Source organism: Hyposmocoma kahamanoa, unplaced genomic scaffold, assembly GCF_003589595.1.
Source record: "Hyposmocoma kahamanoa isolate Upper Pololo Valley unplaced genomic scaffold, ASM358959v1 67, whole genome shotgun sequence".
Lineage (NCBI taxonomy): Eukaryota > Metazoa > Arthropoda > Insecta > Lepidoptera > Cosmopterigidae > Hyposmocoma > Hyposmocoma kahamanoa.
In genome coordinates this window covers 2,056,191-2,200,369 of record NW_020653855.1, presented here as the reverse complement: position 1 = coordinate 2,200,369, position 144,179 = coordinate 2,056,191, and the positions used below count along the sequence as shown (strand labels likewise).

General features: G+C 36.2%; 5 protein-coding genes across 6 annotated transcripts; 1 reads left to right on the top strand and 4 right to left on the bottom strand.

The window, feature by feature from the left end:
* Window positions 1–45,027: 45,027 nt before the first annotated feature.
* On the bottom strand, window positions 45,028–73,811 carry LOC113232216 (IQ and AAA domain-containing protein 1-like). Of its 2 annotated transcripts, none has more exons than XM_026466868.1 (21): window positions 73,652–73,811; window positions 72,928–73,103; window positions 72,109–72,211; window positions 71,252–71,374; window positions 69,743–69,884; window positions 66,848–66,932; window positions 65,608–65,733; window positions 63,181–63,295; window positions 62,774–62,922; window positions 61,227–61,377; window positions 59,381–59,548; window positions 58,234–58,391; window positions 57,016–57,169; window positions 55,672–55,781; window positions 54,647–54,813; window positions 53,706–53,854; window positions 53,032–53,131; window positions 52,268–52,391; window positions 49,413–49,532; window positions 48,677–48,785; window positions 45,028–46,487 (listed from the first exon to the last, which is right to left on the bottom strand). In XM_026466868.1, the coding sequence occupies exons 1-21, from the start codon at window positions 73,703–73,705 to the stop codon at window positions 46,332–46,334; spliced, it is 2,739 nt and encodes a 912-aa protein (XP_026322653.1). In that variant the 5' UTR covers window positions 73,706–73,811; the 3' UTR covers window positions 45,028–46,331. The 2 variants fall into 2 exon arrangements, with proteins under 2 accessions (XP_026322653.1, XP_026322654.1); XM_026466869.1 differs by having other exon boundaries at window positions 48,677–48,755.
* A 7,936-nt stretch (window positions 73,812–81,747) lies between these two features.
* On the bottom strand, window positions 81,748–83,152 carry LOC113232134 (glucose-1-phosphatase-like). The gene has a single exon (XM_026466771.1). The coding sequence runs from the start codon at window positions 83,150–83,152 to the stop codon at window positions 81,908–81,910; it is 1,245 nt and encodes a 414-aa protein (XP_026322556.1). The 3' UTR covers window positions 81,748–81,907.
* A 9,751-nt stretch (window positions 83,153–92,903) lies between these two features.
* Window positions 92,904–93,638, bottom strand: LOC113232133 (glucose-1-phosphatase-like). Its single transcript, XM_026466770.1, has one exon. It carries the CDS (start codon window positions 93,636–93,638, stop codon window positions 92,904–92,906), a length of 735 nt encoding a protein of 244 aa, XP_026322555.1.
* Window positions 93,639–101,274: 7,636 nt separating this feature from the next.
* Window positions 101,275–109,479, top strand: LOC113232132 (glucose-1-phosphatase-like). The gene is made up of 3 exons (XM_026466769.1): window positions 101,275–102,357; window positions 105,058–105,296; window positions 109,263–109,479. The coding sequence occupies exons 1-3, from the start codon at window positions 101,275–101,277 to the stop codon at window positions 109,477–109,479; spliced, it is 1,539 nt and encodes a 512-aa protein (XP_026322554.1).
* A 21,786-nt stretch (window positions 109,480–131,265) lies between these two features.
* Window positions 131,266–137,064, bottom strand: LOC113232240 (vacuolar protein sorting-associated protein 37A-like). The gene is made up of 6 exons (XM_026466905.1): window positions 136,969–137,064; window positions 136,564–136,824; window positions 134,962–135,186; window positions 133,960–134,150; window positions 132,467–132,582; window positions 131,266–131,637 (listed from the first exon to the last, which is right to left on the bottom strand). Exons 2-6 carry the CDS (start codon window positions 136,804–136,806, stop codon window positions 131,513–131,515), a joined length of 900 nt encoding a protein of 299 aa, XP_026322690.1. The 5' UTR covers window positions 136,807–136,824; window positions 136,969–137,064; the 3' UTR covers window positions 131,266–131,512.
* Window positions 137,065–144,179: the final 7,115 nt, after the last annotated feature.

Genomic DNA, 144,179 nt, shown 5'->3' with positions numbered 1-144,179 from the left:
AATCGCTGTTTCCAATTTCCATGACACAAATACTTTAGTTACTTACTTTGGGATTTGAGCAAAGTATGTAATGTCTTATTAACTGACTAAAAAGGAGGAGGTTCTCAATTCGAGTGTATGTATTTTTCTGTTATTTTTGTATGTATGTTACGCGATAACTATTTTGATGATTTTTTTTTTGTTGGAAAGAAGATTCTTCAGTAGTGGTCCCATTTAAATTTGAATATAATATTCCACCTCTAAGGGTGGCAAACTAGGGGATGAATGACTTTTGAGATCTTTTTTTTAGTACTCTGTACTGAGGTTATATTTATTTTTTATTTATTACACGTGACATGATTGTAAATTACTCGAAACTCAAATTCCTGTTGAACATGAAAATCAATGTCGAGCAAAATGCTTGCATTAAGGAACAGTGTATTTTGCCGGTGCTTACGTATGGAGCTGACACCTGGGTTTTTAGTAAGGACATCCTACACAAACTTCAGGTGGCTCAAAGTGCAGTCGAAAGGAAACTGGTAGAAGTTACACTGAAAGACCGTAAAAGAAACAAATGGGTCAGAGAGCAAAGTAAAGTAAGCGATGATACTAAACGGGCGCATAATTGAAGTGGTAGTGGGCTGGCCCTTGGTGCAAGGCAGTGGTAGAATGGAGGTCGTGGGGCGAGAAACGCCCGAACACTGGCGGCAACTTCGTGGTTAGAAATATTTCAAGAAAGGGAAAAACGGCATGAACTGAAGGAGGTCTACACCTTAGAGTTTGAGAGTGGCTAAAGAAGAAGAAGAATTAAGTATGTTAACACATCTGTAAGAAGACATTACGTTTGAAGAAAGATGGCAGTAATTTTTAATTTATATATATTGTAAAAATGCACAAAGATTTATTCACACGTTCAAATTTGAAAGAAATTGAAATCCATTTCCTGTAACATATCCTGTACAAGACATACGATTACGTCAGTGTAGCACCAAATGTGGGATTCATGTCATTTCCCAAACTGGTCCTACCAGGAGTCGAATCCGGGACCTCAGTGCAAACCGTTAGGTCACTCAGGTTGTTAAATATTTAATAAATAGAAGTTTATAGTTATATTAATAGACCGCAGGTAAAAATATACTAAAGGTCAACTAGAAAACGTGTGTTGGATGTTAAGTCGTAGCATATATAGCCTTTAATATTATAGTACAAGAAGATCGTTTTCCTTCACTTAACCTTGTAAAAGTGGTATCATGCTTATCATTTATTACGAGAGATCGCAACATCGCGATACACTGTATATTCATCCAAACTTCAACAATATGTCATATATGAATGATTGATAATTTCCTCCTTTTGAAACCCGGAATTATCAAAATAAAAATAAAGTTAATTAAAATAAAATATCTTTGTATTAATAATTATAACAATCTAGTGGAGTAATTTCACAAAAAATAATTAAATATCAATTCAATAAAAATTTAATTAATACAATGAATAGCGACATCTCTCGCCAGGACTGGTAGCTGTAAAGGTACTAACTGGGTGATAAATCTTTCATAGATTTGTCATAGATGTCGCTACGACTAAAAAGTCGTTGAAAGACCAAATAGAAAGACACGACGCAAGCACATAGAAAAATTCGTGAGGTCCGTTGGTTCGTTCCGTGGCTTAGTTGGTATATCGTCTGGCACGGTATGCAAGAAGACGTCGGTTCGAATCCGACCGGATCGAAAGAATTTTGTTCTGAGTGTTCGATCTTTGTATTAATAATTATAACAAACTAGTGGAGTAATTTCACAAAAAATAATTGAATACCAATTTAATAAAAATTTAATTAAAACAAAATTGTTACATTTTGACTCACAAAATACAAAACATTCCGTCTTTTTAACCGACTTCAAAAGAAGTCGGAGGTTCTGAACCTAGCTATGAAGCAAAGATAGGATCTACTATGGAACAAACTCACCCAGAAGATGCCTGTTCAGTCGCCTCTTAAAGACACTCGGGATGTATGAGTTCGGAAATACAGTAGCAGGCAGGGAATTCCATTCCTGGGCTATGCGCATAAAAAAAGATGATGAAAAGCGCTTATTACGCCTGAAGGGAATATCGACCAAGTAAGGATGATATCCCACCGTACATCTGGATGTCCGATGGTGAAAGGTGGCGGGAGAGATGAGCTGATGGAACTCATAGGCACACTCACCGAAATATATTCTGTATAAAACCGACTTTGAGCAGGTAAGCTAAACTATGAAGTTTACATTCGAGCTTATCTCCGCCAATAAGTCTCCTGGCTCTGCGCTCTGCATCGAATCAAGAGCCTCACGTTGATACTTCGCAGAGCCATCCCACGGGTGACTGCAGTACTCCATCAAGATCAAAGATGCAAGATCGGACTTGTGCTTTGTGTGTATATTACGCGATTTTTCCAACAAAGCAATTCCACCTCTAAGGGTCGTATTCTAGAACTCTACGCAAGTCAGGATTGCACTGGAAACACAAGCACTGGAAATACGACCCTAATGGCAGGGACTTGAGTATGATTTCGAGTGCTTTACATCATACTTAAATCCTGACTTGAGCATTGAGTAGAGTTCTGGAATACGACCATGAGAGTGCAAAATTAAACGACAAATACGGTTTATTGGATTTAACCCACTTCCCGTTAACCGATTTCAAACTTAGCAAATAGACGTAATTCCAGAAACTTTTGTGGTCAATTGTGTTTTTTTTAATAAAACGTTACAATTATTATTTTATTAATTTACTTTTTAGGTCCAGGCAACTCGTCTTTGGAACCACCTATTTCTGCCGCTAAGCGGTAATGTGAGTTTTACTGTGTTCCGGCTCTGAAGAGTAGATAGCTAGAATAGTGTATAGATTAAACGTGAATAAAACAATTAAGAGAAGAAACAAACACAAAATATAAAAATAAAATGAAAATAAACAAGTTACAAAAACAAAACAATCACATTAAATAAATATATTAACACATACTAAGTAGATAATAATAGCTTTCGCGTACTGCAGCAAGCCAAAAGGTTCTAGCCTAGTGCTGTATTTGCCAAAATGCAGGGTAAGGGTGTCGGTGAAATGACAGCACATGGGACTTGTCATCTTATGTCTCAAGGTAACAGGCGCAGGGGCAATGCCCCTCAGATCTTTGCGATTTAAGAGGGTACCGAGCTTCTGGCGCTAATTGATTTTAGGTATTCCATGAGCTCCGTGTATGTGTGGCATACGTTTGTATAGCTGCAGTGTAAGCCCTAGCGACACAACCTCCACGTCGGACAAGCAGGACTAAAGTGGACAGGGGGGAAGCGTGTCGGCTCTGGCTAGTATGGGCGGACCGCGTGCGAATTTAGGTACTTCCTTCGTATTATTAAAACATATTGAATATATATAAAATGTGTATACATATATATTTTGAAAATATACTATAATGTTATAATTATTAATACAAAGATCGAACACTCAGAAAAAACACAAACACAAGTGTTTTTTCTGAGTAATTTCACAAAAAATAATTGAATATCAATTCAATAAAAATTTAATTAATACTATAATGTGTTATAGAAAAGATACAGTTTTATTATTATTCAAAAACTGATGACCTTCCGTGAAGTGTTTACGACGTAATGAGGGTTTATTTTGTTTTTTAGAGATAACTTCGTATTTTTTTCCTATAGAGGGAACTACAAGTAATCGTGTTTCTAAAGAGTGTGATTTATAGAGTGAATTCTTTAATATCTTATATATTAATTCCATAACTAAACCTTTAGTAATAACGATACAACAAGGGATCAAATCAGGATCAGAAGTTGCATATCTGGGTCATGTACTTAGGCATGACAGATACGAGCTTCTGCAACTGGTAATAATGGGAAAAGTCGTTGGTAAAAGGAAAGCTGGTCGTAGGAAAAAATCGTGGCTGAGGAACATACGAGGGTGGACTGGGATAGTGAGTGCCGCCCGACTGTTCAGCCTCGCCAGGAATAAAGATAAATATGCTAAGCTGACTGCCATCCTTCACTTGTTGGAGAGGCACCTTAAGATGAAGAAGAAGGGATCAAACGAACGCAATTGTTTCGCAGTTATGTGTCGCTACCTCACCGCAGTCTTAAAGCTCTAAGTGGCACTGCACCTACTAAGGACATACGTGTCGTTTACCACCAGGCAAACGACTTGTTCGTACTATAAAAAAACCCACCGAAGACGTGCACAATCGCTTGACAAAAAGCAATTAGTAAATGATCATTATCTAACACTTAGTTGAATATTCATCATCCAAATGAAAATAATATAATAGTAAATTATCGTTCAGATATGTATTACAAGTATATAACCTTTTGTACCTGTTATTTAAAGTTCTTTTATTTGCAAAGTATATATGTTCCTATGCTCATCAAAATTTATAACTGTTGTGAAGTCTAATAATAGGCAGTAACGAATGTATCAAGGCGGAACCGGAAACGCAGAGTGTAGATAGTGCTAAGGCTCCATCCACGTCATTATATTCTATTCAACTTCCTTTAATGACGGCCACTAGCCTTGGGCCAGTGTCAGTTTCGATTAATGTTGCCAGTTAATATCATCGAGTATATAACCAGAAATACAGACGAAATAAGGGCCATCCAACCCTGGCCACTCATCAGGCAAATGGGCCTTATATCACTTTTAAATATCAATTCCCGTTTGCGCTGAAATCACAAATTAGAAAGCTGAAATAGTACAGCGCCAACACCTGGTCTGTATTTAATGTAATAAAGATAATATCTCTAACAATTGGAGGCTGTTCCATTCGGTGGTGTGGGAAAAACAGCAAAACATCTAATTACAAAACAACGGAATCACGTTTCATCGGTAATTAAATATGTAATTCTTCTATTTTCGTCCATTACAGCAAACCTCAAGTTAAACTGGTCGAAATGAAGTGAGACACCCGTCAATTGTTTCGAATTCGTGCTGGCCAATCGGAGCGCAGTTGTCCCCGTAATAATTTAGAAGAATAGTTTTCAAACAAATTACAAGACATTTCGTCTCTATTTATGGCTATACGTGAGGCGCACTATAAGTTTCCGGAATTAATAAGAAATAATACTATAAATGGTAAGAAATGAATTTATTGTTTCTCAAAACATTCTCCGTTAGCGTTAATGCGCTTTTTCATACGAACCAATTTTGAAAACATTTATGCCACTCCTCCGTGAAAATCTCTAAAACATACTTTTCATACTCTTCGACAGCCTCTTCAGGTGATGAAAATCGTTGACCGCGTAAATGGTTCTTAATTTTTTTAAATAAATAAAAGTCACAAGGTGCCAGGTCGGGACTGTATGTGGGAGGGCTCATAAGGTCAACGTTGTTCACCTTCAAAAAATCATTTGTCTGTCTGACCGTGTGAGAACTGGCATTATCGTGGTGCAAGATGCTACATGATGTTTACAGTTATTTTTACGGAGTTTGTCAAGAACTTCCGGCAAACAAATGGTCGTGTACCAATCACTATTCACGGTACAATGATTCTCCAAAGCAATAGTAGCCACGTGTCCACTTTTATTAAAAAGGAAGCAATCATCCGCTTAGAGGCACTTTGCACGCGCGCCATTTGGTTGGTTTCGGCTCATCTCGAAAGACCCATACGCTCGATTGCTGTTTTGGGATGTAACTATAAATCCATGTTTCGTCACCTGTTACTATGACCCACACCAAATTTGAAGGCCCTCCGTTGAATCTGGTTTTTTGAGGGTCAGTCAAATTATGTGGATCCACCAAGAGCACAGCTTTTACACACCAAATGTTTGTGTAGTATTGATTGTATTTGACTCACACTTATGCCTAAAGATGCCCGAATCTCATAGTATGTTACATGCCTATCTGTTTTGATCATACGACGCACAGCATCGATGTTTTCGTTGTTCACAGCAGTGGACGGGCTACCATCACGAAATTCGTCATTAAGATTCACACGACCGCGTTTGAATTCTGCAAACCAGCTATAAATAGTCGTCTTGCATGGTGCTTTATCACCGAAAGCAGTTTGAAGCCGAATGAAGCTCCGCTGAGCTGTTAAATTACACTTAAAGTCGTAGAAAATCACACTACGAAAATTTTCACGAGTTAAATCTATGGTGATATAGACAGATAATTTCTAAAATGACGCCACATTGTAAAAACAAGTGACAGTCAAATGAATCAAACTGTATTCTACAGCCAAAGAGTTTCATTTTCAAACGTTGTCATTACTTTTTAAATATTGTTTATGTAAGTGGCTAGTTCCGTAAATTTATAATGCGCCCTATACATAGGTACTCGATGGTTAGTATTGATAAAAAACGCCAACGTTTAGGTAGCAGCAAGGTATTTATTTTTAGATGAATCTCTTCCACGGAATGCTGTTGTGGGGATCATACACAATAATGTTCATGTACAAACACACAGTGTATTTCGGAGGCATTTGGATGCCGTGGTAATCGCGTAAAATGCCTACAAACAAAAGACGAGTTACAAAACTCTTCTAAATACATTACCGTAATAAAGTAACTGCTAATTACACATTAAAAGTATATAGCAAAGAACAATACAAAGATTCCAGAGCTTCAGAGGGTGGCATTATTAACTCTGTGTATTACTTCTTCCAAATAATAATAATGTGCCACACAAAAACACCAAATACCTAGTCTCAAAGTAGAAAATCACTAGAGCAATGAAATTCTAAGCACCACCCAGGACATCCAAACCAGAACCAATTTGTAAACACTACAGAATTCCGGTTTTGAATAATTATGCCAGACGCTATGCACGCCTAGTTAGCATAGCGTCTGGCACGGTTTGCTAGGAGACGTTGGTTCAAATCCAGCAGAACGAATTGAATTCTAAGTGTTCAATCTGTGATTAATAATTATAATAAACTAGAGGAGAAATTTCATAAAAAAAAATATGGTGGCGAAACATTCATTTAATTCCGGTTTTGAAGTCAAAGTCAAAGTCAAAGATTATTTATTCCATAGGTAAAATAAATTTACACTTGAAAATGTCACATTTAAGCTACATTTAAGCTACTGCTCGTTCACTACGCTGACCTCCCTGAGAAGAACGAGCAAGAAACTCTAGGGATTGCTCTTTTCAAATAAACTTAAATGCTATGGAATACACTTTGAATCAAATTTGTGTGGATTCTGGATCCATGTCGTCTTTCCATACATCTTTATCTAACACGTAGTCTTCAATTTTGTAATATGATTTTTCGATCAAAATATTTTTAATGTAGTTTTTAAACTTAGGCAATGATAAACTTAATATATGCTCCGGAATCTTATTGTAAAAACGTATACAGTTCCCCATAAAAGAGTTGTTTACCTTGGTTAAACGAAATCGTGGTACCATGAGTTTGGACTTAGCTCTAAGGTTAATATTATGGATATCTTCTTTCTTATTGAAATTATGTAAATTTTTACGGGCATATTATTATATTGAATGTTAAGGGTGCTAGTTGGTGAAATTACAGGCATATGAAACCTATCAACTTGTCTCGGGGTGACGGGCACAGCAGCTGTGCCCTTCAAGACTTTGCGATTTAAAGCTCTGAGTGGCACTACAATTGCTATGGGCAGGCGTTTCGTTGACCAATAGGAACACGACTTGTTCGTTCCATCACATGTATCATAAATCGATACCTCCAATGAACACTACGCCATCTTTATTTTTTGGTCGTCTTCTGTTATTTTTGTAAACAGCCATATTTATTTGCCTTAGTAAATAAATATGGCTGTTTAATATAAATATAATCTTAGTTGTGCTCCCCGAATTCTGTGAAAAAAAGAAACAAGAACAAAAAAAACGAATTTTGTAAAAAAAAGAAACAAAAAACAAAATAAAAACAGAACAGGTCCAAAAATTAAGTTGGCTTAGTGTTCATTGGAGGTATCGAAATAATCTCAGTACAGGGTCCAAAAAAAACCGACTCCAAAATTCGTGGAATTACATCTACTTTTATTGAAATCGGTTGCCGGAAAGTGCGTGAAACCGGGTTCATCCCTTAGTTTACCACCCGTAGAGGTGGAATATTTTCTTCAAATTTCAACGGGACCATTACAGATTTCCAACAAAAAAAGAATCGCTAAAATCGGTTCACAAATTATCGCCTAACATACGTACAAAAAAAAATACAAAAGTCGTTTAAAAAAAATTAAAAAATTAATGTCCTATATTGATCCGTTTATACTTTCGAAAATAAACTCAGATAGCACATTTTAATGCTGCAAAATACGCCTGGAGAAATTTTGTTTGTATAACCCAAAGATAAACATAAAATTTTATTTTTCTGATCAAATTAAGTTATTTATATGTTTATACCTAATTTAATGCGCTTCCACAAAGTTTCATTTTTTCATTTTCGTTTTAATTATATTTGTAATTTCTATTTTTAAATCGACCGATTCAAAAAGGGTCCACTGAAAACCTGAGTTGTGGCTCCGCTGCAGTATTTGCTGAGTAGTGCCCTTTTCAGTGCAATACACATTAAGAATAAAATCATATTGTACTTGTAACATGTCTTGTGTTTGTGGTGAATAAATTTATTTTCTTTCTTTCTTTCTTTCTCGATTCTACCGGAAACGGAACTCTGATCTCCACATCCGGAGCCGAATGGTGCGGCCATTGAGCTCGGAAACTTTTACGACGTAAACAATAGCAGACGAACGTATCACTAAAAGTAGAGATACGTAGGTCACTAGATAAAACGGAAAGACAAAACATGGAATGAGCTGTCGCAGAGCAGTGACCACGGGCAGGGAAAATAATTGTAGATAAACAACTAATCATAGGCCAGATTTTTTTTAATGAAAAATAAATGCGCATTTGACCTTCATCTCACCTGAAAGCGACGATGAGGTCGACGATGGAGCATGCACAAATAATGCCTATTTACTCTCGCCTTGAACACTGTACATTGAACATTGTACAATATTGCTTCATTGCAGCATCATCGTTCTCTAATTGATCTAACATATTTATATAAAATTTGCATAATACTGTAGACCCCTTATTTGTAGGAAAATATATTCATTCATGTGCCGCGAAACAATGAAAGAGCAAATCGTAAAAAAGATTTTTTTGATGTTAAGTTAAGTAAAACATGTTACGGTAGCAACAGTTATATAATGCAAAGTGTAGTGAAGTTAACTATTTGATTCTTCTTTGCAGGAGTTTAAAAGTCACATCAGCAAATCAGATTTCAAAATAGTTTCGTACGCTCATTATTAATTGTTAAATCCTTTGTTTTGTTTAACTTCATTAGGTATATATAGTTTATTATTATTATTATTACATTTATTTTAAACTCTCGCCTCTACCAAGGTCTAAAAGATTAATTTTGAATTTTTAAATGGGAGAGGCGGTATTTCCAGGCAATGGCACAGTCGGCCGGGGTCAGGGACTCAGGTCCAAGAATCGGCGAACAATACGTGCCGTATCGAGCAGGACCGCCTTCTGCATTTGTGCTGGAAGCGACACGCCACAGAAATCCAACCGCCTCAAGCTGTTAGAAATGCTGACTGGAATTAACCCATTTGCGGACAAAACAATTGGGATTATTTCAGTGGAGGCCACATCCCACATGTCGGTGATCTCGTGCGCCAGGTCGAGATACTTACTTATTATTATTATTATTATTACTTACATAATTATAGTAAAAAAAACTAAACAAGCATTGCACGTCTTTACTTATACCGTTTACTTGTTTACGTATAAGTACAGGGAACTATAGGTTTAGTAATAAGTTAAATGTATTTTTATTTTATAATTTGTATAAGACTGTTTGTTCCTCAATAAAAAGAAAAAAATATAAGATTGGAACCCCAGCCTACGCCCCCGATGATAGAAAGGGTACGGCGAAATTACATCATGCAATGATATTGCGATCGAGGTTACCGGGACCGCGGTCCACTTCGTATCGTATCTATGGTGTACACTATATTACTATGCTTCAGAAGTTACTAATATTAGACGCCATGTTGAAGTGCGAGACATGTTTGCACTCGTGATGGAAGGATTTGCGATTCGATGAAACGTACTTGCTGATTGTTGAAGGTGGGATATCTAGAAGTATATGTTTAGGCAGCAGTAGAGCTCCTTGTGAAAGAGTTCGTCCAGGGAAGTACTGCCACCTTACCTATTTGTGCTGCCAAGCAGTAGTGTGAGCATTACTGAACGGTTTAGAAGGGTGCTAGTGAAATTATAGGCACATGGGACTTGTCAACTTATGTCTTAGGGTATCAGGCGCAGTTTCAGTGACCCTAAGATCTTTGTGATTTAAAGCTCTGAGTGGCACTGCAACTGTTACGGACAGACGTGTCGCTTACTCTACCGTCCGCCAATTTTTAACCGACTTCAAAATAGGAGGAGGTTCTCAATTCGACTGTATGGTTTTTTTTTGTATGTATGTTACGCGATAACTCCGGTATTTGTGAACCGATTTCCATGATTCTTTTTTTGTTGGAAAGGGAGTACTTCCATAGTGGTCCCATTTCATTTTGAAGAAAATCGTCCACCTCTAAGGATGGCTGTTCACGCATGAAGATTCATTTTTATAAATAGCGCCTAAATTTTACGTAAGGAGCAATTATTTTAATGGTTGATTTTGCTATTTCTCCAATTCAAGGCGTTTTTCTCTCAATATACTTTGAGAATCGATTTTTATTATCTCCAGTGTCAAGTCCTGTATAGTGGCGAATTTAAGGATATTTCAATAAAACTTAGCAAATAGACGTAATTCCACGTACTTTTGAGGTTGATTTTTTAGTTCTCTGTACTGAGATTATAGAATATTGAAATGCCATAATGATATTTCAGCTATTGCTAGGGCAAGTTCCAATAAGTCGAACATATTAAAAGAGAAAAAAAAAAGAGAATCTCGTTCTCTGTGTTATGCTATTTAAAACGGATATTGGACCATTTGTCACTTAGCCGAGGCTTAATAAGTGAATGACAGTACCATTAGGCGAACGACTTGTTCGTGTCGTCACTTGAAATTACAAAAAACATCCATAACAGTTGCGGTGCCACTCAAAGCTTGAAATCGCAATGATCAGAACACTGCCACTGCGTCAGTCACCCTAAGACATAATAAGTTTGACAAGTCCCATGCACACGTTATTTTACAAATGTCAAAGTAATCGTTGTATGCCACACACAAAAAAATACAGTCGAATTGAGACTTGGTACGTTTTAAGTCGGTTAATTAAAAAAAAAACACTTTTGTACATTTACTCATCCAGTTAAAAGAAGACCACTTCCTCAAGGATTCTCGTCGTGGGTCATATTCAGAAATAAATATCTTAAAGTCTACATATTTTACACCATAATTTTGCGTGGTTAGCTTACAGATTTGGAGTGGATGACATCATAATTACATATATTTTAATTCTTCCGTGATACAAAAATTAAGTGTTAATACAACAAAACAGTGTAAGTTTTGAATGAATCACTTTGGAAAAAAGTATATAGTAAAATTGAAAATATATGGTGTGGAAAGACGATTCAATAGAAAAAAACACACAAACTCACATCGACATTTTGCAAGAAAACCATTCAATAGATACTTTATATATACCAATGATTTTTTTTTTAAATCAACTGAACTAAATAGAACACGTATAAGTTCGATACACATTTTTCAAATGACTTTAGTTTCGTTTGTAAGAAAATAAATTCTGTAATAAAGCCAGTGTCCCTGCCGCTCGATCAAAGCAAAATAAACCGTATTAGTATGGGAAAAAAATTGAATTCAAACTGAGGTAGTACTAAGAGTCATCCCAAGCATCACTCTCAATTTAAGACTATACTTTACTATTATAAGTACTTATAATATGCATAATTTTCAAAACAAGTTGTCAGACTTATCTTAATGTCTTGACCATTAGCCATTTGATCAAGTGCTTAAAACGTGACTCTACTTACCCGTTACAGTGTAAATATAAGCAATTTGTCAAGTAAAATGTAAATGTAACATTATGGAACCTGTTGTATGAAGCAGGTTTTACTATGTATTTTTCCAAAGTGTTGAAAAACTTTGGAAAAATACATAGTAAAATTGAGGATATATACCGATTACTATACTGTGTGAATATACGATTCCTAAACATTTTGACTGCCTCCGTGGCCGAACGGTTACCATGCCAGACTGCCTCGCAGAGGTCCCAGGTTCGATTCCCGGGCCGGGAGACATATTTGTATGGCCTACATTCAAATATTTGTATGTTTTACATGGTATTTCTCTCGAGAATTTGGGTGTAATTTGTGATTGTCTATGTGTGTGTCCATGGCGCCCGCAACACAGAGTTTCCCTAGTGCCATGCTATGTTGAGTGTGTGCGTTATTAAAGATAAAAATTACTAAAAGTAAAACTTATTCTTCTTGGAATTCTGCTCAGAATAGTAAAAGATTTTATGACAAATAGTAATAGACATAACATTAATTCTTCTTGTTTAAATGTAGCACCAACCTATAGTTACGACGATGATAAGAAAATAACAATAAATAACAATAAAGTGTCAAACAACCACGTCAAACGCCTGGTTTCAAACTAGGAAATCCCCTGTACTATGAGTACCAGAGCAACGGAATTCACTCTAAGGCACTACACACAAGGAAAAGCTGACACTGTCTAGATTTCCTTAAAACAAATACAACTAGAGCTATGTTTTTTTCTTTAAAACAATACTTTAAATGGTTCTCCTGTAATATTTTCCAAATGCACGTTTAGACGTTTTAGTATAGTTTTTTTTCTTACATTTTCCTACATAACTTACTGTATTTAACAGGCTGTGTCCTGATGTCAAGTTCTGTTTACTATTGAAACCTTATAAAGTAACTTATCACAAGGCAGTGGGTGTTGCGTACATTGCATTGCAATACATTGGAGTCATATCTTATTTTCTTTGTTTCTTGAACTCTTAGTTGCCAATTTTGATGAACAGAGTGGGACCTAGAGCTGATCCAATGATGGAAATGATGATGAGACGGGAAGAACTCCTCAGCAAGGTTTATTCAGATTGACAATTTGAAGTTTCATCGGTTGACTAATTAAATAAATATAATTACAATTTCGAGTTTCATGTGAAACCATCCAAGTTCTCTTCTAGTTAATAAAGTAGACCGACGGAAGTAGGTTCTCAATTCGACTGGGCGGTTTTTTTTTTGTATGTATGTTATAACTTGAGAACCGATTTTGATGATTCTTTTTTTGTTAGAAAGAGGGTACTTCAGTAGTAGTTTTAAATTTGAAGAAACTATTCCACTTCTAAGGGCGACGAAGCAGGAGATGAATTACTTTTGAGGTCGGTTTTTTAGACTCTTTGTACTGAGATTATGAACCAAAACAACATGCATGCTCCATTGTTGACCTTATCATCACTTTTAATCAGGTGAGATGGAGGTCAAATGCGCATTTATTTTATCATAAAAAAACCATCGGTTTTTTATTAGCAGTCACAACAAATTTGGATGCAACGTAAAAAATACAATACGTCTTTTTTTCTGACTATATTTCCATATTCCAATGTAAGTAAGGTCATAAGTACACTGAGGCGTAAATTGTGAACTATGAACCTTTCTTATCATATCTAGCAACGTACCGAGACCTTCTTTCCGTCTATATATTCTCACTAATTCTCGGATTCTTTTTATTAAATAATGTAAAAAAAATGGGCCATTGCCTTGCCCAACGTATAAGCAGAGCCATTTTGGGCACTCTGCCAAAGGAAACCAATTGTATCCATTTAACGCAGCTCTAATTTTGGTATTTTATATAACAGGTTGCGCATAACAGCGAAAGTTTAGAATTGCATAAATACATAGTAATATTAATTTTGTATTTGTATAAAATTTAATATTTGTATAGCCTACGTTTATTTCTCTCGTGTGTTTGGGTGTAATTTGTGGTCGTCCATGTGTGTGTCCATGGCACCAGCGATACAGAGTTACCCCTAGTGCGGGGCTATATTGAGTGAGTGCGTGTGTGCGTTATTATTTTCACGATAGAAAAAAAAACATAAACTTACCTCGAGATTTTACAAGAAAATCTCGAGAGCCCATTGACTTACAATTATATGGACGTCGGCTCCGCGCTAAAAAGTGTCCGAACTTATAGGGCGTTAAAATCGTATGCAGAGCGTCATTCACACTTTAGTCTTCGTTTGTTTCTTCTGACAGCGAAGCAAGCAAAATTAGACAGTACTGCGATGACATTACAATTTAAATTCAACGTTTTAGCTTTTTCATATTCCTTGAAATGTCACTACGTTTAAATAGGTTGACTTGGGACATTTTTTCGTGGTTTTTGTATTAGACCCGTCGTTCATTTATTTGTAAGTCAATGTAACCAATGATTTTTTTTATATCAACTGAACTAAATACAGCACGTATAGTATACAATATACATTTTTCAAATGTCTTGAAATTACGTTTGTAAAAAAGTTAATTCTGTAATAAAGTCAGTGTTTCGATTCTTAAGCTGTGATCGTATATCTGGATAATACAATGGTAATTGTGTCAGTAACATCGAGTATATAATCAGAAAAGAGACGAAATAAGGGCCATTCAGCCGTGGCAACTCATCAGTCAAATGGTGCTGATATCACTTTTAAATATCAAAGCTGAAATGGTACAGCGCCAACAACTGACCTGTGTGTACGTCTCCGTATGTTCCAAAAATATTCTGTATTTATTGTAATAAAGACAATATCTCTAACTATGGCGGGCTGTTCCATTCTGCTGTTCCATCTAATTACAAAACAAACGGAATCACATTTCGTCGGTAATTAAATATTAAATTATGTATTTTTTAAATTTTCGTCCATTATAGCAAAGCTCAAGTTAAACTGGCCGTTTTTGAAGTGAAACAATTGACGACACCCGTCAATTGTTAGAGTTGGCGAAAAAGATGTATAAAGAAAGCCATGCTAAAATAGGACAGAAAGGCTTCCGTATGAGATAAATTGATGGGAAGTGGCGCCCTCTATAAGTGTAATACGAAAGGAAATTTGTTAAGGACATGTTTTGACACTTTCAAATATCATCATGATCATCATGATTGATGATTTATTATGAAATTTCAAACGAAATTTCGCACATAAATTCCGAAAATCTCAGCTCGGATTCGAATTCAATGTTATTTAATTTATTTTATTCGATTATTAATTTTATTTTTATAAATTTTAGTTTAGGAATAATCACATTAACACGTCACAATTTTACAATTCGACATTTTATTTATTGTACTTTAATAAATAAAATTTATTATTTCACACTTTTTTTTATATATCGCGTTCTTCGGTTTTTGCTATTGTTACACATTAGAAATGAAACTATTTTTCCGGATCAAAATCGCGTATACTTGTTTTTTCAAATAAACCAACGTATCGGGCCCTTTATAGGTTCCATGGTCACGGTTGACTGAGTTAACAGGTGACGGTTTTGAAAGACAGTTGACTGAGTCTACCGTGACCTGCGACCTGTACAGAGCCCGAAACGTTGATTTGTTCGAAAAAAACAAATAATTTTTTTTACATTTCATATAACTCTTACACTAACCACCAGTTAAAAATCGGTCATCGAACCGTGGAACGAGCTATGCTCGGAGTTTCTCTGAAGAACAAGGTAAGGAATGTAGTTATCCGACAAAGAACCAAGACCGTCGACATAGCTAACAGAATAAGCAGAAGTGACAGTAGACTGTCCATATCTGTCCAAAAATCGATAACTGATGGAGAAAGCGAGTTCTTGAGCCTTGAACACGGCTGGGCAATCATAGTGCCAGATGGATGCTATAAGCCGAGGATCAGCTGAAATGGCGCGTATTTGGAGAGGCCTATGTCCAGCAGTGGACGATAGCGTGTTGATATAAGTAGACCGTATTACGGTTTCGAAAGGTAAGGGTGCTGGTGAAGTTAGGAGCACATGGGACTTGTCAACTAATGTCTCAGGGTGACGGGTGCAGGGGCAGTGCGCCTCAGATATTTGCGCTTTAAGGAGCTGAGTGGCATTGCAACTGTTAAGGACAGGTGTGTCGCTTACCATCAGGCGCACTTGTCCGTCCCGTCATTTGAATTTATAAAAAAATATAGATGGAATAAAAACATATATAAAAATTTTATAAATATATACATATACAAAGAATATTCAAGGCCTCCGAATAATAAATATCGCGGGGTATGGAAGGGACAGAATAGCCAGTAGGCTATTCTGTCCCTTTTCCAAGTATGGAACATCAACAAACAAACACAAGTCGAGAATGTTCTTAAAAAGGCTAGAATATGTAGTGAGAACAATAGCAGAATATGAAAATGTCACTAAAGCAAGACAGGTTTGTCAGGATTGAGCAAAATAACGATCAGTAGTCTCTACCAACTCCGCTATAAAATCCGCTGCCTTCGTAGCCAGACGGTTACCAGCTGGTCTGCATTTATTTCTCTCGTGAGTTTGATTGTAATTTGTGGTTGTCTATGCGTGTGTCCATGGCACCCGCGATACAGGATTTCCCTAGAGCGAGGCTATGAGTGTGTCCGTTATTATTATTATTATTACTTAGCAAAAAAAGAAACTGGCCCATTTTTAACATGGAATGTTGTGGTGATATGATTAATATCGTCATTATTTTAAAATTAACATAACAAGGAGTGCCATTATGTGCCATGTGGTAACTTAAAACAGATTGTAATAATTAATTTTATTTACAAGGTCACTTTTTCCTACACGTGACCCATTATAACCAAATCTCTTTCATAATGAGTACACCATAGGGTCGTATTCCAGAACTCTACTCAATGCTCAAGTCATGAGTTGAATATGATTTCAAGCACTAGAAATCATACTCAAGTCCTTGCCATTAGGGTCGTATTTCCAGTGATTGAAATCATACTCAAGTCCTGACTTGAGCATTGAGTAGAGTACTGAATACGATGCTTAGTCACTTCATAAATGATAAGCATTTCTTTTTTTATCTAATCTCAGACTAGGAAATTGCCTACATTTTTTATTATATTGGAACTAATGGAGTTAGCGTGCGTTCTGATAGAGAATAAAAAAATAACGAGAAAGCCAGAGAGGGTGACTCTCTGGCTTTAGATACCCCACCGCGCCTCACATATTGACGGTCACATTGACAGAACGGCAACAAGCCTGTCAACGAGGCGTTCTCTAAGGACGGCTTTGATATTTGAATAGTTTTAATTTATTCTTACAAATTTAAACGTTACTATTTATGATGGTCGTGAATTAATAAACAGCGGGGTAGCGTACAAGCGTGACGCGACAAGCGAGACGAGAAGTGTCGTCTTCGGTGGGCCATATCAGAATAGGGTCAAATCAGGACGTATAGTTCCAATTCCGGGTAAAATTTTAATTCCGAGGATACGTCAAGTCCAATGATCGTCAATTCCGAATATTTTGTAAATTCCGATTAAATCCAAATTCATTCTGCCTCCGTGGTCGAACGGTTGCCATACCGGACTGCCACACAGAGGCCCCCGGGTTCGATTCCCGGGCCGGGAGAAATATTTGTATGGCCTACATTTATTTCTCTCGTGAATTTGGGTGTGATTTGTGGTTGTCTCTGTGTGTCCATGGCACCCGCGACATAGGGTTTCCCTAGTGCGGGGCTATGTTGAGTGTGTGCGTTATTATTATTATTATTATTATTCTAAAGACTACTACTACAGTAGAAAAAATAAAATTATAAATATGATTGTAAGTTTCAGGGTAGTAGACTCAGTCGCAGGCGACGTGGGCAGCATGTGTTACCATTTATATAAAAAATATTCAACTTGTCTCATATTCTTAAGTGACAACACCGAATCGGTAAAGGAGAAACACAATTTTATACGTTCATTGAGTGAATTCGAAAACACACTGACGTCACATCTGTCAAAATGTTGAATCAACATGGCGCTAATTGGGAAAAACAGTTGGCGAAATCACCAGTGATATCGATGGAGCTATAATATTATAAAAAAGAATAATTCAATACACAGTACTAAAAAACCAATCTCAAAAGTCATTCATCCCCTAGTTTCCCACCCTTAGAGGTAGAATATGTTCTCTAAATGGGACCACTTCTGAAGTACCCTCTTTCTAACAAAAAAAGAGTCATCAAAATCGGTTCACAAATTAGTAGTAAGTAATAGTAAAGAGTTATCGCGTGACATACATACAATAAAAACGTTAAAAAGAAGAAGTTTTTATAGAATTAGTTTTGCTATCTTAAAACGAATATTCGGATCACCCTTCTTAAGTTGTAAAACAATAAGACAGCTTTCAAACTTTGTTAAATACTTAATTTAATCCATAATGAATGTTTAGTTTGTTTGCAAAGTAATCCTGTAGAAAATTACCTTATTGGTTTGAAAATTATAGTTTTATCTTATCTATATAGACACACGTATTCCAATGAAACGGCTCGGCGCTAAAGATGATAGATAATAAATAAATAGTAATTACATTATCTACCGCACTAGTGTGTGTAACAGTATCAATTCCTGTACTGTTACCAATGCCGACGCGATACCATCTTAAGGCTCAATTTATATTGCGTCGGAACGGAATGGGAGCGAACTTTTGAAACAATATTGTACTTAGCGTAATGAAATTTATGGTCAATTGTGTAACGTATAAACTAGATATTAGCCAAAAATCACGTCACGCGTCTTCCGCGGAATTCTGCCGAATCCGCGGGTAATGGCGCGAAGGCACGCGCAGTGTGCCCCGCTTTTCCAAGTTACATTTTTAATATCCTTTAGGAAATTAAAGTTAATTAATGAGAAAAATGAAAAAATACGATCATTACGCTCAAATTTAAAACAAAATTAACGCGTGTGCGTTAATGCGTGTGTGTGTATGTATATGCGCGCGAGGGTGTACCTATGTAAAGCTCAACACACACAGGCCACACACTGGCGCCGAGTCGAAGCGTCGCGTCGCGTCCTGTTTTTCAACCACATCTCGTGTAGTCGGCGTCTGATGCCTCACTGCGCCCAAGTAACGACTTCATATTTGCATAACACAAATTTGTACCTTAACAATGTGAAAATAGAGATGAATATGCTATACTATGCTACGAAAAACATGACGCGTCGCGAAGCTTCGACTCTGCGCCAGTGTAAGTTGAGCCTAACAGAACTTATAAGTACTATCGATTTATTTAACTAGTAGCGGGCACCCGCAACTACCTCGTTCTTGTCAACCAATGGTATTTAATGCTCAATTTACATTTCAATGGAAGCGAATTTTTACGAAATTGTACGTAACATAATCAACTTTATGTCAATTAAATTGTGTAACGTATGATCCGGTAGCTGCGAGAATCCCGAGACTGCGTGCAAATTCGCTAGAAGACGCGCGATACGTATTTTCGCTTGTGTCAGGCACATGAGACTTTTTAAGTTATGTCTCAGGGAGACGAGCGCAGCCGCAGTGCCCCTCAGATCAGGCATTGCAGTGCCTGTTATGAAAAGACATGTCGTCTGCAACTACCACTAGACGCAAGACTTGTTCGTCCTGTCACTTAGTGTCATAAAAATAAAAAAATAAAAAAATCTAGTCAGTACATTTCATTATGCTATGGTTATGAAAATTCGCTAGATTATAAACAACAGGTTTTTCGCTAAATAAAGGGTGAACAAAATAAGTACAAATTTGCCACAATATCCGCTCTCAAACTGCTTTGGACGTGGTAAGAATTTAACTTAGCTGATAGTACGTGCCGCTATTTTGCTCTAGTGTCCTTTAAGAGGGAGCAGAGGAAAAATTCCTAATCTTCAATTTGATTTTAGAGGGGTATATCCACTTTAAAGTTTAAAATAAAATATTGTATGAGTAACTACACGATATATTCAATCATAGACATTAATCAGAAACATAAAACAATAAAGTTTCCTCGATAGATAAAAATCATGATATGACCACTAATTTTCACATTTTTTCGATTTATCCTCGAAATGCTACAGGTTATTAGGACAAAAATTAGATAATTAATTATATTTATGCATTATCGACAACTGTCACTACGGATTTTTTTTATCCCTTTAGTTTTAGAGTTATTCCGCTAAAACGAATTTGGTACTTGTAATGCGCAAAATTCAACATCTCCTGTCGCATGTCACGCGAACTTCAGGCATATATTTGTTTCACAAATTTGGGCGGAGCCAACGTCAAAACTTTTGCTGCTCCCTCTTAAGATTTTAGTAATTATATAAGTACAATAAAGATAATCTATCACCATCATCATATCAGCCGGAAGACGTCCACTGCTGAACATAGGCCACCCCCAAAGATTGCTAGACTAGCCCGTTAGACGCGACGTGCATCCATCGATTACCCGTCACCCTTACCAGGTCATCCGTCCATCTAGTAGGGCGCCTTCCGGTTCGAGGTCTCCATTCAAGAACCTTTCTGCCCCAACGGCTGTCAGTTCTACATGCTATGTGCCCTGCCCACTGCCACTTCAACTTGCTAATCCTTTGAGCTATGTCTGTGACTTTCGATCTTCTACGGATCTCCTCGTTTCTGATTTGATCACGTAGAGAAATGCCGGGCATTGCTCGCTGCGTCGAGTGACTTTGTACTTTTTTATAGGCTCATAGTAAGTGACCACGTCTCAGAGCCGTAGATCATCGCTGGCAACACGCGTTGCTCGAAGGTTTTTATATTCAAGAACTGCGGTATTGCGGACGAGAAGACGTCCCAGAGCTTCCCGAAAGCTGTCAAACCGAGTCGGATTCAACGAGTCGCCTCTTCTTCGAAGTTGGCTCTGCCTAATTGGACGTTTTATCCGAGGTAGACATACTCGACAACAACTTCGAAGAATAGAGGTTCCCACTGTTATAGGGGTGGGTACAGCATGGACATTCGACATCAGTTTCGTTTTGTCCATGTTCATTTTTAGACCCACCTGCTGGGAAACTCTATTGAGGTCACCGAGCTTGGTGCCAAGCTCTTCCAATGATCCTGCCATGACCACGACATCGTCTATGATAATCAGTTATTTAATAGATGTAATTTATCGAAAACGTCCAAGACAGTACTTCCTTGCCTATTTCTGCCGCCAAACTGTTAAAATGAACATTATTGCCTTCCGGTCTTGAAGGGTAAGGTTGCTGGTGACATTATAGGCACATGGGATTTATGTTTCAAGGTGACAAGCGCATTGGCAGTGCCCCTCAGATCTTTACGATTTAAAGCTATGAGTGGCACTACAGCTGTTATGGACAGGCGTGTAGCTTACCATATCAGGCGCACCACTTGTTCGTTCCGTCACTTGGTAAGGAGCTCTAGCTACTAAACTGGATGTGCTGCCGTCTGTACCTTATTAGCTATAACCTGTGTAATTAATAATTATGTTTTGTATTCGCTATCCATTCTAAATAAAATTAAATGAACATAAAAAGAAACTGGAAACAGTATTTACTGCCGTTAATACGGCAGTAAATACTGAAATTGAAATGGGATGTCTATTTAAAAATACAATTGGTAGTTTCAGGTGGCGAAATTTGAACTTAAAGCCGTGCCCAACATTGCAATGGAATGTATATACAGGTTGTAATTATTAAGTTTGCCCAGGTATTTTTCCGTGAATATAAAAGATATCAAAAGCCTTTAAACTGGTGTCTAAAGTACGTTACCTAATGAGTAAAACGACATTAAAAACTTTTTCAAAATAAAACTAGAAATATCCAAAAATTTCACGTTAAACGCTCTCTTGTACAGAGGCCTTAGTTTTGAACAACTGCTTTAAATACATTGACTTACAAATAAATGGACGACGGATCTAATACAAAAACCACGAAAAAAATGTCCCAAGTCAACCTATTTAAACGTAGTGACATGTAAAGGAATATGAAAAAGCTAAAACGTTGAATTTAAATTGTAATGTTATCGCAGTACTGTCTAATTTTGCTTGCTTCGCTGTCAGTCGAACAAACGAAGACTAAAGCGTGAATGACGCTCTGTATACGATTTTAACGCCCTATAAGTTCGGACACTTTTTAGCGCGGACCCGACGTCCATATAATTGTAAGTCAATGTTTAAATACAAAATTTTGCAATTCGCTTTGTTATTATTCAATCAAAAGATAGTTTTATTACTTTATTTATAACAGTTACGTTATCTGTAAACTTATTGTTACCTTTAAGAGTAGGGAAACTGAAGACTCTCCACGTATGTCATATTAAATATGCGAGCGTTAAATGTTCAAAATTTTAAATATTTTTAGTTTTATTTTAAAAATGTTATTGATGTCGTTTTACTCATTATAGTGCCGGCTCGCTACGATGACCGTTTTGACGTTTGTCCGTTTGCTCATCAAGTTTCGCATTCATTCCTTAGAGAATGGAAAAAAATAAGATTAATTCATAGCTACGTTGAAGGAATTAATTGATGTCCATTATTGTCAATAGTGACGTGCAGTAAAATTTATAGAATGTATAATTTTACAACGCAAGTCGGCATTTGTCTTCCGAAATTCGAAATTTTTAAAAATGAAATCTATTACGATCGTCACTTAAAGGATCGCTGTCCAGCACAATTTCGTCGTTATACTGCGAAAACCAATTATCTGGAATTTTAACAGAAAATTACTTAATTTAGGATAACGCGACAAAATTGTATATGTAAAATGCAAACATTTTTAAATTTCGGTAAAATATAAAATGTGGAATCACAGTTACAAATTTACGTAGGATGACCATGGTATGCCCAAGAAAAAATCGTCGTTGAAATTTCAAATGCATTTATTTCAAGATCGATATTTTGTGAAATAATTGTTTTTCCCAGTATAAGGGCGATTTCTACCTTTATTTTATTTTAATTTTATTAAAACTTCGAGTTCTTAGGTTTTCGCGATTGTTACACATAGGAAATGAAACTATTTTTCCGGATTTAAATCGCGTATATTTGTTTTTTCAAACAAACCGACGTTTCGGGCCCTTTACAGGTCCCATGGTCACGGTTGACTGAGGTGGTACAGTCTTCAACCAGTTATGTCTAATATTAATGCAAACCACCCTATTTTTTCACTATAGTTACAATAGTTATTAATTAAATACCTTATTTTTAATTTTACAAAGAAAACATTCCAATTTACGCTACATTCAGGTTTACAAATTATTTTATTGAATGAATTTTTATTAAGTTTAATTTATTATTAATTATGAATAGAAATTAGAATAAACTAAAACATATTAATTAGTACTGCACTCTTATGTCTGTTTGGGATTTTTCATTAGAGGAAATACTGGATCCCAAACTGGTGGTACGGAGAAACCACCTGTAAAGGATCCGAAACGTCGGCTTGTTTGAAAAAACAAATATACGCGATTTAAATCCGGAAAAATAGTTTCATTTCCTATTTATTAAAACTTTTTAATCAGCTACCCCTTGCAATACCAGCTATGAATCTAAAATCTTATAGATTCGCATTTGATTAATTTTTTTTCGATAATGAATTAGGTTTTGAATTCACTATTGTAATCTATCAAAACGGCCATCACAGCGTGCCAGTACTGTAGATAACGTACTTTCGCAATCAGTTTTATCTTTTCTTTCGTTAATAAAGATATCCATAATATTAACCTTAGAACTAAGTCCAAACTCATGGTACCATGTTTTCGTTTAACTAAGGTAAACGATTATTTTATGTGTAACTGTATACGTTTTTACAATAAAATTCCAGAGTATATATTAAAATTACCATTTCCTAAGTTTAAAACTTACATTAAAAGTATTTTAATTGAAAAGTCATATTACAAAATTGTATACTACGTGTTAGATAAGACGTATGGAAAGACAACGTGAGTCTAGATTTTTCACAAATATGATTCTAAATGTATTCTATAGCATTTAAGTTTATTTGAAAAGAGCAATCCATAGAGTTTCTTGCTCGTTCTTCTCAGGGAGGTCAGCGTAGTGAACGAGCAGTAGCTTAAAAAAATGACGTTTTCAAGTGTAAAAATTTTACCTGTGGAATAAATGATTATTTGACTTTGGCTTATATTGGCACTCCTAAGGGTTACACCCTGTATAATCTTTTATAGGATTGCGTGATCCATGGCGACTACCATACTCACCCCACCACTGCTTCTCCTTACTAAATAAAGGCTCTGACGCTATACTTAAAAAACGATTTTTCATTACCTCACCAAACCAAAACCAGAGTCAAAAGTTTTCAATCAAAACAATCAAAGCTTACGTCATCGTAATCAAACTTTACTCAGAGCTCAATTTATAATTTAAAGTAATAGTTTTTACTTACACTTCGATTTATAACCGTGTTACTAGCAATAAGTAACCTATAGGTGCATATTACTATTGAATACCAAAAATAAAGACAGTACAATGATCTACAAAAGTACATTGAACTTGAAACAGCTGTTTAAAGTTAAATTTAACCAACAAAATAATTGATAAATATAATAGGAAGAACCCCAGCAGATAAAACTTGGCACGCGCCACTGCTCACCAAAACAAAACCTTTGTTTTTTAACAACACTGTTAAATACAGATATTTTTTCACAGTCACGTCACTATTAAATTTTTATTCGGAATTTGAAAAATGTTTTTTTTTTAATCGTGAACGAAAACAATTGTTTACAGCAAACGTTTTTATTTTTGAATGTAGAACGCGTGCGTTCCGTTTCACGTGCCGAGTGTTACTAAATAACATGCGCATAGTGTTGTTTTATGTTTGTTAACCTTATCTGCACAAGTATCAGTGTTATCAGTACGTAAATAATTATTTATGTTAGTATGTTTATACAGGGTGTTAAAATACAATTCAATATTAATTGAAGTTATGCCGAGCGAAACATTCAACATTTCACCTCACTATCGCGAGGAAAATGGTCGATGAAAGAAAAACAGTTGAACTATAAAAAATCAGTTAAAAAAAATGTTTATCTTCGGATGTGTTCTGAATTTGCACCTCATCAATTTTTATTCTCGCTTGTACACACACACAAACACAATTAGTTATCAACAATAATAGAATAAAAATATACCAACGGATTTATATTACATAAATAAGTAACGTACTACAAATCGCGTAGTTGAACATGTCATTATATCTTTTTCTTCATCGGAAAAAAAGTTAGGTGTTCCTCAGTCCAGGGGGCCTACCACTACCTCTTAAAACAATATTACTTTAACCTTACGTTGATTTTTCGTACCATGACACGCTTAAAGTGGGCTTATTATAATGTTACAACTACGATGTTTTATTGGCACCTTTGTGACTATTCATTCACTCAGTTCGTAGTATGACGTGATTTTGACATTAAAGTAATATTGCTCTTATGCTCATAAGTCAAATTTAGCAATCTTAAAATAGTTACACGGATGCAATGGGAACAATATTATTTTCAGTTTTATTGTCTTAATATTGACTTGAAAGGATTAAAAGTTAAGTTGAACTTATTTATTTAAATACATCTCTTCAATATTTTGTTTATTTTTTTATTTAATAGTACATAGGAAATAATATCTCGTTAAATAAAAATACGCTATGTTTATTTCGTAAAATTATGACAGCGCCATCTATATGCTCCTTGGTGAACAGTTGACACTAGACTATGACTCCGAATTCACAACGTGACAATCAAGACTCAGCTTGTTTTATTTATATTTCTTTATGAAAATGCTGAAAAATAATTGAAAACAACGTAATTTTAATAGATTTCATTATTACATACTTTTCTTTTTTTTTGGCAGTTAAACTGAATGTAAATAATATTAAGTTATACTACGATAGAACGATTCGGAACATCAAAAAAGAAAGTGATGGCATTATACAGTTCATATAGCGTTATTTCTTTCCTATTTTTAGTAAGGAATAGACAATATTGGGAAATCGTTCTTCATTATAGGGGTTGATGTTGCTCGATTCCGTAGGTTTACTCTCGAGATCCTACAAGTCACCCCTGGGTGGTGCTAAAGAGCAACACTTACCGGTGGTAGGCCTCGGCCGTGACTGGTAACCACCCTACCGACGCCGTCGAGTCGCCAAATGGTTTATCCGTGTTCCGGCTCGTGTTCGGGCGTTGCCATTAGGAGGTCGGGTCTGAACAGTTGCATTGCGTCGAACGATGAGTACTAGCTGCTTGTACTGCACTGAGCACTCGGTTCTGGAGGCTAGCGGGATCCGATGTGTTACGCAGGGCCAAGTTCGACCATGTGCGCTGCATAGGGGCCAAACTTGCCTCTTTTTCAGCAGGCAGCAAGTCCTTTTGGTCCCTGGCCAAAGTAGTCGTAAAAAACTTTAGTAGCCATTCATTACCATCTCTGCTGAGGCCAGACGGCTCGCTGGTCCATACTGCGGAAGAGAAGGCAAATCTCTTCGCCTCACTCTTTGCAGAGATCTCGCGTCTGGATGCCGCAGGATACCTACTACCTTCTTTACCTCAGACTGGATGTACTATGGCGCCAGTTCGCATACGCCAAAAAGTGGTATTCAGAACTCTGCGAAGTCTAGACGTGCAGAAAGCTAGCGGGCCAGATGGAATTCCAGCAATAGCCCTGCGCAACTGTGCGCCTAAGTTGTCTCCTATTCTCACACGCCTGTATTGCCTCTCGCTTGAGACTGGTGTAGTTCCCAGGTCGTGGAAGGTTGCAAATGTGCAACTAGTGCCTAAAAAAGGAAGTAGAGCTGACCCTGTCAACTATAGACCTATCTCAGTCACTTTCATACTCCGCAAGACTATGAAACGTGTACTTAACAACCGTCTCCCGCCGTACCTTGAAGACAACGATCTCCTCAGTGATCGCCAGTACGGATTCCGAAGAGGGCGATCTACTGGGGATTTTCTTGTGTATGCCTCTCACTTGTAGAGCGAGGCTATAGAAGAGCATGGCGAAGCCATTGCAGTGTTTATAGACATTTCTAAGGCCTTTGACAGAGTCTGGCACGCAAGTCTTTTAAGCAAGCTTCCCTCTTATGGACTTCACACTGACCTTTGCAATTGGATTTCGGATTTCTTGAGTGAACGTTCGATTCGAGTGGTCTTAGAAGGCTACTCTTCCGAACATCGGGCGATAGATGCCGAGAGTTCCTCAAGGTACTGTACTGTCCGCAACCCTCTTTCTGCTGCATATAAACAATATGTTGATTCCAGGTACCATTGGGTATGCTGATGACAGCACAGTTGTGGACAGGTACTTGATAAATGCAAGGGTCAGTGGACAAGAAATCCAGTCTTGTCGAGAGTCCATGATTAGTCGTTTGAATTTGACACTTAAGGCAGTCTCCGATTGGGGCGATGCCAATCTTGTCAAATTTAATGCTACCAAGACGCTGGCGTGTCTTTTCTCCACTCAACGGAGTCCCTTTCACCTGACTCCGACTTTTCGTGATATATTCATACCGATACCCGAACGTCTTCACCTACTTGGAATGGATCTCGTCCAATCTGAACTTCGGCAGTTACATTGAATCCATCTTGGCATCCTTTCCAAGGTGAGGCGATATTTCACACCGGGATAGTTGCTTCAGCTGTACAAGCACAAATCCGGTCGTGTATGGAGTACTGCTGCCACTTATGGGATGGCTCTGCTAAATACCAACTGGCCACCTTGGATTCAATAGACAGGCGTGCTAAGAGGCTTATAGGTGACTCGGAACTAGTAGAGGCGAAGCTGCAGAGCCTTGAATACCGCCCTAGAGTTCCCAGCTTATCGATATCCTACAGGATATATCACGGAGAGTGTGCGATGGCATTGATAATTTGATTCCGCCTTCCCCTTTCCATCTTCGGGAGACTAGACGTGGGCGGGGGTTCCACCCCTATGTTGTGGATATTCCCAGGATTCGCACGAACCATTCGCTTCCACATATTTTGTAAGGCAAGAGGCTCGGGAGTGGAATTCCCTGCCTGCAGACTTGTTCCCCGAACGCTATAACTATAACTTGGACCTTTTCAAGGCGAGAGTGAATAGACATTATTTAGGTGTGCATTCGTTCATTCGTTCTTTCAGTCACTTTAGCAATAATACATTAGTTGGTTGATAGGTTTGTCATGGTACAGGGTCAAGAGCACATCAAGACACTTAACACTTAAACACAGCTCTATGCCGCTTACGATAAGAACGGTGCAAAGTACAAAGTGTAAAGCTTGATGTGCTCTTGACTGTACGAATATGAATAATATTATAATAAGCTTACTATATATAAGCTTACATTGAAATAAGATTGTTTTTTGAAAGGTTATGGTAGGCCCCCAGTCCAGTTGAGCTGTATATATACAATAAATTATGAATCTAGTACCTATTGGGTGTTTACTATAAGACAAAGGATAACAAAGCACAGACTTTGTTCACGGATCTAGAGTCTAGAAAATACTAATAAACTAATAATGGACTATAAACTGCACGTGCTCAACGAACGAGCGTCTAAATGGTTATTAAAACACAATAAAATATTTTATAAACACCCGTAGGTGATAAAACCGTAATTTCTATCATCAATTCACGTTACAGCCCACAGCTGGGCGTGGGTCTGCTTTATAAACATATATACATGCTGCGCCGTTAGTTGAAGCATGTTACAATTTTCCGAAAAATTTTTTTTACCTCAAACTCGGAAAGGCTTTCTTTCTCATTAGAAATCTACGCGCAAAAGCGTTTTTTGCGCGCTAGCGTACAAAAGATTTACGACATTCGAACTTGACGATGGACTGTGGTACGCCTAAGTTTTTCTTTCAATGAAAAAAAATCACGACACGTCCAACTACTCGATTTGTCGTATATTATTTGTGTAATAGAAATCCGTTGGAATATTTTACTCTTATTATTGTTGACATTTAATTGACAACAATAGCTAATTTTATTTATTAACTGATTTGTTATAGTTCAACTGTTTTTTTTATCATCTACCATTTTCCTCGCTATAGTGAGGTGAAAAATTGTGATTTTGCTCGGCAACAAAGTGGTTTTGCGTCTCGTGTCTTGAAGCTCTCGCTACGCTCAGAATTCTATTTTTGAACCACGAAGCGAAGCGAGTCTAATCTTATGGTCGTATTCCAGGACTCTACTCAATGCTCAAGTCAGGATTTGAGCGGACTTGAGTATGATTTCAAGCACTGGAAATACGACCCTAATGGCAAGACTTGAGTATGATTTTCAGTGCTCACTGCAATACTCAAGTCTTGATTTGAGTATTGAGTAGAGTTCTGGAATACGACCCTTAGAGTCGTATTCTAGAACTCTACTCAATGCTCAAGTCAGGATCTGAGTATGATTTCAAGCACTGGAAATACGACCCTAATGGCAGGGACTAGAGTATGATTTCGAGTGCTTTAAACCATACTCAAATCCTGACTTGAGCATTAAGTAGACTTCTAAAATACGACCCCACGGCTGGGAATGTTTTCAATTCAAGCACTTGCGTCAAACAACTACTTTGCAACCTTGCATAACAAATAACTATTACGCGCAGGTGTGATGAAATATATTTTGCACTAACATACATTTTTTATATAATAATACATTTTTTATGCCTTATTAATTCCTAGTATCCATAGTTAAGCGACACATATCATTGTAAAGAACACAATATTTTTCTATAAATCTTTTTTTTTATAATTTTTTTATACTTACAACTTACGGGACGAACAAGTCATGCGCCTATCCATAACAGTTGCAGTGCCACTCAGAGCTTTAAATCGCAAAGATCTTAGGGGCACTGCCGCTGCGGCCGTCACCCTGAGACATAAGTCGACAAGTCCCATGTGCCTGTAATTTCACCAGCACCCTTACCCTTCAAAACCAGAACACAGCAATGCTGACATTACTGCTTGGCGGTAGAAATTGGTAAGGTGGCAGTACTTCTCTGGACGAACTCTTTTACAAGGAGCTACTGCTTACTATCTAGCCATTATGTCATTTCTGTACGTCGTGGGTATTGTTTTTATACTTTGGTAGGCCATGACCTTTAAAATTTGAAACCCAAAGAAAGGTTTCGGCAATGTTTTTAAGATAAGTCAATGTTTTTAAGGTAAACAATGCATTGGGCGTAAGATGAAATAACACAAATTGTAGGAAAGACTAGTTATTCGACAAGACGCGAGCACGCGCAATCGCATTTGGTAGTCGTGAAGTTTGTAAATATGCGTAAAAATAAGCTCACAAGCCACTTGCATTGAAGTTTAAAATGATCAAGTGTGATTGCGCGCGCGTAATTTACCGTACGTAATCACAACTAGATTTACCTTGAATATTTTATGAGTGGTAAAAGATAATTTGTTTATTAGACTGAGAGTAAAGTGTGACAGACTGTTTTACGATTTTCCTGTGTCCTTGTATATTTACCTTCGTCGCTTGTCTTACCGTTGTAAATAGAACAACCTTTCTAAGTCCACAGTGGCTATAGGAAAACTTGTTAGCTTTCATAAATTTGGCCCTATAGTACTTTTTACTGATAATAAACGACCTCATATAACATCATCATAATAAACACGTTCCACAAAGCGCCTGAAAATTAAATAAGCGTGCAACACCAACGCACATTATAATAATAAATTGCTCTTAACGTTTTTGCAGGCGTTACGATACTTCATTTTCAATTTATAATAAGATATTGTTATCCTGCGTTAGGTATCTTCAATGTAGGTTTATGGATCAAAGACATAATAAACTACAAGTATCACTGTTACTGCTAAGCCTTGACCTTTCGAAAAAGGCAAAACGTTGGATCAGCTACTTTAAATGGCATAAGCCGACAAGTGCAATCAAAACACAATGGCACCAAGTGAATGTACAGTAAAATTATATGTTATACTCGTACAGACACAATTTGATAAACATAGTCCAGTTTCCCTCACGATATATATAAAAAGAAAATGTAAATCGAGTTGATGTCTGTTTTTGCACAATTTTAACGTTGAAGATCATGATCACATTTTAAGTATATTGTTAAACATATACACGCAACGAAAATTAAAATAAAACTAACAAATCGTATTCTTGATGTAATAAGATCACAAGCTTCCAACTTTTTAGAGAGTTGTATGAACGAAATTACTAGATAATTTTTTATACTTAAATAGGAGACTTCTAAAATTTCACAAATACATAATTGGTTTCATGTAATTGATATAACTTTTATCACTTGAGATAAAAACACTTTTGTTGTTGGACCACGTGTGATTTTATTAGACCAAGTTCACAATATATAAAAACATAATATACTTACACGTTTAACACCAGCTTTAGTTCTCCACCAAGCGATCTTCTTTTCCAGTTCTTCTTTGTTTTTTTCTCACAAAAACTTCTAAACACAGGTCCTTTAAATCTATATTTGATTTCATCATAGTTACTACTGCAAATCACACTCTCACCAATACGTTTCTTCAAAGAATTATCATCGAAAATTATTGATTTTTCAACAGTAGTTTTACTAAAATTTTTCGCCGCACCGTTCGTCTTATCATTAATCATTATTTCACTTATATCACTGCCAATTTCGTTCAAACGTGAATTTCCAATGTTCGTACAAGCGTTAACACCTTTAGTGTCACCTACGTCGAGTTTTAACTCGAAACAGCCCTCGTTTGTTTGATCAATCGCATTTGCATCAATATTGTGTCTACTATCAACATTTCCGACAAAGTTATGAATACCAAGCACCTGTTTTGTCTCATTAACGTCATTTTCAGGCAAAATGTTGTGATAATGCTGTAAACCACTTATAGGTGCTAATTCTTCACAGCTTTTTTCGAAAGGAATTTTAGTATTATTTAACATTTCGTCGAATAGAACTTTGAAATTATCAGATTCGTTATCAGCATTTGAAAATGCATATTCTTTGTTTATATCATCTGTATTTGTGTCTAGTGATTCATAATGATACATTCTAAAATAATTGAAATCTGTATAAAGATTCTCTTCAACCGATACGCTGTTGTTGAAAACAACGTCGTATGACTGTTTATTTGATTGTAGTAAATTATCTTCATAAGTGAAACCATTCACTGTAAAATCAGCCAAAAAATCATTTGTGATATCTCTAACAACGTTTTCCGGTAAATTTACATATATTTCTTCACCATGTACAGTTTGTTTAGTATAAATTTGATCTTTATCAACATCTTCTTGACTGAGTTCTCTATCTTGATACTTGTGATTATTCTCTATTTCAAATAGATTAAGCTTAGTTTTTAAATTAACCATACCTACATCTATTTTTATATCTATTGGAACAATCTGTATGTCATCGTCTTCAAATTGAAACGCTTCGTTGATTATTCCGTGACTTCTTTCCATTATCGTATCTGTACAATCAAATAAGTGTATAAATTAATGAGTCACAATTGATGTGAAATCTATATATCAAGGTGGAACCTGAAAAGCGGGCTACCGAGGCTCTATACTTTACATTAGCACTAGATTCTACTACATTTCCGAAACTGTATATACGTTTAGTAAAATATGAAACGTAAATGTAGGCTATACAAATATTCCACGCCGCCCGAGAATCCTGTCTCTATCTAACTTGGGACCTCAGCGTGGCCGTCCGGCATGGTAACCGTTCGGCCACAGAGGCAGTTGTAAATGTAAATGCATTCAGAAACCAGGAGTGAGAAAGAAACTAATAACAGCAGAGCTCCTTGTTAAAGAGTTCGTCCAGGGAAGTACTGCCACCTTACCTATTTATGTCGCCAACCATGTTAGCATTACTGCGTTGCGGTTTAGAAGGGTAAGGCTGCTGGTGAAATTACGAGCACACGTGAGACGTTCTGTAGCAAAATGGATGGACGACATTGTCAAAGTTGCGGGCAGTATATGGGTGAGATGAGCACAGGATCGTGGTGAATGGCACAAATTACCCCCAGCAGTGGGTGACGTCGGACTGTGGATGATAATGGATCATGAAATTTTACAATATGCGTATCAAGAGATGGCATTAAATCCAAAACAAAGTAGAAGAATACTTGCACTATCCACAAGAATCAATAAGCGCCATCTAGTTGATTTGTTTGTTATCACTAGAAAGAAGCTTTGACAAATTGCAGCTTGTCAATGTAAAACAAATTTATTACAATAACTTTTTCATTGAAAAAAAAAACCGTCCTCAAAAGTTTACTTTTCGGCTGTTACGGACTTCTTTGTACATTGTATATTTTCTTTATCTGGTTGTCATGGTGACACTGATTAGTTCATTACATGTATTATGTCAAGTGAAAAGTCGCCTTGTATTTGCGAAAAATAATAATAATTAGTAATTTATGACAGCCGAAACAAACCCAGAACAGCATCAGGGACCACCTCGAGATACCCTTTCAAACAAAAGAAGAATTTTCAAATTCGGTGCACAATTGATGGAGAAATTGATGAATACACAGACATGCCTATAAAATTTGAGGATTTCCTTCGATTTTCATGGGATATCATCAGATATCTTCAGATCATATCATCAGATTCTGAGTTGGTGACAATGGGACTACACGATAGTGCCTCCTTTCAAACAAAAAAGAATTTTCAAAATCGGTCCACAACTGACGGAGATATCTGAAAACATACATACAGCCGGACGTATAACCTCCTCCTTTTTTCTTTGAAATCGGTACACAATGGGACTACCACGATAGTGACTCCTTTCAAACAAAAAATAATTTTCAAAATCGGTCCACAATTGACGGAGATATCTTTTATTCTATTGGTACTGGTCGCGACATCTGGTATACCAATTGGTACTACATACCCGACTACGCTGACTCGAATTGCTATTAGCAGTCCTTGAGTATTGATCCATGTTATTATTAATATTCAGAATATCTATTACCCGTGGCTTAAAATATTAACTTTGAGTTTTTAAATGAGAGAGACGGTATTTCCCGGCAATGGCACAGTCGGTCGAGGTCAGGGACTCAGTGCCGTATCGAGCAGGACCGCTTTCTGCATTTATGCTGGAAGCAACACTACACAGAAATGTAACCGCTTTTTATTTGTTAGCGAGGCTGATTGGTATTAACCCGTTTGCGGACGAAACAATGCTACAGAAAATACACTTCGGAGAACGACCATTCCTCATTCTCACTCTCTCCCGTTCCTCGTTCCACTCATTCTTCCCGCCCCTTTTACCATCAGACATGCAGACGTAAGGCGGAATATCACCTGTTCGTAGCCGATATAAGGGCGCGTTCCTATCATGTCGTAATGTTTTATTTATCGTTGGACGATAGTCGCGTCTAGCCTATACCCATATAACGACTGTCGTGACTGTGACGTGGACGTTCATTTTATAGTTGAACGACTATCGTGTCTAGCTGTTCCCACTAGACCGTAACGACAATTTATCGGTCGCTAATTGTCGTAACGTCAAAAAAGTCGTGAACGGCAGTTAATCATGTTGTACTATATGTGAACAACTTCGTTTAAATGTACAAGTCACGGTCATCGAATATATAACCTGAAATAGAGACGAAATGTCATTTAATTTGTTTGAAAACTAACTGTTCTGCCATATCATTATGGTGACAATTGCGCTACGATTGGCCAGCCCGAATTCGAACATTCATACACACACACATAGTATTGGTTAGAGTAAATAAAAATAAATAAATAAATTGTTTATTCAGTAACATAATGTACAGAGAAAACTAAAGACTACTTATGCGGTTTAATGTAAAAATAACACATGTACCTGAACTAGGAAATTCCTGTATTTCAGGTGAAAAGTACTACTAATTATAAACGTGGATACTATTAATATTATAAATACTTTTTAGGAGAATCTTATGAAATAAAATTAAACAATTAAACAATAAATTGCCAATCAAAAAAATGTACACTTAAACAAGACAACATTTATTTTACGATAATAAATAAATTCTCTGTATCCTCATAGAGTAACCTATTGATGTTGTTTTTTTAATCTTATTTTTTGTTCTTTTTTTTCGTTAAAATTAGTTTATTTTCACCTAATATGTATAATAACATTGAATTATTAAATAATATAGAATAACGGTTTTCAAAATTTTATCATTGTTTTTTAGGAAAGGAGTTGGCTGAAATACAGGTCTGTCTGCGACAACAACGGTTTCAGACACACAAGCTGAGACACCTCCTTTGCCCTCTGACATGTTTGGCGTACCGTTTATTGGTTGTTTACGTTTTGGCTTAACATGTTATTTATGTCAAAAAGTGTCATTGTGGCAATAAAGGATATTTGTATTTGTATTTGATAGGTGTCGTCAATTGTTTCACTTCAAATCGACCACTTTAACTTGAGCTTTGTTATAATGGACGAAAAGTGAAAAACTACATTTAATATTTAATTATCGATGAAATGTGATTCCGTTCGTTTTCTAATTTAGATGTTTTGTTATTTTTCCCACACCACCGAATGGAACAGCCACCCATAGTTAGAGATATTATCTTTACTACAATAAATACAGAATATTTTTGGAATATAAGGAGACGTGCACACAGGTCATTTGTTGGCGCTGTACTATTTCAGCTTTCTAATTTTGATTTCAGTACACACGAGAATTTATTTTATTTCAAAATGATGTAAGGCCCGTTTTGCCCGATGAGTTGCCAAGGATGGATTACCTTTATTTCGTCTCTATTTCTGGTTATATAATCGATCATTTTTTGTAACACTGTTGTTTAATAAGAAATACCTGAAACATTTGATCCAATGCAACACCTCCCGCTTCTCATGCCGTAACTCGCCTTAACGCTGTTAAAAATTTTATTACAACACCTCCGGACAGATTGCTTATAGCGCGCTTGTAGGATTGTCTTCTGAAAAAGTTTATTATAAGATTACACTTACCGTAATATATTCATATGTTGCAAATTACTACACGATACTGAATTTTAGTGTTCCCTCTATAAAAAGCGTACGACGATTAACAACTAAACACTGTACGGACCTAGACAATGCCACTACGTCACTTGATTATTACATCATTACTTATTATTAAACAAAATGTTACTACAAAACTGATTGTATGATTAAACAAGTACACTCAAATTACGTCAACTATAATTTAGACAAAATGTTATAGAACCATTTAATCGTGGCGTACACTTTTTAACCGACTTTAAAAAAGGAGGTTCTCAATATGGCTTATTTGTTGTGTATATGTCACGCGATTACCTATTCTTGTTTCGTTGAAAAGAGGATACCTCAGTATTGATCCCATTTAAATTAGAAAAAAAGGTGTAGTAAATTATGGGTTAAATCAGCTGTATTGGATTTTAACCACTTCTCGTCAGCCGTTCTCAATAAAACCTGGCAAATAGACGTAATTCCACCAACTTTCGAAGTTGGTTTATTTTTACTGTCGGGACGAACAAGTTGTGCGCCTGGTGGTAAATGACACGGCTGTCCATAAAAATCAATTCTGCCACCGCGTCATTAGTTGAATGTGTGACTTTTAAAAAAAAATTATAGTATACATAACAATACCGCCGTGATCACTGAAAAAGGCCGGAGACATTTTGTTAATGTCGTTTCTTTAAACATTATTTTCTAGGTTCTGAGTTTTTGTCACACGCGCCCTTACAACTAACGGCGGCGGCAGAATTGCAATGCCACTTAAAATTTTTTATCGCAAACATCTGAGAGCCACTGCACCCGTCACCCTGAGACATAAGTTGACAAGTCCCATGTGCCTGTAATTTCACCAGCAACTTCAAAATCGCAACGCAGTAATTCTCACATTACTACTAGGCGCCAGAAACAGGCCTTTCACAAGGAGCTCTACTGCTACAACAGTTTGTCTTTCCTGCTGTTTTTAACGGCGTCGGGGCGTCGGAAAGTGAGCGTGCCTACAGCTCCGTCACCAAAGGGAAGATTTGGTAGTGGACTTTAAAGTCAACGTTGAGCAAGGCACAAAAGGAAGTTTGCGTAATGCAAGTACCTGTCTGGAAAATAGGGAAAGTACTGTAAATGCACCCGAGGTGGCTCACCCGCGGCACTGGCCTCTTGAGAACCGGATGAAGACAGTAACAACAGTCTGTGGCAACCCTGTACACTGGCTGATCCGGGGTCAGGACCTGAACGCAGAAGGTCCCTGTACTTGCACAGGTTATAGCGCCCTTCTCATACACCCTAAGGGTTGGTAGAGAGGGTCAGTATAATCAAAACTAATGTAGAAAGATATGGGCTGTTTTTTTAACGGATTTACCGTAGAAGTGGTGTGAGGTATAGCGGTGTATAAAATTCCTTAGTTTTTATTGACGTCATCATATGATCTACCCCGATGTGTGGATGTAACCAGAAATAGAGACGAAATGTCATTTAATTTGTTTGAAAACTATTCTGGAAAATTATTACGGTGACACATGCGCTCCGATTGGCCAACCCGAATTCGAAACATTTCACGGGTGTCGTTTATTGTTTCACTTCAAAATGACCAGTTTAACTTGAACTTTGCTATAATGGACGAAAATTGAAAATTACATATTTAATTACCGATGAAATATGATTCCGTTTGTTTTGTAATTAGATGTTTTGCTGTTTTTCCCACACCACCGAATGGAAATGCCCCCTCACTGCTAGCCCGCACACAGGTCTGTCGTTGGCGCCTGTACTATTTCAGCTTTCTAATTTATGATTTCAGCGCAAACGAGAGTTGATATTTAAAAGTGATTTAAGACCCCATTTACCTGATGAATTACCAGTAATGGATGGCCCTTGTTTCGTCTCTATTTATGTATATATGCACTCGATGTATCCACCCAATAAGTTTGTTATAATACCAACGTCATCGGTCAAATAATATTATGTTTTAATATATAAATATTTCAATTTACCAGTACTAGGTACATCATAATTCCTTCATGTTTTGGTTAAAATTCTACTTGTACCTAATAGCAATTACTATTGTCAAGGAAGTCTAATAATAATTATATGCTCAGACAATCACACCAATTACCAAATATGCTAATTCTAAATCATCTCAGTGGTCTATTGATAGCGTGCTAATGGCTCGACTTGGTATTATGCTAAAAGTTAAGATTACGACTTGTCAGTGGCTTACCATAAAGGATGGAAAAGCTACCCATCGAGCTACTAGCTCTTCAAGTTGATGACACGTTGAGGGCGTCCACTAATTATAAATATTTAGTAGCAGTAGAGCTCTAGTGAAAAAGTTCGTCCAGATAATGTTGCCACCTTATTTTTGCCGCCAAGCAGTAATGTCAGCATTACTGCATTTTGAAGGTTGAAATCTCAAGCACATGAGACTTGTCAACTAATGTCTCAGGGTGACGAGCGCAGTGGCAATACCCGTCAGATCTTTGCGATTTAAAGTTTGAGTGACACTGCAACTATTATGCCGGGTGCACGAGTTGTCCACTTGCGTTTTTCGTTTGCTTGCGTTGGCTGGGTCACGGCGTAGAAATCTGCCATCCACGCAAAGGCGCAAGTCTTCCGCATAGATTTAGTATATAGGTACCCATAGATTGGCAATGCAAGTAAAAGAGCGTTAGTATACACGTATGTTAGAGCGAGATGGGTAGACGAGACCACTTCATTATACGCTATGAGCCTGTATGAACCTAGGGTCAGCTGACAACGAAATAAATTTCGTTTATTTTTGAAAAATAATCGGTTTCAAAATGTGAAATAGTGCTAAACGGACGTTTATTAGTCATGGTAACGTGTTCAGTAACTCATCTAAAAAGGAAAACTCAGAGAATTGTACATTTCACATGTAAGTACTATTTAAATTTTTAGCTGTCTAAAAGCACTACCACTTAAGTTTTTTACATAAATATATCCGTAAAACCATACCATTCAAGTGCATTAATAACCCAAATGTATACGAATTCATATCGAGTTCTTAGGTTTTCGCGATTGTTACACATAGGAAATGAAACTATTTTTCCGGATTTAAATCGCGTATATTTGTTTTTTCAAACAAACCGACGTTTCGGGCCCTTTACAGGTCCCATGGTCACGGTTGACTGAGGTGGTACAGTCTTCAACCAGTTATGTCTAATATTAATGCAAACCACCCTATTTTTCACTATAGTTACAATAGTTATTAATTACATACCTTATTTTTAATTTTACAAAGAAAACATTCCAATTTACGCTATATTAAGTTTTACAAATTATTTTATTGAATACATTTTTATTAACTCCTGGATCCTGTTTACAAGCTTGACTGTGAGTGCGGTCTCTCTTATATTGGACAAACGAAGCGAATAACTATTGAAACTATAGTGAAAAAATAGGGTGGTTTGCATTAATATTAGAAATAACTGGTTGAAGACTGTACCACCTCAGTCAACCGTGACCATGGGACCTGTAAAGGGCCCGAAATGTCGGTTTGCTTGAAAAAACAAATATACGCGATTTAAATCCGGAAAAATAGTTTCATTTCCTATATACGAATTCAATTAAAACATTTATCAAATACGTGAATTTCTGAAATTCATAACCCCACTTTCATAGAGATTGACGCAATCAATAATATGTTATCGAGATGTCATTACCTGAAAAAAAGAAAGGCAAAGGCGTGGCTTGCATACAGCCGAAATCATCTTCATACTTAATATTATTGAATCAGAAATTTCTGGTTTTAGTACTTTATATTTAATTAATATTGTATTAGTGCATTATTTTTTGCCTACATTAAAACGAAAATTTATTTTAATAGCGTAGTTGAGGCACCCATTTTTTTATGTTAATTATTGTTGTTGATTCAGATTTCCTCAAAACATTGAAGTACGACAGAAATGGCTTATAATGCTAAGAGAGAAGACAGGGTTCCCAAAAAATTTTCAAAAATATGCAGCAAACACTTTGAGGAAAAATGCTTTTCCTTTAGAGGCAACCAAAGAGTAAAGCTACGTTCTGGTTCTGTACCCGCATTATTCATGCCACTTACAATTACAACAAATCGCTGATTTGTTGTTGTTAGAGTTCTGTTCCGTTCCGAAATACGATACTCATATAGGATCACTTGTGTGTCCATCTGTCCGTCTGTTACAGCCAATTTACTCCAAACCTACTGGACTGATTATTTTGAAATTTGGTACACATATGCAATTGTGTGACTAAAACGTGAAACGTATATTACGTATATTAATTCTGAATTTGAAGTCACTATTGGGAGGGAAAGTTCTCAAGTATATATTTTTTATAATTTTGAAATATAAATATTTTTAAGTTGTTTTTTAGGAAAATAGACGAAAATTGATCATTCTCCCCTTTATCTTCGAAACTACTGAGCCTAAAGTTTTGAAAAAAATACAGAAATTGTCTTTAAATCTCACTATTGTGCGAATAAACCTATATTTGCTGTTGGAATCTATTGGAGAACATATTCTTCAACTACAATGGTAAGTTTGTACGGAAACCTCTCCGCGCGAGTTCATCTCGCACTTGTCCGGTTTTTTGGTTCTATTACTTATCTGCAAATTCACTGCTGTGATGCACTTCTATGTCATCATATCATACAATAATTACAATAGTTATATTTGTTTGTAGGTTACACTGAAGCCAAGACGCAAGGTATCTTCATATGTGTACAGAGATATATCGCCAGTACCCAGTAGCTCTATAGCAAACGATCTCGATCAAGATATATCCCCGAGGAAGAAAAAAATTAAGAAAACTATCTTCTTAACAGGTGCCTAGATACGAAAAGAAAAAACCTGAAAAACGTAAGTGCGCAAAAAAACGGGCTATGGCCAAAGTGGTAAAATTTAGTGAAGTGATAAAAAATCTAGAAAGACTTCCATCGCTTGAAGATAACGTTAGTGCTGTAACGTGGGAGGGGTTGCAGGTCCAGCATCGCTTCGAGGCCGCAGTTGGAGTTGTCCTCATGCAGCCAATCGTCGCCATGCAGGCTAGTCTTTGGAATTTGTCCAGCTTGACGGTTGTGGTCGTCAGCTTAGTTCGTGGCCACCTTACTATCGCGCCGTAACTGATCATGGGTCTTATCACCGTTTTGTAGAGCCATAGTGTTATCTTGGGTGAAAGTCCCCATTGTTTACCTACCATCCTATGGCACTACGAGAAGGTGATAGTAGCTTTTTTTCGTTACACTAAGAACTCACGGTGCGGTTTTCACCCGCGTCTGCCGCGGGACCGCGGCATCTGTAGAATGTAACAGTTAAGTATGTAAAATTAGTAGCACATTTCACGGCGCGTTTTACGCCTGTAATGGTGACGGTTGCTCGCGGTTGCCGCGGCGGGGTACTAGTAGAACCGCGCAGGACGCGATGACCTGCGCGCTTGGCGGCCGTCGTCGCCCGCACACTTTGGCGGTCGGTTCAGGCGCAATGTGGTGCAGGCGCACGCAGGGTAAGTTCTCTATTAACCGCGCGACTTTTTAAAATTAACTCCCACTAATTTCGCGGTCCGTTTCGCAACCGCAACGGTTTCGTGCCCGCACAAGCTTGCAGGGTCGTGAGTACTGAAATAAAACCGCTGTCTAGCAGCACCGGCGGGCGCGGATAGAAACCGCTCCGTAAATTGTTAACCTTATTAACCTTAAACTGACGCTACTCAACGAGGGATGTGGTCCTACCTAATCGATAGTTGGAAACCATATGGCTGTTTTTAATATTAAAAAAAATATTCCATTTTTCATACTATAGGTACATACACTGGTACTGGTGTATTATTAAATTAATATATTAATATAAATTATTATTATTTTCTTAATAGCGGCCACTAGGCTTGGACCAGTGTCAATTTTATAAGAATAATATAAAAAATATGGCGATCGTCGCCTGTGTCAATTTTCGATTATACGGTACCACGGGTTGTTGGAGCTGTCACTGTCAAGAGTAAACTCGAACCATCAACGAATTTAATAAATTAAATTATGTTGTTTTTTATGAAGGATTGATGTAATTTTCTATAATTGTTTCTAATTTATTTTGCAAGCACATGTAAAATAAAGCCGATTTTATTTTATTTATTTTTTAAATGCAATTGCTATGAAAATTGAAACAAAGTCAGAAATAGTAATAAAAAACCAATCTTTCGATTTTCCTGCAGCTTCAATCCAACCTTCTTTTATTTTAAACTCATTGGAAAAACTTAAAAATTTAAAATACTCTACGTTTAATCTACGAGTATAATGGAATTTAAATATCTTAAATATCTAAAACACAAATTTTTCTTCAAAAACAGCAACATCCAAATTGACATGAAATTGAAACGGTTATCCGAAATATGAGTTGTGTTAAAGTTACTCGAAATAAAATGTTTAGTAATAATAATAATAATAAAATAAAAGAAATCAATTTAACGTGTATGTTTTTCGCTTCGATATTTTAGGGACTTTAATTACAAAAATCATAGTAAGAAACTCGAACATTTCAGTAAAAATTTATTGTCGATAAACATCACTCTTCGTAAATGAACATCACTATATTTGAGTCTAGAAATTTCTATGGAGACAAAAAGAAAACATTGAATAATAATAGAAATAGTAACTAAAAATGCAAATAGCCGGTGGAATGTAATCTCACTGGTTTAAAAATTTTTGGTTTTCACTCCATTGACTTACAAATAAATGGACGACGGGTCTAATACAAAAACCACGAATAGTTTCTAGTGAAAACTACTTGAACACAGGTATAATGGAGTAGCCTTTATTATTTATAAATAAATTTTATACGTAAATGTTGAATTTTATACAATGCCATTTATTACGAGCTAGGGTGTCTGACTTTTTTTTTACTTTCGAGAATTCTCGTACCCGATTTCTCGAGTTATTCGAGAATTTTTTTAAAAACCGTAAAAAATCAGCTCAATCAACTATAAAACTAAATGTGAACTTTTGAAAGTTGTTTTGGCCTGGGTGTTCTAAGTTATGCCCCGGAATAAATTCCATCGTTCTTGATCCCAGGTTCGATTCCCAGTAGAACCAATTTGGGAAATGAATTTTTGTAAATTGATTCTGCTCTGGGATTCTGTTGCTCTGATACTCATGGGGAGTATGTACAGAGAGTTCCCTAGTTTCAGACCAGGTGATTGTCTTACAATAGAATTCCAAGACCAGAACCATTTAGAAGTTAATTTGTTAAATTGATCCTACCGGTATCGAACCCGGGAACTTCTCATCCAGTGCCCACAATGCAAACCGTTAGGCTATCAAGGTTGTACTATTTGTATTGTATTTATGCATTGTTTGCACGTGAAAGCTACAAATTGCTTAAACTTTTAAAAAAAAAATTATTTCATTTGCACTGTCAGTCTGCTTCAATTACCTTCTTTGTTTCTTAAGTTGGTATATTTTGTCATTCATCCAACTTTTTATTTTTAATGCATTTTGGCGATGTAAGATGTTCTCTGTTAATACTTGTCACTTCCTTCTTAAGTTCAAGCTATGTTTCCTGGATAAATTTCTGTATTCTCTCCTTTCTATGCACAGTTCACTCATTGATGTAATAAATTTTAGCGCGGACCCGACGTCCATTTATTTGTAAGTCAATGTTTCACTCCAATTTTTACAAGGTGTATCGCTACAACTTGACATTTTCACGTTTTACAAGAGATCTTGTACGTACAACGATCGCCATGTCACTGTGGCGATGTTTGTAGGCGTGTCACCTCGATATGGTCATTTTGACCATATCGAGGCGACGCGAACCACGCCCCCATACCATATCTCCCCTTTTTTTCTATATCTATGGTGCGAACCCACAGCCACTACTTGAGAGGTAGGTCAAGCTGCCACGGGGCGTCCATTATCCTTTCTCTCTCTCTCTCTCTCTCTACATTAAATATTACCGACATTTTTGCGTAAATAAATAACACATTTTTTTTATGGCCATTAAACAGTCATTGGCAACTATAGTTGCCAACGACGTTGTTGCACCAAAAGTTATTGGCAACTATGGTTGCGAAACAAAAACTGTCCACTTTTTTTCTACTTTTTCTAGTGCGGTACCTCGAATACCCTTCAAATTTTTACTAGTATTTCTCAATATAACAGGTAATCACTTGAAATTAACGGACATCCCTACCAAGCAAAGATAAAATAGAAAATAAATGTCAAAATTACAACTTGTGGCGCGATTGTTGACGTTGAGTGTTAGCTGAAGATTTCGACTAATGAATGCCATTACTATTTATTTTTGCAATCCTATCAAAATGATGTCAGGATATGCTTTTTCCGATGGTGTTAAAACTTTAACATTCGATATCATATAGGAATCACCATCATATTGAAAAAAGGTCGTCAAAATGAAGGTCATTGCACCTTGCGATTGTTTTTTAGAAAAAAAAACTTATTCATTATTAAAAGACTTTTTTATAGGGCAATATTTCAAACTTTTTATTAATTAATTAGATATACATAAATATCAGAATACAAATTATAACTTACGCGTTACAAGTTGAACGATAACTTAAACATTAGAACGTGTTACAATTTTTTTTTTACAAACAATTACCTAACTGCTAAAAAGACATTAACCATAATCAAATTTAAAGTTTTCTTATTGCATCGATCATTTATTTCATCAAACAAGATCTCGTTCCTGAATTTAACTTCATGGTGGGTTAAAAAGCGGCAACGAATCAAACATTAGGACACAAAGTAGACCACAGCGAGTGGACGACAACGAGATGCGCGCGGCCGCGTAAAAGTGCTCTGAGTACCATGGACTCTTATTACACTTTAGTATAAGTTCGTAACGGCAAAAAACCGTGATGGTGTTATACACTTCATGTAGCGCTGTCTCACAACGATTCTTTTTATTTCCTATATCTAGTCTGTCTGTTTTTTAAAATGGAGTAAAATGACAGTTCATCACGCAAGTGTTGCCCGCTTGCAAGCAGCTAGTGATTGCAGTCGATAAATATTCCATCGACTATCGATTGAATATTGGTTACGCAATAAATTTGTTTAACTACTGGGCAGAAGTTCATTTGTATTGTCCATTTTTGTAAGTTCTTACATACATACACTACATTTAGAATAATGTCTATTAAAAATACAAAGAGAAGACATATTTTAATGTTATATATTTTATAGTAACGCAATTAGTAATAATTAGAAAGTAGAAACATTCAAAATTCAGACAAATGTTACCTTCTTTCACAATCTATCGATAAAATAATCGACAACAACTACATGATTATTTAAAATTTTATAAAAACTGGCAATCCTGTCAGTGTCATTTTACTCCGTCTTCAAAAAAAGTCGGACTGTAAACTGGATCGTAGTTCATAGTAAGACCTCTGTGTTCCTAACGCCAGCGACCAGATCGCTTAGTTTGCGACGGTAAAAGTGATGTGATGAGAGTGTGAGCGCGATGTCGACATAGTGACGTGACCTTTTTATAGTTCCTGGTTCTTTTATTGAGTATGAGTTATTATGGGCGCAAGACCAGACGCAAATAACGTGACGTACAACGTAGACGTACTACAAACAAAAATCGCCGTAATTACGAAGACCAAAGACAAAATCCGGATAAGTTCTATGATGTGCTACAATGACCGTGGCAACGTTTGACTATATTCTTACAAATGTCAAACCAGAATTGGAATCGCACTCTAGTTCTGAACGAATACTTAATATCTCTATTCTTCTCTTTATAGCGTTTAATAATATTTATGGTCGACATGTATGCTGTGCCATATTGGTGGTCTTTCTAAGCTGAAATTATTTCCTCCGACGACATCTCTAAATTTGATTGATCGAAAAATAGGTATGGGTATGCAACAAAACCATTCGAACGCGCATTCATAGCTCGACTGAAACGCGACATGTACCGCCGCGCGGGCCGCTGCCGTCGAGAATAGCCTATGTAAACTTGGCATTTTATTTTGATCAAGTCGCGCAAGCTACCCGCAGTCGTCCAGTTTCCAATCTAAGGCTAAGAACGCACGGAATGGTTTCCACCCGCACCCGCCGACCGCGGGCCAGGGGACAGCCCTTTTATTTCAATACTCACGGCAACGCAGGTTTGTCCGGACATGTAGCCGCCGTGGTTGCGGAACAGCCCGCAACTTGGCGGGAGATGATCGCAACTCGCGCCGCTATTTAGGATTGATAGAGATCGTCGCGGGCGCACCAATCGCAGAGTGCACGGGCGTCGACCGCAAACCACGCTGATGATCGCGTCCCGGGAGGTTCTAGCCGTTCTAGTAACCGTCCGCCTATAACGCGTCGTGAAATATGCACTAAATCTCACATACATATCTACATTCTACGGAGAGCGCGGTCCCGCAACCACTGTGTGTACGGGTGAAAATCGCTCCGTGAGTTCTTACCGTGGAATACGATATTTTACAGCACCTTCTCTGTAAGTATATTTTCATGAATGACGACCTTTGGTTGTTGTATTCTCATATGTAGCGACACTGAAGAAATATTATAATTTAGCCTTTTTTTGCAGCCTTCTGCGCTGCTTCTTCGGCCTTCTTACGGAGTGCTGCGTACGCCTCAGCTCGCGTAGTGTTGATCATCTCATATTCCGCCCTTTCGGCTTTTAGGGGCGAATATCGCAATGCGAAATCTGTGTACTTTTCAAGATCCTGAGAATAGTAGAACGATTTGTTATTTATTAAATTATAAAAAAAAGATGATCCCATATGACACTTCCTTTGTTGTTTGTCATAGGGATGAGGTAAAGTCGACAGATTTTTAGTGTATTTTTTTAATTTTTGAAGCACAAATTCTCTCTTATTTATTTTACTGACTTATTCTGAACGATGTATAGACATGTGGAAGTGTTTTGCATTATATTGAAGGCATAAAATACACAACTATAGGTAATTCAAATACAATTTCAATAGCTATTTTTTTAAGAAAATTTCATATCCTTAAAAACATTTACATATCCTTAACTTACAAGTTTCAAAAAAGTAATAACACTGTCATGTTAATTCAGTGCATATTGTTAAAATTCATACTTTTTTGAATAAATACCCGAACTAATTATTAATTAAATTATCGAAAAGTTTTTATTCATATACCTCATCGCACCTTGTCGTAAAAAGTTAATGAATTAAAAAAATTGTTTTCCCGCTCATTTCCCATTTCATTTTTACTTTAATTTAATGTATTTACTTAAACAAAGGCATTTAAAAGCGCATCTTATAAAAATGCTTTATGAAATATGTATATTAGTGCACGTCGTTACAAGATTATATTGTACAGATTTTTATAAACTATCACAGAGATCATCTTAAATTAATTGGACGTAGTTAAACAAAAAGGATTCAATGCACATCCAGTCACTTTCGAGATATGGCAGTTTAAAGTTTAAATATGTTTCTCACTCTTGTTTTATTTTCAAAACTTATAATGTCATGTAACTCCAGATATATTTATTTATGTTTATATGTTGGATTTTTCTTTAGCTGATGTAAGAGGTTAAACTTTAGGAACTTTATGTTTCGGTAATTTTGTGGATTGGATAATTTTTGCTTAACTACGTCCAACTTTAGTACTTATAAGCGCGCTTGTGCACTGCATCCGGTTCGTATTCGTTCGGAATCCGAGATTACACGAACATACAAAACTCGGACGCATTTCGGCTATCGCTTGTGCATTAAAGTCCGAGAAAATACGATTATCGCTTGTACATCTACAATGGAAGAATGGCCTAAGTGGTGTTACGTCAAAAATGTTTATTGCTCTATTAGATACAGAAAAATATAACCCACATCCTCTCCAATTCTTGTAACTCTATCGACTAATATTGTAGACAAAGTTACAAGAATTGAAGAGGATGTGGGTTATATTTTTCAGTATATTCTAATGAAGCAATTAGCGTTTTTTTTTTTATTGTGACTCGGCAAAATGACTGCACCGCGCCTGATGGAAAGTGCGAATACAGTCCAGAGATGAGAGTAACGGATGGAAAACACAAATATCTTCACTCCGTCACTATCATTTTGCCGGTCTGGCCCAATGCTTCTTCACACTACGTTTGAAGGACCCGATGTTATAGAGGGGAGGGAATACATGCGCCGGGAGTTGGTTCCACAATTTGATGGTTCGGCATAAAAACGAATTGCCAAACTTTTTAGTGCGGGACGGTATTGAACTGACCGTCCAACTGTGGCAACGCAGTCCGGCACGGGTGGTCCGCTGATGGAAAGGAGAGGAAGGGATATGAATAACTCTTCACTTGATCCACTTATGCCATTCTTCCATGAAGCAAATGAAATGGAACCAAAATATGAAAGGTTTAAATACTCTTAGCAGAGTAAGGGTAGTATTCTAGAACTCTACTCAATGCTCAAGTCAGGATCTGAGTATGGTTTAAAGCATTCGAAATCATACTCAAGTCCCTGCCATTAGGGTCGTATTTCCAGTGCTTGTGTTTCCAGTGCAATCCTGACTTGAGTATTGAGTAGAGTTCTAGAATACGACCCTAAGATTCTTAGTAAGATTCTTGAACCTCGTATCGTCTCGATAAAACAAAGGTTCATAATCTATAACTCAGATTTTGACCACCTCTGTGGCCCAGCAGTGCTTATATATGCAAGATAAAGGTATAAGGTAGAACTTATCGTCATCGATCCATTTATACGTCCCACTGCTGGACACGGGTCTTCTCTCAGGCTATAGAGAGTTTCGACGTGTAGATTTAATCATGACGTTTTCCTTTTGAAAACTTTCAAATAGTGGAAATTTTTCCGGAAAAATTCTCGAAAATGGGAAATATTTGAATAATTAGAAAAATATAGTTTCAAACAAAAGTTTGTCTACTTACGAAGATCGACAACTGCTCAATTTCATTTTCAATCATGTATTCCACAAACTCGGACTGATCTAATCGTGTTACGTTCAATCTGAAATCAGTTCGGTAACGATTCATCTTCCTACAATTTAAAAGTACAGTAAACAACAGTATTTATTTATTTATATAAGTAAAAGTGAGGTGCGCTGGTTCGTTCCGTGACTTAGTTGGTATAGCGTCTGACACGGTAAGCTAGAAGACGTCGATTCGAATCCGGCCCGATCGAAGGAATTTTTTCTGAGTGTTCGAACTTTGTATTAATAATTATAACAAACTAGCGGAGTAATTTCACAAAAAATAATTGAATATCGATTCAATAAAAATTTTAATGAACATAATTATTTAAATTGTTTTATTTAAAATTGATATTCAATTATTTTTTGTGCAATTACTCCACTAATTTGTTACAGTTATTAATAGAAAGATTAATAATGAAAGGCGTCAAATGGTTCATCGGCAATATCATTGACAATCACTGGCTTACTCTGTACTTTCTGAAAAATTATTAAGAAATAGTCTCAGGTATACGTTCTGCACAATTTTTAAAGTGGACTCTCTTGTATTAAAAAAGTGTATGAGTCTTGCAAATAACGCTACATAATTATGTGAAGTCTCCCATCCGCAGAGAGCCAGCGTTGTGGTCTATCGTAAAATAGATCGTGTTCACAGCAGCAGTGGATGGTAATGCAATGCGTTGAAATAAACATACTTGCAAATTCTCTCCGAATTAAGAACACTGTGAAACACGTCCATTATGGCGCCCATGCCGAGTCCTTTGAAGATCTGCGCAAGCGCTTGCGTGCAAAAATCCCGGGGCATACTTCTTATCCTGAAACATAAGATAACCGATGGTGTTAACATAATTGTGACTACTGTTAAACTGCAATGTGGATGATAAGGAATTTTGTGAACATTATGAAAACTATAATTTTTTTTTTTGCATCTCTAAAGTTATATAGCTATTTACGGTAAGAGATTTTAATTCGAAAAATATGTAAATTCACGATTTTGACATTACTTCTAAACACAAACTAACGATCAAATATGAAAACAGAATTGGCGTTCGTTAAAAAAATATAGATAGACCGTATTCTTAAGCAAGTCATCGCCCGCGACGCTACTTTTGAAAAAAACAATGTTTTAAGCTCTTTACAGATCCCATGCCATGGTCAGGAACTACTCTCGAAGTCCGTCAACGAAAAGATGGGCCCACCCGAAACTGTCAAATCGCGTTGTCATACATTCTTAGTTCTAGCCCCGAACGAAACTCAAGTCTGTTGGTCATCCATTGCGGGAAATTGGTCGCAACTACAGATTTCCTGCTTCTAGAGTAGGACCCCTGTAAAGATCGCGAAGCGTTGGTTAGTTTGAAAAAACAAATATACGACAACGCTGCTGTACCTAAGGCGACTACATTACTCCACCAAGTCTAAAGAGATAGTGGGGTACATCAGACTAAAATCCGGATACACCCTGAGGGTCGAGCGGTTGGAGTCCCGCCACAACGTGAATTTTAATTCGTTTGTAGTGAGAGTGCCGACCGGACATCTGTCGACCTTTATGAAGGAAGATCGACAGATTGCCGATACAGATCAACTACTATATTCGCATAGCACGCTAAATGCTAAATGCAAAATTTTTATAGCGCGCTATTTAAAGTGCTAAAATTATAATTTTTTGCAGCTCAAGCTCGTGTGATAATGTAACGAATGGTAAGCAACGTGAAATAGTTGACGTGCGCTAACTTGTTAAGTACAGCAAGCATCTATTGTCTATCTATAGAATAGTTTACAGTTTTTTATGGTTAGTTACGACCGACTTCATTTGTTTTGTAACTATTACATAATATGGTGATTACAGGTTATATATGATAAATCAATGAGCTTCCCTTCATACTTTAACAATTTACTATTTACAGTTTGCACAAAACTTAACACTGGTTATTTACAGTAAATTGCACTAGTAATAATTAATAATAACGCACACACTCGTACTTTTATATACAAATATTACAACGATTTATTAATTAAACAAACGCTAAACTAACTAAATAACTGCAAGTACTTAATTATATCTTAATTTAAATCGCTTCACCAGATGAAATTTTGCTAACGTTCCACCATTCGCTCAAAATCGTATTAAAACGTAACCTAAATTATAATTTATAATATAACTACAATTATAACACATGCTAAGTGCTAAATATAGCATTAGCGCTTAGCGCACTCAAACGTGAAGTTTAACATCAATAAACCAATCAGCTATTTCGCACCAAACGTTTGCTACAAATAGTATGTGAAAGTATTTCACGTTATAATTGTTTCAACCAATGACAAGAGCCGCAATTTTCACATAGAATATAGTGCCATCTATTAAGGGAGATAACTCAGGACAAAGAAGGATTTTGTTTGTTAGCTGCGTAAGTAAAGCATGGATAGACTGATGGTATGGCATTGAAATATTGTAAAATCATGTCGCTATTTTGTCGCAATTATGTCGGCATTTGGTTTAATTTTCTTAACATATTCCAATCCAAAGTAAAAAAAAAGTTCGTTATAATTTTATCACCTTTATGTCTTTCAAATTATAATTGCTATAATTATTTTTTTAAATTAACGATATAATTTCAGCTATATATTATATTAACCATCTCTAGTTGCCGATCGCATTGACTGAACGACAACATGGCTATTTGAATATAGTTTTTATTTATTCATTACGATACTTGTACGTTAATATAAAACATCATTGTACGTTACTATTTATAATGGTCGTGAATTGTGCTGTGGACGGCTGTTTATCATCAATTTCCGAAAGATGAAACGAAGTAAGTATTAAACTTATGTTTGAGACTCATTCAGTTATTGTTTTCTTCATTTATTTACTGCAGAGTAATATATGTATGTATAAAAAATACAGATTTATTATATCAATATAATGAGGCGCCATGACTTCGTGACCTAGCAGACAAGGGTTTTCGAATTTTCAATTCACATTGCCGATAAATAGTACGTAAGTAGCGAATATACCTAATTAATGATGATGAACTTGGACACTCAATTTCAAATACCTTGGTTACCTTATTTAAAAGTACATGTCCAAAATACAAAATTTTAAGTGCTTTTAATATATTTTATAAACAAATCTTCAATATTACTCTAGTTAGTGAGTTAATGAAAAATATGATATTATATCGACATAAATACATTATAGAAATGTGTAATTATTAGGATTCTGGATTCTATTAATATAATCATATCTCTATGTTACCGCTCTGATCACGTAACGTAATAGTGCAAGAAAGTGATGGGTAACCCTACCACTAGACGCACACATTTGCGCGTGTGCAGATAGCGCCTTGCTGTATGTAGTAGTAGTAGGTAAATAATTTTCGACTGTTGTATGGAGTGTCCGGGGGTGAGCTTAAGGTACCTATATATTAGATGGGTCATGTGGCCTGAAATAAATGTCTAAATAAAATAAAAAGTCTGACCAACAATCTGGCCAACGAGAAACACTGACTTTAGTTCGAAAAAATAGTTTCATTACTTATTGTATACTCACTTCTGAAAAGCCCAATAAAAAAACTGTTGTATGCTGCCATAGTCCGGCCAAGGCACCAAAATGGTCTCGTCGAACGTTTTTATCATTCCACGCGCCTTTGCTACCCATGGATTGGAGCATGTCGCTAGAATGAGAAGTGCCATTCAATGAAACAAATTCATTATCAATTAATCACTTCTTGTCAAAGTTTCTCTACAGACAGGTTTACCACCCGGTTTACAAGTTTATAGGCCACCATCTTGGCTCCAAATCTGTTACGGTGAGTCAGATAAATCATTAAACACAGAGGTTACATTTTTCATGGTTAAAACAAGGAAAATTAGAAAAATGCCACATGATTCAAATTAAATACCAACTGGCCACCTTGGATTCAGTTAAAAAAGCATGTCAAGAGGCATATAGGTGACTCGGATTTAGTAGAGACGAAGCTACAGAGCCTTCAACACTGCCGTAAAGTTGCCTGCTTATCGGTATTCTACAGGATATATCACGAAGAGCATGTGACGGCATGCATGATTTAATTCTAAATCAAACCATCATCGTTTGCTCTGGTGGGAACCGAAGTTAGAACCTTCTAAACAGAAAGCAAGCATTATTCTAACTAAGTTATAAATGCTATTTGTCTCCAATTCCTGATCCACATAAGCAAATTAAAATATTCCCTGGCTGATCAGGCGAAAGATAATTTATTAAAAATCCTTAATTGATCCTGGTTGATATCAAACTGGGGATTATAAATAAATTGTAAATAGGTATTTATTTACCGATAAATATAATTTTCTCGTCAACTGGAATAGACTTGAGCAACTTTTGTAACGGCTTCTTTAACGATTTTGCCTTTTCCTTCTTTTCGGCTGGAGGTACCTAAATGCCAAGACCAACAATACTTTATATTATATCAATCTGTTACTTTGGATTCGTGCAAAGCTTTCGATAACATCGTAATCACAGAAAGCTGCCCTGTGGTACCCCTTAAGGCTAGTAAAAATGTATTAAGCGGTGAATAAACAAAACAGTACAAATAAAAAAACCTCTTTTTTAAATTCCTTTATGAAAGCATTAAGGTCTATTATGAAAGTGGAACTATATTTCACAAACCAATACTAATTCATTGTTTACGACTAGATAACAAAATAATGACATTATTCTTGTGTGGAAATCGCTTTGAATCATACAGCCAGTCATTTGCCAAAACAAAGTGCAATAATTGTTTAGTACTAAGTGATGTCACTATTTACGCCGACCAGTGAACGAAATCCAGATTTTCCAGATCCAGAATGTCTTATAAAAAATCGGAGCGAAGAACTGTGTTTCGGCAGCTATATTACTTACTACTTTGATTTTTTTGTTGTTCTTTAGACACGTTATAAATTCAATGTTATAAATAGTTATAAATGAAAGGGAAATTGTATTTAACAAAATTAAATTAATACCAAACCTTCTTGTAGAACACACGTTCGATATTCTTGCAAAATATGACAGAAGGCTGGAAGACTCGGGCGGCTTGGAAGACTAAGTTCAGATACTTGGGCACCTTTTTTATTTTGGCGCTGAATACGTCGGGAGAAATGTCAAATTTTACTGCATCTGTTGGTACAAAGATTATGGTGCATGATACACGTAGAAAATTCGTTCTGGTTAATTTGACAAAAGGTGAAGAAAGAAATGGATACGAGCTGTCAATGCAGGTGAAAAATATAGTAGGTCCAGATTCAGTTTCTGGTTCCTAGTAAAAATCAATTTTGTATACATTGAAATCCTGTATATTGATAGAAGGTTTTATGGCGCTGGATAAAATGCACCATATCGTCGCCTTAGTTTCTCAAACTCGTATCTTAAAAAACAAAGTAACTGAAATGCAAAAAATGCGTTGTATATATGCAGGATGATTTAACATCAAATTTCCTTCATATTCACACAGAGACTTTTACCTATTCTTAAAGTAATGCATCCAAATTAACATCCTTGATAAGAAATTTAAAATAAATAGAAATTTTTGCAATCTCCTGAATAATCACTCTTTAAACGATACGAGTTTTATAAAGTAAGGCCTCGATATGTAAAGCTAGAGCGTAGAGTACAGAGAATAAGTACTTCGTAGGACCTCCATACAAACTTTCATCCCCTATTTCACCCCCTTTAAGATTTTTTTTTCACAAAAGGTAAATTACATAATTTTTCTAGGTCCGATCTATCTCTATACCAATATTCATCAAATTTGGTTCAGCGGTTTAGGCGTAAAAACGTAGCGGACAAGAGTTACTTTCGCATTTATAATATTAGTTTAGACGACTAAAAGTTGTTCAATGATCAGTCTTGCCAATTTCACACCCAAAAGTATGGTTGCTTCTTTTTGTTATACTCTATTTTAAAACATACTCATTTCTCCAGCAATAGCGTCCACCATAAAAGACTTTCCATTCCTAGGTATTCCGAGCAGCAGCACTGCTTTGTTTCTCTTTGGAGGGGGTTGCTCCAGACCTGAAGCGAAGACGCAGGATAAAAGTAACCGGCGCCGGATGTCACCATAACCGGGTGAAGGGTATCTGAAGAAAAATGGGGAAAAATTTAAGTTTTTACGGCGTATCTACCATGGATAGATGACGAAAATGAACGAGGAATAGTGCCCCAAAGCATACTAGCAAGCATTCGACACAATGTCGCGATGATCACACTTCCCGAGTGATATGACCAATTCGTTTTAACGTTTTTTTTATCGTTAGACGACTGTCGCGTCTTGCTGTTCCCACTAGACAGTGACGACAATATATCAGTTCACGGCAGCCGCCTTGTCGTTTCCACAACAGACTCGTTTGAAGCTGCGACTATCTGTCGTCACATTTTTAGTGTGACGTCTTATTTATCGTCGAACGACTGTCGATCTAGCTTTTCCCATTGTCAGGACAGTCTGTCGTTGTAAGGTCAAAAAAGTCGTGAACGACAGTTAATGGTGTTGTTCCATGTGTGAACAACTTCATTTAAATATACAAGCCACGAAACTTTAAACTGCACAACTATCTGTCGTCACGACCTAACGAGAACGCGCTCTTAGTCTTTGAATATAGATGGCGCTTGTTGCCATCGACCCTGTTTTACCAAATGTGATCTTTTGCATGGCCAAATATGGTAATAACAAAACGACTTCCGGTAACTTCGTCTTAAGTGTGAATACCGACCCTCACCCCCTAGTGCCTTAATTAGTATTCGAGAGTCCACCATAAACGTTTGTTCGAGATAGGCAGTTTTCATATGCGCGCGTCTTTTCTCCTGTATTAGTTCCTATTTGAAGTGTTAATTTACAACGTCGTTGTTTCTGTGAGTGTTTCAGTGCTCCGTTTTTAACAAGAACTAACGCGTTGATCATGCATCATATGAGCTGATACACTAAACTAAAGACTACGTACTTAGCATCGGGATCCTGCACATTTGCGGAGTAAGCTATGAAACTGTAGTCACCGACGATATCGCAAATTTTCGTTGTCGGACGCGACATTATGTTTAAATCGAAGATTGGCTGGAAACAATTAGTAAGCATTATTGCCGAGAACAGGAAAATGTGGGTTTCAAAACGATATCAATATATAGAAGCTGACAAGATCTTCCAAAAACAAAGGAAAATAATGAAATATCAAAAATATCATTTATGAGAAAAAACTGCGTAAAGGATTTTTCTGTTTATTGTAATTTTTGAGAGTAATAACATAAACAGATACATTTAACTTACAATGTACGTTAGATGTTAAAGAAATCTATCTAGGCGTTTTAATTTTACTTTGGAAATTAAATTATTTCTCTTAAAAAACGAATAAATTTATTTTCCCTCGTTAACGGCCGATAGATTCTAGTTATTATAAAATTACAAAACACTGTGTTGAACCTTGCTGTATTTTGATTTGAATGTCGTTTTTTATTGTTAAAATTTGAGCCACGACATGTTAGTCGATTTTCATTTTTATCTAGTCTAATCATCGGTAAAGAGTCGGCTGTCGGTATTTTACTACAAAGAACTTCCAGTTTAAAAAAAGCACCTAATGAGTAAAGAAACTAAAACAGAAACTAGAATTGAGAAAAAGTAGTAGCGCACTTTACACAGACACTATCGCGCGTGATACTGCAATCGTGCGCAATTGGGCGCTCGTGTAAAGACGTTGGAAGGAAAAGGAAAAGATCGCGCGTTTGCATCATCAGTCTATCCTGCGCTATATTAGCCTTTACACAGACGCTCTTGCCGTTGTAACAAAAACGAACACGAGCAATCGCGCGCGTAAGAACGTTAGCTTAAAAAAAAATCAAACAGGTGATCGCGCACGATTGTGCGTATAGACTTTCCCGCACGAAATCCTGTACGCTACTGATCACGCGTTATAGAGTGACTGTGTAAAGAGCGCTAATCGCACACGATTACTGTATCACGCCTTATAGAGTGTATGTGTAAAGCTCATTATTGAAGAGCAGAATACCAAAACATCTGCTGCCGCTGCTGATGAGGACGTTCTACACTACGTTTGTCGAGCCGTAGTCTCCACTCAAGAACTCGCTTCCCCATTCGGTTATCGGTTGTTCGACATATATGGCCAGCCAGTCGCCAGTAGCTCGCTTATTCTACCAGCTATATCGATGACTTTGGTTGTCGGTCTCATTTCGTATCTTGTCCTTCAGAGAAATTCCGAGCATAGGTCACCCCATAGCTCGCTGAGCGAGTTTTACGTACCCTCGTAGGTAATAGATGTATGGATGAGAGCAGGTACCTCAATACTTTTCAACAACGTGTTATCAACAATGAAAGGATCGGGTGGGAGTGGAGGTGGTTTGGGCCTCTTCCTCGGTCTTCTTTTCGGCCATCGCCATCCCAATCGGCTGTACATCGCTTTTTGGGCTTTAGTGAACGTCTTTAATTCTAACCTGAGTAAATTGATGAGAAAATTAAAATGCGGTGTGCGTTCGTCCTTATGATAACAAACTTCTTCTTCTTCCTGTCCTTATCACACTCTAGGTGGGGTCGGCACAAGATGTATTTTTTTTTCCACCCTATCAGGGGTCATTTCTGTACTCGCACCTTTCTTATCCATGTCATCTTTCACACAATCCACCCATCTTTTCTTTGGACTTCCTCTACCCTTATATCTCCCCTCGACATTCATATCTAACACTCTTATCGTCCCGTGACATTCTTCCCTTCGCATGACATGTCTATACTATGCTAACCTATTATTTTAGCAAATAATTTTTAATACCTCTAAATTTTTTTTCAAGCGAATCAAAATTGTTTTTTTCTACTCCTGTGCGTTAATCTCTGTAAATTATAATTTCAAAAACGATATCACAAAGGTGCTTTTTTTGGTTCTGAACTAAAATTCTATTGTCTATTGTATTCGCCACTGAACTGAAAAATGTCTGTTTCAAAAAAATAACTAATAATAAGAGTAGATATTTTTTTATAATATCAAGTGACGGGACGAACAAGTTGTTGATGTTAAGCTACACGCCTGTCCATAACAGTTGCAGTGCCACTCAAAGCTTTAAAGCGCAAAGATCTGAGGGGCACTGCCGCTGCGCCTGGCACCCTGAGATATAAGTTGATAAGTCCCATGTGCCTGTTAGTCGATAAAAAATACGTAATAGGATAGACTCAACTGTTTTTAACCGACTTAAAAAAAGGATGAGGTTCTTAATTCGACTGTTTGTTTATTTTTTCGCTACCAAGGATGAACTTCGTAGGGTATATTTTGGTTTCATGAATTGTTACTGCTAAATCGGCGCTTGCGTGTTACGACAGTGGCACTGGCGCTGAAACTGCGCTTCCGGATATTGTATGAAAAATTAGTATCAAATATAGACGACACACACACGCACGCACGCCACGATTTATGAAAGGCATAATCACCAATTAAAATTTTTCAAAAGTTTCTTTAGTTTTATCGCAGATTGATCGTAGACAATTCTACTATATTAATAATCATACAAACCTCATCATTTCATCAACGTAAACTCTCGCCTCGAGCTGTATCTTCTCCATCAGTTCCTCAGAGAGTATGGGGGCCATGAACCCATATATCGCATCGCCCCATCTCTCAGGCGGCAAAGTATCAATCAAGGTCCATGCTTGGCGGTACCGGCGAAGAGCCTGTTCCATGAATCATCAGCAATCATATACATTTCGTTATTAATTGTCTTATCTTTCAAACTGATTACCCACAATTGTAACATCAAAACATTTGCAAGAATCAATAGATTCAGGCGTTACTTTGTTAATAAAAATGGCAGTAAATTAATTTGTTACTCCGCGAACCCATTGAAGGTTAAATCGTGCAGCTAGCGCTTGTGTTGAATATTTTTTCATGCAGTTAATTATCCCACCCTCTCTCCGCATAAAATTAATAAAATAAATAACACAAGCGCGACTACAGTCACAAACCACCACTAGAAATACACCCGACACTTGTTTCGCCTCTCCACGACTCTTCGGCCGAGTGTCGAGCAGTCAACAGTCCCTGAGGATGTCTCGTTTGCAAGAATCGAGTTTACTATACAAAAACCTAATGTTTTATTTTTTTTCTTATGTAATGCAACCGGAAGCTTAGAAAAAGTTAAGGCGACATCGGAGGTGAAGCGGGAATAACTGTTTTGCTAGATCGAATATGGCTGAAATATTTACTATTAAAAGCGGTCTTACAAAACCTATACGATACATCTAAGAATATTGTCTAAACAATGTACTAATTCGTTACACGATAGGATGTACTTTACTCGATCATATAAGCTCCCGAAAACAAGCAAAAATAAAAGTCTAGTACGAATTATTTAATAATAACTAACTTTGGAAATAATTTTTATATTATGGAAATTAATCTCAATAAATACTATAGAGAACGTACTAAATTTTGGTTTCCAACTAAAGCCTTATAGGTATTAAATTCACATTTATTCCAAAACTTGAAAATTGGCCAACGGTTTAACGACACGCCGCGGCGCCCACTGCCCTGCTAGTCGCTATCGGACGTTTGTCGACGTCAGGTCACCAGCCTTATATTATCCATATTAATTTCAAGAGCGCAGATTGCTCCATACCTCATCCCCTAAAATCAAATACCTCGCCTTAAAAAATATACTCACATTGCAAAGTTCATCCTGGTACTCCGAAATTTTCATGTCGTACCCCGGGTCAGTGGACGGATTACATCTCGCTTTCACGAGGTTTGCCTTTTCCTTCTTAAGCATTTCTTTCATCTGTTCTGCTTTCATTTTTTCCTCTTCTCTAGCCTTCTCTCTATCTTGTTTTAACTGAATAAGTTTGCAAGATATTTATTAATGTTGAGGCAATGCCACCGATATTAATAGAATCTTTGTCCTGCAGAAACGTGCGGTTAGGGCAATTTACGATCTGGTCCCCAGAGTGCCTATGAGAGATAAGTTTAAAGAGAATAACATTCTTACACTAACGTCACAGTACATTTATGAAAATGTTATTTATGTTAAGAAAAATATTATATTTTTATGAAAAATAGTGACAGACATAACATTAATACGAGGAATAAAAATAAAGTAGCTGTTCTTGACACTCGTCTTCGTAAAGTCTCAAATTCATTAAGAGGCAAAGTATATATACGCTTCTATAATAAGATTCCGATTTATTTCCAAAATTTGCCATGTACAAGGTTTAATTTATATTGTGAAACAAAAAGTTTATACTAAAGGTTTATTGTACACCTCTGCGTATTTGGATGACAAAAATCTGTGGTAGTAACCCGTTTAGCTCATGGAGGTAGTCTCGACCTCTGATGTTTCAAAACAATAAAAAATATTGTAAATGGTGAATGTGTACAAATGTTATTTACAAAGAGCAATCCCTAGAGTTTGTTGCTCATTCTTCTCAGGGGAATCTGCCTGACGAATGAGCGGTAGAGTTTAACCATTGTGACGATTTCAAGTCTAATAATGCTTACCTATGAAATAAAGATTATTTTGAATATGAATTTGAATTTGAACGCAAATGGACTCACAACTTTGCCTCTTTAATAGTAGTCAGTTGTTGGCGCTGTACTACTTCAGCTTTCTAATTTGTGATCTCAGCGCAAAAGAGAGTTGATATTTAAAAGTGATATAAGGCCCATTGGCCTGATGAGTTGCCAGGGATGGATGGCCCTTAATTTCGTCTCTATTTCTGGTTATCGACGCGGTATACAAAACACTCCCCAAAGAGATATGAGTTAAGTACGTTTACGTACGTTTTTCTATTGGCATAAACAACTGAAATATCACACACAGCATGTCCCCTCGAAGCGACGAATTTAAATTATTAGATATATGCATTCCAACCAGCGTATAATAGACTACTACAGCTCCGAAATTGCGCAGCCTGGGTAACTACCTCACAACGAATGGCAAACACGTTCACCACGATAGTGTATGCCAGTGTATGCCATCGGTACGATAAGAAGAAAAAGCTACCGTATACCTAATATATGTATATAAAAATCCATTAGAAAAGCGCGATTAGTACATCCACTAAGGGATTAATAAGGCACAAATTTTCGCAAGAAACGCACATAATGGCGCATTTACATTTCGTCTGCCGAAAGCGACGCAATCGACTCGCCATTTACACCGAGGCGTTTGTCGCTTTTAGCAAACTACTTCACCTGCCGAAGGCGACGGAGTCTACCGGCCATTTACACTGAGCCGTTTGCCGCTTTTAGCATACTACTTCGCCTGCAGAAGGCGACGCAGTCTTCTCGCCATTTACATCGAGTCGTTTGCAGCTTTCAGCAGACTACTTCGCCTGTCGAAGGCGACGTGGTCTAGAAAAATTTTCCTTACTCACCTCTCCTTGGGGTAAATTAATTGTATACAGAAAGCGATTTGTTATACGCGTTCTGGTTTGGTGTATCATGGACCTTATTCATTAGCTGCGAAGTGTCGTTCCACTATACGATTAAATTTTATTATCACTTTCCATTACCTGTTCCTTAGTTTTTCCCTTGGTGTTCTTTGCGTATCTTTCATCCTCGAGCTGTTGTTCTTCTATTGATGGATATTCGCCTTTGACAACTATAACAGTGCCTCCTTCCAGTTCGTAAGGATAAAGCGGGAAGAATCCATATCCATAATACCTGGAATTATCACACCTCTAAAAACAAACAATTCTCCATACATGAAACAAATTATGTATAAGTGATTTTTCTAACACTAGTTCAGTTGAGTTAAGTTGCCATTTTGATGATGTGGTCTTGTTACACCAAGAAGCGAACATTAGAAGAAAACAATTTTTAGTTGCGTAAAATACTTGAAGGCGTGTATTTAAATGAATAGACGTCAATTACGCTTAACTTTAAAGCGTTTTTAGCAAGATCTGTTCAACTTGTGGCAGTGGAAAAAATGTTTCAACGCACTTATATTCGTAATATGTATACCAAGTAAAATTGATATAATTTGTAGAATAAGGTATTATCTAATAATGAAAACCGTGGTTGTTTTATTTTTTTCCATTTTTAACCTAATTTTGGAAATAAACCTTTTTTTGAGAGGCGCGCAAACTGTTGGTAGTTTCTTCTCTTTTACGCATACGAAGGTCGACTGTGATAGCTGAGACGCGTTGCTGGGTGGATTTATGTCGCCCGCATTGCACCTAGTTAGCTAATACATTTCATACTTGTTATATGGTAGGCGTGGCATAAAACATCGATCGCTCAAGATCACCGACACTTTCAGCTTTTTAAATCAAAATATTTTAATCTGTTCTGAGCTAACATTTAATTTGTATAAATTAACTTAGTTAGTTTCTTGTTCAGCCTCAAAACTAAGACAAATAAGTATTAAAAAACCTCACCTCTTTAAACCTAGGCTTGTGTTAAAATACTTCGCCTTAAAGTAACTTTGTTATCTTGTATATAATCAGAAAAAGAAACGAAATGTAATTTAATTTGTTTGAAAAGTATTCCTCATCATTGATGATGATCATTACTGTGACAACTACGCTCCGATTGGCCAACCCGAATTCGAAACAATTGACGGGTGTCGTCAATTGTTTCACTTCAAATCGACAACATTAACTTGAGGGGTGGTATAATGGACGAAACTTGAAAAATTCATATTTACTATTTAATTACCGATGAAAGGTGATTCTGTTTGTGTTGTAATTAGATGTTTTGCTCTTTTTCCCACACCACCGAATGGAATAGCCCCCGATAGTTAACGATAATTATCTTTATTACAAAAAATACTTAATATTTTTGGAATATGCGGAGACGTACACACAGGCAGTTGTTGGCGATGTACTATTTCAGTTTTCTAATTTATGATTTCAGCGCAAACGAAAGATGATATTTAAAAGTGATATAATGCCCATTTGGCTGATGAGTTGCCAGGGATGGATGGCCCCTATTTCGTCTCTATTTCTGGTTATATACTCGATTCTTAGCGTTGACGCTACGTTGACAGCGCTCAACTCTGCGTCACCTTAGAGAATAACACTGTTTTAGAAATAAATTGATTCGCAAAAGCACTTACCATTCCTTAAACCACTCCACAATTTCTTCTGTAATGTCTTCAATAAGTTCGCCTTTTCTCAGCCACAGTAATCTTTTGTTTGTCTTCTCCGACTTTTGCCTGAGATATTCCTTTACATGCTCTTTCTCTTTGTAGTGGCGTTGATTTAGCTAAAATCATACCACCCACGAACACCGTGCAAACGGTTAAAGAACAAAACACAGAATACCAGTGTCTCTACCACAAGTTTACTGTGATAGCGGCCATCCTCACATCGACAACGGGTGTCCTCAGCCTAATTACCGTAGCCATTGTTTTTACTCACTTAAGCTTAACTATCGATATGTCTAAATGACATTAGAATAAACAAAAGAAACACGAAAACTGTTATCATGTAGCCGAGTTAATTGATATGTAACAAATATTACCAGTTCTGTTTCTTTGGCATAAACCAACGGCCTTCTGTCAACGTCTGGAATCATGCCCAGAAGAATATCCCTTTTATGTTGCTTTGCATTTTCTCTCTTGATACACATGAATTTCCTACAATTAAAGATTAAATTAGCGGTTTATCATACGATTTGGCGTATTTCTTTCCAAAGCAGTTGTAGTGATCCGCAGAGTTTTATATCGGAAAGATCTGAGAGGCACTACCAATCTCTGCGCTTGACACCCGCAAACACGAGTTGACAAGACAGTGTTATGTATACACGCCAGCGCATCAAGCTACACACGTTATCTTGTTTCGTTGCACTGGAGGCGATTTTCAAACAAAAATGTGTAGTCTGATGTGCCGTTGTCCGTACCTGTTGTTTCATTAGCACCCTCACCCTTCAAAGCTGGAACGCGGTAATGCTAGTGTTGGGTCATGGAAAAATTTCCATTTGGAAAAAAAAAATTCAGAAAAATAAATATTTTCCCCGATATTTTACCAAATTAATTTACCACTTTAATTTTCCACATATTACGTTGACACTGAATGAAAACGATGGAGCCATTAAAAAGGTTTTTTCTTTCGCTGTTGTGAAATCATTTTAAATCTCCTTTTTGTTTAGGTGGGTTTTAGTTTATTTTATTATTCACCCTAAATAAAACTTCAAAAAATATTTCTAAGCGTACAACATAATATGAGCATTACATTTATCCAATTGTTCAGGATTTTTTCCGGAAAATTTTCCACTTTTTTTTAATAATATAATAGGCACACGCTTGGCCACAATCTCACCTGATGTTAAGCGACGATATGACCGCCGATGGGACACGTTTGCCTAAAAAATGCCTATTCACTCTAGACTTGGATAGCCCTAAACACAGATTATTCAGAGCATTCTACTCTTTTGCTGTACCCATCAGAAAGCAGGAAGCAAAGCGCTTAGTGCGAATAGGTGGTATATCAACAACATAAGGATGAAGTAATAAGTAAGTAAGTTCCGGATCTTCTAGTCGACCGAAGGAGAAACGGTGAGGGTGGAACTAAATTGAAAAGCTATTATAAGCCACTATTTGAAATTTTTCGGAAAATTCCCCAACAGTGGGTAATGCTCATACTTGGCGACAGAATTCTTTCGCAAAGAGCTCTACTGCTATTAGACCTCCACAAGCAGTCTGAATGTCGTCTACCGTTATGGCGCATTTACACTAGGTCTACAGGTCGCCTTCTCTTGTCAACTAGGTGTAATTACTATCGGGCGAATCGGTCGCCTTCGGCAAGCGATATGGTCCACCAAACAAGTTTCAACGTATCAGCGGCCGCGGTGTAAACAAAGGGTAATCCGCCACATTTGATCTCGTTTACACGCCAATAGTATCTGCCGTCTATCGACTATCGTCTATGATATAGGTTGACAATTTTTTTGGTTCACCACCCATTTAGGCAAGGTGAATAAATCTCAACTCCCCGAATTGCTTGCAAGGCCCCTACTTAAAAGACTTAGGTATTGGAGTAAAATATCACTCAAATACATAACTTTATTCAATATAGGTTGTATTAAAACCTTTTGTAGGTCATTATATTTTGAATTTTGGTAAGATTCGTAAATTTTCTTTCTCGCGACCTGTAGTTTCTCACGCCATTTTCGCAAATTTTCCGCGAATTCCGACACTGATTGTGATCGTCATTGTTTTTAATTTATTTTAAAAATAGTAAAAAAATATTTCATATGATTCTTAAGTGTTAATCGACAGGTGTTTATATGCTCGTCATATTTTTTTTATTTTTATTTATTTAATACTTTTACAAAAACTTAAACATATTACAAGCAGCTGTAGCTCAAAAACCACTAAGGGTTTATCTGTCCACAGCGATTCTCTCTAGCCAGTAAGTACTTCCTTAATTTATTTTTACATTTTCCTTCCACATATAGGTCTTGAATATACCCAGGCAAATTATTTAATAACTTAGGTATTGTATAATCTAGTTTTCGAGTACCATACACATTATTTGTTTTAGGGAGTATATATTTTCTTGTAATATGTAAGGTGGTTAAGATTTAAATCGTAAAACACTATGAAAATTTCTCAGGAGTATTCAGAGTACTCGGCAGTTAGCAAATAAAGTCGTATTACAATCATAACTGTAGTCTAAACAGAAACTACGTAAGTGCTCTTGCCGCTCGATATTTTTTTGCCGTTGCTCAATTGGTTCTCGAGTTTCAAGTGTTTATATTACAAGCGCCTTATTGCGGCTCCTAATGTAAACAATAAAAAAAAAAGGAGAACGTGGCGTGTTGACGCACGCTCGCGCCTGAGCGTACAAATGGCTAGGACTCTTCAGCACTTACAGTGGTAAGGATCACTTTGGGAAACTATGGTCTATCATGTCGATATAGGATCTATGACTTAATGTACTTGCTTACCTGTACATTTTTTGTATTAAAGCAGCAGCCATTTCTTTCAACTCCTCGGAGGGAGGTGTAAATGCAGGTTTGAAGAATTGTCTGTAATTCGCGACTTTCTCCAGGTAGTAGACTAAATAGAACTGCCTGGAAATTGTAACTACATCAGAGTGTGGCCTTCCATTGAATCCAAAGACAGAATAAGTACAAATTTCACCGCAGTCTTTACTGATAAAAATCTAGATTGTTAAGATGAGCTCGATGGTAGTGTAACACTAGAGATGCTTGTTTATTCTACTTTTGAAGATATATTATATGTATTCATAGATGCGGGCTACGTATTACTTTTCTCTGCATGTGAACAGCGTTAATGGGAAGATGAAGGAATGAACTAGACAACAGATAACATCACATAAGTTGCTCTGATCCCAAAGTAAGTAACTAAAGCATTTGTGTTATGGAAATCAGAAACAACGACGGTACCATAAACATCTAGACCAGAGACCATTTCAGTACTGAGAAGTACACGGTTAGATTATAAAGATACCTAATTACGAAAGTATCAGTTCTGTAAGATTATTTTTATGTGTTTTCGAGCTTAATGCTCCTCGCTGCGCTCGTCATTGCACCTAAAAAACACTGGGATTGTATTTATAATACATTATACTCAGTGAATGTTATATCTGAAACGTTTATATAAAATGTACCTATGTACATTATGCCATCGGTATATTAGATTGAAAGTTGTTATATCGACCGTCTGTTATACCCAATGACCTTTATTTCACGCAAAAACATGTGAAATGTCTGTATACCTTAAATTAATTATATCCGTTGAGTGTTATATCGACCAAAAATATGTCATTTATTGTTATACCTTATTATCAGAGGAATTAATTTATATCAACGGCCATTTACATAATATAAACTACTTCCAGGCTGTCGATGAATGCAATTTAGATATAAGATGAATTTTGCAAAAGATTTTGACCTTTCTCATAGTTATGATATATAATATGGAGATATGCAGGCTTTTTGAGTTATTGGTTCATGCAATTTCAAAGTTATTATTGTTATTATTTTAATCGAATTTCGGGGGAAAATGTGGATATTGTGAAAATTATGAAACAGTCTGAGGTGAAAACATTAAGTAAATATCATCCTATGTTTCTGTTTGCTAATATTTAAGCGTATTTGGCTAAAGTAGACTATAGACTACGATATGTTAATGAAGATGACAACAACAAATCAAATTGTTTACCTGTACCGCTCATGTCTCTGTATAAGCAAAGCGAAAGTAAACTCCTGCGGTATCACGGTATGATCGCTGTATGTATATGCATCGTCTGCAGTGACAAGATTAATAATGTCGAGTTATCCAATATTGTTAAGTGATTTATCTTATTAATAAATACATTTTTTCTACTTTAGTCTGTCAATTATAATTTCATAAACCATATCATAAAGGCGTTCTTATTACTTCTGTATTAAAATTCTATTTTCTTAGGTACACGCCACTCAGCTGAAAATTTTCATTATTGTTCTGTACATAGAACTATAATGAGTATTATAGTAGGCTAGAGTTGGGTATTACTGAGCTCTTAAGCAATAAGGCCTATAATACAGTTTAGGCTTGGTTTATAAAAACAAAATTTAAAGTTTTAAGTAGGTAATTTATTTAGCTACACGTATCGAGCGATCATTCGAACACGAAGCGTGCTGTAAGTTTTCAAACTTATTCAATATAAATTTGCGGGTGTTTTCGGTAAAAGGTGAGCCACATTACATTTTTATTTTAAGTAATTGTTTTAACATATTTGAAAGGTTTGAAAGGTAAAATATCGTAGAATTGATCTGCAAAATCATTTCAGAAATATAAATAAATAGTTTAAATATAAATAGTTTGCTTTTTATATTATTTTGTGGTTTGAAAGCAAAGTGACTGTGTTTGACAGTTCCGTGCTCAGAGCAAAGTATTATCAGATTTGGTCTAGTTTATCCCACCTAAGATGCTATCCAAGTACGCAGAGTAGCAGAGTTAGAAATCCGAGAAATAAACAAAACACAAAAATATCACATGAGGCCTTCATTAAGTAAACCTCTTTTGATTAATAAGATTTTACCATATTTTGTCAGCAGTAACATTTTCATTTGTCTTGCCATTCGTCAATTTGATCAACTACCAACAGAAAGCCATCTAATAAAATAATTAAGGCAGTCTAAGTTCATACATTGACGCGCTTTTTCATCGTTTAAGTTAATCGATAAGAACAAAAGTACAAGAAGATGTTGTATAATAAGCTCATTTTATTGGAAGGATTATTATCCTTCCAATAAAATGAGCTTAATGAATAATGAATAAATGAGATTTTAATACTTAAAGTCGATTAAAAATTAAAGTCTTAATTTTTTTAAGGAATCAATTTTATTTAAAAACAAGTAAAGTGAAGGACTTAACTATCTTATTCTAGTATTTTTCTACTATGTTAATATTACGACTACTTATAATCAACAAAAACTTGAACAAAAATTTTATCCATCGAGAATCGATTGAATCGATCGAATGAATCGATTTAGAGCGAGCGGAAGGAGGTTTCCATCACTAAATAGTACATAGTAGTGCAAAGTCATAGTGGGTTCAAAAAATGTGGCACGCTTGGTTTACATACAAATTGCTGTACTTGAGCCGTTTATCTGTAATTACAAGAAAACCTAAAAGGTTAACAATAAATAAATTTAAACAAATAGATATATGAATAACACAAACGGCAAACCTTCCTTTTACTTATTTTCTTAAAAAACTGGAAGATTTGCTCGAAGAGTAGCTCTATGAATGAGAGTCGATACATTCTTTCGATATTTGGTAGCCATCTTGAAATTTTTGGTTATCTTTATTATTTCGACATTTTCGTATGTACGCGTTTTCCACAAACTTATCCTTCTCACTGTTGATGTTGCTGCTCGAAATTTTCCTCTAAGTTCAACATGTTTGCAAAATAAAATTTTCATAGTTTACAATTCCGTGCCCAAAACTGATAATACTGTGCTCTAAGCACGGAATTGTCAAACACAGTCACATTACTTTCAAACCACAAAATAATATAAAAAGCAAACTGTATTTCTGAAATGATTTTGCAGATCAATTCTACGATATTTTACTTTTCAAACCTTTCAAATATGTTAAAACAATTACTTAAAATAAAAATATAATAAAGTGATAATGTAATGAAGTGATAGCATGCATGCGGGGAGTAATACTTGTCAGGCTATGACATTGGGGCACTATAAACTCTTAAACAGCGCGTAGTTAGGGCACACGGACAAGCCTGGCTTGAATTTGGTGTATGCGGCGGCCCGCGCAGTTGTATTATTCAGAGGAATTTAAATGTTGTTGCCTAGTAAACAGAATTCAGACTCGCCATTAATATACATGAAGGCGTGGTAACTTTCGCCCCGTGTGGGCGCTTAGGCTACCACGGCTTTTTAATCGACACTTGAGATACTGAAATAAATAATAAATCTGCACGACGGTTAAACAATTTCGACAGTTTATGATTAGTATTCGTGTAAGAAAAATAGACTTCGTGATAACTTAAGAACTCTCATGCCAAAAAAGTTTTGACGTTGGCTCCGCCCAAATTTGTGAAACAAATATATGCCTGGAGTTCGCGCGACATGCGACAGGAGGTGTTGAATTTTGCGCATTAAAGTACCAAATTCGTTTTAGCGGAATAACTCTAAAACTAAAGGGATTAAAAAAAAATCCGTAGTGACAGTGTCGATCTCGATCTTGCATAAATATAATTAATTATGTAATTTTTGTCCTAATAACCTGTAGCATTTCGAGGATGAATGGAAAAAATGTGAAAATTAGAGGTCATTTCGTGATTTTTATCTATAGAGGAAACTTTATTGTTTTATGTTTCTGATTAATGTCTATGCTTGAATATATCGTGTAGTAACTCATACAATATTTTATTTTTAACTTTAAAGTGGATATACCCCTCTAAAATCAAATCGAAGATTAGGAAGTTTTCCTCTACTCCCTCTTAAAGAATCGGTTTCCATTTAGCCCAACCGAAATTCGTCCATTTGGTCTCGGGCCAACAAATGGTCCATCGTAGTTTGATAGCATTTTTAAATATTATTTTCGTACCGTCTTCAGATTCCGACTCTTCTTCTTCTACTTCGTCCTTAACTTGTCCTTCCTGCTCGTCTGCAGTTTTGGTATCAGGTTGGACGCCATCTAATGGTCCATCGTCATTATCGTCGAGAATCACTGGCTTACTCGGTGCTTTCTGAAAAAAAGTTTTAAATACTAGTTTCAAGTATACGTTTTGTATAATACAACGATTTTCAAAGTGGACTCTCTTGTGTTAAACAAGTGTATGATTCTTGTAAATGATGCTACATTATGTTTTATTTTGATCAATAAAAATTTTATTATAGGGCCATCTCTAGCCAGGGCCGGTAGCTGTAAAGGTACAGGGTGACGAAATACTTTCATAGCTTTCTCATAGATGGCACTACGGCTAAAAGTCGTTGAAAATCAAATACAAAGATCCGCCAACAAGCACATAGAAAAATTCGTGAGGTCCGCGGGTTCCTTCCGTGGCTTAATTGGCATAGCGTATGGCACGGTTTGCTAAGAGACGTCAATTCGAATCCGGTTTGGGCGAATATTTTTATCCGGAATAAGTAGAAGAAAAAAAATCTTTTTGTTAAAATAAACTGAACGAGGTTTGGAGGCTATCACAGCATTTCAAGATATGGAAATCTTGTTTTCGTGCATAGCAGTGTACATTGCCTAGTTATTTGGTACGGGCACTGGGTGACAGTTTAGTGATGACGTGACAGTGAATTATGTTCCATAGGCAATACAGGTTCCTGATGTAGCTGCGCGGTGCGAAGGAGTGATAGTTTAAATTTTTACTGAACAATAGCTTTTACGATCACTACTTCCGTGTTTACAATTTTTCTAAATTCAATTTTTTTTATGATAATAAGGGACAGGACGAACACAAGTCGTGCGCCTGGTGGTAAGTGACACGCCCGCACATAACAGTTGCAGTATGACTCAGAGCTTTAAATCAAAGATCTGAAGGGCATTACTACTGCGCCTGTCACCCTGAAGCAGAAGTTGACAAAACCAAAACGCAGTAAAAGTCACATTACTGCTTGGCGGCAGAAATAAGTAAGGTGGCAGTACTTCCGTGGACGAAATCTTCACAAGCAGTTCTACTGCTACTAAATAATAAATAAATATATAAATAAAAGTATAAAGGTGGTCAAAAGTTACTGTTACGAATGGCCGTACGCGCCTAGCTGGTTAGTGCAAATATGAGTAGAATTACGTAAAAGCTGTGATTGGTCGGGTGGCGTCCGCGGCGCATTGATAGGACCAGTACTGTGTGGGAGACACCATATCGCTACATACATAAGTGAATTTTGGAATAGGTAATGTGTTGATTCGTTCATTCATATTTGTAACTTGTTAGATTACGGATATAGATCACAATTGTTAGGACAAGGTGTTCGTTCAAGAACAGAAATGTATACATTCCAGTTAAGAATAAGAAGCTTCAATGAAACGCAAGATTACGAGTTTTATTGAAGTTAAGTCCGGTCCGTTTCCAGACGGATTCAGCCGGGATCCAACACTTACCTTTTGCTTCTTTGGCTTCCCAGCTTTTGCTTTTCGTCGTGTAGCGCTTAGCCACATCTTTTGAAGTAAATGTTCTTTGGAGGCTGGTCGAGCTTCTAAGGGTAAATGATACGGGACCACAATCTAAAAGACAAATGTACGACTATCAAAGAAGTCTTACTATGTTTTAGTTAAATAAATACACTTATAGCCTCTTCTTCCTCTCACTAGGGAAACCCTCTATCGCGGATGTCACGAACATACACATAAACAACCACAAATTACGCCCAAACTCACGAAAGAAATAAACTGTAGGCCGTATATTCTCCCGGCACGGGACCTCTGAGTAGCAGTTCAGCATGGTAAAGATTCGGCTACGGAGGCAGTTACAATGGTGTTATCTTGAATTTCACGTATTTTTATATCAGCCGGAAAACGTCCACTGCTGAACATAGGTCTCCCCAAAGATTGCCAGACTAGCCGGTCGAACGCGACATGCACCCATCGGTTACCCGCCGCCCTCACCAGGACGTACGTCCATCTCGTAAGGTGCCGTCCCACTTTACGCCTTCCGGTCCGTGGTCTCCATTCGAAAACTTCTTCTGCCCCAACAGCTGTCAGTTCTACGAGCTATGTGCCCAGCCCACTGCCACTTCAACTTGGTAATCCTTTGAAATCTGTATTCTGATTCGATCACGTAGAGAAACGCCGAGCATTGCCGCTTCGTAGCTCGTTGAGTGAATTTGAGCTTTTTATGAAGCCCAAAATAAGTGACCACGTGTCTTATAAAAGCAGTGTATGTTAGTAACTCAATTTTGCTAAAAATTTCGATTACGTTAGTTATGAGAAGGAGGGCAGAACTGGTTCTTAAAATTTACCTCGATGTCGTACGGCGTCATATGCATTTGTATGAGAGCGTCGTCCACGAAGATGTAGTCGTTCACAACATAGTGCACTATCTCGTTGCGTAGCTCATACATTCTGAAGGGAAATTAGAATTAAAAGCACCTTTCTCATTCACTATTGATCAGGAGCGTACGGAATTGCGCGCTGGAAATTCTGCACGCGCAATCCTAATGTTTTTTCGCGCATGATTGCTCGTGTTCATTTTTGTTACAACGGTAAGAGCATCCGTGTAAAGGTTAATATCTCAAGATAGACCGCGTGAAACTGGCGGTCTGCCCCTTTTCCTTCAAACATCGTTACACGCGCGCTCAATCGCGCACGATTGCTGTATCACGCGCGATAGAGTGTTTGTGTAAAGCCAGCTATTATTTCAAATTATTTTGTTGTGATATTTAGTGACGGGATGAACAATCGAGCACCTGGTGGTAAGCAACACGCCTACCAGTTGCAGAACTACTTAGAACTTTAAATCGTAAAGATCTGAAGGGGCACTGCCACTTCGCCCGTCACCCTGAGACATATAATTTGACAAGTCCCATGTGCCTGTAATTTTACCAACACTCTTACCCTTCAAAACCGGAACGCCGTAATGCTCGCACTATGTTGAGTGTGTGCGTTATTTATTTATTATTATTTTATTACTGCTTGGCAGCAGAAATAGATAAGGTGGCAGTACTTCACTGGACGACCTCTTTCACAAGGAGCTGTACTGCTACTAAATCTACAATAGTCCTCATCCATCATGGTCCTGTTGATTACCTATATTTGTTTGTCTTCATCAAATAACTTACCGTTTCAAAATAATAGCAACAATCTCCAGCATATACTCATTTCTTTGCAACTGCATAGCGTTTACGTAACTTTCGTAGATTTTGTTTATAAGATTGCAATATTGTGCATAAGTGCGACCTAACATATCCAGCGGTAGTTTTCTAGACGGAATACGAACGCCTTTGGCAGCTCTTTTCTGAAAAATAATATCCCATGAAACTGCTTCAGTATTGCGCTTAGAAAGGGTTTTTTGAAAATAAGTACCTACTAATAATCTCGAACTCCGTCACTCGTTCGAAGTTACGCGATAAGTGCCTACCGCTGAATGTATCGACGACAGTACAAGCGCTCAGAAAAGTCTTTCATTTACATTACAATCCTTGGACAAACCCAAGCATTCGATTCCGCGCGACTGCGCACGGCGAGCAACGTTGTTTTCATCTCTTTTATAGCGTAGGTATTTTCGATTTTGTGATGTATCTGTTACGTAATAAGTATTAAGTAATCTATGATATTTAGTAATATCACAGATTACTGGGGATGATGGGATGAAGGATGGATGGCCCTTATTTCGTCTCTAATTCTAGTTATACATATACTCGATGCGCTATATGAATGGAATATTCGGCTCGACGGGGCGGGCACCGAACCGAGTTAGCACGAGTTCATAAACAAATTGCTTGAGTTGACTAACGAGTCCCACAACGGTTGGAGTAACTCGTGTTGATCGAGTTTAATGCTTACCTGCACGTTAACATCCTCCGTTACTATTTTCTGAGCATCTTCAAGTATTCTCATCCACCGATTATGATTCGCAGTTGGCAGAAAAGTGTTACATTTGATGTGATCAGGTAGTCGATAAGGCAATGGTACGTCAATTACTCTGGTGGGAGCTGCCACAATGGGCCCCATGTATTTACCTCCCTGCTTTGGCATGGTTGATTCAGCTTGTTGAACTTTACTAAAAAAAAAAAATTTTAATAAAGAGACCGTATTGACCTGCCCCCAACCCTAATTCAGGCTAAATTTACATTTAGCCACATCTAAACGGATCTCCTGGAATTTTCATATTCTTTTCAGTTTCCATCGGATCCCCTATCCCCTGCATCAAGAATAAATAATTACATTTTGTTCCCACCTGATACCCTGGTTCTTACAAGCCTATTTTTGGTAGGTACTGTGGTACAGTCAACGATAAAATCTTTGAATAGCTCTGAGTGATGACGCAAATTATGCATATTAATGAATATAAAGTACAGCGAACAAACCCAATAGCAAAGCGACGATTAACAAAAGAAATAGCAATCGATAAATGTCACAAATACGTTACTGACCAAGTTTTGTCTGGGAATATCAGTTAGTCACTGTTTAGAAAATTTTAAATATTACATAAGATTGATTTTTTGTTACTAGTGATGTGCAATAATATGTCAATATTAATTACCTTTTACAAAAAAAAATCATTGTCTGTGTTAAGTATAACATTTAATTAGAATTTTATTGTTCGATAAATGAATACTTAATTTTATAACTTCTTAATTAAATTTTTATTGAATTGATATTCAATTATTTTTTGTGAAATTACTCCACTAGTTTGTCATAATTATTAATACAAAGATTGAACACTCAGAAAAAATTCCTTCGATCCGGTCGGATTCGAACCGACGTCTTCTTGCATACCGTGCCAGACGCTATACCAACTAAGCCACGGAACGAACCAACGGACCTCACGAATTTCTCTATGTGCTTGCGTCGTGTCTTTGTACTTAGTCTTTCAACGACTTTTTAGTCGTAGCGCCATCTATGAGAAATCTATTACAGATTTATCACCCAGTTAATACCTTTACAGCTACCACTCCTGGCGAGAGATGTCGCTATTCACTGTGTTAATTAAATTTTTATTGAATTGATATTCAATTATTTTTTGTGAAATTACTCCACTAGTTTGTTATAATTATTAATACAATCATTGTATACAAGATCAGTTGGGATTTTAAATTAGTAGTGAATCATTTGTAGAGGATAAAATGAGAATAACCGTGTAATCAACGATTACTGATTATAGCCCTTACAAAAAAATAATGTACCACAAAATAATCCTCTGTATAGGTTGTGTGAGTATTCCAACGAAATATGAATTAATTGTGATATTCTTAACTGAGGTGTCTCTGCATTTAAGAGGTCACTTCTACCATTGTTGTAAGGTGAATAGCGTATTCTTTTTGTTTTGTTTCTATTCGTCGGGTCGATATAATTATACTTTTGAATGTTGCATAATTGAGCACAGATACGCTTATTTTATTAAGTGTTCAGTTTTTTTTTTTTCAATTGTTTGTGTCTGATCTCTGTTAGTGTGCCATATATAAAAAATAAAATTAAAAAAAATTAATATCAGCCAAAAAACTTTCGTTTTGTTTCGGGAATTTCCGCAGCTACAGTATCGTACCTAGTTTTAATTCAATTAAATTCAAACTAACAGTATTTCAGCGCTTTTGACCTGGGATGATTTGAACATTTTTTCTCGTAGTATCTAAAATAAATTGATTACATCTATACCTTATTTATTACGGTAATTTGCATCAAGTTTCTCTTTTAATCAACTGTTATCCCATGTCTCATTGGAATAAGCAAACTTTCTTATCGTCAATTTTCCCATTAACAATATTCCACTTTTACTGTACTTAACAATTTAAATTAGACAAATTAATAAAATAACTAGATGTTAAATCATAATACGGAAATTTTGATTCACATATCTTAATTTAGATAAATAAAAAATAATATTGTAAATTTGCTTGCTTGACGTAAAATTTTGTAATCCTTGACAGTATTCTGATGTAATTGTCACATTCAAAAAAGTTAAGAAGATGGAAGAAAAAAGGTACCGTCCCAATACGCTGATAGAACAAATTTAAATTCCGGCCTTCAAGCCTTATGAGGATGGAAAAAAAATCAAACTAACCGCTGGTAGAAGCACTGCAGAGGAGTTTGTTGGAGGTACCGGTCTTGCTAATGGCGTAGTCCGCCATATTTTTTTCTATTAGTTTTTACGAAACTATCATAACTAGTCATTTTTACATGGCATTGGCGAGTCTGAGCACAGATTACTTAAAAGTTACTACGTAACAGATACATCACGGTTGCCATGCCGGATTGCCACGCTGAGGTCCTAATCGATTCCCGGGCCATGAGAAATATTTGTATTTGCATTTTCTCATGAGTTTGGGTGTAATTTGTGGTTGTCTATGTGTGCGTCCATGGTACCCGGTTTCCCTAGTAGTAATGTTGAATGTGTGCGTAACTTGGTACTTGGTATAACGGACTAGTGTCCGCAACTCGACGCCGAGGCGCCTATAAGCTCTTCCAGGATTCTCAGCAGCCTCTTCGGTTTGCTGAAGACTTCGGGGAGCGACCTTGGTACTCCAACAACAAAGGTACAAGGTATAAGGTACCGGAGCACTCTAGTAGGTTGTGCGCGGCCGTTTCCTCCCCCTCCATGCACGCATAGAGGGCTGTCCGTGGTACCTAAATTGAAAAGGTGTTTATTGTATGGACCATGACCCGTTAGGGCGGCAGTCAGAGTGCGAAGCTCTTGTCTTTTAAGTTTGATTAATTTACGAGATAGACTGGCGTTGAGTGTTGGGAGTGCTTCCCTAGCCTGTCTACAGACCGTAAGGGTCGTCCATGCGTTATTATGTGACGATTTTGTACCTTTGTGTATAGTTGTTCTGAACCATTGGTAGGGGAGGGACACTATGGGTTCTGGTCCTACAGCGTCCGTCTCCGACCCTTTTCTGGCTAGTTCATCTGCTGCATCATTGCCACGTGAGCCGCTGTGTCCTTTAATTTATAAATACTTAACTTCTACTTCTTCTACTTAATCAATAAATACTTATACTATTAGTCAATTATGTTACTTAATCATTAAATCTAATGTTTGATATACTGAAGGTTTATTATACACATTGAAAATATGCATTTTGTTGTTACACCTCGTATTGGTTATATTCAATGAGTGATTATACTCCGTGCAACCATCTAATTAACTTTTGAATCCGAAGCTCCGTAATTATTGACATACAACAATAGACAAAAAAATGCAATGTTTAATGCTAACAATTTATTGCTTAATGCCAAGAAGACAAAATGTGTTAAATTTGAATTACCTAACGTAAAATCGACTAGTCCAAGCATAGAAATAAACGGAGAAAAGTTAGACCTTGTTAATAAAGCAGTCTTCTTGGGAGTGACCTTAGATAGTAAACTTCAGTGGTTTCCACATATATCGTCCCTGGCCAGCAGATTAAGCTCCGCTGCATACGCAGTCCGCAGAACACGTGAGCTTACCGATGTTAGTACTGCTAGACTAGTTTACTTTAGTTACTTCCATAGTATAATGTCCTACGGGATTCTCATGTGGGGTAAAGAGTATATTATAAGAAGAAGAGTATATTCAAACCATATTTGATTGCAAAAACGAGCGATTCGTTCTGTGTACCGTCTAGGCTCTCGGGTATCTCTCAGAGAAAAGTTTAAGGAGACTGGTATCATGACTGTGGCATCACAGTACATTTAGGGTAGACTGGAGGAAAAAGTAACACTTTTTACTCACGCTTCGATTATGGAACTGCTTTAACGTATAATTAAAATATTTCCTGTGTAATGTAAGGTAAATATATTTGGCTACAAATATTTGTTAGTGAGTATTCGATATTATGCTTTGCAAACGTAGATTTTAAATGTTTTGTGAGACGGAGGATTTGTTCCTAAAGCCCCCCTACCCCGGTTACAAAGTAACACCATTTGAAAAAAATAAAACGCAGCGAAAATATAGAAAAGTACGAGTGTCTTTATTATTAAAAGGAACCTCATATCAGTCTTGTTTTAACGAGATATAACACCAACTCTTTTTACGGCCAGCAATTTAAAATTTACCCAGAAAACTTGTATTAACATACCTAATCTAAACACAATTACCCTAAATGCAAAATTTTGTATTCGAAAATTAGTTTTTGGGTTGAATGAGATGTTGTTTGCGACAACTGCCCCCTCTGCTACTATTACCCCCAGAGATATGAAAGTGTATGTTACCATATCACAGATTACAACATTATAATGTTTGCAGACTATGTTCTAAGGAAAGGCTTGTATGTAAACCTGTGCTTTTTATTCTTTTCACTTCTTCTCTGGCTGCGGGGCAAATGAAGTTTTTAGTAGAAGATATTGTAACAGTGGGTCAATTGTAACGTCACAATTGCCTCCGGAATATATGTTACAACGGCACCAGTGGACGTATTAGAGAATATTCATTATCTTCAAAACTACTGTAAAGTACATACATACAGTAATATTACCAATCTCTGATCTTTTAGAAACCTAGTTATCATCTTACACGTGTAAATTCATCGTTAAAAATCCAAATAATTTTTGTTTTTAAAATCCAAATTATTTTGTTTTTAAAAACAAAATAATTTGTTTTTAAAAATCAACATATTCTTACTTTGAAGACGGAAATACAAAACGACCTATAAGTCGATTGCCCCACGCCCAAAACTTACATTAAAAGTATTTTAATTGAAAAGTCATATTACAAAATTGTAGATTACGTGCATTGACTTACAAATAAATGGACGACGGGTCTAATACAAAAACCACGAAAAAAATGTCCCAAGTCAACCTATTCGAAATTTAAATTGTAATGTCATCGCAGTATCGCGCTGTCAGTAGAACAAATGAAGACTAAAGCGGAGTTTGGCGCTCTGTATACGATTTTAGCGCCTTACAAGTGCGGACACTTTTTAGCGCGGACCCGAAGTCAATGATTACGTGTTAGATAAAGATGTATGGAAAGACAACATGAGTCTAGATTGCAATAGCATTTAAGTTTATTCGAAAATAACTATCCCTAGAGTTTCTTGCTCGTTCGTCTCAGGGAGATCAGCATAGTGAAAGAGCTGTAGCTTAAAAAATGACGTTTTCAAGTGTAAAAATTTCAAATGGAATGAGCTTGGAATCTATTCCTTTATTTTTTTCCATCCTATATGAAATAAATGATTGTTTGACTTTGACTTCGAAAATTACATTTCGTTACTTGCAAAGATACACTTTTGCATCAACTTCCATTTTGCAAATTTGTTTTTTTTAATTTAATATACTAACTGTAACAGATCTTAGAAGATAATACTAAATCCATTGACTTACAATTATATGGACGTCGGGTCCGCGTTAAAAAGTGTCCGAACTTATAGGGCGTTAAAATCGTATACAGAGCGTCATTCACGCTTTAGCCTTCGTTTGTTCGACTGACAGCGAAGCAAGCAAAATTAGACAGTACTGCGATGACATTACAATTTAAATTCAACGTTTTAGCTTTTCCATATTCCTTTACATGTCACTACGTTTAAATAGGTTGACTTGGGACATTTTTTTCGTGGTTTTTGTATTAGACCCGTCGTCCATTTATTTGTAAGTCAATGATTAAATCCAACAAACAAAAATTAAGTATGCTCAAGAGAAATCTAACTCTAACCAGTTATACATTGAGTTCATTTTATTTGCACCATCTCTCGGTAGATTTTTTTAATCTAATTTGGGTGCGTTCGTAAACCATTTAGAATTCACAATAACAAATATAGTTGAATCTACAAAATCTTAACGTCCCCGAAAGTTACGAAAATTGCCTTAAAAACAAAAGCTGCTTTATATATTACGCGAGAGGGTCAAAAGTTACGTAAAATGTAACCATTTGGCAACTCTGATACAGGTGCACGACAACGACTTCAATGTTGCAACTTTTGGCACTGTATGGTTTACCTAACTATAATTCTATCCGTGGGTAGCCAAGAAATAAAACATTCATAGTACAGGGTATATGAATTTACTTACAAAAAAAAGAATATTCATTCGAATAGAATATTTACTAATCCACTGCTGAACATAGGCCTCCCCCAAAGATTTCCAGACTAGACATCAATATTGAGACAGTTGAGGCATCTGTAAAGGTACCGGCTATAGGGAGGTTTTTCAAAAATTTCTCACTAGATGTCACCCAAATTCAAAGCATTGTACCGGCAACACCTAGTTTCACTTCAAAAATCTTTGTAGTGTATGTTTATTATTTAACGTAGTCTGTGTAGAATCGAATTTTGTTATTGCTTTGATCTATTCGCTTTAATGTATAATTATGTTATATACTAAATACATTATACTACATTGAAACCTCTTTACAATCACAATTTACTCCTACAGCTGTAATTATATTCACACTAGCTCATGCACTTACATATAAAATAGATTATTTTAGGTGCACTATTTACACTTTACTAAGTATATTATTATTCTTAATGTATAACTTTATGCATAGTCGTTATATTTTTGGTTTCAAATAACTTAATCCGTCTCGTTGGTCCTGACTGAAACCCAGCGTCTCAGAAAACTTTGGCATATTCTGAGTCAGCGTCGTTTCACTGCTATGACAATCAAGTTATGTTTTTTTTCTTTTGTGCTTAATCTGTATTTGTATTATATCCGTGAACAGTGTTTATATATCTATCAGTACAAAGATCTGTAATAAAAACACATAGAAGAATTTCGACAGCTCGATAACTTGTGCTGTGGCTCAGTTTAAAAGAGCAATGCTACGGTGCAGCATAGTCGTGGGTTCAAGTCTCACTCTTGGAGTTATTTTACAAAAACTCGCAATAATACAATATTGCAACAGATCGACTCATCCGAAGAACAAAGTCCGATGTGATTATACAGCGAAAAGTAGATAAATACATAATTTCGTTATTCAAACTAAGGCCTGTGTAAATGTGTTTTGAGAATTTTTATATCTTATTTCGTTTCGGAAATATAAAATCTAACATCGGTCGATCTGACATCCACAGCGGAGAAGAACTAACGAAATGTGTTATATCCTGAGAACAAGTAGTCTTGATAGATCTTTGTTCTACGGATGAGTAGAAATACAAGGTCTATAAAACTCAACTTATAACAAATATTCTACAAAACTGAGATATAATATCACAACCATTGATATTTATTATGCTTAGTTAGTTTAATTATTAAACTTCCATACAGTAAGTACAGTCAGCATGACAATGATCTAAGTAGTCAAAAACTACCCAAAGGCTTGTCTAGCAGAAGCCACAATCACATTTAATCTAAGTAAATATTGAGAAAAGTGCAAGTATTTTCAAATATAATTTATTTTGAAGAATTATAATACTCCTTGTATTTATTAAATTTTACATGGAGCCAAAAGTGCAGATTGATTTCATTTCAAGACGCTGAAAAGCGTCGATGACCTTGAGCGATCGATGTTTTATGCCACGCCTACTTTACGATTATGAAATTAATTAATTAGATAGGTAGGTGCAGTGCGGGCGACATAGGTCCATCCAGCAATGCGTCTCAGCTATCACAGCCGACCTTGGTATGCGTAAAAGAGAAGAAACTACCAACAGTTTGCGCGCGTCTCAAAAAAGTAGGTTAAAAATGGAAAAATAAAATAACCACCGTTTTCATTATTCGATAATACCTTATTCTTCAAAATTTTATCAATTTTACTTGGTTTTATATTACGGATATAAGTGCGTTGAAAGCGTAGATACGAGGTAACTATGATTTTTTTTTAATTTAGAAAATATTGTAAAATCGTGCTTTGGAAACAACAACATTTTAGATAATATGATGAAGAATAATACACATTTTTTCCTCTGCCAGTATTTTTTTTAAACAGAACTTGCTTAAAACTCTTTAAAGTAAAGCGTAATTCGGTATTCAACGCCTTAATAAATATCCAACTTATTTAGCTGACAACATTTTAAAAGCATGGTCGTACATTTATTCGGGTAGATATTAACATATCAAGTTCTTAGGTTTTCGCGATTGTTCAACTGAAACTATTTTTTTAATCAACTTCAAAAAAAGAAGGATTTTTTGAACAGTGCTCGTTCAGATGTTATTTTTGATGCTGACTGTACATTAACTGTAGAACTACAAGGTATGCAAAAACTTAACAAAATCATCCCACAAACAATAGCCTTTGTCATCAATTTTACAGTTATGTAACTCCAATGTGACAAACTGAGGTGGATTCCATAAACTCAACTCAATACCGGATCTTAACTGTTTAGTAGATTGATATACGTAACTTATTTTTAATAAATCTTTCTTCTTCACCTCATCGAACCATTTTTGAAATACAATTTTACCACTAACTGGTGCCAATTCATATTGTTCCGGTAAAAAATATGGTTTGAAACTCATACTGTTAATCAAAGTGTAAATATTAGCATCGTGGCCCATTAATAAGGTAACTTTAGTTGAATTATCGTTGAGAAATATGTTCCTAAAGTAATTTAATAATGGTAACGATAAATCTTTTGCAATTAAAGTTGTGTTAAAGATCACATTGTGATATTTGCGACTTAGATTTATTATGTCTTGCCATTTTGACTCTGTCATTTGACCCCACGCTACATTGTTAAAAGGAAAACCTTCATAGTTTTCCATAATAAAAGCGTCTATAGCTGAATTACAAATTTTTAGCGGTCCCTTTATATTAGGCTTGAATCCTACTTGAACGTCAATTATTTTGTTCAAGTCTGTGATTAAATTACATTCATTGTCTATTAAACAAAGTTGAGATAGTTTATAATCTAAAATATGTGACATATCTTCAAATGATTTGTTCAAATTTAATGGTCTTAATTGTTCATACATTTGTTCTAAGGCAAGTTTCTGAAAACTTAAAGATGAGTTATGTATTGCTACATTGAATACAGGATCAATACCATTGTGATCTTTTTGGTGTATTGTTATGTTACATCCAGAAAAGGCTTTATTGACAAAAGCTTTTGCTGACTCTATGGTTCTTTGTTTAACATTTGCATAGATAAAAATTTCTTCTTCTTTCGGACAATAATCTGGCAACAGGTTTTCTTTATTCAGCAACTCGGAAAAATACTTTCCCATATAACCTTCTAGTAAAATTCCTTTTTCTGTTAAATAACCAGGTTTTTTATTCCAGTCTGGCCACTTTTTTGGTGTCATTTGATCTAGATCTTTGGCTAAAGGTGTTCTGACACCATGTCGACTTAATATAAACACTTGTTTTAATGTAATATTATTATAGTCACTGGTTGACCCATATACAAACACGTAGACTGAAATGCCTATATAAGTTAATATAAAACCTATGTTGAATATGGTTTTCACTGTACTGTACACTACACTCATATTTTTTTAGCAAAATCACTATATAAAAATAACTTGTTTCAAAGACTGAACAAATACGTGCTTTCGTCACAGTGTAAAAAAAATAGTGTTTGTTTGGCACAGTCCATTTCGACATACAGTCACGTGGTTGTATGATAGGTATATAAGCATAAATAATTACTCAATCTTAATAAATTATGAAAGTAAGTGGTATAAGTATAAGCATACATAACCTAAAAGTGTACTAGTTAAAAGACTTTATCAAAAGAATTCAGCTCATTATTATTCTGACTAGATTTATAGATTAGGATCACTTTATTGTTATTGGAAATTAATATTTTAAGCCACGTTTTCTAAATTTGAAATGTAAACATAAGAACCACCAAGGACGCATTTCAAAGATGTCAATTTGACAACCAAAGATGTGTTTACAACGAACGTTAAATTATGAATGCTGTAATTTTAATTACAAACTCACAGGACATTGGCGAAATCGCCATTTTTTTGTATAATTTTTATAATAATACTAAACTACCGTACATAGTTATTTTTACTTGACATTGGCAAAATCATTGATTATTTCGATGGGGCCATAATATTTAAAAGAAGAAGATCATAATAATTAATTAGCACATCGACGTAATTATTTAAAATGATAGTAAAACATCATAATATTAACTAAAAACCAATATTATTATTAATTCCCAGTTTAAGACGGATTGATTCTACTATTAATAAGGAAAATGATAAAATGTTTCCAGTTCTTGGTATGAACTAAGTATTTAGAATATTTTATTAACACTTCTAAGAAATTAAGATATTTAATTAAAACTTCTATCATAGAAAACCTAATAAAAAAATTAAAGCACGCGGTTAAAAACTGCGTACGGTCTTTTCTTGCAAACTAGATTCGTGAACACACCTTATTTAAAGCCGTGTTTGCATGAATAAACGGAGCGGAAGCGAATAGCGGACGGAACGAAAAAAAATGTAATGATGATCTATCTATTGCTATCTAAAATAACGTTCTAATGTGCTATTAAAATATAATCATTATTTTTTTTTATGTCTTGTAAGAAATAATAAAAGTAAGTATTACAACTTGTTTCTTAAAGGATTTAAATTTCACCAATGACTACCTCGGTGGCATAGCGGTTTGCACTGTGTTCAAACCGTTATTCCACCGAGGCTAGGCGAGGATGCAACCGTCCAAATTGATTTTGTACATCTTGTACAGAATCAATTTGGAAAATGAACCTTTTTGAAACTGGTTCTGCAGCTTGATTTTGATTACTTCTCCCGATCGGAAACTGTGTCTTTTCCGAATTGAGGCGCGTAGTTGCGATTCACAACTGGCCGATTGGAAACTTTTGACATTTCTAATCGGAACAGTAGTTGATTTAACTCACAAATTCGAAAGATATAGTAAGAATCAGGTTAATCGTCTCGCTCAGAAATCCATTTGATTTCGGGACTACCCAATCGGGTCGATTCTGATTTGAATCCAAACCAGCGTCCTGATTTTTCTGAGTAGTGCCTATGAATGTAGATGCAAGTGTACTTATTGGAATCATACAGGATATATAACTCTAGTATGCGATGGAATTGCACTATTTATTTCTTCTTCCACCTACCACCCTTAATGGCGTGGGTACATTTACGTGGCGAAGGCTATGGAGTGGAATTTACTACCTGCAGCTTATTCCCTGAACGTTATAACTAAGGCCCTTTCCAAAGCGAGAGTGAACAGGCATGCACACCTAAATAAGGTTTGCATGCTCCATTATCGGCCTCATCGTCACTTTCCATCAGGTTAGATTGAGGTCATATGCGCACGTATATTTTTACATATAAAAAAAAAATTTGGAGTGATCGTCTAGAAAAAAAACTAGATTTTTTATACCCCTGTGGCGGCTTTAGACGTCGCCTATTATTATAGGCTCACTGTGGGATTCTCTTTGGACGAGAGTCGCCATAGAGAGTGTTACACTTGCCAAAGATTTTAGATAGTGTTTTAGTTTGGTTGATTGTCACTTAAGTCAGAGCTATCAAATTGTTCGGAATTGTTTGGTACAATTATGAAATATTACAATCTATGAAGTTCACGAGGCCGTTTCATTACTCGAATGACAAATTCCCCAAATCCTTATAGTTTACTTTTTCAAGTAGGAGAATCAAATAGGTACGTTAAAACATTATACGATTTAAAAGGGCTTATGCAGAATGTATCAAATCCTCATCATCATCCACAGCCTGATTTCACCCACTGCTGGGTATAGGCCTCCCGCAGTTTGAGCTATCCATCACGGTCCTGTTCTAGCCGCATCCATTGACGACCCGCGATGCGTACTATGTCGTCGACCCACCTTGCGACAGGGCAAAAGAAGCTGATTGACTGATTGGCGAATCAGTCGATGTCTTGCTCCACATGTGTCCCGTCCTACGCCATATATCAAAAAGGCTAGCAAATTAATTTATACGAATCGCGCTATTTTGATCGTAATGTTTTCATACTAGGAAACCAAATTCCTGCTAATTTTTTGCTTCATGTTTTTGTCATCACGATCAGTAGGGCTAGCACGACAGGGCGCGACTAGCGAGAGAGCGACGTAAAGCGTGAGATCTCTGTGCGAGAATAGGATTATCTCGCGCGTTATGTCGCTCTCGCGGAAGTCGCGCCCTGTGGTGCTAGCCCAACAGCAAAAGTTATGTCCAATATAATGCGAAATTAAACCTTAAATGGAGGCCACAAAAGCAAAATTTTTCATTTGATTAAGACGTCTTATAGTTTGTTTGTAATAAGGAAACAAAAAACAAACAATAGATTACATTTTTGCAAATTTCGTTATTGACTTGTGAATAATGAATGGAATATAATTATATTTTCCCATACAATTAATTGGAATTGCTCATTCCCTTGAAAATCTTTCCTATATCGTTTATATTATAATAAATTATTATATAATAAATAATAATGAGAACTTAATAAAAATTGTAAGCAAAAAGAATATTTATAAAGCTATTTATAAAATTATAATACTTGTCATCAAACAGGTAAAGCATAGGTAGGCAACATCACATACGTTCATCGAACATACTACATACATTGCTCTGATGCCAAAGTTAAGGCACTTTGATTTTGAAATTGAAATTTGTAGTACCGTCGTTGTTAAAAGAAGAAGAAACGTTATTTCAGCATTGGTCCGGCTGGGGATCAAACCCAGGACCTCAGAGATGGCAAGACCATGAAAGCCGATATACAAGCCACTCGACCACGAAGGTAGTCAAACAGATTCAAATAAAAAGAAGTCTACAATCACAGTAATTATTTAATTACTGCGTTATAAATGCAAAACTGTTTTGAGCCTCATTATACATTTTTGTATGACATCCTGACCTGAATCAATCTGTACAATAACAAGTCCAGACCAGTCTGACCATCAATCTGACCAACGGGAAATACTGTTATTTTAGGTCTCGCTCTGGTGAAAAGTAATTTAAGGAAATATATTGCAAAATAAATTGACATACTCTACAATTTCCCGAAATGCAACCGTGCGAGGTCGCAAATAATTTATCAAATTAATCTCAGAATAAAATCTGTACATTTATAATTAACTTTAAACTGCCTCCGTGGCCGAAAGGTTACCATGCCGGACTGCCACACAGAGGTCCCAGCTTCGATTCCCGGGCCGGGAGAAATATTTGTATGGCCTACTTTTATTTCTCTTGTGAGTTTGGGTGTAATTTGTGGTTGTCTATGTGTGTGTCCATAGCACCCGCGACACAGGGTTTCCCTAGTTGAAAAAAATGTTGATTGTTGAAAAAAAAAAAAAAAAAACTTCTGATTTAAACACCTTTAGGAATAAGGAACAAATTTAATACTTATGAAATTTAAAAGATGTTTTAGTGAACGGGCTATAGAGCTTCTAGAAAATGTTCAAAAGGACAGTAGCCTCTATTATCAATGGTACAATTTTGCATTTCCAAAATAACAATACGTGGTGGATTCTCCTTTGTAATTCTGGCGCCACTTCTTATCTGATCCGATGTTAAGTAAACGAATTTTATTTTCAAAAAATAACGTTCACTTTGTTCGTCTAGCCACTTTTCAAAAACAATCTTTCCACCTATTGGTGATTTTTCATTTTGATTATCTAAATCATAAGGATTGATAGCCATAGATGCCAGAATAGTGTTTATATTAGAATCATGGCCAACTAATAATGTAAATTTATGCTTCTCATCTAAGAATTCCTGTTTTATATAGTTTAGCAATGGTTTTGCAACGTGTCTGGCAAATTGTGTATAATTGAAGCGTACGTTTTGGTTTTCTTGTACAACTTTCCCTAGAATTTTCCAGTCATTTTGGTGCATTTCACCCCAACCGATTTTGTTCAATTCTACTCCATCATAATATGCCATTAGAAATCCATCAACTACTTCACTTGCCATTTTTAAAGCGCCAACAATTACCGGTTCTTTTTCATATTTTAAACTTACAACGCTCGGCAATTTTGTTAAATCACATTTGCCTTCATCTTTACACAAATTGGAGCTTTTAAAATCCAAAATAGTGTTCAATCTAACATAAGCATCTTCAAGTTTTATTGAATTAAGTCGTTCTTTCATTTCTTTAAGAATATCTACGAAATTTACGAAATTTTCGGAACTATTTAGTAGAGGCTTGTGAAAAAATGGTTGAAACATAGGATCCATGGTAACATTTCCCATGAAATTTATAGTTATATTACACTGTTTAAAAGCACTTCTAATGAAATGCTCAGCTGTTTTTCTGGTTCTTTGAGGAGCATTTGCATAAACGTGGATTGATGTATCATTTGGACATTCAGTTGTTAGTAGCTTTTCTTTTAACAACCAATCAGAGAAATATTCTCCTAAGTACTCTTCCAATAAACACCCTTTGGTAGTCAAAAATCCCAGTTCTGTATTCCATTTGGTCCATTCCTTTTGTGTATACTGTGACAAATTTCTCAGAGGTGATCTTATGTTATGTCTTCCGACGATTACCACTTGTTTTAATTGATCCCCGGTAACACTATACAACATTAGAAGTATTAAATATATAAACTTGAATGCCATTCTTGACAGTTAAATTTTTTGATTCAATATTTTTCGTATTTATTTAGGATACATTTTGCAAAGTCAATTCTCCATTGTTCGTTATGCGTAAATAACAGAGAATAATTATTTTCGTTCGTTTCGTTCACTGATCGCACCTGAAAGTAATGTTTTAAAAATGAATTTAGAAAAATTTTATCATAAAAAAAAACAAAATTTCCCGCTACCATGCTACCACCCGAACATTAAAAACTTACTGGTTTTTATTAAATGCCATTTTTGTTTTTGTAATGTCAAACGAAAATTCGTTTTTCAATAATCATTAATCCAGAAATATGTTCTCCATTATTCGTTAATGTTTAGCTTCATTTTCGACTAACAGAATTCCATTTATGTTTTTTTCTTTTTGGTTTCTAAAAAAATACATATCAATTAGGAAAGACCTAGACGCACGGCAGTGTGTCAGGCAACGTTCAGAAAACAAAAGCTGAAAATGTATGCGGTTGAAAGTAATCTCCTTTGACCCCTTTTTGAACTCTTTTGAATCTCTTTTTGGCACTACCGCGATAAGTTGTTTGTTCTTTTTTAAATTAGTCAATTTTTGTTTACGTTTCGCTTTGCATAGACAAAATGAATAAGTAGTCCACTAGCGAACTGCGTTATGTGCGTGGATAAAAAAGCTATAAACTAAAAAACAATTATTGTTCCGAAAACGGGAATTTAAATGGTACTTTTTTAATTATCTGAAAATTGTGATAAAAAAGAGACGAAGAAACGAAATCACAGTATTAAACTTTTTAATTTATTTCCATAAAAAATTAAACAGAAAGTTTTGCAACAGTAATAACAAAATAACTAGTTTTGTAATTGTTCAGAATGAACGTAGCTAGTTTTGCAACAACACAATGCTAACAGGGCTAGTTTTGTTACAATAATAGTAAAAAATACAACTTGAATCTAGTTTTAATTTTCCTCTAAACTCTTATATCCACTTCGTCAACCATCAATGTATCTGTCATTTCTTCTTCTTCGGTTACATCCATTGCCTTACAATTATATGGACGTCGGGTCCGCGCTAAAAAGTGTCCGCACTTTTAAGGCGCTAAAATCGTATACAGAGCGCGACACTCCGCTTTAGTCTTCATTTGTTCTACTGACAGCGCGATACTGCGATTCAATTTCAATTTCGAATAGGTTGACTTGGGACATTTTTTTCGTGGTTTTTGTATTAGACCCGTCGTCCATTTATTTGTAAGTCAATGGTTACATCTGATTGTTTTTGCCCTTTAATATAAGTATACAGTTCAAGAATTTCGTATGTAAACCAATCTTCTCCGAAATATTTGACGATCAAATTTTTGATAAATGAACACGAGGGACCTCTCGGATGACAAAAAAATAAATACCAAACAAAATGTCACATAGGGCTGTTTGCAAGTGGACTACTCAATCGCGTACGAAAAAAGTAAAATGTTTAAAAATGAGCAACAATTTTTTATACACTTACGTCCTTTTATAACTAACATAATAAGTGCGTTTCCTGTTTACACATTTTTAGAATAAGAATATAAAATTCATATTGAAAAAGTAGCCTTAGCCGTCTTTTACTTCATGCTTAGGTAAATTACTTTTCAGCCGCCTCTCGTAGCATAATGCAGGTAACAGAAGCATTTCCCGAGACTCGTGAGAATTTAGCGGAAGACATTCTGTTCTGATGCAAAAGAGCTGGGGGCCTACCACCACCTCTTAAAACAATACTACTTTAACCTTACATTGACTTTTTGTACTATAACACGCTTTAAGTAAGCTTATTTGTAATGTTAAAATAATGCTGTTTTATTGGCAGCTTTGTGACTATTCATTCACTTCGTTCGTACTATGACGGGACTTTAACATTAACCCTTCAGCCAACGGAATTTCAACTGTCAATTAATGACGGTTCATATTTCACACCCCGCGCAAATTTGTACAGAAATCCCATGAAAATGCCAAAAATTATGTTGCCGGTATTTGAGCTTGATAGCAATAAAACTACTACGAATTTAACAAAACCAATTATGTAAATAGCTTTATCATTCCTTAAATAACACAAAATATAGTAGTTATTACATAAAATATTGCATTTACCTTGATAAAATAAAGATTTCACAACGCACTGTTACCACAATGTTACTTCTCGCGAAGTTTTACCACAGATTCGAACAGCTTTTTCTCCGTATTTTTTAAATGAACGAATGTTTTTTGGCTATGCAATGAACGAAACAAGGAACAGAATATACCTCATCCTTATCCCGCCCTCCCCTTTCCTGCTCCGAAGCACGAGTGCTGGTCGCCGTACCCTTTCACGACTTGCCGTAGGTATTCCAACGCGAACTAAAAAGTTTGGTGGCACCACACTCGACAAATGGACCTCCCTTTCAGTGGCTGCAGGCATGCAGGGTTGTGGTGGCTAGGGCAGTTTGTATCAACACCGCACTGGGTTCCTTCTCGTTTGGATTCCACTTTCCATTTAACATCAAGTAGAGAGATGGCATCTGCCTGTCACGTATAAAAGAAAGAAAAGAATTTGTAGGGAGCCAAGACGCACGTTACGGCAAAGAACCCCGAGCAAGTACCGTGCACAGGGTCAAGAACACGTCAAGTTTGACACTTGAGACCTTAATTTAACTCTATGCCGCTTACGACAAGAACGGTACAAAGTACAAAATGTCAAGCTTGATGTGCTCTTGATTGTACGCCTCCTTATATTAGGTTCGAATGCCGAGAGGCACGAAGAACCATGGAGAACGAACCACATATATCTTCTTTGGCCAGCAGATTAAGCTCTGCTGCATACGCAGTCCGTAGAATACGTGAGCTTACCGATGTTGCTACTGCTAGACTAGTTTACTTTAGTTCCTTCCATAGTATAATATCCTACGGGATTCTCATGTGGGGTAAAGCGGCAGTTATACAAACCATATTTGTGTTGCAAAAACGAGCGATTCGTTCTGTGTACCGTTTTCTTTCTCCTTCTCGGGTTTCTCTCGGAGAAAAGTTTAAGGAGTTAGTTATCAAAACTTTTATACCATGATATACCAGTATCAAAGTTTTGATACCAGTGTATCATGACTGTGGCATCATAGTACATTTATTCAAATATTTTGTCTGCCCGTAAAAACATGCATAATTTCGTTAAGAATCCGTAAATCCAAAACCTTAGAACTAAGTCCAAACTCATGGTACCACGATTTCGTTTGACTAAAGTATACGGTTCTTTTAGTGCGAATTAGGTACGTTTTTACAATAAGATTCTGGAGCATATACTGTATTAAGATAACCATTTCTTAAGTTTAAAACTTACATTTTATGTATTTTAATTGAAAAATTATATTACAAAATTGTAATATAATTGAGTTATAACATGGTCGAGTTGCGGATACCAGCTAGAGGTGGGTGATAAATAACGTCACGATGAAAAAATCACGATGATAATCCGCCAAACAGTATCACCGTGACTCGTTCCGAAGGAACGACGTTCCAAAATCACATAGGTGTTCCTTCGTTCCAATAGCTTTCCTTGTCACTCACATCACGACATACGTAATTGATACAATGCGCGATCTCCGTTCCGTGGTGACTGAGCGCGCCACTCGTTGTAGTTCTCTTCAAATCGGGCCATTTCGGCGATGGGAGTGAATGAAATAGGATGACTTTCTTTGCTCACTCACAAGGGTCGTAGGTGCTTATTACTACTAGAAAGGGCGGACGAAAAAAATCTGCAGCAGTTACTATAAACCTATTTATGAACAAAGTAAAATATTTTTGTATATTTGTAGTATTATAGGAAGAGTTGGTATTTTATATTTATGTATAATCTACTTTGTGTATTAGTAGAATATAAATAATATATATATTAATATACATAGTAGAATATAAAAAATAGTAGAAATATAATTACATTACACTTTATTGCTATTTTTAACAATCCAAAGATTCGCATTAAATAAGTAACAAACAAAATTACATTAAATACAAAATCAACTTTTTGAATGGAATTGGAACTTATTATAAAGGGAGTAAAAACTTATATCATTGTATAAAAAACGGCTATAAGTATTAGAAAGTAGCCGCTGACTAAAACTGTATATCGTGATGTAAGTTATAGGCGTGACAAGGTCACGGAAGTAACAGTCATGACAAAATCACGATGATTTATCACTGTGATTTTTTTGGAACCGGAACGACAGTCACGATACGAATCACGAGGCGATAGAAATGTAACGCTATTCCCCATGTCTAATACCAGCCCGTTGCACCAAGTACCAAGTATTACAAAATTGTAGACTACGTGTTAGATAAAGATGTATGGAATTTAAGTTTATTTGAAAACAGCAATGCCTAAAGTGTCTTGCTCGTTCTTCTCAGGGAAGTCGGCAAAGTGAACGAGTAGCTTAAAAAAATGACGTTTTCAAGTGTAAAAATTTTACCTTTGGAATAAATGATTATTAGACTTTCACAATCGTAAGGTGGTGGGTTTATGTGCTCAATTCCAAAAAAACTGAGGTAAAAAATGTCAATTAAAAATAATTCGTCACGTATTCTTTTATATGGACATTCTTTGCTTAGGTATAATTTAATAAAACAATTTAAACTAAATTAAAGGTGGAATTCTGTAACAAATATAAAACTTGTGGTTTTACTAAAGTATTTAGGTAGGAACATTCAACAAAACATTTTCTACAATTTTCATAAACTGTGCAAATGTACAGTGGCCTTGTTCATTAACTATAGCATCTTGTAACTCCAAATTAGTTTCACGTACTGGATTATCCTCTGATATTCTGGCCCCATTTCTAATCTGTTCAGTCGATAAATAAACATATTTAATTTTCAAGTAGTAATCCACACCATTGTACCACTTTTCGAATATAACTTTACCCCCTATAGGAGACATTTCAGGCTGATCTTCTAAATTATAAGGTTTGACGCCTAAAGATGCCAAAATTGACATTATATTCGAATCGTCACCAACCAGAACGCTGACATTAATTTGGCTCACCTTGAATATATAATCAATGTACCCTAATAAAGGTTTTGCCATATGTTTGGCGACTTCAGGACAACCGAAACGCAGTTTTTGGTCCGCTTTTGTCATTTCCATTAGTACTGGCCAGTCTTCTGGCTGTATTTGTCCCCATCCAATCTTCGACATTGACACTCCGTCATAATAGGCCATTAGAAGTCCATCCACAACTTCGTAGCCAACTTTGAAGGGTCCAAAAATAGTTGGCTCTTGTCCGACATTCACGCTAATATTATTCTCTCCTGTCGTTAAATCACATATATTATTAAGTATGCACAAATCCGAGTTCTCAATATCCAGTATCGAATTTAATTTGGTGTAAACGTCTGTAAGATTAAACTCGTTTAATTTATCTTGCATTACTTCAAGTGCCGTAGTTTGAAAATCCTGTGTATCATTTAGTACGATTGTTACAAAAAGTGGAATATCATCATTAGATAGCAAGTGAATTGTTATATTACACTTTTTAAAAGCAGTTCTAGCGAAGTGTTTAGCTGATTTTCTAGTTCTATGCTCAGAGTTTGCAAATATATGAACTGCATTATCGTTTGGACATTCATTCGTAAGCAAGTTTTCTTTTGTCCAATAATCAGAAAAGTATTCACCCAAATACTCTTCTAACAAAGCCCCTTTAGTGGTTAGGGCACCAGGTACTTCAGCCCATTTGAGCCATTCTTTTGAACTATAAACATCCAAATTCACTAAAGGCGTTCTTACATTATGCCTACCTAACACTATCACTTGTTTCAACTGGTCATCTGCTAGACAATGTACAAATACTATAATTAAGAAAAAAATCTTTGACTGCATTTTTTTTCACGATAACTACTTTAACAAATGTTTCTTTAACGATAATAACGATATGCTACGGGACCAGCGCTTGACTAAATGTTAAAGAAATAAAGAAATTTATCGCGTTATTTATATTTTATGTAATTTTAATCTTGATAAATTAATACAAATACGGCATATTTAGCGAAGCACAGTTTTAGGTTTTCTAAAATTGTGCAGTATTCTTTTCAGAATACTGGACGGTTATATTATTTTTTTTATTTTAGATTTAGTTTCAATAGTCTAGTTTCTAATACAGGATTTTCAAGTAGTTTTAGAGCTTTACAAGCTCCTTGTGAAAGAATTCGTCCAGGGAAGTACTGCCACCTTACCTATTTCTGCCGCCAGTAATGTTAGCATTACTGCGTTCCAGTTTTGAAGGGCAAGGGTGCTGGTGAAATTACAGGCACATGGGACTTGTCAACTTATGTCTCAAGGTGATGGGCGCAGTGGCAGTGCCCCTCAGATCTTTGCGATTTAAAGCTCTGAGTGGCACTGCAGCTGTTGTGGAGAAGCGTGTAGCTTACCATCAGGCGCATGACTTATTCGTCCCGCCACTTGATATTATAAAAACCAAGTGCTTCACAACGTCATGAAAGTATCCATTTGTCTTCTCAAACTAACCGCGTAAAGTTGCGCATGCGACTGCTTATGTTCGGCGCAAGGGTAAGACAACTGGAAGGTTAAGGATTCATTTTATTAATTTAAAATTTGCATCAAACTTTTTTAATTTGGATTTTTAATTTTTTACTTTTTTAACTTTTTAAAGGCTTTGGAAATATGATGTTAAAAGATGCTAATTTATTTGTTATATAACATATTTTCATTTTTATTCTACTAAATGTGCTGGTGTGTGTACTATTTGTCTAATAAAAAAATGTTCAAGTACAAAACAATGAATATCGTAAATTTGGCTATAATTTTTGTGGTTACTTTCATGTCGTGAGTTAATGATTTAGAAATAAATATTTTATGGACTAGCTGGTAGTAAGTAACTTAATATAACTTAACCTAAACATGTTTCCCTTATGATAGTGGCACTCATGGAAGGAAAAAAACAATGGAAGTGCCTGAACTGACTCCGTGGCCGAACGGTTAACAACTGCCACGCAAAGGTCCCATGTTCGATTCCCGTACCCGGAGAAATATTTGTATGGCCTATATTTATTTCTTTCGTGAGTTTGGGTGTCATTTGTGGTGTTATAAGTGTGTGTCCATGGCACCCGCGACACATGGTTTCCCTAGTGCAGTACTATGTTGAGTGTGTGCGTTATTATTATTATTAAGCCTTGATTACGATCAAAACCGATGTCGCCAAAACTCACACATTCTTAATTTGAACTACACTATAAAGACTTGATGTTGATTGGTCCTAGTTTCAAATTTAAAAAGATATAACAAATTCTGGATTGTTGTTTGTTGATATAGTTTAAACTTTGTCGTGTTGGCATATGGTTGAAAGTTCAATATCATCACTACCTAATATTGCAAGTTACGACGTTTTGACATTATTATTTAAATTTCAATCAATGTGCAGTTAATTAGCAGTTAATTACTGAACGACGACGAATTGGGATTATTAGTTTAGTTCTCCAAAGAAGTGATCATTTCTTGTAACAATAAAAAATGTATCAACGAACAGAAAATTGAACATTTATTAAAATAAGGCTTTGCGATGATATAAAATAACACCACGGATAATATTTTTGGTGGGGCTATCATTTATGCACTCCAAAACGGTACAATACGGCATTTTTAAAGGATTTTAGAGACTGCACGAGAGAATGACACAACCAGACCATACAAAGCGAAAGTGGCGAGCTCAGACAGGTCTGTCGAGACCTATAGTTGATGTTCAAGTGCACATGACGTAAACAGACAACCTGACCGGACATTTGCTAAGTGATGACAATAGACTACTCAGCAGTGCAATGACCGTTCTGAACTAGGCTGCTGAGTAGAGTAGTTAACTTTATGTATACATTTAAAAATAATATTGTTTATAGTCACACACACTTAAATACCGTTTTGTATAAATAGCTTAAGTTTTGTAAATAAAACTCTCTTTGAATTCAGACATCAACGCTGTCTTATTGACAACGGAGCACTCCTGACTACAGCATCCTCTCACTGCGGCGAAGACACCTTTAGCCGTTAGCTTATCTGATCAGTCTTGTGAGTCTGTGAGACTGGCAGTGAGAAAACCAATTCCTAAAGCACCTTTATCCTCCCCCCTTTCCGTCTGTTGCCTTAGGTCGCACGGTGACAGGCTTCCCCTACTATTTATATAATTATATATTCCGTAGCGTATGGTTAGGGCTAGGCTGTTAGGTAGGCAACTAGGGTTGTTAGTGATAGTACAGCTTTCCCTGACCACTCATATATAGCCACCTAGCTACAGCTAGGTAGTTGACTGTATATTTTGTTGGCGCCTCTCACGTTTCACCGCCACATGCGTCAGACGCTAACTAACCACTTCTATTGTTCTGTGGTGATACTTCACATGGCTATTTGTACTTGCGTATTTGATATATTTAGCAATTTTATCTATTCGACAAATACATCAATCACCAAAATTCGCGTTACCATGCGCTGGTTGGTTTCTTGACGCACATGAACAGTGATATTATACTTACTATATTGTAAACAATATGCTCACTGCACATCAAAGGAGTGAAATAGGCAAATAAGCAAGCAAGTCGTTCGCACTATGGTCCTATTGGTTATATTCATTACGCGATTAACACACTGCACCGCGCCCCGCGATGTAGCGCGGAGCTGCGTTTTTTAACGTTGTACTGAAGTACCTCAGTTTGTATGGAGAACACGCGCCGTCGAACACACTGACAACGCTTCTCCGCGGGAGCGCGACACACGCGGTTTTACCGCGGCCCGGTACCGCACGGTATGGCACGCCGTTCCGCACTACTGCCCAGATTTTTAATCAATTTGTGTCTATTCCAGTAATTGTCGTTCGGATTTTCCCTAACAAATAATCAAAGAATACAGTTGACATACGTGTGTAGTTGAAAAATTAATCTTCATATTTTCTTAAATCTTTGTAATGAAGTTGAATGTTATCTTCGGTGTATTTTTATTTGAGTAAACAAAATCGACATAGACAGTATAACTGCAGCGTCCTGAATAAGTTAATAATACAGAATTATTAACCAGTCTTGTCAAAGAAGGATCTCAGCTAGTGTACAATCATTACGGGGCGATCAACTACGAAGCGAGTACTTTAAGTGACGCGGGGCCGCTAGACCGCTGCTCCCACGCAGATTAAACCGCGCGTTAACGCAGGTCTGCGTCCCCGCCACCGCGCGCGTGATTCCGTGTCCCGCGCATCGTCGCGGGACGTGGCGCAGTGTGTTAATCGCCTTATTTTTACTCCTTATTTGGCTCCATGTGTAGACGGTCATATTTGTCAGTGTCTGCATGTTTGTCAATACGTCAAATATTTTTCCAAATAGGTACATCAAACACCTAGGGAATGCAAAAACGCACCATATTTGATATCCGGATTTCGAAGACTGATTTCGCAGCGAATCTGGATTTTTTGGATGTTTTCGGAAATCGAAATGTAATATGAGTTGAATTCTTTGGTGCTACTTCTTGTTGGTGAAAATAGAATGGTGCGATGTACTGTCGAAAGCTTTTGTATAATAGACGAAGGTTAGATAAAGGGGCAGATCATGCTCATGGCTTTTTTCGATGAACATTCGTTAAACGCATGCAGATGGCTGGTGGTGGAGAGGCCGGAGCTGAATCCTGCTTGTTCTTCGAAACTACGCATAGGATTGCCTATCGTGAGACATTCCCACACTGGAAATCAGTCTTCTTAAATAATATAGATATAAATTACTAAACATAAGCCATTAGAATTATTAATACGAAGATCTAAAACTTAGAATAAATTCTTTCGATCCGGCCGGATTCGAACCGAAATCTTCTAGCGAACCGTGAATTGGTATTCAATTATTTTTTTGTGAAATTGCTCCACTAGTTTGTTATAATTATTAATACAATATATAATTGTTTTTCTAAGTATTCGATCTTTTAGAAATAACCTAACATTTTTTTCTCTGAAATAAAAAAGATCATAACCTTGTTTTATCATTTAACCTGCTGAGGATCTGTTGCATAAAACAGAAGAAGAATAAAAATATTAACAAAATTACGGATTATCCGGAATGCATGCTCTACAAACGCCCAATAGCGAATACACGTGCCACTATGATAACTACATTTGGCAAGTTATTTTCAATGTACCTCACAAGTTGGAGTCAATTATAATGTCACTGATTTGATTTTTATGTAAAGAAGGAGGCAATCGAGCAGACGAGCAACTTGATGGGAGGTGGTCATCGTCACCCATGGACATTTGCAACACCAGATGACCTGCCTATGCGTTGCCAGCCTATGAGAGCCCTGTAAGCACGCTTTTTGAAGAACCCCACGTCATAGCGCAAAGGAAATAATTCAGGAGGAAGAAGATTCGAGGAATAAATGAACGAGATGCCCGCGTGGTCTTACAATGCCAGGCATCTATGGGGATGTACTCTACTCCTTTGGCGATGGTAGAAACGAGACGGTGGCACCAGTTCGAAGTTTCTCGGAGCACTCCCCACAATAAAGACGATAGAAGACACGCAGAGAGCCAACGTCTCTGTGGGCTAACGGGCCCAATGATTGGAGTATATTTATTATATTACTACGAAACAATTGGGAATTGGGACGGGAAACATTTCGGATCCAAATCGTGTATAATTGTTTTTTCAAACATACCAACGTCTCGAACTCTTTACAGGTCCCATGGTCACGGCATAGACATAACTGGTTGACAACTTTACCGTCTCAGTCAACCGTGACCATGAGACCTATAAAGGGCCCAAAACGTTGGCTTGTTTAAAAAAATATACGCGATTTGCATCCAAAAAAAATAGTTTCACTGCATACTCAAGAGCAACTATCATTGAGGTCAGTTACTATCTGCGATGGCCCGTGTGGAAGTCCTTGAATCGACTTCGCACTCAAGTAGGGTGCTGCAGAAACAAGATGTATAGGTATATGAGGGTTCAGAGATGCTAGTCCAACACGACGGGACTCCGGTACCCCAACACAGTCCATGCAGCACATGCTCATTTGCTTCTCGTATCCTAAGGGAACCTGTAGTCGGGGAGATCTCTACACAACCATACGTTACGCGACCAAGGTGGCAACATACTAATACTATTCAAAGTCGAATAGTCCTAAAATATAAGAAGTATCGGCACTATAAGAAGAGGATTAGGTATACACAACCCAGTCCGCAAGACGTTTACCTCAAATTATTTGTTTATCCGCTCACGCGATACATGCAGCCGTAGACGCATACCACACCTAGAGGTGCGCGTGATGATTTTATACCGATTTATCGGATATCGAAGTTATAACAGGTAAAAGAACTAGTATTAATTGCTATTTCGGTAACTACTCTAGCAAACCATAAAGTTTTTAATGCCTGGGTCTATCATTTAAAAAAAATAAACAACTTCAAAAATACCACACGACAATCGTGAGTGTTATTGTTTGGTGTGGTGATTTCGGTGTTTATTTATTGAAAACATACCGTAAGTAGCGTTTTTTAAGTTTACCCTGAATATAAATGTTTATAATCTATACTTTAAGGAGTAATTTCAAGGTAAACGTTAGAACCACTCAAACGGTATATTATCATATTTATCCAAGTACACCAAAAATTTAATTAATGCTTTTTAAGTGCAGGATTTGCGGTGTATTACTGCATTACATTTGAGATGTTTTTGTTGGTAGTACGGAGGTTATTTATTTAGCAATGCAGAATAACAATTTTTATTTATAAATTCTAATTTGCTAAACCAAATAGCCGCCATTTTGCGGTAGGAGGAGCGCATCGCGTGAGCGGTTAGATCCAATGCAATACTTAAACTAATCACCATTGATTTAAAAGTAACTACACTACCAGAGATTTAGGCACGTGGTTCGACACTGAGCTCGCTTTCCGAGAACATATCACAAAAATTTATAAATCTTCCCGCAAGTGTCTCGGTTTCGTCTTAATACAGTCAAAGTCGTCAAAAATCAACCTCATATCGTGTCTTTTGTATAACTCTTTTGTTCGGAGCAAATTGGAATGTAACGCTATCATTTGGAACCCCGTCCATCACAACCACACACAAACATTAGAGAAAATTCAGAAGACAATTGCTCTAAATTTATACAAGAAGATGTACGGATATTACCCCTTACTTTATTATCCCACAATATTTATTTTAGGTATGGTAAATTATTGAATGACAGAAGTGTGTTGCAATCTGGCTCTTGTAACTTATATGTTTCGTCTGGTACGGGGAATAATATACAACCCATTTTTGTTGTCCAAGGTAGGCTTTATGGTACCTAGAACTAATCTGGTGCGACTTCATCGAATCAGGTTATTTGCAGTACCTATCACACGATGTAGAGTGAGTGAGATGGCCCCTCTGACCCGAGCACTTAAGTATCTAAATCAGTTGCTTAACTTTGACTCCTCGTTGGACCTTTTTGTATGCTCAGAATCAAAATTCATGTTTTCCGCAGGACGATATCTGGAGTCCTTGACCGGAGACAGAAGTATTAAGTAATAGGTATTATGTGCTAGTTTAAAATTTAATAACAAATGTATTTTATCTATTTTTTCATTAATGTTAATCTGTAATCATTTATTGTTTATGGTATTGTATTAATAATTTTATCAATTTCATATTTTATTCATTTTTGTAATTTACTTAATATTGTTTGTTCATTTAGCTTTAAATCTTACTCTTGCGTTAGGGTTGACTGTAAGCAATATGTAATAATTAAAATAAATAGATAAATAAATAAATACAGATTGTAACAGTACATTAAACGACAACAACTAATTACTCTAATAAACATAACAAATTACTTAGAAGGCAATTTTAGTCGGTCAATTGTTCTCATATAAGTACAATAATTATCTTCTATTTATTTATTATTCAGTCACGCATTGTGGTCGGAAAGAAATTTTAGTCACAAGTGTACGGGTACTGCAGTATGTACGTTTACTAGAGAAACAAAATTAATACCAGTGTTAAAAAAGTTAAATATGAAAATAATACTGACAAAGCTTTTATTTTTAATGATGCTAACTGTGCATAATGTAGCAAGTGACCAGCTAAAACAAGTGGTTGTTTTAGGAAGGCATAACATAAGAACTCCTCTAGCAAATTTAAAAATGTATACCTCAAAAGAGCAGCTCAAATGGAGTCAAGAGAATGGCTTTTTAACCACTAAAGGCGCTTTGTTAGAGGAGTATTTGGGTGAATACTTTTCTGATTATTTGAGAAAAGAAGAGTTGCTAACGAATGAATGTCCAAACGATTCTTTAGTTCACGTATATGCTAATATTTATCAAAGAACAAGAAAGACAGCTGAGCACTTTATTAGAAGTGCCTTTAAACAGTGTAATATAACAATTAATGTTAAACCTAACATTACAAGTGATCCAGTTTTCTATCTTGTTATACTAAATGATACGGAGAGTTTTCAAACTATAGCGCGTAAAGAAATGCAAGAAAAATTGGACGAAATGGATCTTAAAGACGCTTACATGAGATTGAACACGATCCTGGATATCAAAACCTCGTATTTATGCAAAGTTAATAGCTTATGTGATTTGACAAAAGAAAATGATAATATCACCTTGATATATGGGGATGAACCTAATGTTATAGGACCTTTAAAAATTGGGAATGAGATCACTGATGCACTACTAATGGCTTATTATGACGGAGAAAACTTGTCGAAGATTGGGTGGGGACAAATACAGCCGGAAGACTGGAAACTACTGGCAAAGTTGACAAAGAAGCATTTAATGGTACGCTTTGGTTGTACACATGTAGCAAAACATATAGCAAAACCATTATTAAACTACATTAAACAAGTATTCTTGGAGGAAAAACATAAATTCACCTTGTTAGTTGGACACGATTCCTGTATTAATTCTGTTTTAACTTCTATAGGTGTTGAACCATATGATTTAGCTGGTCAAAACGAATATACTCCTATAGGAGGTAAAGTTGTATTCGAAAAGTGGTACGACGACGTTGACTATTATCTGAAAATAAAATACGTTTATTTATCAACGGAACAGATAAGACATGGAGCCAGAATATCAGAGGATAATCCAGTACATAAAGTTTATTTGAAATTGAGAGATGTTGAGGTTAATAATCATGGTCACACTTTATTTACTGAGTTTATGAAAATTTTAAACAATTTGTTATAGAGTAGTTTCGTTCTCAAATACGTTTGCACGACTATGTGTATTGTATTTGTTCTGAATTACACCTTTATTTACCATCGATAAAAAACGAGAGTTATACGTATAAGAATGACACACGGCGATAAACGGTGATAAATTTAACGGTGATAAACGCGCGTTTTATAGGCGATTGCATCGATACAAACGCGCGATTCCATCGATGCAATCACCTGTAAATCCTGAGTGTAACGATGCAATCGCGCGTTTGTATTAATGCAGACACGTGCTTGCATCGTTGCTTAAAATCTCGCGTGTGCGTAAAGGTTGACGATTGGCGACTGCATTGCTGCTGCATCGCTGTTAAAAGTGGCCATGTGGAAACGCTCTTAAGACTCAACTCACACTGGCGCAGAGTCGAAACGTCGCGACGCTTCATGTTTTTCGCCTATAGCATATTCATCTCTATTTTCCCATTATTAAGGTACAAATTTGTGTTATGCAAATACGGAAACGGCGTCGACGCTTGGTTGAAGTCGAGCAGCTTCACGCGTCGACGCGCGTCACTTGAGCGCAGTAAGGCGTCAGACGCCAACCACGCTGTGATCCGGGCGCACTAAGCGCACGAGCGTCGCCGAGCGTTGTAGTTTAAAAACAGGACGCGACGCGACGCTTCGATTCTGCGCCAGTATGAGTTGAACCTTAGCCTTTCTGTGTGTACCTGTGTGTGTATGTCAATCTGTCTGTGTCATCGTAGTTTCCAAACGGATGGAGTGATCTCAAAGTATTCTTAGCTGAGCTGGATGAATATTTTCTTTATAGTTTATTGACCAAAATACAGAAAAAATACTTATTTACTTATTACAAGCTTCGCCTATAAAAGCCCTTCCGGTTTTATCCACGGCGAAGGACAGATCCTATCTCAATTATCTATTTCAAGGTCATCGGCTCTTTTACAGTTTCTTACGGATCTCTGTCATAAAATGAATATTTATTTATTTACCTGTTTCCACCAGTACGAACGATTTGAAATTTAATATACCTATGACGGAAATCCGATGACGTTACAATGATAAGGACAGTACCTATGCCTCATATTACTTATAGTAGAAATACTGTATTTGGGATCACTGATTTGGTATCGACAAGTTGTAACATTACAGATTTTGTTTCTAATCGTTTACATCGACTATAGCCGACGCTTACACTTGAACGCTCGACAGCACGCATTTGCTGCAGATGTGCAGTCCATCTGTTAGCAGTCATCAGTCAATCAGTCGAGGCAAGCAACTGGAAGAATCTATAATGCAGTGTTATGCTCATTTACACCGAGACTTCTGCTTGCCGAAGGTGATGCAGTCGACTCGCCATCTGCCGTTTACTAACTAAACGGGCTAAGTGACAAAATCATTTTTGGAGATATCATAAAATAACACAACCCAGTTTTAGAATATTGAAATTGTTAGATGATACCTCCGCTATATTCGGGTCTATTCGAGAAGTCGAACACGTTAACTAATTTTAAATGATTTTAAAAGAGATTTTTGTGCTCTATCGTTTGCTTTTTAAAACGTATATTTAACCCTTTCTCACTTACCCGCGTTTTAGTTAGTGGACGGTAAATTTACACCCAGTCGTTTGCTGTCTTCGGCTACTACTTCTGGATTATTTCGCCAATCGACTGCGGCGGCAAACTACTGTCGTCAGATAACTTAGCGACGACTGGGTGTAAATAGTGTCACCACAAAGCAAAATATCCTATCTACAACATTTAGAGCTCAGTCGATGCTCTACACTATCTGAGCTCAAGAGCCGACCTTTTGGTTCTGAGCCTTCTTACGCTGTTGGTGTTCTAGCTCTCGTAGGATCGTTAACGTTCGGTGGACTGTATTTGTTTAGGTTCTTGATCTGGATCGATGGGGTTCTTGCTCTTCTCGGGATCAGGATCGTAAATGAAACACTTGTTCAACTGCTTATTGACTACTAACTACTACCTCCTTTATTGCTCAAAATGTTCCTACTTAAGTACTAAATCAACTCTCTCATCTAGTAGAGATGTCGGCGAGTAGGCGGTCGGCGCGGTGCGCGGGGCACGGGGGGGCGGCGACTCCGTACGACGCTGAGTGCGGGGTGCGGGGAACGGCGACGCGCTCTCGGTTGGAGCGCGGGGCGCGGAGTATGTGTCTCGGTGTCCGTAACATATGCATTCATCAGAAAAATGTAGAGAAGTTCCATCTTTTTCATTGAAATTCGTACTTATGGAACGCATTTAAAGATTAAATTGGCTTGAAAAATTTAACTTAAAACGTCATTCTCTAATGATGCAATAAAAAAGTCATACCAATATGAATTTTACAGATCACTGGTAAATGTTTTGTTTCTTTAACACTTTTTTCATACTGATCTACTCAAAATCATATAGGCAGTTGGTTGGGGGTCAGGTATTTATTTATTCATTAGCTTACAATACATTTTTGCTTAATTGACTTGGACGTTCTACATTGTAAATACAACAATTTTAAGTAATGACGGCAATCTCAAAACAACATAAACAAACTATATTAAAATTTTCGACAAATTAACATACATTTAAATGGCGTCTCATGTACTCAAAGCGCAGGCCACATATCCGTACACGTAGCGCTCAATAGCATTATCGTAAAGGCCTTCACCAGCGCTAAGATACTTTCAGATCTCGAGCCCACTGGCATCTGTCGCAGTGACTGTAAGATACCTGACGGTATGACTATCGAACCATGGAAGCCAGGGAGACAGCAAGTGTGGGACGCAACCTGTGTGGACACTGTAGCCCCCGCCCATGTCCTTGCAAGCGTGGGCGGCGCAGGCCTTGTGGCCAGAGCGGCCGAGTACCGCAAAAAGCTCAAATACGCCAACCTTGCTCAGTACTACAGGCCTTTTGCGGTTGAAACCCTGGGTCCCTAGGGGCCACAGGCGAAACTTCTAGCGTTTGAGCTGTCGGATCGCCTCGTAGAAGCCGCCGGTGACCACAATGCTGGCAGTTATTTTCGCCAAGAAGTAAGTTTAGCAATTCGAAGGGTAAATGTTGCCAGCCTTCTGGGCACGATGCCCCAGGAAACGGACCTCGATGAAATTTTCTATAAATTTTATTACTTTTTTATGTATCTACCCGCAATGAATACTAATTTAAATCACATAGCAATAGAATACTGTATTCCTATTGAGAAGTAGAGTATAGGAACTTAGATAATTAAACTTATTTTAGTTAATGAATTTACTTTTGAAAGATAATATCGATTATTATCACCAAATGTATCTAAATCAGGACTGCTAGCATTTCTTTCGTGGTATGTTTTACACATTCTTTTAATAGGCGATTGATATCGGATATCTTCAAGCATCGACTGTACTTTTTCTCCGTGTTCCATAGCTGTGGAATGAGCTGTTTATTATATAGACAACGCAAACCTAATACGCGTAATTTTTGAGCTAGAATTGAGCTTAACCTAAAAATAGACCTTACATTGCCACACGCCGACACTTTCATAAGGCCTTGTGCAGCGTGCAGTTTGCGACGTATTGTCCTAATATACTCATTTCGAGTAATTTGAATGGAGAGTAAAAAAACAACATAGATTATTTTTGTACACAGTCATGATTTTTCGCACTCTTTGGTATGTACAATAAAGCCATGTGTGAATGTCAAAAGCACTTTTATTTATGTCATTACAATAATACTTACAAGAATACACAATACCAAGTGATGGGACCGACAAATCGTGCGCCTGGTGGTAAGCGACACGTCTATCCATCACATTTACAGTGCCACTCAGAGCTTTAAATCGCAAAGATCTTAGGGGCACTGCCACTGCCAGTCACCTTGAGACATAAGTTGACAAGATCCATGTGCCTTTAATTTCACCAGCACCTTTATAATGCCGTTTGAACGATTTTTTACAGTATAAATCTTACCGAATAAACAGTGGCGCAATGGTTAGGCCATTTATTTGAATTCACACGGTGTTTGTTTTGCAAAAAAAACGCACACAGCTTAATAAGTTTATCGAATACGCAACGGACTTGTCAAACAAATCGAATGAACTTTAACGTATTCGGTGTGCACGTGCAGTGGCGCATAGTACCTATTAATGCATCTCTTTCACACATCGAACAGTCATCGAATAAGCGGCGTCTAGTATAGAAGTATCTTTTGGAAGGCACGCATAATTTTATTAATACCATACCAATTTTCAAATGTGTGTACGCACTGCTTCTTGATTCATTGGATGAACCCAATATCTTCTACGTCCTAATTTTGATTCAAATTGGAATCGATCTGATCGGGTAGTCTCGAGATCAGACGGGTTTCTGAGCGAGAAGAAGAACCTGATTCCTATTATATCTTTCTAATTTGTCAGTTACATCAACTATTGTTCCGATTAGAAATGTCAAAAGTTTCTCTTCACTTGTGAATCGCAATTATGCGCCTCGACTCGGAAAACACGCAGTTTCCGATCGGGAGAGGCAATTAAAATCAAGCTGCTGTTCTTCCGGCAACAAAGCCGTTTGCGTCTTCTATGCCAATATAAAAGTGCAACAAAGCGTGGATCCATCACAGACGTGTTTTCAAGGCGATTGCTCAAATTCAAATTCAAATTCAAAATAATCTTTATTTCATAGGTAAGCATTATTACACTTGAAATCGTCACAATGGTTAAACTCTACCGCTCATTCGTCAGGCAGATTCCCCTGAGAAGAATGAGCAACAAACTCTAGGGATTGCTCTTTGTAAATAACATTTACAATATTTTTTTATTTGAAACATCAGATTGAGACTACCTCCATGAGCTAAACGGGTTACTACCACGGATTTTTGTCATCCAAGTACGCAGAAGTTGTATAATAACCTTTAGTATAAAGTTTTTGTTTCACTATAGTTTTAAACCTCGTGAAAGGCAAATTTTGTATATCAACCGGAATCTTGTTATAGAAGCGTATACATTGCCCCTTAAATGATTGTTTGACTTTGTGAAGACGACTATCAAGAAAAGCTAGTTTATTTTTATTCCTCGTATTAATGTTATGTCTGTCACTATTTTTCATAAAGAAATTACTATTCCTTTTAACATAAATTATATTTTCATAAATGTATTGTGAGGCTAGCGTAAGAATGTTAATTTCCTTAAACTTATCTCTCAAAGATACTTTGGGGCCCAGATTGTAAATTGCCCTAACTGCACGTTTCTGCAGGACAAAGATTCTATTGATATCGGCGGCATTACCCCAAAGCAAAATGCCGTATGTCATTAGACTGTGAAAGTAGCTGAAGTAAACCAATCTCGCGGTTTCGACGTCTGAAAGTTTCCTTATTTTTTTAATCGCGTACACTGCAGAGCTGAGCCGTTTTGACAACTTACTTATATGGGGACCCCATTGCAATTTAGCATCTAACGTTATACCTAGAAATACAACTGTATCCACAAGATTCAATTTTTCGTTTCTAACTACAATGTTTTGTGTACTGTATTGCGGCTACTCGTGTTTTAAACGCATGAACATATATCGTCAGTTGTAGGATCAATTAACGTAACCACCAAATGGGCGAAGATGAGTTATATATACAGTTCGACAGGAAATTTGGCCCAATCGAATGGTGCTGTTAAAACAATTATATCTTGAAAAAAATAGCGGTTACCTTACAAAAAAACGAAGATTCATTGGTAAAATAACACAAAAATTTAGTGTATGATAAGGAAGGTTACGTTAATGTAGTAAGACCCAAGGTCTTACTACTAAATTAACGTAATGACTATGCCTACAAAAACGTTGTGTTGTTATATCTATGGTTGCAATACAGTAATCGCTAAAACTTTTATCTGTTACATTAAACTCACAGTTATTTAGAATAAATAATTATTAGTTACTTTAACTAATATCGTATCTTTTTTTCAAGAAATGGAACTTAGATTAATATTTTTATGTTATTACAGTAACTTGTTACTCAAACGTGGAATAAAAATTACGAAACAGGATATTTAAGTTAAATGGAAATGGAATTTACTTCCCTAGTAATATTTTAAACCCAAAAAATACTTACTTATACTTATATGTATAACAAGTTTTGATATAAACCTTAGTTTCGTACTGGTTAGAAAATGAAATAATTGTATTCTAATTACATTTCTTTAACGTGAATATGCACTTAAACTATGATATTTTTTACACATATTTGACGGTAAGATTATATAGGTGATTGACTTAGCGATTCAAGTGAACTATGTATTGCCAGGACATACGTACATGCCTGTTGACTCCATGCATAGTGTCAACGAACGTTAGATACTAAACCTTATTTTGTGGAGTCCTAAACAAATGGGCTACATTCATACTTACCGCGCTAAAATTTCCGCGCCCATACGATGTTAAAGTCTTAGGCTACGTCGATTTTACTGGTTGACAAATAATTAATTACTGGACAAGTATTTACGGCTAGAACTAGGCCTAATAAAAACTTGAAATTAAGGGACATAAGGATTGCAACTTTAAAAAAAAACAAATTTAAACGTCATGAAAATTAAATACTCTATGAAAGAAGACGCTGAATATTAAAAAATTCCACTGGACCATGATACAAAAAAGAAAATAACCGGACTAAAAGAAAAAAGATGCAGTAAAGATTCATTATCAACGATTAAAACCCGCATTGTAGTTGCCAGGAGTGCTTTTAATTCTATGAGGAAAGTATTATGTTGCCGTTGTCTTAAGATTCCTTTGCACACTCGACTTATTCAGTGTTACATCTGGCCAATACTTCTATACGGATGTGAGGCCTGGACAATAAAAGAGAATCTCAGGAAACATATTGAAGCATTTGAAACGTGGGCCTACAGAAGAATGTCGTCCATGATAAGGACTCAGAATGTCACCAATGAAGAAGTTCTGCGACTCGTTGGACAGAAGCGTAAACTTTTGCAGATCATCAAACAGATAAAAGTTGCATATTTGGGTCGTGTACTTAGACGTGACAAATACGAGCTTCTGCAACTAATAATTATGGGAAAAGTTGCTGGTAAAAGGAAAGCTGGTCGCAGGAAAAATTTTGGCTGAGGAACATACGAGAGTGGACTGGGATAGCGAGTGCCGCTCAACTATTCAGCCTCGCCAGGAATAAAGATAAATATGCTAAGCTGACTGCCAATCTTCACTAGTTGGAGAGGCACCTTAAGAAGAAGAAGAATCAACCATTACCAATACAATCAATAAAAAAAGGCTTTATGCAAACCCAGTAACTATTTCAGCAAAAAAATACCATGATTTGAAAAAACTATGTAACGATAGTGTGATTCCCAAGCAGTACGTATATGGGTATGGAGCCCCTTAGCCTACGGAGAGACGTTGGCTCTCTGTGTGTGTTCTACCGTCTTTATAATGGGGAGTGCTCTAAGAAACTTTTCGAACTGGTGCCACCGTCTCGGTTATACCATCGCACCTCCCGCCAAAAGAGTAGAGTCCATCCCCACATCTTAGATGCCTGGCATTGTAAGATCACGCGGGCATCTCGTTCGTTCCTTCCTCGAACCTGCAAAATGTGGAATGATCTTCCTCCTGTAGCATCTCCCTTGCGCTATGACATGGGGTTCTTCAAAAATCGCGTTTACAGGGTTCTCAAAGGCTGGCAGCGCATAGGCAGCTTATCTGATGTTGCAAATGTCCATGGGCGCCGATGACCACCTCCTATCAAGTGGCTCGTCTGCTCGTTTGCCTCCTTCATTACATAAAAAAAAGTACGTTCAAGACTATCTGAGCCTCCCTTATATGTTGACAAAATTGATATCCTGACATCGATCATCAAGATCTAGGTGAGTGCAATAAAAACATCGAAGATGACATACTAGATGTTGAGAACTATGTACTTGAATCGACTGAAAGAAGCAAAAGGAAAATAGCTGGTAATGAAAAAACAGGAACGGAAGAAAAAACGCAATGAAGAAAAAGGAATTTTGTAGCCAAATGTTTGGTAAGAAAGGATCGGGGTGGAAAATGAAAAGTATCGTGAGAAAACAAATGAAAATAAATTATTTGTAGGAAATGAAACTATTTTTCCGGATTTAAATCGCGTATATTTGTTTTTTCAAACAAACCGACCTATTTTTTCAAGAAAACCTAAGAACTCGATATAAATTATTTGGTCAGAAAAAGAAAACTCAAGGGAAAATAAAGCATGGGATATAGCAAGTGAAAGGCAAAGGCAAACGAACCCAAGACTGGCGGCAAAAAAAATTACTTACATACGCTTGATAATTATGATTATTTTAAAATTTTATATGCTTTGTTTTAATTTAATAGCCTTTTTGATTTATGGTGTTTAGATTAATGACAAGATTTTATATTGATATTGATATATATATATGAATAAAACTTGCACTTTTGAGATAATATTATTTTGTATGACTTTTTAGTTTCAATTAATAAAAACTTTCGTGTTACTTCGAAGCGTTTTGAAGGCGTTAAAAACCTAAATTCCTTAGTGAACAGTATATATAGTGCAAGTCACAATTCATAAATGTCATGCGAGATACGTTAAAAATTATATTATATTTTGTCAGTTACGCCATAGTCAACATTCAATGTTATAAAATATTGCAAATGTATATATATATGATGTGATGTATATATATTTTTGTAATATTCTTAGTGTTTAAAATAAATAAATAAATAAATAAATAAATAGCGTGTAACGTAACGTATTTGGAACAAGAAAAAAATCTTTCAAACTATCAGCACTAGATTTATGCAATTAGATTGGGTTAAAGGTCCTTACAATTGTAAGAAACTATGTTCAAACTTCATACCAATAAGATGAAAGCAAAAAAGTTATAGCAATTTTTCAATTTTTTTTTACATCTGTAGAAGATTATATTCCCTAAACACTTGAATATCCTTCATTTTACGCGGATGAAGTCCAGAGAACGATGGCTAGTTTACTATAAACTTAAATCAGTCGCACAATTATAACAAAATTAATAAGATAAGATATGCAGCGTTAACAGCGTAATAAATTTGTCTGTTTCTTTATCACTCAGTCAAGCGCTGCGAGCAGAGAGAACCGGTAGTCACAGCCGAACGGATACCGCGCGGTTAACGCTCGCGAAAATTTATTTCCGGTCTACAAAATTCAAAGCACTTCCAAAGAAGTGTAACGTTGAAATAATGCCGGCAAAAATATTATTCTTCATCATGGTAATTGCGCATTGTGTATCAGGTGACCAACTAAAACAAGTGCTAGTTCTAGGAAGGCATAATATAAGAACTCCTCTAGTAAATTTAAAAATTTACACTTCAAAAGAGCCACTCAAATGGATTCAAGAGAACGGATTTTTAACCACCAAAGGCGCTTTGTTAGAGGAATATTTGGGTGAACACTTTTCGGAATATTTGAGGAAAGAAAAGTTGCTAACAAATGAGTGTCCCGACGATACTTTAGTACACGTATATGCTAATGCTTATCAAAGAACAAGAAAGACAGCAGAGCATTTCATTAGAAGTGCTTTTAAACATTGTAATATAACAGTTAATTATAAATCTAATGTAACAACTGATCCAGTTTTTCATCCAATCGTACTAAATGATACGGAGAGTTTTCAAACTATAGCGCGCGAAGAAATGCAAGAGAAATTGGACGAGTTGGATCTTCAAGACGCTTACATGAGATTGAATACGATTCTGGATATCAAAACCTCAGATTTATGCAAAATTAATAACTTATGTGATTTGACAGAAGAAAATGATAACGTTACTCTGATATACGGAGACGAACCAAATGTCATGAGACGTTTTAAAATTGGGAACGAGGTCGCTGATGCACTGCTAATGGCCTACTACGAAGGAGAAAACTTGTCGAAAATTGGATGGGGGCTAATGCAGCCGAAAGACTGGAAACTACTGGCAAAGGTGACACGGGAGAATCAAAATATACGCTTTGGTAGTCCAACGATAGCTAAAAACGTCGCGAGACCGTTATTGAACTACATTAAACAGGTTTTCTTGGAGGAAAAATATAAGTTCACGTTATTAATCGGTCACGATTCGAATATAAATTCTGTTTTAACAGCTATAGGTGTTAAGCCTTATGATTTAGTAGGTCAAAACGAAAAGTTTCCAATTGGGGGTAAAGTTGTTTTTGAAAAATGGTACAATGGCAAAGATTATTATTTGAAAATAAAATATCTTTATCTATCAACGGAACAAATTCGAAATGGAGGCAGAATAACAAAGGACAATTCTATTCATAAAGTTTATTTAAAGTTGAAAGATGCTAAGGGTAATAAACAAGGTCACTATTCATTTGCGGAGTTCATGAAAATCTTAGAAAAAATGTATTTATTATAAAGAATATTTTATGTTGAATGAATTTGTGAAACTTATATTGTAATTTATTGGTAATAATAACTTGGAAAGCGCAATTCGTTGTTTATTTATCATAGACCCGTGGCCAGCAGTGGGATGTATAAATGAGTTAACGATAACGACGATTGGTACGTTTCTTAAATTGTGTTTTTTTTTGGGATAATAAGTAACCTCTATAAGATATTTTTCTGTCATATCAAGCAATATATCAAAATAAAATGATATTTTACATTTCCCGATATTGCCGCTGGCCAATCAACCCGTGACCATGGAGCGTGTAATCGTTCCTTAATATCGGGAAAATAAAAAGAAATCATATCGTGGTAAGAAACCTATGAAGTCAAAATATGTTATTTTGTATTTTGATGATTTTATGATTTTATGTTAGAATACATCTCATAAAAGTTTGTGGAATGGATGTGTATCCGGGTAGTGTGTTTACAAGATATGGAAAGTTTGATGAGGATATTAAAAGAAGTGTACGACAGGGATACGCAGTAAATGTAGCCATAAATGGTTTAATGGTAAGCAACATCTTATCACAAAAAACACACATGTCCATACACAATGCTTTGCTGGTTCCCACACTGACATTTGGTAGTGAGAGTTGGGTATGGCAGAAGAAGCATGAAAGTAGAATTAAGGAGTGGAGATGTGATCTTTGAGGAAATTTTGTGGTATAAAGTTGAATGATAGAGTGAAGAATACAATAATACGTGAAAGATGTGACTTGAAAGAGGATGTGGTGACTAGAATAGAGAAAGGAATGTTCAGGTGGTTTGGGCATGTAGAGCGGATGGATGTAAGAAGAATTAGAGCCTATGTACACGGCGTATTTTACACGCGGGTGTCATCTGCGTGTATACGCGCATGTATCGCGCATTTTGATAAGAATTACTTTTAATTTTAGTTTTATTAGTTAGTTTCAGTTAATTTTTGAAAGGAAGCAGCTATATGAAATTCTAAATGCAAACTCCAGTGGTGTGTATAGGCTTCATGCTTGCAAAGCGATGATTGCACGCGTTTAAATCGATTCACTACAGAACGTCTGCACAACTTATGGCTCTTACAGATTTATAATGCGAACGTAGAGGTTTTAAGAGGACGTCTCAGAAGGACTGACATTGACCAGATCAATGACGTCCTCTAAAAGGCTGGGATCCAAAGTGACAAGTACCTATAAAAGAAGTTGTATGAAAAGTTGATGTAATTTTTTAAAAATAAATTTTAACCCATTTAGGTAGACAAAGGTTTCACCATACAGCCTCTTCAAAATTAGACGAAAGCCAAACGCTATAAAACAAAAAACCAAAGAGATAGAGTAGAAGTGGCCAAGTGTCCTTTAAATATTAAACAATCATCTTAGGCCAATTTAGCTAATCAGGAGGCAGTATAAGCGTTTGAGTAGCGGCCTAATTGATATTTTAATTAGCAAAAATACGATTTTATTTTATGAAACTTATTGTAGTTCAGTATATAGTACTCTAATATACAGTATAGGTCTGTCTATAGATCTTCAATCATTGACTTACAAATAAATGGACGACGGGTCTAATACAAAAACCACGAAAAAAATGTCCCAAGTCAACTTATTTCAACGTAGTGACATGTAAAGGAATATGAAAAAGCTAAAACGTTGAATTTAAATTGTAATGTCATCGCAGTACTGTCTAATTTTGCTTGCTTCGCTGTCAGTCGAACAAACGAAGACTAAAGCGTGAATGACGCTCTGTATACGATTTTAACGCCCTATAAGTTCGGACACTTTTTAGCGCGGACCCGACGTCCATATAATTGTAAGTCAATGTCTTCAATGAAATTTTTCAGCTCCGTGGCGAGTACCATTGACAATAGAATTTTTATTCTAAACTAAAAAGAGCGCTTATAAGATATAAAAGCGCTCTTTTTAGTTTTTGGTTTATGGACTTATAATTGACAGATTAAAGTACAGGAGTAGAAAACAATTTTTTTTGTATTTCGTATACCTATTGAATTGAATTGAATATTGAACTGCCTCCGTGGCCGAACGGTTACCATGCCCGACTGCCACGCAGAGGTCCCAGGTTCGATTCCCGTGCCGGGAGAAATATTTGTATGGCCTACATTTATTTCTCTCGTGAGTTTGGGTGTAATTTGTGGTTGTCTATGTGTGTGTCCATGGCACCCGCGACACAGGGTTTCCCTACTGCGGGGCTATGTTGAGTGTGAGTGTTATTATTATTATTATTATTATTATTTAGGTACTTATTGTCCTTCTTGTTGTATCGATGGCATTCACAGTAATCACAGAACAATAAATACAGTAGAAGTGGTTAGTTGGCGTCTGACGCGTGCCAACGATTATATCCTGAAATACCTATTTGAGCTATATGATATATGATATTGCATAAAATTGAGTTTAGTTTTTTTTTTGTTATTAATCGTTTTGCTATTAATTTTATTTAAATAATGTAGAACTTACTTATTGAATTGTTTTTAATTTTATTTTAATAATGTATATGTTTTAGTAAAGTAAGGATTAGTGTCAAGTACCATTAGCATAAGAACACCTGTTATATAACCATGCAACTTGCAAATAATGAGCTCGGGCCGCAATTTTCGCTTTGTATGGTATGGTTGTCATTCTTTCGTGCAAATTCTCTAAAATCCTAAAACAAATGCCTTATTGTGCTGTTTTGAATATGAATATGAATGATGACAGCATATTGACTGAAATTTCGACATAAAATATTAAATGGTTTTAACTTGCAATAATAGGTAGTGATGGTATTGAACATACAACCATATGCCAACACGACAAAGTTTAAATTATATCAACAAACAACAATCCAGAATTTGTTATATTCTGCAGCTACATTTCTACCATATTCCATATTATTATATCCATATTGTTTTTTGTCACGCCAACGTAGACGCCCGTCGAGACTTCCGTGGACTCCTGGGGGTCCACCTGGACCGCTTTGGGAACTAAGGATACAGAACTTTCAACGATATGGCAACAGGTTTTGTTATTTCTTTTTAAATTTGAAACTACGACCAATCAATATTAAGATTTTATAGTGTTTTAAATTAAAAATGTGTACGTTTTGGCGACATCGATTCTGATAGTAATCGAGGCTTAACACTCCATTGTTTTTTTCATCCGTGACTGTAATGCATGCCCTCGTGATTTAAGGATGTGCCAACTGGCGTAAGGTATACTCGCCAATTGCTGTCCAGGATACGTCACACGTACAAGAATGGAATACTACGTCGTGTGGAAAGGCTCCTTTCGTATACTAAATACATAGTAAGAAAGAATATCGTAATTTATATTTTAATTAAGATATAGCACGTATTTTACATAACTCTGACTTTATTGCGTCATAATGAGTATCGTTTTCATAAATGAAAAGGCAGTGATTAAATAGACATTAAAATGTAACAACGGTTTTTCTAATAGTTAGTTTTTGATTTAACTACTATTGACTAGGTACCTTCAATTTCCGAGATTTATATTTAGGTACCTCTTTAACATGTTTATGTGTGTGTTTCAAAATGCGAGTCCCGCGTCCTGATTTTGATTCAAATTGGAATCGACCCGAGCGGGTAGTCTCGAAATCAGATAGGTTTCTGAACGAGTTCTAATTTGTGAGTTAAATCAATTATTGTTCCGATTAGAAATGTCAAAGTTTCCGATTGGCCAGCTGTGAATCGCATTTATGCGCCTCGACTCGAAAAACACGCAATTTCCAATCGGGAGAGGCAATGAAAATCAAGCTGCCAAAGTCTGCCAATTTTGAAACTACTGGTAATTATAAATTTAATTGAGACTCCATCGTGTGTGTGAAGTGGCAGTGATGGCATTCATAAATTCTATCATTAATATAATAGAATACTGGACGAGTACGAGTTACAAAGACGAGCGCCATGAGACGCCTTCTAATAATACTAGTCAAGCAATCCCCGTTCCCGCCGACACATGTATAGAATTTTTCTCAAACAATGTGAGGAAATAATAAAAGACTAAAGAGAGGGAGATGTTTAATAAAAAAAGTAAAAAAGAAATATTGAAAGTAATATTTGACATGTTACGACAATAGTTAAAAGAAAATGTTATTGTTTTTCCCTTGTCTGCTGAACTTCTGATGATATATTTGAACTAGCACTCATTTTCGCGACCAAAATAAAAAAAGAATTTCAAAACATTTCGGTTTAAGTGTTACCGCCATTTTCTTTTTTTTAAGTAAGCGGCATAGGTATTTTTAATTCTCGCAATTATGAACACTGGACAGTTGGCTGAATTAGTTTTTCTTTTGCCTGTTTACATAGTTCATGTTTAGTAAGTAGATTTAAAAGTTTAGAGAAGAGGACACTTTGCAGGCCTTGGCCGGGAAGAAATCGCACAGTCCAATTACAAACTTTCCGTGTTCGTTATTGGATAGTACTGCAAACATTTCCGTACATGTTTGAGAAAATATATTTATCTCGTTTATTCAGCAATTTAGTCTTAAAATCAAATGTATTAACATATATGTAGACGCCATCGACTTCACATTGAAGAGTCGAATATCAAAAGAATTGTAAAGGCAAAAATCCTACCATTTGACACTCTAACGACACACAACTGAGATGATTTAAAATTAGCAGGATGGAGCCCAGCAGGTCAATTCAGAACCTTACGATAATTCTGTTGTCGACCGATTCGATTACATATGGTACGATTTCTTTTAATTTTTATTCACGATGACCAAATCGAACGTCAAACTGTCGTCACACGTCGAAATGACGTCACACGTACGATTACTCGAGCTTCTCGACCGGCAAAGGCTACAAACGTCATTCAGAACACAGTTATCGAATGAAAGTTAAAACCAGAATGTAATATGGAAATCTGTTATTATTTTAAATAAAATCTTGTATTAATTAAATTTTTATTGAATTGATATTCAATTATTTTTTGTGAAATTACTCCACTAGTTTGTTATAATTATTAATACAAAGATCGAACACTCAGAAGAAACACTCAGAAACTACTATTATATATATAATTATATATTATATATATTATATAATTCGTAAAATTTAGTGAAGGTCGCCCGTGCACTGCTGTAAACAACAAAAACATCGATGCTGTGCGCCGTATGATCAAAACAGACAGGCATGTGACATACCATAGGATTCGGGCATCTTTAGGCATAGGCATGAGTCAAATACAATTAATACTACACAAACATTTGGGTGTGAAACAGCTGTGCCCTCGGTGGATCCCACACAATTTGACTAAGGCTCACACGGCCAGACAGACAAATGAATTTTTGAAGGTGAACAAAATTGACCTTACGAGCCATTACCGCGTACAGTCCCGACCTGGACCTTGTGACTTTTATTTATTTCCAAAAATTAAGAACCAGTTACGCGTTCAACGATTTTCGTCACCTGAATAGGCTGTCGAAGAGTATGAAAAATATGTTTCAGAGAGTATCACGGAGGAGTGGCATAAATGTTTTCAAAGTTGGTTCATTCGTATGAAAACGTGCATTAACGCTAATGGAGAATATTTTTAGAAACAATAAATTCATTTCTGACCATTTATACATTGACTTACAATTATATGGACGTCGGGTCCGCGCTAAAAAGTGTCCGCACTTGTAAGGCGCTAAAATCGTATACAGAGCGCCAAACTCCGCTTTAGTCTTCATTTGTTCTACGGACAGCGCGATACTGCGATGACATTACAATTTAAATTTCGAATAGGTTGACTTGGGACATTTTTTTCGTGGTTTTTGTACTAGACCCGTCGTCCATTTATTTGTAAGTCAATGCATTTATAGTATTTTTTTCTATTCATTCCGGAAACTTATAGTGCGCCTCACGTTGAAATTGTTTAATGACATTTCAGCTATGCATCGTTAGGGTAAGTTCCGATAAGTCGAACCTGTTAATTAATTTTAACTGTTTTTATAAGAGAATTTTGTGATCTTTTTTTGCTATTTAAAATCGCATATTTGACCATTTCTCAATAAGCCACATGTTAGTTAGTGGACGACAGGACTTATGTCTCAGGGTGGTGGCTGTAAGGCAGTGCCGCAAATATTTGCGATATAAAGCTTTATGTAGCACTGCAACTGCTATGGACAGGCGTGTCCCTTACTACCAGGCCCATGTCATGTTCGTCCTTTCACTTGGTAGGTACTTATCATAAAAAATGGTTTGTTGTTAATCATTTTTCGTAACTTTTGAGAAAGTACAGATTTTTTAAATTCAGCTAAGTATGTTTGTTATTGCAAATTCAAAATAATTTACGAACAAGCAAAAATTAAACAATAATGAATTATTTTGATTTTTCTTGAGCATACTTACTGTTTTTATTTTTAGGGTTTAGTCGTATATTATACACTTCCGGACATGTAATTCGAGCCACCACGCATTTTCAATATTAAGTGCCCTGAGCTAAACAATGTTTGATTGATCAAAAACTATTATGCAATTTTGAAGCCAGTATACTAAACGTCTTTTCCATAAGTCGTTATCGGGAATTTGGAATTGCAAAACCGGGGGAAAACTTTTTCTTCGATGGTGACACTATATTCGTATACTAGCCCTTTACGACAAAAATGCGAGGTAGCAGGAATTATGTGTCCGGGAGTATATTTTGTTCAGTTAGAATTTTTAATTAAAAGAAACTTGTAAAATGTAACATTTACAGCAAAAAGGTAAGGTAACTAAATGTAATTTTCGCTTGTAGAGCCTTGGCAACACTGGAATTTATTAACCTTTAGGAGTACTCTGCTTTGTAACGGGGTTTTTTTTACTATAATTTAAGTATTATTATTACTGAATGCGTTTCACACACTTCATACTTCACATTGAAACCGTACGTACTTATCTAATCAATTGAAAGCTTATCTTAACAATATTGTAGATATAGGTACATTGTTTTTGATGAATCGGATTACGAGATAATATCATCTGTTTCGGTAAATTTTATGTGACTTCGTATCACTAGCAGTAGAGCTCTTTGTGAAAGAGTTATTATATATTAATACTGCCACCTTATCTACCTATTTCTGCCGCCAAGCAGTAATGTCAGCATTAATGAGTTCCGGTTTTGAAGGGTAAGGGTGCTGGTGAAATTACAGGCACATGGGACTTGTCAACTTATGTCTCAAGGTGACGGGCGCAGTGTTAACGTTAACGTTGTACTGACTGACTGAATTGCCTCAGTTTGTGTCGTCATTATTTGTGTTTATTCCAGTAATTGTTCTTTGGATTTTCCCTAACAAATAATCAAAGGATTCAGTTGACATCGTGTGTAGAGAAAAAAATATCTTCATATTTTCTTAAATCTTTGCAATGAAGTTGAATGTTATCTTCGGTGGCTTTTTATTTGAGTAAATATAACATAATCTCAGTACAGAGTACTAAAAAAAACCGACCTCAAAAGTACGTGGAATTACGTCTATTTGCTAAGTTTTATTGAAATATCCCCTAGTTCATAAGTATACAGGACTTGACACTGGAGATAATAATAATCGGTTCTCACTACTCAAAGTATATTGAGAGAAAAATGCCTTGAATGGGAGAAATAGCAAAATCAACCATTAAAATAATTGCTCCTAAATTAAAGTTAGGCGCTATTTATAAAAATGAATCTTCATGCGTGAACAGCCACCCTTTGAGGTGGATGATTTTCTTCAAAATGAAATGGGACCACTATGCAAGTACCCTCTTTCCAACAAAAAAGAATCATGAAAATCAGTTCACAAATACCGGAGTTATCGCGTAACATACATACAAAAAAAAGAACATGCAGTCGAATTGAGAACATCCTCCTTTTTTGAAGTCGGTTCAAAAACCAAATAGATATTATAACTGCAGTGTCCTGAATGAGTTCTATATTAATAACCATTCTTATCAAAGAAGGATCTTAGCTACAAGTACAATCACTACGGCGAAGTGAGTACTTTAAGTGACGCGGGGCCGCTAGACCGCTGGCGCAGATTAAACCGCGCGTTGCCGCAGATCTGCGCTACCGCGCGCGTCATTCCGCGTCACGCGCACTGTCGCGGTACGCGGTGTAGTGTGTTAATCGCCTAATGGACAGGCGTGTAGCTTACAATCAGGCGCGCGACATTGTTCGTCCCGTCACTTGATATTATAAAAAAAGAACTAATTTATAAATTAACGCTTCCTAATATGGATAGGTGGCGCTAATCCTAAACAAAACAAAAGAGTTGCCGGCAAGGCAGGCAATATTATGAAAAAAGACTACGGTGGTTGGACATCAGAAATTTGATACCATTTGTTGATAAGGGACACGTACCAAATATCGGATACTTTTTGAACATTCGAAAAAAACACTGATATAATATTAAAAACTCAACAATGTTTTCACATGTACCCTAATAATGAATATCCAGTACAGGGTATACTATTCAATATTGGATATCCAGGATAGTGTAAACGATATTAACCAGGACATGTATTTAAATGATCATTTTAAATTTGCGAAAGCGGTAGGCACAAAATTTAAACGGTCATCTTTTTTAATGATCTCCCATCTAAACAAATAATTAAACTTTTGAATATCAAAGACACAATACAATCAATGATGTAGGTACCCCAATATCGAATATCTAGTATTGTGAAAACCTAGGTATTCAATATTGAGGTAACTAGCTACTGGTACAACAGTCGGTTACGAAAATTCCACCCTGCGCAATTATCGCTAAAATGCGTTACGTTCTGTATTCGAACTGTACTCAATGCTCAAGTCAGGATTTGAGCAGACTTGAGTATGATTTCAAGCACTGGAAATACGACTGATGATTTTCAGTGCTCACTGCAATACTCAAGTCCTGACTTGAGCATTGAGTAGAGTTCTGGAATACGACCCTAACTATGCGCCTGGCTAGTATATAACACTTTCACAAAATATAATATCACTTACAGTACTTTAACAGAGCTTTGAAGTCAAGATCTGAAAAAATCGTCGAACGGAAAAATACACTTTGAATGTTGACAGCGCACTGAAGGCAAAAATGGCGCAGACAACTAGCAAAATATTGGTAACGTACAAAGTAGTTCTACTTCTTAAATAAAGATGGTGTTGTTTAGTTTTCTTTATAGCGAAGTATCCAGTATTTTGCACGTATCCAATACGTACGTCTCCCTTAGTTCAATGACTACCACGGTAGAGATAAGACCTAGTAGGGAAACTCGGAACGTCGGTTTCTTACCACGGAAGAAAAAAAAACAATGGAATTCCACTCTTCCTTAAGACGCGATTAAGTACTATCGGAACCGCTATCGCCAAATCGCGCACAAACAAATAATAAAACACTACGAAATCTTGATAATGATTGCTCATAGTCTTTAATTTAAAAATTGTTAATATAATTTAAAGTTTACCCAGTCGCTATATCGTTGAAAGTACCTTTATTGCAAGTTACGACGTTTTGTTTTTATATTGAAATTTTACTAAACGTCTTCTTGCGGTTACGAACAGAGCAATTAACCCGTGACCATGGAGCGTGCAACCGTTCCGAAATATCGGGAAAATAAAAAGAAGTCATACCGTGGTAAGAAACCTGATACTAGTGATAATCATTTAGAGCAATTAACATCTGAATTTCTCCAAAATAGCACGATAATGCATTTTTCTACGATTTTAGAGAACCATAACAAATCTAAAACGGCGGACTGAGCTCAAGTAGGTGTTTCGAGACCAGCAGCTTGATTTTGATTGCTTCTCCCGATAGGAAACTGCGTCTTTTCCGAGTCGAGCCACATAATTGCGATTCACAACTGGCCGACTGGAAACTTTTGACATTTCTAACCGGAACAATAGCTGATTTAACTCACAAATTAGAAAGACATAGTAGGAATCAGGTTCATCACGTTGGCACCACCACTTCTACTGTATTTATAGTGTGGATTCGCTCTGAGCCTTTTGGAGGGAAAAGTGTCGTTTTTATTTTGACTTTCAATTATTTTGTGAAATCTAGTTTAAAGTGGAATAGGATAGTGTTATTGTGCCTTAATCGAAGATTAAAACGCGAAATTATACGAATCTCGAACTAAAATACCCGTATCGGCCCGTTTTAAGGAATCCCGAGTCAATCCAAGCACGCCGCCTCAAATTGCCTATCCTCTTTGTGGTGGCCATATTTACAGAAATATATTTATAACTTTTACGTTTTCGGCTGAAGGTCTTTGTTTCCATGGCCAGCAATAAATTAAGAAAAAAAAATGTATTTATTGTTCTGTGGTTGCAAAAATCAAATTCATGTAGGCTAGTTTTAGTAGTAGGTTAATTTTCGGTTTTAGTGAATATTTATATAAAAATACAAGTCGAAACGCGCTACTTCCTTGTGGAATGTGATGTTAGTATCTATTTTATGTTTGTCTGACGTATTTTTACACTCATTTACCGCACATTTAGTCATTTTTAGTGAAAATTCTTGATCTGTTCGCGGTGCAAGTTGACCTTGAGCACTGAAGGCCCGCCCGCTCGTGTAGGCCCATTGGGCGCGCTTCAATTTGCCTCACTTAGCGTGTGCGGACTAGCTTTCTATGCGTTATTATTCTAAAGTTACATTATTATTTTAGATGTACACCTACAGGTTGAAAACATAATTTGAAAATATTAAGGTATTCAATACAGTATTCCCATGCTAAATTGAAGTAATCTTTGCACAATGCAAGAGGTACTTATTTATTATTATTTTTAAACCAGTATCGCGGATTGGTGTCTTGATTATGGAGTATGATTATGGAAATAGAAATGAAATAACGTACAATTCTGAATTTGAGGCACTCTTTCAAACTACCACAAACACACAAACAGTTTAGTATTTATTTATTTGTAATATTTTTTCTGAGTGTTTTTTCTGAGTGTTCGATCTTTGTATTAATAATTATAACAAACTAGTGGAGTAATTTGACAAAAAATAATTGAATATCAATTCAATAAAAATTTAATTAATACAGTGAATAGCGACATCTCTCGCCAGGACTGGTAGCTGTAAAGGTACTAACTGGGTGATAAATCTGTAATAGATTTCTCAAAGATGGCGCTACGACTAAAAAGTCGTTGAAAGACCAAGTACAAAGACACGACGCAAGCACATAGAAAAATTCGTGAGGTCCGTTGGTTCGTTCCGTGGCTTAGTTGGTATAGCGTCTGGCACGGTATGCAAGAAGACTTCGGTTCGAATCCGACCGGATCGAAGGAATTTTTTCTGAGTGTTCGATCTTTATATTAATAATTATAACAAACTAGTGGAGTAATTTCACAAAAGATAATTGAATATCAATTCAATAAAAATTTAATTAATATTTGAAATATAGTAAAAGAAAAATTTTTTTATAAAAAAGAAAACTGGCCTCAAGTTTGTGGAATTACATCCATTTGCCAAGTTTGATTGAAATTGGTTAACGAACAGTGGGTGAAATCCGATACTCCGGATTCATCACAAAAAATCGACAGAATTATCGAAATCCTAAGTGTTGGACTAATCGCCGAATATACATACAACAAAAACAGTAGAATTGACGGTGACTATACTAACCAGTAGGCCCAATGCCCATACAATATTACCCGTAGTCCAACTAGTTGGATCACGGGCAATAAAACGGAATTAAGAACCTCGTCCTCTTTTTGAAGTCGGTTAGTAAAAGGAATTTATTATTTATTGTATAAAGCAATTCGTCGTTTTTTTAGACGTTTAAGATTTTATTGAATGTCACGTTGTTTCACCATGATATCACGATATTCAATTCATCATCATCAACCCATTTATACATTCCACTGCTGGGCACGGGCTTCAGACGAGGGTTTAGGCCATAGTCCGCCACGCTGGCCCAATGCGGGTTGGGGATTTCACACGTTTTCCAAGGGTTGTGAACCTTCTTCAACGTGCAAGTTTCATCACGATGTTTTCCTTTACCGAAAAGCTCATGATAAATTTCTAATTGTAGTAATTCTTATCGGGGTGACAGAGGGAAACCAGGTATTTCCAATATGGTGGTTTTATTGACACATACAGCATGTACAACGTCGGTGGTGCAGTGGGAAAGGACTCCCCCTAATCGACACGTAGTCGAGGACCCGTACGCACGTTCCAATTAGGAAGCGGCTCAGGGTGCAACAACTACGTGTTACGTTCTAAAGCGGAGTTCCAAATAGGAAGCAGCGCTAGAAGCGTATCACAGTGCAGTAGGTTCAACGGTAACGATCTAAAGCGGAGTTCCATATAAGGAAGCAGAGCTAGATACGTCGTAAGTTGGATTACATTCATGTTCGCATCGCCGCCAGTAGTCATTCCGCGAGGGAAAATCTTAACACCGCGATGCAGAATTTGCGATTTCGACGCCAATGCCATCTAGCGGCACGTGACGGAACTAATACGAGTTGTTGCCTGTTATGTGATTTTGTTACATAATTAAATTTCACACATAAATTCCAAGAAACTCAGAAGTGCGAGCTCGGATTCGAACCTACAACCTTCTGCTTGAGACGCAGTAGGTCAAATCATTAGGCTACCACGGCTTCGATACTCAATTATTTTTGTGAAATCACTCCACTAGTTTGTCATAAATTATTAATATAACAATCGAACACTAAAAATATGTGAGAGTCAGAATAGCGGGTGTACATTAACGGATTCTGATAAATTTGGTATCAAAAAATGTACCTAATTCGTACTATTTAGTACCTCTGTTTAAAAAATTTGTACCTCCATCAGAACGAAGTTTTAGCAATATCAAAGGTACATCCGCCATATTGACTGTCAATATGACGGGTGTACTTCGAATTACCAGTATTTATTTAATTAATAACTATAAAAACTTTTTATTCCAAAAATGTGTACCTTACCTCTGAAGTAAAAGAAACTCCAGCTCGATCTGCTGGTTAGTTTCAGAGAAATAAGATAAAATATATCGAGTTCTTAGGTTTCCGCGATTGTTACACATAGGAGATGAAACTATTTTTCCGGATTTAAATCGCGTATATTTGTTTTTTCAAACAAACCGACGTTTCGGGCCCTTTACAGGTCCCATGGTCACGGTTGACTGTCAGTCACAACAAAACAAATATACGCGATTTAAATCCGGAAAAATAGTTTCATCTCCTAAGATAAAATATGTTGAGATTTCAGAGTGACGTGTGCATCTTAACGAATCCTGACATATTTGGTACCAAAAAAATGTACCAAAATTGGACTATTTAGTACTTATTCTTAAAAAAAATTTACCTTTATCATAACGAAGTTATAGCGCAATGAAAATTGTAAATATTTTCGTAATTTTTTTTTATAAATTTCCGCCATTTTTTTGGGTGATCTTACTCGCGTGTTCAATCACGCAGGATTGCTGTATTTTTTTTTATAACATCAAGTGACGGGACGAATAAGTCGTGCGCCGGATAATAAGCTACACGCCTGTCCATAACAGTTACAACGCCACTCAGAGCTTTAAATTGCAAAGATCTGAGAGGTACTGTCACTGCGCCCAACACCCTGAGACATAATTTGACAAGTCCCATGTGCCTGCAATTTCACCAGCACCCTTACCCTTCAAAACCGGAAGACAATATATAATGCTGACGTTACAGCTTAACTCTTTCCCAAGGAGCTCTACTGCTACGGAATACTGTATCACGCGCGATAGAGTGTCTGTGAAAAGTCTCCTACTGGCAGAGTTCTTGAAGAGAGGCCAGAAACCTAAAAATAGAATAGAATATGTTTTTGAGGATAATGACATTAAGAGCCGTGATTCATGACGAAAATACATTTGATAAGGAAAGGAGCACGCCCGTACAATGACGCAAACGCCCCATAATAGTAGAGATCAATTAAATCATATACCAGAGGTTATCTCACAAATATTTATTTACAGCTATAAACACAAACACGCTTTGAATACGCATGCACCCTGAAATGCACAAAGAACTATTTTCAAATGCTTACGTTATATGCACTTGATTATTATTCAGCCTGTACTTTTAAAATAACTGTCAAAGGTATACCTAACAAAACTGGAATACAAAAATTTAAAATTTTATTTCTTATATTTTAGGATTTAAATACTAGTATATGCAAATCTATTGTTGCACCAATCTATAGCCGGATAACTTATTAAGGGTGAGGCCAGACGACCGTAATTTTGTGAGTCATGCGTTTTTTGAGTTGCGGAGTTTGCGCTCGACCGAAATTCGGTAGGAGCGCCAGATGAACGTATTTTATTCAGTTGCTTTTAAGTGTTTATACGGGGTGTTTGAGTCGTAATAGTGTAGATCCATTTAAAATAGTATGCATTTATGAAGCATTAGAAGACGATGTTAAAAGAAGCTAGGTACATTCACTCAATATGAAACGATTAAAGTGCGGACAGTTTCATATATTTACAAGTTTATGTTTACATCCAGATCAATTTGTTAAGTACTACCACATGCCAATAAATGTTTTTCAAGAATTATTAAGCCTAGTAAAACATTTTATCATTAAGTCAGATACAAATATGAGACAAGCCTTCAGTCTAGAGGAAAGACTAATAATAATAACAATAATCAAGTAAGTTGTTCAATTATTTATATTTTAATCTCCGTATCGAACATTTTCGCAAGAAACGTATATACTCACGCGCATCCTATACCAAAGTGTCCACTTCCCTCACCCGTACCTACACCCGCGACAGCCCTTCACACGATGCGGCGGAAAGTCAGTCGTCATTACGCCCGTGAGTCGGCAGATAACTCATTTGCGTCGTCGTGTGAAGCAAACCGTACTTGAACCGAATGCAACGCAAACTACGCCACTCAAACTACGCGACTCACAACTCACAAAATTGCGCTCGTCTGGCCTTACACTAAGACAACCATATGTCATTTACATTGTTTGTTATTTAATAGGATAGGATGGGCCAATAACTCAAAAGAACTACTAATCACAATACAAGACAGTAGTAGAGTATTTAGTACCTATTATTACATCAGATGTCGCGATGAATATCCGATAACAATTTTTTAACTTTTTTTCTAATTCGTTTTACATTGACAAGTTATAACAAACAAATCAACTAGATGGCGCTTATTGCACATATTTTTATTAATAGTGCCGGCAACTCTTTTGTTTTGTTTAGGATTAGCGCCATCTATCCATATTTTTTTTTTATAATATCAATATAAGTGACGGTACGAACAAGTCGTGCGTCTAATGGTAAATTACACGCCTGTCTATAAGAGTTGCAGTGCCACTCAGAGCTTTAAATCGCAAAAATCTGAGGGGCACTGCCACTGCGCCCGTCATGCTGAGACAAAATGACAAGTCCCTTCAAAACCGAAACACAGTAATGGTCACACTCTGCTTGGCGGCTGAAATAGGTAAGGTGGCAGTACTTCCCTGGACGAACGAAATTTCACAAAGAACTCTGCCGCTACTATAGTGCTATAGTACTATAGTGCCGGCAAGTTTAAAATATACCTAATAGTTTGTAACACACAATGCCATCTATTGACAAGCATATGGACTCCTCCTACGTAAAGTATTGTATGTCGAAATTGCCAAGTTTACAGGGAAGTGTTATAAAGTTTTCCGTTTCATTCGGCAAAGCTCGTTGCTCACATAGAGTGATCATCTAATAGATCATCTTACCGATATTTAGAATTTTATAATACTCTATGTGAGTAACGACCTTTGCCGAATATAACTGAGAAACGCTAGTCACGTATTATGCTTATTTCAGTGAATTCAGAATTTTAAAAGGCTCAGCTGTAAACTTGGCAATTTCGACATACGATACTTTACGTGGGAGGGGTCGATATATTTGTCCAAGTTCAGAAAAAAAAATTGTCTCATGATCAATATTCGAATATTACAAGGAAAACGAACTGACATCTTATATTTCATATTAAAGAATTAATAGTTATCCACGGACGTTTACATAATATAAACTACTTCCAGGCTATTGATTAGCGCCATCTAGACTTAAGACGGAATTTTGACCTTTTTCAGAGTTACGATCCGGTAAGAAGATAAGCGGGCCTTTTGAATTATTGATTCATGGTAATAGCATTAAGCCGTCGTAGCCTAATGGTTCGAGCCACTGCCTCTCAAGCAGACAGTCGTGGGTTCGAATCCGGGATCGCACCAATAAGTTTCTCGGAATTTACGTGCGATATTTAATTTGAAAATTTATCATGAGCTACATGTTGAAGACGGTTCACAACCCGCATTGGGTTAGCGTGGTGGACTATGGCCTAAACCCTCGTCTGAGGATAGACCCGTGCCCAGCCAACACTGGGACGTATAAATAGGTTTGAAAAGTCATAGCATAGTTTTTATAATTATTAATACAAAGATAATAATAATAATTTATTCAGTACGATGACAGTAATATCATAGGTGACAAAAACACATACAATTTATGGTTGTACATAAACTGACAAAAAATCAGGCCATCAATCAGTCCCCAAACTAGGGTAACTACCTGTACTATGGGAGCTGATGACGATCCTCCACCAGTAAACAAAATTACAAATATTTTACAAGCGGTTATGAGGACGTGTACAAAATAGTGTGTAAGTAATGTAAGTAAATAAAACAGCACAAACTGTACACCAATATAGTATGTACCTATACAGTGGAATTTCTTTTTTTCTATTTATTAATTACGTTTTACTGCAATTTTGCTATTAAATTATTATTGAATGGATATTCAATTGTTTTTTGTGAAATTACTCCACTAGTTTGTTATAATTATTAATACAAAGATCACTTAGAAAAAAATACTTCGATCCGGCCGCATTCGAACCGACGTTTACGCTATGCCAACTAAACTACGGAACGAACCAGCGGACCTTACGAACCTTTCCATGTGCTTGTTTGTCGGATCTTTGTATTTGGTTTCAACGACTTTTCAGCCGCAAGTGTTCGATCTTTGTATTAATAATTATAACAACTAGTGGAGTAATTTCCCAAAAAATAATTGAATATCCATTCAATAATTTTTTTTTTAATTACCGGCTCAGTGTTGCCGTTTCTACCATTTTTTCTACTAATGATCTTGGTAACTTTTATCTACAATATTATATTATACTTCAATAATAATATTATTACGCAGCAATATAAATATTAATTTAACGTTACACTAACTCTTAGGTAATATGTGTCCTCACCATAATTATGGTCAGATAAAGGTGTTCCACATATACAGATACATGTATAGATATAGCTACTAGGAGCGACATACAGTTGTTAAAACCATCAAATTTTAAAATTGCTTTTTTCGAATTCCGGATTTCCGGAAATGGTTTTTACTGCATCGTAAGACAAAACTACTAACCTAGTCGGATCTTAAAGTAATTTAAAAAATGCAGCAGATAGGTCAGTCTTTGACCAAAACCGAGAATAAATAAGTAACGAGAAAGGTCACTCTCCGCCCCTCCCTAGCTTTAGATACGGCACCGCGCCCCGTATATTGACGGTCACATTGATGGAACAGCAACAATGCTGTCAGTTATTAAATTAAATAATGCAGTAGTTATTTTGAAGTCGGTCTTTTTTGAAGACGGAGTAAAATGACATTTGTAGAAAAAAATGTAATTGTAAAATTTTAAATAGTTATGTAAATTGTTGTCGATAGTTTTTATCGAAAGATTGTGAAAGAATATAAAATTTTGCTACAAATTACCGAGTTGTAAATGTTACGACGTTGTAATGATTACTATTCGCATTATTGCCTTCTTAATTCTTATTTTGACGCATGACCTACTTTACATATACATTTTAATAAGCATAGCCGGATTTGATTATCTATATTGAATTAAAATGAAAAGCTTTAAAATATGTCTCCCCTATGTATTTTTCATAAACATAGTTCTAAATACAATATATTTATGTATGAACTTACAAATAATGACAATTCAAATGAACTTGTGCTCGGTAATTGGATGAACAATGGGTCGAGGATGATTCAAATGAAACAAGTTTGCTATTTATTCCATAAGCGTGACCAATATTCAGTCGATGGTCGATAGAATATTTATCGACTGCAATCACTGGCTGCTCGCACGCGGGCAACACTTTTGCGTAATGAACTGTCATTTTACTCCGTCTTCAAAAAAGACAGACTGTACATGGCATCATTAGAATTACTTTAAAATCGAACTTCGACCTCCTAAGTCAATAGTTTGTCTTAAGATGCAATAAAACCATTTCCGGAAATCCGGAAATCGAGAAAGTAATTAAACAATATTTGGTGGTTTTAACAACTCTAAGTCGCTCCTTGTAACTATGTCTATACATGTATCCATATATGTGGAACATTGACTTACAATTATATGGACGTCGGGTCCGCGCTAAAAAGTGTCCGAACTTGTAAGGCGTTAAACTCGTATACAGAGCGTCAAACTCCGCTTTAGTCTTCATTTGTTCGACTGACAGCGCGATACTGCGATGACATGACAATTTAAATTCAACGTTTTAGCTTCTTCATATTCCTTTACATGTCACTACGTTTAAATAGGTTGACTTGGGACATTTTTTTCGTGGTTTTTGTATTAGACCCGTCGTCCATTTATTTGTAAGTCAATGATGTGGAACGTTTTTTTCCGACTTCAAGATCAATATCTTCACTTTGTATTTTTTACATAATATTTAGAAGACCTGTATTTTTACTTTGCAATAATTTCTATACATCAAAACGATTATTTAAGGAAATGCTGTTCGAATAAATAACAAATCGCAGCCTAAGTAGTGGCTCTATCCAGTTGTGCTAGTTGATGCGCCAGGCGTTCCTCTCTAGCGCGTCTTGCTTGCCCCAATGCACGTTTTTCTGCGAATTGCGCAATAAATGTTTCGACTGGTATATTACCTGAAAAATAATAGCCTTTTATATACAGGGTAATTTTTTAAATACGAACAACCTCGCTGACTATATTATTAACATCATAAACAACAAGTTTTGTTCTATGACTTTTTACGAAACATTTACCAAAAATAAACTAACATTTTTATTGGTAATGGTGCCGGTTTGAAAGAGTAAAAAGGTGCTGATGAAATTACAGGCACATGGGGCTTGTCAACTTATGTCTCAGGGTGACGGGCGCAGTGGCAGTGTCCCTAAGATCTTTGCGATTTAAATCTCTCAGTGGCACTGCAACAGTTATAGACAGACGTGTCGCTTACCGCCAGGCGCATGACTTGTTCGTCCCGTCATTTCGCCCGTCACCCTGAGACATAAGTTGACAAGTCCCATGTGTCTGTAATTGCACCAGCACCCTTACCCTTCAAAACCGTAACACAGTAACGCTGACATTACTGCTTGGCGGCGGAAATAGATAATGTAGTAGCTAATTGAACATAAATTTAGTTCGAAGTAACAAAGATAGATGGCGCTAAAATCGAATTAAAACGAGCTGTGAAAATGTTAACATCAAATAATGATCGATTTATTTATTGATAGATTCTCAGATGAAATGCTCACATTACTGCCGGCGGCAGAAATTTATTTATTTATTTAATATATTTAATAAAACTATGTTAAATCTTATATTCACCATGTTTTAAGCAAGCAAAATTTCATTTCATAAAATAGATGTCTAACAATTTTGTGCTTTCATAACATTTCCTTTTGTACAATTTTTATAGCTCCCGTTTTGGTAGACAGCAGTCCTTATTTTTAAGGCACCTTATATACGCACCCATGAGGAACTGGTCAGCGATGTGATCAGCATCCTCGTCAGCTCTTAATGCGGCGGCTTTCAGGCATTCGCGGATGCGATGCGGTGCATATGACTCGGCTAGGCGTGCGTGTTTTCTGCGGAAACAAATTTTTTTATCGGTTTATAAACACGTAAATAAATAATACTAAGGAAGTACGTTTATAATCACAAATACGCTACCGACTGTGGCACATATATTTTGAATAGATTAAAAAATATACCTATGGAATTTGATCAGGGCTAAATACACAAATACAATGTGTAAATGTTGGCCAATTACTGAAACTGGTTTTTTTAGCAGCAATGGTTTTTTTTTGGTCTATTTCATAATTTAAAAAATAAGTAACTATTAATTTTAATATATCTACTTTTTGCTATAATTATTAATAACAAAGATCGAACACTTTGGCGCGTGTACGGGCTAAGAAATTCGACGTGTCTGCTACAGAAAAGATAAGAATAATCTTGTACACGACAAGAACTTTGTCGGATCTAGCCACGAAAACATGTCGTGTCTGTTGCAGACGAGAAAATGATGAGTATTGTATACCATCTCACTAGTCTCCCAGAGAACTGTCGTTTTAATATCGACTGTGGGGAGAAATAACAATATGTTGTTGTATTATGTTGATTACTAAGCAACACCCGTCCACGCGCATAAAATCGGGGGTAGACAAGATTTTTTTCTTGTCCGGCGCCGAGGCAGTGTACGCAGTTCGTGTGTAGAAACGACACGAATTTTTGCATAAACCCGGCGACTTTTCTTAGCGTGGACACGCGCCCTTACAAAAACTCATTCGATCCGGTTGGATTTGAACCAGCACCCTCGGGCAATCTGTGCCAGATGCTCTGCCAATTAACCCACCGAACGAACCAGAAGACCTAACGAATTTTTTCTATGTGCTTCTTGCAGATATTTGTTTTTGGTTTTTAACGGCTTTTTTGCCGTAACGCCATCAGTGAGAAATTTTTTTCTTCACTCAGAGATGTACCTTTACAGCTACCATCGCTGACTAGAGATGTCGCTTTAATTATTAAGATAATTCAATTATTTTTTCTGTGAAATTACTCCAGCAGTTTGTTATAATTAAAAATAGCAAAGATCGAACACTTTAATATCATGATAGTAAAACATCGTGACACTCTTTAAAACTTAAAAATTTACTTTATTTTTTAATAAAATTGTATTTCTTCAATTTTTTTTTAACGCACTCATTCAACATAGGCACGAGGGAAACCATGCGTCGCGAAAGCCATGGACACACAAATAGACAACCACAAATTACACTCAAACTCGGGAGATAAGTAAATGTAAGCCATACAAATATTTTTCCCGGTCCGGGAATCGAACCTGGAACTTGTAACCGTTCAGCCATGGAGGCACTTAAATTAATATTAATAAAGTTATACACATTATTCGTCACATTTTCAATTTCTACTGGTGGGTTAATCTAACTGGGGAAAGTACTAACTTATTCAACTCCTCATAGTTCATTTTAAGTTGGACAATTCTTGAAATCCGATCAAGGACTTGAGTCTTCAGATCGTCGAGCATTTGTTGCTTAGAGAGATTATCTTGAGCTATGTCTTCGATGCTGGACATAAGTTCTTCTGTCTCCATGTCTACTTCCATTAGTTGTGGACAGTTTTCTAGGAGTTTGTCCTAGAAAATGGTAAGACAATAAATAAAAAACTGACAATGTGGAAAATAAATAAAATATATCTTATAACACACTAATTTTAATCTCAAACAAGGGAATTCCCTATACTATGCATACCAGAAGGGTTCAGGATTGCGGAACACCCTTATAGTTTCCTACCTTGATTCAATAGAAACTCCGTCAGTAAACCTCAGAGCAGTAGGTCCTATGCATTCACCAAAGGAATATATACATAGCCCTAACCAAAATAATACAATAACTTGAACCTAAGAAAATGTGATGCCTTGAGAAGGAAAACTTATGCAGTAGTTACAAATCTTTTGATATTGATCTTCAAATTCTAAATTGAAATATACTTGTTTTTACCGCGACTACTGGCGGATTATGTCTGTACTACTAATGTGCGGCGTACCATATCGTATTAACATTATTAGATTTTACTGTCGTGGTCCACGCCACATACGTTAGATGGCGCTATTTTGTTGATTATTCATAACAAAGCCGTCAAGAGGATGTCTAACTTTTACTACAAATTGGCTGTGCATACTATGCTATGACTGCCTGACAATAAGCGGTTTAATTGCAACACTCGTCCACACATTGAACACACACACTAAATACAGTACACAAGTACTTCCCTGGACGAAATCAAAATAAAAAAAAAAGGCAAAATAGGCTTAAAAGCTGAGTGATAAGTCACAACACACACTCAACACAGATACATACACACCATGCCCTATTTGTATGATTTCAATATATAAACATAGTTAAAACGGTCAACAGACTGAGAAAATAAAAACATAATAATAATACCTGTAAATCACAATTCTGCAAAATCTCCTGTAGTTCATCAATGCTCAACTCAGCCAGATCCGGAATTAATAGTGAGTGCGCACTAATATGAGATTGTGGACTCTCAATGCACTTCTCATCACTTAGATTTGGTAATGACTTCTGGAACTCCCTTATAATTGCCTGTACTACTCTTCCTAAGTCAGAATGTTGTGTGTAGTTCAATAAACCTGGTGCTCCCATGACCTATAATCAATAATTTACTAAGAAAGTAATTGTTTAATCGGTAACAATGAGCCGTGACAAGATCCAGTTAAATCTAGTGACAGAAGGAGGGGCTAGGAAGTGCAAAGGATATGAAGGTGAGTTAGAGAGAGAGAGTAAAATTCACTGCAGCCTAGATTTAACCTGAACAAGTTGTGCGCCTGATGGTAACATGGACAGTTGTTAAATAGTGCCACTATTTTTCTTTGTGGCATATTGCTCATATTGATTGAATATAATAATTGCGCTGGCAAATGATCCTGTCAACATTCTTGTATAAAAGAAAGTACGGCTATGACAGTAGTAGGATGGTTGCTGTAATATCATATTGAATTAGTACTTGGTTAAAACTTGTCCTGACAAATACTTGTTATCTCCTCATACAAAAAGTTACTGTCCAGTCTTAATATAATCTCCATAAATGTGTGTGTGTAAATCATTCAATTTTGGCAACAGGTTGTTGATACTTCTCTATATAAAAGCACTTGGACATCGCGAAATAAAAAAGCAAAATAGGGAAGAAAAAATAGCAAAATTGTAAAGTTTGTAGCTGGTTTTTAAGGTCCATATTGCGAATGTTTAATTTTAAACTAAACGCGGTTACTATCCATGAGTGGATTAATGTGAAATCCTATAAATGATATTAAGAAGCCCATTCTACATTTTAGAACTTGAAATCCATGCTAAGGTTTCACACAGAACTTAGACTGGCTTTAAAATTTTAAAATTACCCATTTAAGTTCAAGGATCCACTAATATTTGCAGTGCGGACTCTGATATGATTTCAATAATTAAATTATGTCAGTAGACTCTTCTATCCCGACCAATTCCCCACTGAGTAGCGGGTGTCCCAAAAGTAAAGGTTGATTCTTTCTGATACTTTATAAAAATTAAAAATGAAGTAAACATAAATTGTTCACCACCTTAGTATTTTTAAATGGTTGGTTAACTAAGTTATTTCATTTTAAGTTCTAAAAGTTTAATTGTAAAATATTTACCACCGAAAGTGAACGTAGTCCTCCGTTTTCTTAAAAGGTTAGCAATGGAAATGCTTCCATTTTCAAAGGGTAAGAAGGGTGCTGGTGAAGGACTTGTTATCTGAGAGTGATGTTCGCAATGGCAACTCAGTACACTTCTTCAACGTGCTGATGTTATCACATTGTTTTCGTACATTGAAAAGCTCATAGTAAATTTAAAATTAAATTTTGCATATATATTCTGAAAATCACACAGGCACAAGCCCACATTCGAAACCACAACCACTGATTGAGACGGTTGGTCAACCCATTAGACTACCACAGCTTTGAAATGAAAGAATACTACGAATAAGTATTTACAAAGAAAACACATCCTCAATACCTGATTAGAATTTTCACCCAACCATGGGTGCGGAATTGCGGGATTGACGAATATACAAGGCTTTTCATTTGGAAACTCAGGGCTCAATATCACGTTTAGGCTCATATTTTTGCCGTTTGCTGCAAAATCGAGTCTGTACTCGGAGTTTTCTGTGATTTCAGTTACATTGTCGTTGAAGATTTTTAACGTATCAATTTGGCGTTTTCTCGCGTCCTCGTCTGTGTAATAGCCTCGGGACAGCATTTTTGCTGTTCCTTTTTTCTGTTGAAAACAATTTTGCTCTATTACAACTGATTTGAAAGATAAAAACCTCAAAAAACACTTTCAATTTCGACACGTATTCTTGGACATGTTTTATAGTTATTCACTAACACCAATTAGAAATAATGTAGAAAATTAACATACCTTTACTTTGAAATAGTAATTTTTAGTAAAAATCTATTTATTTCCTTTGAAAGTGCTTCACAAAAATTCTTCAGTTATTGCAAATAATTTGCAATCAATACAAACAATAATAAAGTTTCGTTCGTTTTCGTTTACTTCTATCATATTGATTTTCGTGGTCGCGAAAATGTGTAGCCTCTTATTGGATGGTTTTGTTCAGGTTTGTCTGTTCAACCAATAACAAACGAGTATTTGAGCAAAAACATAAAACCAAATTGCGTACGCAACGAGATCGAATTTGATATTATGTCTATAGAAATGTCAAATTGACGTATAAAACGCCTATTGTAAATTTTAGAGCAATGTTCCTAATACGTACAAAACAAAAGTGTATGTTGCATTATTTTTTAGGCATTTTCTAAATTCTTTCTTTACGACACTTTACGTACGTATATTTTGTAACTAACAAGCGCTGAAAACACTTGATCATCAGCGCGCATGACATTTGATACCTGTCACTTTTTTTAATCAGATGGTACCTTTTTTTATTGTTTACATTACGGGCGGCGATAAGACACGTATAATATAAACACTTGAAACTCAAGAACCTATTAAGTTACCGTAAAACGAATAACATGGGCGATAAGAGCACTTAATTAGCTTTTGTTTAGACTACAGTTATGTGTTAATTTCGGAGTACACTGAACACTTCCGACAAATTTTCATAGTATTTTACGCTTTAACTTCTAATCACTTTGTATATTCACTGTATTAAGAAACAAAACATACATAAAGATGACAAGCATTTCAATACCTGTCGATTAACACTAGAATCATATGAATATAATTTGTAACTATTTTTAAAATAAATTAATAACAGTCGCGGGTAGCGACGAAAATTGTACTACAGCATAGGTAATGATTTCTGCCGCCAAGAAGTAGTGTGAGCATTACTGCGTTCCGGTTTTGAAGGGTACGGGTGCTGGTGAAATTACAGGCACGCACGTGGGACTTGTCAAGTTATGTCTTAGATGTCGGGCGCAGTGGCAATCCCGCTCAGATCTTTGTGATTTTATAGCTCTGCTGGCTTACCATCAGGCGCACGACTTGTTTATTTACTTATTTATTACTCAAATAGATTTTTTTTGTTTAATTGTTGTTTGTGTCCAATTTGATTTACTTAATGCCTAATAGTCTACAATTATTTGACGTGTAAGTTTGGTATTACGCTTTTTAAACATTGACTTACAAATAAATGGACGACGGGTCTAATACAAAAAACCACGAAAAAAATGTCCCAAGTCAACCTATTTAAACGTAGTGACATGTAAAGGAATTTGAAAAAGCTAAAACGTTGAATTTAAATTATAATGTCATCGCAGTACTGTCTAATTTTGCTTGCTTCGCCGTCAGTCGAACAAACGAAGACTAAAGCGTGAATGACGCTCTGTATACGATTTTAACGCCCTATAAGTTCGGACACTTTTTAGCGCGTAGTCAATATAATTGTAAGTCAATGTTTTTAAATTACTTATTTATTACTGAAATTCAATACTTACTTTGTCTAATTGTCACTTACGTCAAAATTTATTCACTTTGTGACGGTGTGACCTCCTTACACCGTCTTTTTTAAATTCTTTCTGTAGTCTTCGTTTAAATTTGAATTGTTCCATCTTCCTTCGCTTTCTCATTTTTGCTTCGTACCACAGTCACTCTCTGCTTGACCGCGATAGCGGACAGAAGTACTAAATCAAATTATCAAATTTTTTATTCTATTCAAGTTTAATCATAATACAATCAATTTAAATCATGCATCGACCATTATGAGCGAATAACGGTCTATACAATATCTGTAATTCAACATAATAAAACCCGATAAGGGATAAGTGCCTAAATCTAACATCTAACATTATTTGGGTTAAGTTAAGTGTTTTTTTTATTAATGTACTGTTTTCTACATCTACCTTTTATTTGTTACAGTTTTTTTTTATTTTACCATTTACTTCACGTTAAATAAATTTGTGAACCGGAAGTTTCCTATTACTGCCGTAATCCTGATCACGGTTTTTAGGGTTACAACCCTTTCAACTTAGTGCCTAAATGTCTACAGTTATTTTAATTTGGATTTTTTTTTTTGTGTGCATAATATGTAACATAAAGGTACATTATATTATTTGCATTGTGGTGTTCATTATGACGGGCCATGGAAGAATAACAGCGAGGCTATGTAATTAGCATAGTCCTCAGAGGCCAGAAGGCTAAGTCATGGGCTCTTTTGACATGCTCCTTTTTTATTTTTTCTGCTTCCCTTTTATTACAAATGCTAGTAAATTAATTTGCTACTCCGCGAACCAGTGAAGGTTTAATCGTGCAAATCAGCTGCGCTTGTGTTGAATATTTTTCATGCAGTTAATTTTCAACACAAGCGCAGCTATTTTGCACAATTTAAACTTCACTGGTTCGCGGAATAGCAAATAAATTTACTTCCATTCCGCACGGACTTCCGCAAAGTAACGCATTAATTTTTAATTTTAATTGAATTTATTTTTATTATTACTGTTTTTTTATTTTGTTTGATAAAGCCTATTTTTATGTTCCGTTCCGTTGTCCCGTCACTGTTAGTTTTTTTTAATTAATAATTTTGGCTTGGATACACGTCCTTTGAGCCATATCTTCGTTTAATTATGTTTCTGTAAATATGGCCGCCACAAAGAGGATAGGCAATTTGAAGCGGCGTGTTTGGATTGACTCGAAATTCCTTAAGACGGGCCGATACGGGTATTTTAGTTCGAGATTCGTATAATTTCGCGTTTTAATCTTCGATTAAGGCACAATAACACTATCCTATTCCACTTTAAACTAGATTTCACAAAATAATTGAAAGTCAAAATAAAAACGACACTTTTCCCTCCAAAAGGCCTAGAACGAATCTCACTATTAGTTATTTTAAAAACAAATATAGAGATGTATACTCAGCTGCGGAATATATAATAGGTTAATAGAGACCCAGCGTTGCACTTAAACGTTTTTTTATGAAACCGGTTCACTTTCTTCGAACTGGGGGCAATCACCTGCCGTGACGTCACACCGTCGATCATAAACTGGGTCAGTTGTAAGATGTTTTTTCTATAAAATCCATACGACTGGCCGGCGCGTAAGCGACTTCTTCACATTTACGTGTAAAACCATCCACTTACATCACTTTCGTATGCAATTGCACGATTTAATTCCGCATTCCCCTTAACATCATCAGGGAACTACGTGTAGGGTTAGGGTTAGGGGAAATTCCAAAAAATTATATGAAGTGTTACGCTTCCACATTTATATAGCGAAACAGCTATGAAGTTGTTCCCTGAACGGTATAATTTGGACCTTTTCAAAGCGAGAGTTAGGCATTATTTAGATATGTATGCTCCATCGTCCATCTCATCGTCACTTTCCGTCATATGAGGTGGAAATCAAATGCACACTTAATCTTTTATAAAAAAAAATCATTTTTGACATAATATACGGAAAATACGGAAAATAAATAAACAAATTTAGTAGCAGTAGAGCTCCTTGTGAAAGAGTTCGTCCAAGGAAGTACTGCCACCTTACCTATTTCTGCCGCCACGCAGTAATGTGAGCATTGCTGCGTTCCGGGCTCGAAGGGTAAGGGTGCTGGTGAAATTACAGGCACATGGGACTTGTCAAATTATGTCTCAGGGTATTGGGCGCAGTGACAGTGCCTCTCAGATCTTTGTGATTTAAAGTTTTGAGTGGCACTGTAACTGTTATGGACAGGTGTGTAGCATAACATCAGGCGTACGACTTGTTCGACCTGTCACTTGATGTTATAAAAAAAAAATAGCGCAGCAACACTTTTTTATTTCATTTCTTTTTTATTATTTAAAATTGATATTTCTTTTAATAAATTAATAAATTAATTATACTCTGTGGGTTGTAATCGATTCTTATGGAAATATATAATTAATAAAAATCCCTGACAATGCTTTAGAAACAAAATAAATTGCAAATAAGTATAGTCAAGAGCACATCAAGCTTGACACTTTGTACTTTGAACCTTTCTTATCATAAGCGGCATAGAGTTGGATTTAAGTCTTAAGTAAGTCCTACTCGTAAACAACTTAAAAAAATAAGAGAAAAAAATATGTTCAATTTTAATTAGGTACCACACCACCACTAGCCCGTCGCACCATACCATTCTATTATTCCATTATTAAAAATTGTAATTGGACGTAGTTAAGCAAAAAGGATTCAATCCACAAAATTATCAAAAAATGAGTTATATGTAAGTACCGGAACGGTTCTTAAAGTTTAACCTCTTAGATCAGAAAAAAATTCAACAAACAAACGTAAATAAATATTTCTGGAGTTACATGACATTATAAGTTTTGAAAACACTTAAACTTTAAATTGCCATATCTCGAAAGTTACTTGATGCGGATTAGATCCTTTTTGTTTAACTTCGTCCAGTTATTATTTATTGCCGGGCATTATTTTATTTCTTTCATGTATATTATGGTTCATTATTTATTTACTTTAAATTCATAAAAGTATATAATTACAAATTGTTTATATAAAAAAGCCGACCTCTAAAGTCTGTAGAATTACAATTTCACAAGACTCCTGTGCTGCCGTCCACTAATGTGACAAACTAAAGTGACAAGTGGTCAAAAAATATTAAATATTTTGATCGAAAAATCATATTACAAAATTGAAGACTACGTGTTAGATAAAGATGTATGGAAAGACGACATGGCTCTAAAATCCACACAAATTTGATTCAAAGTGTATTCCATGGCATTTAAGTTTATTTGAAAAGAGCAATCCCTAGAGTTTCTTGCTCGTTCTTCTCAGGGAGGTCAGCGTAGTGAACGAGCAGTAGCTTAAATGTGACGTTTTCAAGTGTAAATTTATTTTACCTATGGAATAAATAATCTTTGACTTTGACTTTGACTTGACTTATAATATTTCGTCTAGTGTGTAACGTAACATCGTGTTCTATTTAATTGACATGACTTGAAACTTGAAATTCAAAATAATTATTTGAATTGCATTCTTCTTTTGTCCTTACCTTCATTCATTCTTTGTCGTACCGAATGAAAGAATGAATTTTTCTACTTTCAATAGTACGAGAGTCATTGGAAAATCGTAGTTAGTAGGAAATATCGCGCGCGTATAAATATTTCAAAAAAGGAAGTTCAGGATTCGATTGTATTTTTTTGTATTATCATTTGATTTTTTTGGGATTTTATTTATTGGATTGTGGAAACATCATTGTTCTCTTGGGACAATATTGTCGAATGTAGGCATACTGACGTATACTAACGATTTGCTATCGACTTACGCAAGCCGTTTCCGGGTCCGTTTGAAAAAATAAAATGCCACCCCATTTTGCTTTAAAAAAATATGTATCGGGGTGTACTTGCTACGAGTGTGAGCGTACTTAAGTATACTTACGTTATACCCGTTTTGGGGTGGCAGTGTGAAGTTGACCACCCCAAAAAGTTTTTTTTAAATTCATCATTGTTCCCCGGGTATACCTTCCTTCAGAGTGACTAAGTTAAACTGACGATATACTAACAACTTGTATAGGTTAATTCTGGGCCCCGTTTAGGGGGTGACCACCCCCTGTAATGTACATAACAGTTGCAGTACCGGTCAGAGATTTAAATTGCAAAGACCTGAGGGGCACTGCCGTTACGCCCGTCACCCTGAGACATAACTGTCTTCCGCTAACTAAAATGCGGGTAAGTGACAAAACATCTATGCATCGTTAGGGTAAGATCCGTTAAGTCGAACACGTTAACTAATTTTAACTGTTTTTTGTGCTCTATTATGTGCTATTTAAAATGGATTTTTGTCAAAGTCAAAGTCAAAGTCAAAGATTATTTATTCCATAGGTAAAATAAATTTACACTTGAAATCGTCACATTTAAGCTACTGCTCGTTCACTACGCTGACCTCCCTGAGAAGAACGAGCAAGAAACTCTAGGGATTGCTCTTTTCAAATAAACTTAAACGCTATGGAATACACTTTGAATCAAATTTGTGTGGATTCTGGAGCCATGTCGTCTTTCCATACGTCTTTATCTAACACGTAGTCTTCAATTTTGTAATATGATTTTTCGATCAAAATATTTTTAACGTAGTTTTTAAACTTAGAAAATGATAAACTTAATATATGCTCCGGAATCTTATTGTAAAAACGTATACAGTTCCCCATAAAAGAGTTGTTTACCTTGGTTAAACGAAATCGTGGTACCATGAGTTTGGACTTAGATCTAAGGTTAATATTATGGATATCTTCTTTCTTATTGAAATTATGTATATTTTTACGAGCATATAAAATATTTGAGTAAATGTACTGTAATGCCACAGTCATGATACCAGTCTCCTTAAACTTTTCTCGAAGAAACCCGAGAGCCTAGACGGTACACAAAACGAATCGCTCGTTTTTGCAATACAAATATGGTTTGAATATCTGCCGCTTTACCCCACATGAGAATCCCGTAGGACATTATAAGATAGCTTAATTAGTAGCTGTATATATATACAAAATATACAGACTGTTAAATTAAGGCTAGGTATTTCAACGCGGGCCTACATTTTAGGCACGGAAGAAAAGACAATGGAAGTGCCTTAAGCCTCGCATTTGAAACACTACAAACTCTTGATATTGATTGGTCGTAGTTTGAAATTTAAAAAGAAATAACAAATTCTGGATTGTTAATATAATTTAAACTTTATCCTGTTGGCATATCGTTGAAAGTTCAATATCATCAATACCTATTATTGCAAGTCACGACGTTTTGATATTATATTGAAATTTCAATCAATGTGCTGTCATCTAGCGGTAAAGTGCTGAACGAAGACGAATTGGAGTTATTAATTTTTGTTCTCCAAAAAAGAAGGGAACACATTTTACTTTCGTTTCTTGCAACAAAAAATTTATTAAAGACTCCGATGATATGAAATACCACCACGGGTAGGTATTATTTTTTGGTGCTAACATTTTTGCTCTCTAAAACAGCACAATAAGGCATTTTTCTAGGATTTTAGAGAATTTTCTAGAAAGAACCATAACAACCGTAACATCTCGGACTAAGCTTAGATAGGTGTTTCGGGACGTAGTAAACTTGGCACGCGTCCGATTCTAAATAACTACTTATACTGTATTTATTGTTATGCGATTTTAGGAAGTGAGATGTGGTGGATTGCCTCAAGCG

Excerpts from the sequence above, each read along its gene's own strand:
- LOC113232216 (XM_026466868.1), bottom strand. The coding sequence starts at position 73,705 with ATGAGAATACTTGAAGATGCTCAGAAAATAGTAACGGAGGATGTTAAC. Across the intron at positions 54,814-55,671 it reads GTGCAGGATCCCGATGCTAA|ATACCCTTCACCCGGTTATG; the intron begins GTACGTAGTCTT and ends ATTTTTCTTCAG. Across the intron at positions 53,132-53,705 it reads AACGTGTGTTCTACAAGAAG|GTACCTCCAGCCGAAAAGAA; the intron begins GTTTGGTATTAA and ends CTTGGCATTTAG.
- LOC113232134 (XM_026466771.1), bottom strand. The coding sequence starts at position 83,152 with ATGAGTGTAGTGTACAGTACAGTGAAAACCATATTCAACATAGGTTTT.
- LOC113232133 (XM_026466770.1), bottom strand. The coding sequence starts at position 93,638 with ATGCAAGATAAATTAAACGAGTTTAATCTTACAGACGTTTACACCAAA.
- LOC113232240 (XM_026466905.1), bottom strand. The coding sequence starts at position 136,806 with ATGCTGTCCCGAGGCTATTACACAGACGAGGACGCGAGAAAACGCCAA. Across the intron at positions 135,187-136,563 it reads TGGGTGAAAATTCTAATCAG|GTCATGGGAGCACCAGGTTT; the intron begins GTATTGAGGATG and ends TATTGATTATAG. Across the intron at positions 134,151-134,961 it reads TGCAGAATTGTGATTTACAG|GACAAACTCCTAGAAAACTG; the intron begins GTATTATTATTA and ends ACCATTTTCTAG.
- LOC113232132 (XM_026466769.1), top strand. The coding sequence starts at position 101,275 with ATGCTAACTGTGCATAATGTAGCAAGTGACCAGCTAAAACAAGTGGTT. Across the intron at positions 102,358-105,057 it reads TGAAATTGAGAGATGTTGAG|GCCTTCACCAGCGCTAAGAT; the intron begins GTTAATAATCAT and ends ATTATCGTAAAG. Across the intron at positions 105,297-109,262 it reads AAATACGCCAACCTTGCTCA|AAGAATGTCGTCCATGATAA; the intron begins GTACTACAGGCC and ends GTGGGCCTACAG.